The sequence below is a fragment of the Mustela putorius genome, unplaced genomic scaffold, assembly GCF_011764305.1.
Source record: "Mustela putorius furo isolate JIRA1106 unplaced genomic scaffold, ASM1176430v1.1 tig00003858_pilon_pilon_pilon, whole genome shotgun sequence".
NCBI lineage: Eukaryota > Metazoa > Chordata > Mammalia > Carnivora > Mustelidae > Mustela > Mustela putorius.
The window spans coordinates 32290226-32434404 of NW_025422010.1; the positions used below are offsets into that span (position 1 = coordinate 32290226).

The 144179-nt window shown below is 40.8% G+C and overlaps 1 long non-coding RNA gene across 1 annotated transcript; it reads right to left on the reverse strand.

Moving 5' to 3' along the window:
• Positions 1–37326: 37326 nt before the first annotated feature.
• Positions 37327–104333, reverse strand: LOC101681044. Its single transcript, XR_006602183.1, has 5 exons — positions 104192–104333; positions 99760–99894; positions 51772–51875; positions 37986–38121; positions 37327–37571 (listed from the first exon to the last, which is right to left on the reverse strand). It is a non-coding gene; the product is annotated as an uncharacterized LOC101681044 (long non-coding RNA).
• Positions 104334–144179: the final 39846 nt, after the last annotated feature.

A 144179-nucleotide genomic window follows, 5' to 3' on the forward strand; every position in this document is an offset into this window, starting at 1 on the left:
CAAGGTCACACAGTGTCTTAATGACAAAATCTAGACTAGATCCCAGATCTTCCTAATCAAGTCCTCTTTCCACAGTTATTCCATAATTATCACTTAATTATATACTCTTGCCTTATACATATCCACTGCAGGGCTGGAGAACAGCAGACCTCCTCCAACTAACCAGATAGTGATGTACTTAAAGGAAGAAGCTGTGTTTGATCAATGTTGTAACCCCATGATGCCCAACACAACATCTGGTACACAGGAGAAGCCCTTAAAAAGATCACAAACAAAACCCCAAGCCCCCAAATACTTATTGATTGGACCAGAGGCATTCACATTCCAAAAACAATTCCTGCATGGGTAAGAGTTATGTTATCTATTGGGATTGATTTCCAATGTTAGCCACTATTGAATTCCAGTTGGGTGTGATATGTTGGGGTCAGAGACACCTTTCCCATGCCTTTGATATCTCGCAGCATAGACAGCTACCCAACCCCCAGTGTTAGAGTCTGCTGAAATCCAGGTGACTGAAAAGATCTAATTAATATGGTTTTAATTATGGCAGTAATAATACCTACCTCCCAGCATGAGAAGGTAGGATATTAAGTTAGTAATACTAAATTTCCCAAGGGTGCTAAGACCCTTTAAGATGAGTTAATTTGAAAGTTACTGATATGATTAGAGAACAGAAATAGGCATATTTGAAAGATTCCAAAGGAGCAAGCAAATGTCAATATATCAGTCAAACGTGCAATCAATCAGCAATCCAAGACACAACATTAGGCTCTGGCTGTGAAAAAATAGATGCTACCCCTGCTTTTATACCATACATAGTGAGGCAGGACAGGCAAAACATAGATCTCTGACCCCCTCCCCAGGTTAATTCAATGACTTCCTCTTCTTTCTGCTTCCCATTTTTCACCCTGTACTAGTTGTTTCAACCTAGAATATGTTACCTTGCATTGTTCTTACTTAAGAATATGCCTTTCTCCTCAACTAGGTATGTAGCCCCTTGAAGGCAAGAGTTTGTTCTGTATTGCTTTGTGTCCTCAACACATAGCATAGTGTGGAATTTAGTAGGTACTTTGTAAGTATTTCTTACAACTGGAGATTAATTACCATAAGGGTCATTAATGTTAGTCTTACTTCTTTGGGAAACTTTCATGAAGATGGAAAGACCTGACAAAGGATTTTTTTTTTTTTTAAGATGTTATTTATCTATTTGACAGAGAGAATGACACAAGTGAAAGAGGAAACACAAGTGAGAAAGAGAACACAAGCAGGGGAAGTGGGAGAGGGAGAAGGAGGCTTCCTGCTGAGCAGGGAGCCAGATGCAGGGCTTGATCCCAGGACCTTGGAATCATCACCTGAGCTGAAGGCAGACGCTTAACGACTGAACCACATAGGTGTCCCGACAAAGGATGATTCTTGTAGGAGAGAAATAAGAGCTAAGGATAAGTAGTAGAGTTGGCTCTTACAAGGGATTTACCAACAAGTTTAGGAATTTGGAGTTTACTGTTCAGGAAATGAGGAAGCACTGGTATGAGTGTATGGGTGGGAGTTCTGAGGTTTCTAAGAATATTGCTCTGAATGCTGTGTTAAAAATGCATAATAGGGGGCGCCTGGGTGGCTCAGTTGGTTGAGCAACTGCCTTCAACTTGGGTCATGTTCCCAGAGTCCTGGGATGGAGTCCCGCATCGGGCTCCCAGCTCCACAGGGAGTCTGCTTCTTCTTCTGACCCTCTCCCCTCTCATGCTCTCTCTCTCTCTCTCTCTCAAATAAATAAATAAATAATCTTTTTAAAAATGCGTAATAAGTTTCCCCAGAAGACCCTGTGTCAGCCACTAAAGTTGGGTCCATACATTTATCCCACTTCCACTTTAGCTCTGCTCAGTTTTGCATGAAGTTTCAGAGTCAGGTTGGGAGTCCATTCAGAGCCTCACTGAGTTGTCTGTCTAGTGTGTTTTAGAATGAACTCACTCATCTAGACCTAGAATTGTGGCCCAAGTCATGATCTGTGTTGCTAACAGACTATATGTTGTTATTAGTCATATTCTGGAGCCAATAAATCAGTGACAATCCCTTATTCCAATACTGTTCTCAAGTTGCAAACCATTCCTAATTTTGTCTCCTTCTATATCCTTCACTTTTTAGTCCTACACTGAGCATTTCCTTTACTTCCATGTTGTGATGTAAGACCTGAAATGAATATGCAATATTAAATGCTGCCTTCACATCCTTAAGCCTCATAGGGCCCCAAAGACCTACGCATGAGTTCCATTCCCCTCCCCCCACCAATATGTCCTCAATTCAATGAAAAAAGACTTTCCAGCTGGCTAGGTCCCTTATCAGAAGGACCAGTACACCAGATTTTCAACCTGAAGGTCAGCCCATGAAATTATTTGAACAAGCCAGTTACATCCACTTTTAGAAACTGGGAGTCACTTTTTCCTCATCACTACAGAGCTTGCCTCCTATAACCCCTACTTGTTCCCACTATTCCTGAGGGAAGCCCTGTGCAGCCCTGCATGGCATTTGGTTACCCCCACCCCTGCAGTGTATGTGATTAATAAACACAAGTTAATCTCTTCTGTCCTATGCAAGGTGTCATGTCTTTCATGACTCATACTACTCAGGGGGAGGGATCCTTCCCTTCACCAACAGGGTTAATAGGAGGTGATCCGAAAACATTCCTCTTCCTAGCCTGTTACTTTGCACATCAATTACTAACCCTCCTGATTTCCCCTAACTCAGTAGCTGTGGAAAGGGTGGTGGGTTGCTATCTTGGTCTTGGCAGCCCCATCTGGCAGGGCTCTTGTGTGGGATTATTACCGTGAGTATTTGTCTTCTGAGAATTGACTGGTGCCTGAGTTCCCCAAGACTTGGGTTTGGTGCCCAGATCGAGAGAGAGTATAGCTTACTTTTTTATATTTATGTCGTTTATTCAATCACCAGCTTTTATTGAGCATTTATGAAAACTGCATCCTGAACATACAAAGAAGTCTAAGACAGCGTGGCCTCAAGGCAACCACAGTCTGGTGAGGAGATAGACAATAACATCAATAATGTTGACAGAGACAGATATGTGCTATAATAATGAAATGCCTGTAGTATTATTGGAGTTCAGAGGGACAGCAAAGAAAGAAAATTCTGAATTTAACCAAGGATAACAGATTGGAGAATGCTTCCAAGAGATGAGGCTATTTTTGAAGGTCAGGTGAGTCTGCCACCTGGCTGGATGGGGGAGAAAGACATTCCAGACTAAGGAGACATTATGTGCTCAAGTTCAGACGCCTCTTGCTACCTTCACTGTTACAACCCTTGTTTGACCCACTGTCATCTCTTGCTTTTGTCCCTGGGAGAGGCTTCTGGCTCCCTGCTTTTGCCCCTGCCCTCACCTCTGAGCCCAGAGTGGTGCTTTTCGGATGTCAGTTACATCAGTAAGTCCTCAGTGGTCCCCGCATTTCACTCAGAGTAAAGACAAAGCCCTCCAAAGTTCAAGACCTTCCATGACTTGGTCTCCTTAACCTTTCTAATCTTTGCTATTATTTTCTCCTTTCACTGACTGTTCCAATCCTCCTTGGGGATCTTTAGGGTCCTCTTCCCCCATAGGGCTCTTGCACTGTCTGTTCCTTTTACAGGAATGCTCTTCTTTCAGAGCCCACATGGCTCTCTCCCTCAGCTCCTTCAGTCTCCACTCAGATGTTGCCTTCTCATGAGGCTCACCCTCATTATGCTCTTTAATTATAAACCATAAAAGCTCTCGTGATTCCCCTTTACCCTATGTCATTTTCTGTTTTTTTCCCCCTGTTTTACTTATCCTCTTTTTTATACACAGGATAGCTTATTATCATTTATTATTATTATTTTAAATTTTTAATCATTTTTTAATATTTATTATTTGTTGTCTGCTGTCCTGCACTAGATTATAAGCTCAAATATAGAGAGATCTCTGCTGTTCTGCTCACTGGAACAGCCCAAGGTACCCAGAACCAAGCCTGGTACATAGAAGCCTGGCACACAAATAAATAATTATTTGTCATGGGAAAGCCTGGACAAATGACAGATTGTGTGGCCCTGGAATGCTGCAGGCAGACTGGGACATCTGAATGCTTTCAACTGACACAGCTGAAGAAGAGCGGCCAGGTAGATAAGGCCCAGGTCACGGAGGGCTTTGTAGGCCCTGGAGAAAATTTTCCAACTTTATTCTGAGGGAATTAGAGGGCCCCTAAGGGATTTTGAACAAGGAAATGGAACAGCAAGGTCAAATATCTATCTTGTTAACCAAGATAGGAAATCCAAGGGGAACATGTCCACCTAAGTGAGATCTTGATATTTTAACTTTCTAGTATCTAAGATGTACTGTGAAGAAATCAGTATGTGAAATTTGACGGATGTGTCCCAGAGGCAGAGGCACTTGGGCAGCGTCGAAGACTGGGCTTGGAATCGGGCAGGCTGACTGGAATCCTGGCTCTGGACCACTCAGCAGGGCAAGTAGAAAGAGGGCCCAGAGCTATCACGAACTCCAGATTTTTCATCACATTGAAGAGCTGGTGAGGATTCAAGGAGCTAAGTGTGAAGTGTCTGATTTCTATCTTCCTTGGAGTAGACAGTGATGGTTCCTGCTTTCTCACATGTGTGGGATTATGCACATGTGTGACATCTAGGAGATGCCTATACATAGTTGGAAGTCACCGAGGAAGAGGACAGAGCAGGAGCTGGCAGGGCGTGGCTTGGAGACACCAGCATTCTGTGTGGCCTGAGCGACGTGGGCAGAATGAGACCCAGCCAGGCAAGGCAGGCCCAGGAGAATGCTCAGAAACAGGTGGACGCCAGTGTTTTAGGCTGGAGAGAAGTCAAGGAGGAAAAGCTCTGACAAATGAAAATCCTGACAAATGAAAAACTCTGACTGCAGAAAATCCCTAATGCCCAAACCAGGGACAGGTTCTCCAGGAGAGGAATGTGCAGAGGGAGAAGGCAACCGCAGGGAGCATACGCCATGGTAGGAAGAAGTCTGGTCATACAGGGAAGACACAGTGGATATTTGAACTAAGCTGGTCATGAAAAAATATCTTTTTTGTTTTTCTTTTTAATCTTTTGGTCTTTTTTGGCTTTCTTTTGTTGTTGGATGTGGGCTCCTGGAGCAAATTTTCATTTCCACTCAGGTCATGATCCCAGCGTCCTGGGATCGAGTCCCACATCGGGCTCCTTGCTTGGCGGGGAGCCTGCTTCTCCCTCTGCCTCTGCCTGCCACTCTGTCTGCCTGTGCTTGTTCTCGCTTCTCTCTCTATGACAAATAAATAAATAAAATCTTAAAAAAAAAATTTTTTTTCATTTCCATTTGGGAGAAAGAAGCCAGTAGGAAGGAGGTTCGGAAAATGCTTGACATAAGGCTTGGTGTCTAAGTGCTATTAGGGGAGTCTGGGCTGAAATTGTGCTTTTGCTTCTTTGTATCTGTGTAATGTTGAGCAAGTTACTCGAAATTCCTAAGCTTCAAATAAAAATGAGGATAAAATGGTCACACCCTCTACTGCTGTGTTGGGGGCTTAGATAAAAGATTTGGTGAACCCCTTAGCAGAGTACTGGGGAAGGAGCAGAACAGTGTACTGAGGAAGGAGATGGTAGGAAGAGACATCCACTGGCTCTTGCAGGGCAGGACAGAGCCTACCTTTGGGTGAGCGCTAGTGTTTTGATCTGCCAGAGAAGTAGTGCAGGCGAGGGCAGAGGCGGGCTGGACAAGAGCAGAAGGAGTTAGGACGGTGGCTGACCTAACCTGTGAAGTGTGGGTTGGCCTGTCTGCAGCCAGTCTGGTTGGTGAGGCCAGGGGGACCCAGAGAGGGAGGCGCAGGGTAGGGATCCTGAGCTGTGAGGACAGCGGGGAAGAGCTGGGAAGGGGCACCTTCAGGCCCCACCAGCACCCAGTATAGTCACACAGGACCTCCCAGTTGGGTTTTAATGCTTTGTGGCTTCCATCTTGAAATTTTAATAGTTTTATCTTTGAGATGTGTCCTTTAAGTGAGTTCAGTGAGAAAATAGGGCATGTACTGGGGACTTGGAGCCTGGCTCACATGTGTGGTTCTACCTCCCAGGACAGGTTCTCTGCTTCCTGTTCCCTTGTTCTCTCTCATCTGCCTAAGCCCAGGGAGGGGCATGGGGGCGTGGTGGTGAAATGAGGCATACACCCCTGCATGGAGATGTGAGGCAAAGTCCAGGCATCTCCGAGGGTCTGCATTCACCTCCCAGCAAGTAGCTTTGCACTGGAGGGAGCACAACATTAAATAACGAATAAAAACACATGGAAGCAAGACAGCTTTTTCTCTGCTCTTTGAACAAGGAGACCTGCATCTTCCTTTTGTACGGGGCCCCACAAATTACACAGCCGGCCCTGAGGTGGAGAGGGATTTGGAGAAGCGAAAAGGCTGCAGAACAGAGGCACAGAGCAGCAGGACTTGGAGTTCACCAGTCCCTGGTAGGCAGGCAGGACAGAACTCTCCAGCAGCTCCATGAGGCCAGGCACAGGAGCGTAGGAAGTAGCAGGAATTAGTGAGGGGTGGCTATGGCAGGTGAGAACCATGGAGCTCTAAGGTTACAAAGGGACTATTGATGTTAGGGAAAGACAATTCAGACGATCCAGGGGTAGACCGAGTGGAGAAGGAACTCAAACCGATGAGCAGATATACCACGAGGAACAGATTTGGAAGGGCTCAGGTACACAAGGACGTGGGCTCGTGGAAGATTGGGCCAGAATAGTGGATTTGAGAGTTCAGAATTTCCGAAGTAGAATATTTCCAGAACAAGCTCCCTTACATCTCATTAGTAAAGTTTGTAATTTGCGTCCCCCCCCCTTTTTTGCCCTGCATTTGCAAACAAAACATTGCTCTCAGATTCAAGATTTAGACTTCTGAATCATAGTACAACTCATTTTTTTTTGTATAAGTAACATATGTTTGGTGTCTTTAAACACAATTACTTTTGTATAATAAAAGTGTTGATTTGATGATGCGACATTTTCTGCAAGTGTGTTTAAGAGAGTTTATGTTTTCATAAGTTGCAATGAAACTCAATTATGTATGTGTAATAAGGCTTCTGATTGTTACACTTAGACTTTTCTGTATAATGAAGCCAGCAATTAGAATTTGCTTGCTCTATGGCTTAGGAAAACACACTTGTTTTGGAGACAAAAGACTCTTAATGAGCCCCCTTTTTGTTAATTTTTTTTGTTGTTGTTGTTAAAAACCAGTCTATAACTCAAACATATAATTAGATTTCTTAAAGGTTTGGATTTTTTTGTTGTTGGTATTTTTTTCCTTCTAAACACAAAACAAAGGAAAACGCAATAACTTTAAGGCACACATTGTTTCAAAGCTGCAAATCTGGCCGTGATCTGCACTTTACCTTAGAGGCTCCCCCAGTGCCCAGTGTCTCCTGCTCTGCTAAAAAGGCAGAGGCCTGGCAGAGTACAGAAATGTTCTTTCCACTAGCTGCATGGGTATTGGCCTGGACCCTGCCTAGAGGTGAGCATTGGCGTTCCGCTTGAGTGTCAGCCTCAAGGTTAGCCTGGCTCAGGAACAGAGTCCCCCCTCCCCTCCCTGAGGCTACTACTCACCTCAGAGGCCTGCTAGGGCTCCACTGAAGAGCCAGTCTCTGTGCTGACCGTGTGCGGGTTGGCAGAGTCATCTCAGTGGCCCAAGGAACTTCCTTGCTCTCTCCCTTTCCATCTCCACCGGGGAAGCAGCAGCCCATCGTTCCCTTCTCATGTTGGCCCTTCATTTCACTGCTGGCCACTTGTGGGCTACTTCCACCCTGGGTTGTCCCAGCCTCGGGGGGAGGGCCCAGGGGTGCAAACTTCCTCCATTATGTATCAGTTGGAAGAAGCCCTTCTGCCTGTCAAATGTTTTCTGTGAAGCTGACTGTTAGAAAGGGGCTGCTCTTGAAAGTGCTAAACTGTTTTGTCGTTATCGATCATTAAGAGTTTAATGAAAAGTCTCTTTTATAATTTATAATATACTGAGAAGGTTTTCAGTGGTCTTGATCGGTCAGTGTCCAGTGAGCAAAACACAGAAAACTCGAGCTATGTCAAGCAGAAGAGGATTCAATATAGGCAGCTGTTTACACATGTGCTCGAATGGCGAGAAGAGGAACATGGTAGGCTGGTTTTACCCAGCACATAGAAGCATGGGTGCCCTGGTGCCCTACTGTGGCTGGAGCCCCATGGGAGGCACATGTTGCTGCCCTTGGACAATGCCCTCTGTGGCCAGCGGGAGCCAAGGAGCTCATACCCTGCTGGTCACACCACCAGTGAGACTACCAGAGCCTTCAGGTCCCCAGAAGTCGCCTGTTGTGGCCCTGGCCAGAGGAGGTTGGTTTCTCCCTCCATCGGGCCTCCCAGTCCCCAGTGAGCACCTCATAGCAGCGGCCTGTAGCTGACCTAGGATGCTGTGATGCTGGGCCCTACAGCTTCCAGGCTTTCACCCCCTTGATGGAGAGGAAGTCAAAGCAGCGTGGAAATGGGTCTGAGGATAAACCTACCGTCTTTGGCACATTGGGGGCATATGACAAGAGTGCTCTAGAAAATACAAACTTGTAATCGCCAGCGACATAGCCTAGCAAACGCCAACCACAGCTGTGGATTTCATGTTCAATCAACTCTCTGAGCAGTGGAGGAGGGAAAACATAGTGGGGCATTCTGTCGGGAATTATCACTATGAAGGAAAGCCAGGTCTAGTCTGATTGCCAGAATTAACAATCTCCAAAACCAAGAAGTACTCCATTCAGCCACTTCTCAGAGGCAGACTTTTAAATTTTAAACAAAGGATCCAATTAAATTTGATCCAATTTAAATCCATTCAGTTCAGAAACCTTTATTAAATATCTAGGATGGATTGTGCCCTGGGCTAGATGGTAGAGGAGTTACAGATTTGTGGCTGGCAGGCAGGGTCTGTGCTGCCGCCATAGATCTAAGTTAGAGTAGACTCCTGGTCCCCCAAACCCTTGGTTTTGGTTTCTTCGTTATTTAACTGCATAGACTGTATATCTCCTTGGGAGAGGCATTATCACCCCCGTGTTTCATATAAAAGGTCACTTATACTGAGAATTTCTTATGTGCTCGTTCTGTGCTTAAACTCTAGAAAAGCACCATCTTGTGAAATTCTACCAGGATCCTTGAATTCAGCTATAACCTTAAATTTTATTGTGCTTTTTACATAGATGAAGAAACTCAAGCTCCAGGAACTTAAAACGACCTGGCCCAGGGAGCCACCAGGTTGGTGGCAAACTGCTAATCTTTAAGCCCCGTGATCACACTAAGATGTGACGTTTCTCAGATAAGGCTCCGTGTCAGTGATCTAGTCCAAGGAGTTGCGGTATTTTCCCTCTTAGCTGCACAGACCACGAGGTCTGTGGATCCGATTTTTAGCCCACTTTCACATTCCTCAGCCACATTGCTATCTTCGGCTTCCATTTCTCATATGTGGAATGAGAGCTTGAGTAAAAGACTTTCCCCATGGGCGTGGGTCTTAGGTAAGTGCCTCTAGGAGCTTCCATTTTCCCTGTCCTGTTTACAGTCTAATCTGTCCTCCCATCACACCTGGCGCCTCATTGCCCATTTCACACGTCATTCTTGTTTCACGTACTCACCAAGAGATTGTGTTCTTGTGTTCTTGTCCACCCGGAACATGCTCCCTTGTCTTGCCACTTGCCCAGAGTGGATTCACTGTCCAGGCCCCTCCTCCTGCAGAGAGCCTCCAGCTTAACGTCCAGAATGCACAATGATCCTTGCCCTCTCCTAAGTTCATACTTAGCGTATATGGGACGCAGGTTTTTGTCTGAATGGCCCACTTGAAACTTACAAGCGACAGGACATTTTTTTTGGCTTTTCACATGGGCAACTCTGGTCTCCCCGGTGTTTGAACTTCTGAGATGAAGGGCTATACATGGGCCATATTTTCTTGTGTCCTCACAATGCCTAGTACGGACCTCAGCACGTGGCAGATGTTACCAGTTATCAATGAGTGAAGGAGCTGGTGAACCACCCACCTACATGTTAGTGGGTCTGGGGATGGAGAGGTTAGTGGGTCAGGGGATGGACTGTGAGCGTTAGGAAGGAGTCCCCTGAGAATGTGGGCTTGGAGAAGAGTTTTGAAGTTTCGAGAGAATTTGGAAAGGCAGAGACGATTGAGTATGAAGAGTATCAATGGCATAGCACAAGTCAGGAGGATGTGGGCAAAGAACATGGTACGTGGGGAGAGGCTGCTGGGAGAACTATTGGTTGAAACACGTGAACAGACTAGGCTGTGAGAAGACAGGCTCAGGATGTGGAGTACATGGGAAATAGACCAAGGTGGTGGTGAGTCTGGAGGGTTACTCAGCACTTTCTGTGTGCTGGGGAGACCAAGTTGAGAAAGAGATCATCTCTTCTTGATTATGCAGGAGTTTATAATCAAGGGAAGGGGATGGAGACAGGAGAACAGTGAGCTTCCACACCAGAAAGAATACAATCTGTCTGCAGGAGAAGTGCTCCTGGGGCTCAGAGCTGGGCTCCATAAACCGTGGAACATGGTGGTCCTGGGTACGGGCCTTGAAGGCCAAGGGCTGGGCATAACTCTCAGCTCTGGAATTTACCTGCTGCCTTATTGTGGGCAAATCTCTTGATGTTTCTGGGCCTCTGTTTCATGATTTATAAGCCTAGGGCAACAGTGGTGCCTAACCATAGGGTTATGATGAGGATTCTCTAAGATCGTGGCTATGAAATTAGCACAGTGTAGGACCTGTGTGTGCCCTCCATAATCATTACTGACTGCGGAATATGTATTTAAAAGGAAGAGAAGATGACCTGTGATTGAGAGAGACTGTTCTGGTTCTCATGAAGGTGCCCTATGGGGTGGAACTTGAGGAAATGGTGGAACTTAGCAGGTGGAGATTCATAACTGGGCAAGCCAGAGAGAGTAGACAGCCCAGGAGCCGTGAGCAGGGTGAGGGTGTGCCTGGTCCCTGTGGGGAAGAGTAGATTGCCCCGTGTTCTGGAAGCAATGAGTGACAATTTGGAAAGACAGCTAAGGGCTCTGCAGGGCTTTATATCATGCTGGGTTGCTAAGCTTATTCTTAGCAGTGCAAACAATGGAGTGACTGTGGCCTTGGTGCGGACAGAACCAGGGGACACCAGGCATGGCCCTGGGATGGGACCCAGAGTGGTACAAAGGCCAGAGGGGCTCTGTCTCCCAGATCTGTACTGGTTAACCTATTGAGGCAAATTCACTTTTTTTCAAAGTCAGTCTCAGAGAGAGAAAGCCATGTGAATCCAAATATCCGGGCAGCAATCCCCAGCGGCACCAAAGGTAATGAAACATTGGTATCTGCCGCTCTTATCTGTTATTGCTGATATGCAGATAATGATGCCAATACCCAGCTCGGGAGGGAGGAGGGAATGCTGCTGGTGCGGCTTCTTCAGTTCATCTCTTGGACGGTGGAGAGGAAGGGCGAGGAGACAGGGAAGGCACCCTAGAAACAAGCTCTCTTCCCCATTCTGGTATAAAGTCAAGGCAAAATAAGTTACTCCCTACGGCACAGCGCCATCCGAAAATGGTTGTTTCCCCACCCTTCCGGCCTGCTGTAGTGCTTGACTTCATGACTGTCGCACCTCATAGCTAAACAGTGTTTTACCACTGGCACAGTGGTTTTACCTCTAGTACCTCATTTAGCGTGCATCATGAGGGTAGCTAGACTCTGGAGATGATAGGACTCAGGCAGGGAACTTGGCTAATGCCATTTTGCCACCTCTAGCTCAACTTGAAAGAATGGGATCAACGTGGGGAGGGTGGAGAATGGGGATCCTTTCTTGGTGGTCTCTGATAGATCTGAGGTCAGAGCTGGATGGCGAGACATGGAGCGGTAAGACGGCCTCACCTGCCCCTTCCACGCGTATGGTAGACACTGACGATGGGTCATGACAGGCTTTTCTTGGAGCCCAGATGAAGCCTCGGGGTCCTTCCCAAAGCATTTCTGGGCAGCCACGACTAATTGATGGGAGCCGGCACCCAGGATGGAGTCTGTTTGCTCTCCTGCATTAAGGCATTGTCCAGAGCCTCTCCTTGTTAAAATGTCAATAATGGAATGTTAACGTATTAAACCATTATCAGCCCCTGGCCCCTCCATGTGAATTCATTTGTCAGAGCTGCTGTGTGCAAGCCTCCGAGGAACTAATCTGGAATGGAAGAGCTTGTTTACTAAGGAATGCAAGGCCTGACGGGAGCATGGGATGACTAGTGGCGAATGGTCTAGCAGATACGCAGATTGTTTGACAATCGCTTGAGAAGATGTATTGTCTATACACAGAAGTATGGTATGGGACCTTGGGCAAATCACTTAACCCTGTTAGTTTCCATTTCCTTACCTGAAAGATGGCAGTAAGGACATCTGATCTGCCCACTCCAGAATAACTGTGAGGGCAAGAGCTTCTGAATGTGTGTTGTATTTTATAAAGATTTGTACCAATGCAAGGGATGATCATTTAGCTGCATTAGGAAGAGACAAGTTCCCATTCCTCAAGTCAAATGCACATGAAGGGTAAGGAAAAGAGAAAGAGAGAGGAATTAATATTTATTAAGTTCTCAGTTGCCATTCGTCTTAAATATATTAGCCCATTTAATTTCCATAACCACCCAGTGAGGTTGATATGGTTGAGCCCAGAGTCCTGTGGACCACACAGCCAGTATTTTTCAGAGACAAGAACTCAGGTGTATCTGAGTGCTCTTCATACATCATAATCCAGGGCCTTCCTGCACCCATGTGCACTCTTTCCTTTGCTGAATGCTTCCTGCAGAATGAGTTAGGGCCCCAGGTCAGACAGAGAGGGGTGGGGAACAGGCAGGTGCCCTGTGACCAAAGCCCTCCAGACAGGCAAGGCTGGCTGGTGATTTGGAGTTCCATGAGAAATGATTAGAAAGGCACAGTCAGAAGATCAGAAACTGTTCTCCAGGCCTGTGGCAGGGTGAAGGGCAGCCACCTAGGGCAGAAGCATCCAGAAGACCTTAGCACTCAGCCTAGTTAGTGCACAGTCCCCATGGGGGCAAAGATCAGGTCACGGAAGGGCAAGGCTAGGTTTTAGGCAGAAGCAGCATGTAGGGTTGTCAGAGGTGTGAGTGTAAATCCTGACATGGGTCAGATTGTCCAGATTCTCTGAAAACATTTTAGCCATGGAATCTACTCAGGTTATTTGCTATCATTGTATCGAGGTGGATAGGCAAGAGGGGTACCTGTGACCCAGAAGATGTATGTTCATTGAAATGCTTAAGAAGAACAGTGGCACAAAGAAATGCCAATTGTTCGAAGCACTTTGTTTGGCTTTCGTGTGTTTGAGGAGCTGCGTGGAATTTGGACCAGCATGATCAAGCAAACACACCTATTTGCTACAGATTTTGGCTGTGGCTGTATGGGATTCGAGGGTCTGGGGATAAGTGACGCTCGCCCCTGAGGGAGGTGGAGGCATAAAAGATCCTTTCAATGTAACAGCTGATTTTTTTCATGCGCTTGTACTTAATATCTCAAATCAAACTTCTTTAACATACTGGACCAGATAATAGGGAATGCTTTTTTTCTTTTTCATATGCTAGTTAAGCATAGTTGGTACCCAAAGCCAAAGGTAGCATTAGGGGGGAAATGGAGTGCCCATGTTCCCTGCTCCGTGGCTTTGCAGGAGACAGAGAGAAAGCCCAGGGTAGCTACTCACAGAGGAGAGGCATTGGCTCCAATGGGCCCTTGTGTAGCCTGGAAGGAGGAATCTGCACCAACGGTGTCTCTTCCGGCTCCTTTACTGATGTGCAGAGCTGTACAGTCACGCTGCCAGAGAGCTAAGGGGGGGGAAAATGTGCAGGATAGGGATGAAAGGAGGAAAAACAGCAGTGCAAACATAATGGAGATGGAGCAGACCGAATTAGTAGATCATAGCTCACCCTCCGGGTTGAGGAGTGTTCTATTACACATGGATACGGAGTTAAAGGAAAAGCCACAGCTTCTCCAGCACTTCAGAAGAATCCCAAAATGACATTCGCAGCTCTCCTAGAGCCAAGGCCCTGGTGGGGCTGTGCTGGGCTGATCACAGGATCAGAAGACATTCTGGCGCTTTTATGGATGAGATCACTCTTATCAGGAAAAAAGATTCAGCTTGTTTTGTGAGGCCCCAAGGGACAGAAGCAGGTCCCAGCAATGGGCACTGTGGGAAGATGTGTTTTGGCTCATTATATGACAGATTACTCTAACGAAGCAGAGTGGTCCAAAGATGGAATGGTTTGCCTGAGGCTCTCAGATGCCTGTACGCAGAGCAGTGACTCCACGGACTCTGTTTGCTGTGAGGGTAGAAATGACTCATTCCTAAACCTGACTGCATCCTAGGCTTACCTGGGGAATTTCTTGAAAAATACAGAGACCTAGCCTCCTGTTCTAGAGCTCGTGTTCCAGGAGACAAGGGGAGAAGAACTGGGAACTTCAATTTTTAACAGACTCCCAAATGATTCTTGTTTGTGGAAGAGTATCTAGAACAACTTTTGTGAACAATATTGAACCAGAGTTTGGTTCACTGTTCTCACTGTTCTCCAAAACTATTCCTCGAAACACAATTAGAGTTCTAGTCTTAAATCCACCCCAAATCTCTAGCTCTTCCACTCTGAGCAAGTCAAGTTCTATGGCTCCATATTGTGTTCAGTGCTCCTCTCTGAGCTCTGTCCATGGGCTCCAGAGAGCTCTAGTTGCTCCTGAGGTCTCTGTCCAGCATGCCTTCTTCCTGAGGAAGAGCTGGGTCACATGCGACAGTAATTCTCAAGCTAGATTAATTATATGAGAGTATTTATGGTTTTTTTTTTAAGATTTTATTTATTTATTTGACAGAGATCACAAACAGGCAGAGAGGCAGGCAGAGAGAAAGAGGAGGAAGCAGGCTCCCTGCTGAGCAGAGAGCCTGATGTGGGGCTCGATCCCAGGACCCTGAGATCATGACCTGAGCTGAAGGCAGAGGCTTAACCCATTGAGCCACCCAGGTGCCCCAGTATTTATGCTTTTACATTAAAAATGCTAATAGTTTATCTAGGAAGAAGCCACATAGAAATAAATAACCTCATTATTTTGATTAGTATTGATAATAATGATTATTTCTCAATAAATTTATGAAGGTAATATTTTGTTAATTCAAGAAAACGACTATTCACGGTCTAGGTCATTTTTCATCAATTGATCAGTTATCCCCCTCCACCACCTAGATGTCATTTTCATCTTGCATGTATTTGATGGGGAGAAAGTAACTGGAATCTTTTTACCATCTTCTGCATTTGGACACAAAATAAATAGCAGGAAGACGAAATGGTCAACTCCCAAATCAGTCATGCAAGATTTTTTTATCCTTGGAATGACAAAAGTGACTCCTCAGAATGTGACTCTGGCACTTGATGTAGCATTGGACAACGCCTCCTGACCCTGGAGGGTTTCTGTGTGCTCCAAGCAGACAAGGCCTTTCTAAATGTCATGGCTTGTTTGGGGTCACCTGGCCATACCACCTGGGGGTCAGACATGTACAGACATAACTGCGGTTGGTCTGTATTGCGTGACAAAAGCCAATTACAGAGAGGAAGAACGGAGCCCCATGGGTCAGAGTGAGCAGTCTGGTATTGTAAGGCTGTATTTGAACTCATCCTGACCCCGGCTTCCTGGGGGACTGGTGCTCGCTGGGAAGGGGACAGCACTGGGCTGCTATAGTGCACCATAAGGTGATCATGAGAAAAAGAGAGATTGATTCACGGTTAGGCTCAAGCGTAGGACCTCCCCACAGGCAACAGCAGAGTGATGATGGTAAGGCTATGGATGCTGCAGGCAAATGTGAAGCCAGCCATATGCTGTGGGGAGCCCCACGGTGAGAAGGGGCTGGTGACACTGGGACCAAGAGCAATGAGCAAAAGATGAGGTGACCCGGCAGTAGGTAACGTGAGAAATGGTTAATTCCCACACTCCATTCGGGGCATGTGAGGAACAGAGGTCCCCTCTTGGAAGGGAGACAGGTTAATTCTATGACCTTAAGGACAACTTGTATTAGAGGGACCCACATACAGTTCTGTGAGTGAGAGGCCCTGGGGTGGGGGACAGGCACAATCAAGATACACTTAGAATTGACTCAAGTCATTGTGCATGGCACTAAGAAGGTAGGTCAAGGCAACAGTGAGAGAGATATGGTTTGACCTGAGAGATCAAACTAGTCAGATTATAATATCCATCCTTTCTCTTTTCTTCATTGGGAACGCCATAGATTAAAAACCACATCAGATGTCAGTATCAATGCATACACCTTTATGTACAGTTGCAAATCTCAAAAAGCTGGGGATCTAGGTATTATAAATTAATTGCATTAAGTCACACGTTTTCAAGTCCCAGTGTTGATCTACTGATTTCCACACCGTCTCTCTTTTCTGGATCTCCTAATGTTACTCCTGTTACCTCACAGCACGGCATTCCTGTTATTGCAGGTATCACTTTCCGATTGCGTTATAAATGCTATTTATTGAGGGAATGCCACAGACCCACAGTTGATGTTGGTGCCTTGAGGAGAAGAAGGGCATTTGATTCATTTTTTTGTACTTCCTCTCCCTCTCCCCACGCTCTTCACACTGCTGTTCCTATATTGAGCTACATGTGCTTTACGAGAACACTGTGCCAGGCACTAGGAATATAGTGAAGAACAAGAGAGAGTTGCTGCTCTATTATCTGGTTATTAGGAATAAATAGACCCTTCTCTGAAACAGCCAATGCTGTTAGAATTGATAGTTAACAGATCCTATCAACTCCCTTCTGGTGTAACATGCAAATAAGGTACAGGTTAGCTGGGAAAACAAGACTTAAACATATTAGACAGGGATACTTATTTATTTTTATATTTAATTTTTTAAGAGATTCATGTATTTATTTTAGAGAGAGAGAGAGAGAGAGAAACAGCTTGCATGCAGAGGGGCAGGGGGAAAAGGCGAGGGAGAGAGGAGGACTCCCACGGAGCCTGACTCAGAGCTCCATCCCAGGACCCTGAGCGCATGACCTGAGCCGAAATCAAGAGTTGGACACTTAACTGAAAGAGCCACCCAGGCGCCCCAGACAGGGATATTTAAGCAAGATGTCAGGGGAAGTATAGTTTAGAGATCTCATGGGGGAGGCAAAGAATGAGCACGTGGTCAGAAAGGTCCGCTATGTGAACAGATTTCAGTGGGGTCAGTGCTTGGAGGTACTCCATCTTCAGGCTCCGCAGGGATTAAACACAAAATCTCCAACACTCCATTCAATACACAGTCTCAAATACTCCATTGGAATTTTGACTCCATTGCTATTTTAGGGCATTAGTATCTTTTAATCGAGTTATGTGACCTGGAGCAAGTGAGTTAATTTTCTTTTTTTTTTTTTAAGATTTTATTTATTTATTTGAGAGAGAGACAGTGAGAGAGAGCATGAGCGAGGAGAAGGTCAGAGGGAGAAGCAGACTCCCCATGGAGCTGGGAGCCTGATGCGGGACTCGATCCCGGGATTCCGGGATCGTGACCTGAGCCGAAGGCAGTCGTCCAACCAACTGAGCCACCCAGGCGTCCCAGTGAGTTAATCTTCTAATTCTCAGTTTTTTCATCTGTATATGGGGGATAAAATTACCTCATCTTGTGAGGATTCAATTCAGTAATATGTGAAAACACTCATCAAACAGCCAGATACTTTGGAAGCACTCAACACGGACCAGTCGGGCTTACTAGGAGCAGCTCTGTGTTACTCTAGTGCTTTTTCATGCGTGTGGTTGGATATTAGATCTCCCAGAGGTCATTTCTTGTGGACTTCACAGCAACAACACACAGTAGGTCTAGTAATTTCTTGTCAAATTGCCTCTTCTGGTTCTTCTTATACATTCTACTGAGTTGCCTTGCAACCTGCTATGTTGTTTTGATACAACACCTTCATACCCTCCACGTTTTGTTGTAATAAAATGTACCAATGAATGTAGTTGGGGCACTAATTACACACATGGTTCATGCAGCATCTGACGTGAGTGAGTGAAGAAGGGGAATTTGATTATTCTGAGGTATCAGGGCCTTTCAAGCAATAATAATTTACTGTCTCTACTAAGTACTTCTAGATGCTCTCTATAGAGGAGGCATGTTGTTTTATATACAAGGGGCAGAACCCAATCTTATGAGATCATGTGGTCAGAGAGTCAAATGACTGCTGCACTGAGTACAGAGATGTGGTCAGAGAGTCAAATGACTGCTGCACTGAGTACAGAGAGTGCAAGGGCTTCCTTTCCCAAAAAAGGTCGTGTTTTATTTTTCCTCTTCCAGAGCTCTAAGACAGGGCACGGAGGCCACAGTACTCTATGAGTTCATAAGGCAAGAGGATGTATTGGAGCAGAAAACTGTGTGCAGGGCTTGGAGACTAAGGCTAACTTTCTGAGATTCAGCATGTCAAAGAAAGGTTGTCCGTGCATGTGTGTAGGTGGACATGCTTACGAGTGAGGTGTATATGCATACACAAGGCTTATATGTACATGTGTGTGCATGTATAAGCATGTGTATATATGTATACATGTGAATGCCGTGCGCGCACGTGTGTGTGTGTGTGTGTGTGTGTTCTGATTCTCTGTCCTTGGTCCTCTGCCCCTTTCTTTCCTTCTGGGTTTATCTATCTACCTATCTACCTACATGCCTATCTATTATCTATTTAGCTAACAATAATCAATCATCTGTATATTTTTATTGAATGGTCATGCTCTATTGGCAGGCACTCAGTCAAGAGTATCTGCATAACCCTCTGAGGTGCTTTTGTAATAATGGTGACCTTCAGGAACCAAGACTTGGAAGGTCGAGTAATTTGCCCAAGGTCAGCCACCTTGTGAGTAGCCCAGCAGGAGCTCAAATTCAAGCCAACACAGCTATATTTATAAAGTCTACTTTAAAGATTCTGCCTTCTGGCCAATGTGTCTTTGGTGCAACACTCACGTTTTTCAAATTCCTTTTAAAGGCTTACATTCAGAACCCCAGCCACGATCCTCCTGGAGTTGTCTGCCCAGTTAGTGTCCATTCCTCCAGTCAAGCCACCTTTCTTTCCCTAATGTCGTCCAAGGCAGTATTTTAGCTGAGCAGTGGGGTTCTTTTTCCCTGACCTTATACAAAGATTACTGTTTTTCAGACTTGGCCTCCAGAGCCCATGCAGATTTCTGTGACTAGTCTACAAAGTATAAAGATCAGTCACAGGTCAAGTAAGGTGGCCAGAGGGTAGCACTGACCAGCTGTTGAGAGAGCAGGATGAGGTGAACAGGTTTAAATGACACTAGTTCCCCTGAGTGCTTCAGGGTCGTCTTGGAACCAACGGCTGACCCAGCAGTTCTAGGAGGATCCTTTGAGCACAGACCATCTCCTTGCAATCCCTGCAAAACCACACGTGGGAAAGAACCTGTTGCTAGTACTGGAGGGAGTGGGAGACTTCCAGAGTGCAATGGGAACTTCATATAAAGGCTTCCGCCCACTCAGTCTGGTTTGAATGCCAAACAAATTATACCAGCCCACATGGTCTCTCTCAGTAAGCTGCCCTAGAGTGGAAAAATTCCCACTCTAAGATAAAATATTATCTAGGAGGGCTCATAGAACAAATCATAGCTATATTTAGCAGCATCTAGGATGAATTCATTTATTGGACTAGCCTTTGAAGGAAGCCGTGACCCGAGAGGCTGAAACTAAAGACTGTCAAGTCTGTAAGGCTGAGCTGTCCAGTGTGGTAGCTGTTAGCCACATGGGGCTGTTGAGCACTTAAGATGTGGCTAGTCTGTGCTGGATTTTGAAAAAGTGCTATGAAAAAATGAGTGTAGCCTATCTCATTAATAACTGCTTTATATTGAGTGCAAGTTGAAATAGTTTTGGACACATTGGGTTAAATAAAATATATTAAAATTAATTTAGCCTATTTCATATTACTTTTTAAAATGTGACTTAGGGTGCCTGGGTGGCTCAGTGGGTTAAAGCCCCTGCCTTTGGCTCAGGTCATGATCCCAGGGTCCTGGGATTGAACCCCGCATCAGGCTCTCTGCTCAGCAGGGAGCCTGCTTCCCCCTCTCTCTCTGCCTGCCTCTCTGCCTACTTGTGATCTCTGTCTGTCAAACAAATAAATAAAATCTTGAAAAAAAAAAAAAGAGAAAATTGTTTAAAAAAATAAAAAATAAAATGTGACTACTGGGGGCACCTTGGTGGCTCAGTCAGTTAAGCATCTGCCTTTTGCTCAGGTCATGATCCTGGGATCCTGGGATCCTGGGACTGAGTCCCTCATCGGGCTCCTTGCTCAGTGGGGAGTCTGCTTCTCCCTCTCCCTCCAATCCCCCCACCCCCACTCATGCACACACACTCTCTCAAATAAATAAATAAAATCTTTTAAAAAATTAAAGAGTACTGGAAAATTTAAAATCACATATGCCGCTTGAATTTGTAGCTTTTTAATATTTCCATTGGATAGTGCTGCTTTAGAAGTGTGGTCCAGTGAGGACCATACTTTTGTGGGTTGGGGACTTGGGAATGTGGGATTTCTGGGTGTAGCATTGATGGTGGATGCTACCGTATGCCTTACCTATGTTCTAGGTTCTCTTGGGTAGAAGCTGCCTGTACTAGCTTATGAAAAATAAAGTCTCTTTTGGTGAAGAAACTATGTATCATTCATGTGCATGACTTCACACTTTCTTCTCCTAATAATTGAATCAGCCGTTTGGCTTTTACAATAAAATGGATTTTAGGTCATCTTTCCAGAGGATCCATATTCTTTACCTAGTTTTCTTTAACAGGCTGGTCTCTTCCTCCTATGTGCCCATTCCATGTTTATATGCATGTCCTTTTTTCTTTTTCTTTTTTAAACTCCTTATTTCATTTGTTTCTAGACATTAAGACCATTAAGCACCCTTCAAGTCTCATGAAACCTTCCTGGAATGCATGGATCCTCATTAGTCTTTCTCCACTGACGTTCTTGGGTACTTAGTTCCCAAACTAGCTCTGATTACACACTACCTGTCATTCTCCTCTTATGTCACATATGGAAGTCCTGTTTTGTGGGTCATATTTTATCCCCCACTGGGCCAATCAGAGTAGATGTGTCCCTTAATCCTTGATTGCTGGCATCATTGCTTTGCTCTGCCTTGTTATGTCCTCCTATTAAATTGTACCCTTGGTGCAGAAGGTTGGGGATGGCAAGCAGCTTGAGACCAGATCCCAGGATTTCAGCATTTTTAAGCTTGATATTATTTACTCAAAATGTGTCCATTTGTTTAAGAAGGACTTGATGACTTTTGACCTACCAGCACTTGGCTGGGCTAGCTGCCATAGTTGTGTCCCTTGTGGGCCTGACACGGTGCCTGTAATTCCTCCAGCAGAGATATGTTTCCCTTTATAACTTCTTTGAATATGTACAAACCCTACAAGAAGGAGTGTTTATTAATCCCCTCACCCAAGAAAAGAGTGAGACTGTTGGGAGATGCTAAGTGGGATGCTTATGAGAGCGCTGAGAGAGAGAAAACATTAAGCAAGTGTGGGGTGGGGGTAATTAAAAGTATTATTGCCTTCTTCCCAAGATTCCTGAGGGCAAGCCCTTTGCTGAGTCTAGAAAGAGTTCACATCCTAGCTCTTCCTTTCATTCCTGCAGAGCCAGGGCTGGAGGAATAAACCTCACGTCCGTAAATCAACAGAGCTGAGAGATCAGTCAGTCAGTCAATCTTAAGAGCATTCTTGGATTTGTGGATGCCTTGAGAAGGATGCTTAGAGAAACCGAGGATAGGGTAGTTATTAAAAGAGATTAAAGGGTATTAGCTAGTGCCTCAGCAAGTTATAATTAAAAAAAGGGAACAGAAAGGAAACAGGAGACTAATTTTTCCAGTCGCTGAAATTTCAAGGAGGAGTGAGCTGGCCTGTGAACCATTACTGCTTTATATTAATTCTCCTGTATGGTTAAATCTAACCCAAAGACACGTCTTTCTCAGCTGGAAGTGTCCTAGCCAATTTCACTGTATAATACAGAGACGAGGCAACAGGGAGACCAGGCAGCCACATTATACTCAGACCGAATTCTCCTCCGAAGGATCTTAAATCCTGTTCTGAAAATAAGTGTATTATTTCTAGGTCACACTCTTGACACCAGTAAGGGGTATTGTTATGATGTCCACTTGGGGCATTTGAGGCCAGGAAAAGTAAAAGAACAGATTTTCCTAGAGCACCCAACAGCCATGTGTATCACTAAGCAGCCCCATTGTGACATGCATGACAATGATTTAGTCCCTGTGCTGGTTGTTAGGATGGCAGAAGGAACATGGGAGGCTACATTTCTGATGAGGTGTAACAGGATCTCTCTAGTTCTTTGCTGTCAAAACTCTCACCTATTTCAAAAGTCCTAGATTCCGCATTAGAACTTCTGTTTAATAACATCAGACATCCCTGTTAACATGCAAACTGTCTGAGTAGCACGATGCCATTCATCTACCTTTAAATAAGGATTCGAAGCCTGAGAACTGTTTTTGAAGAAAGGGTAGATCGTGAAGTTAGGGGTAACTGATACAACAGAGGAATAGATCCCCAATATTTCCCCTTCACATTTCTGCAGAAGCTGAGCTTTGATGTTATTATGTGCACTTTTATTATTTTAAAAGATAGGGCAGCAATGAATCTAAAGATCTTGGTGTTGCTCTAAAGGAAGTATTTTTAGAAATTAGCCACACATCAAGACTTAAATGAGACAAGTATCTGGTTGTATGAAGACTTCTGGATTTCTGGTGGACTTTTTTCCTCTTTAGTCCCTATATTCAGGGTTACATGAATTTAGTGGAGCCTCACAGAGCTTTCCTAGTCCATAGATGAAAGGGAACACTGGCAAAAATGACAGAATTGAAAGCGGCAGCCAACAGTCTGAAAAAAGGAGAAAAAAAGAAAATTTAAAAAATACTCATAAGATTTTCAAAAGGCACAGCTGTCTGAGATCAACTGCCAGAGGAGTGAACAGAGCCTTCTATGTCAAGACCCCCTCACATATCACTTCGCGCCATTGCAAGAACCACTGACTTTCACTAGGGTGGCCGCATGGCCTAAGAAAATACTGGAATTAGATTCAGTGTCTCTCCGAGGTCTAGCTTAAGACTGATCTTCTCAAAGAGGTCTTCTTTCCCCACATCCCATAGCTTTCTTCTTTGTCTGATTTCCACAGCACTTATGGCCACTCTGATGAGTGGTCAGGGATTCTTGCCTATCCGTCCACGACTTTTATTATGCCTTATTCCATAGAACCTTGTGATAGACTTTGCCTCCCCCACCAAAGGCTTGCTTCTTTAGGTCAGAGACCTTGCCTTTTCTTTCTTCTTTTTGTTTCCTAATTCCACACGAAACACTCCTTTATTCCTGGTAAATTATTGATGTGTAGAATGTGAATCTACACAGTGAATCTAAGCGGTGTCTTCTGGGCCTGTGCTTTTGTGATTAGCTGATGTCCATCTGTATCCTGGTCTCTGAGGCACAAATCTCCCGAAGCGTGGCCCAGGCATGCCTGAGATAGTTGTAAGAAGTCTTTCTCTATTCTCATTGCCTAGGCCCATGGCATGCCAGGTGACCTTGCTGCCCAAACTGTACCCCAGCAGAGAGACATCTTCTTCTAAGGCTTGAAGTCCCTTTGGGCAGTAAATATGTTGAGCATTGCACTGATGAGTTGTTTCAATCCTAAAAATTAGACAGAGGCTAATGCAAATTTCTCTCCTCTATCCTAGTTGTCACTATTTCTCATCTATCCTACCATATCTTTGGCCAGAGTAATTTCTCCACAGTTCCTTCTGTCCACCTGCCTCCCTTCCCCACTCCCTCTTAGGTCATAGTGAGTGCTCCTGCCTGCATCTCCCTCCATCCCTAGGAGTCACTCTTCATTGCTACCAGACCCTTGAATTCTGTGCTGGTAAGGTCACTTCATCAAACAAAGCTCATTAAAGGAAAAAGCAGAGAGACGACGCAGCATCCTGACCCCAGATATTGTAGCTGAAAAAGCCCTTTGCCTTTTATATTTCAACCTGAATAGGTGTATGACTCAGTTGTGGAAGGATTTGTAGCTGACACTCAATAGAAGCTGCTCTCGAATTTTGACAAATCCCATCTTGAGCCAAGAAGAGAAACAGATATTGATCCTAAGTGTACCTAATTCATCTCTGCACTTGTAATCCCAAAAGAAAATGCCTTCTATGACCAGAGGGCAGTCAATATTTTTTCCATCTTGTAAAATAAATAGCCGTTATTTTGGTGTGTCTTCATGTGTCTGGGGCACCAGAAGTAAACAAAGAGTTGATTTTTCCTCTTTCTATAGTTGAGTTATAATAACTACCGGGTCTCTTGTTTGGGCTAATTAAAACTACATCAAATAATTTGTATTGATGAGTGACTAGAGGTAATCGTACCATACTCTGGCCACATTAACGAGGAAGCCTCATTCCCCAGGCTGGGGAGTGGCATATCTGCAGAGATTTAGCTCGAGACATACAATAAATTGCAAGAGAATTCATTTCAGGGGACTCTCTCTGACTCCAGCAGTATTACAGTTTTAGCCACACAGGGGAGGTGTTCGTATCAGCCAGGGGTCCACTTACAAACATGGTTTTATTTATTGTCCTTCCCCTCCTTTACCTGTGAGAGTAGAGTTAGTTATGGGAGAACTTCTAGAAGGTGAGCAGGTCAGGCCAGATAGAGAACTGTTCTGTTTCCACAATCATTCTGTATATTCCCAACCCAGATGGAGGGTCACAAGTTGTTGGAAATTCTGAACAACTGATTTGTGTCTATATTGATCCAAGCCCCACATCATTTCCCAACCACCCCAGGTCAATTCCAACCAAGGAGCACAGAATCTCCTTGAAATGATGCATGTCAAACACCCTGCCTACATGTGGCCAAACCATCTGCTCAGTTTCAGTTTTGTCTACAATTAATAATTGTTTTGATTATTACACCTGACTAGTTTGATGCAGATAAACAAACTGCTAGCTTCTTGAAAACAAATAAAAATATCAGAAGTCAAATTTGGATCATTTAAGGCTTTGAAGAGATACCCATTTCAAATGATAAATCCATTGATTTTGGGCATTCCAAGAGAACCATCTATATTTTCCCCAAATTTTCTCTCAGTGCTTTGTCAGAATTCTTATTTGGATAGAATATGAGCCTTATCCAGAAAGGCAATTCTAATTTTCCAAATCCATTGGGTGGGTGTGCTGGACAAAGAGGTCCTCAAGACATAACAATCAGATGTTTGGGAACTGTGTATTTGTGTTTCACTATCCAGCCAAAATAGCATACTCCTTCTTCCCATAATGGGCTACTGACTCTCCCACTTAGGTTGCTGTTTGCTCCTGGATGGCCTCTGCCATCAGTTCAAATTAAGTTATTGTCCTGGCTGGTTTGCCCACGCATCTGGAGTATAGGCCTATAGCTTCTATACCCCAGCATTGAGATGTATTCTTTGAAGGCACAGAGGCTCAGGTCCCAGGCTCACCCTGTCTACCACTGTAGAGATGAGCAGAAAACAATGCTGGGCAAAGCTAAGCAAGATTGTTTCTGAAATTATTTCTACTTAACATGTGAGTTAATAACTAAATGTCAACAACTTCAGTAGAAATATAAAAGCCATAAAACTCAATAATATGAATGGGTAAGTGACACATTTAAATGAAACAATATAATTGGAGGAGTTAGAAGCCCTGAAAACTACCTTCAGCCTTGGCCCCAAGTACCTCTGTGTTCTTAGTTAAGTCATTTAATATCTCTGGGTTTCAACGTCCTCATTGTCAAATGAGTGGGTTAGGATTAGGTGGCCTCTAAGCCCCCCTGCCACTTTAATATTCTATGATTTTATATCTCAAAGGCATGTAAATAAGCCATTTGGGAAGATTTACATTGTTTTCTTTACAACTGTAATGCAGAAATAGAGATATTGGGCTTATCTCAGCGTGGTTAAAACTCAAGAAATATCAAGCTTAAGTTGTGAATCTCCTTAGTGGATCAAGGCATTTACCAAGGTTCTTTAACACTTTCATCTTCTAGGGTCCCAGGGATGAAAAAAGTGGTGTACACTGAAGAAACTAATACAGTGAAATTGTCTGTGGCATTGCATTTCATAACATAGCTAATGCACTGACATACATGTATACTGTTGAATGTATTCATGATCATGGGTACTTATGTTGAAGACATAAGAAACAAACCATAAAGAACCTGAGAAATGACCTCACGTGGTCCCTCCTTTCACATATGAGACTGTAAAGACCCAGAGAAGAGGAATTGCCTAAAGCCACCTAAGTAATTTTTAAAAAATGTTCCTACTTTAGGATAACTATTGGCAGTGTCCATATAAATTTATATTTATGATGCCTTTTATATATTATATGTTTTCTTTCATTCTGACATTATTGTTATAATAAATAGGCATAATTTACATTTAAAAAAATTGAGATCTGAATGGCTTAGCTGATACTTGTCTAATTCTTTTGTTTCTTTTTTTTCTTTTTTTCTTTTGTTTCCTTCCACAGTTACACATCAGAAGCATGTAAACATTTATATCATTAAGGCAACATGCAAACATGTCTTCAGCAGTTACTTGTGTACCTATAACACACCCCTACCAGTTAGGAATGCGCTCTTACAACCAAGGCAGAATTATGAAAGATCATCCACAGACTTCAAATCTCCTCCCCAATCCCTCTAGGAGTCTGCTATAGCCAATATGTTCCCTGGCTTGTAATTTGTGCACAGTCACAGTAAATCGGGGCTAAATCTAGGCTTTTGCCTTGACTGGATACTTCAGAGTTGAACGTGGAGCATGGGGCTCTTAGTTCTCAGTCTGTGTTCTCTTTCATATCCTATCTCTTCTCTCCTATCAAGCTGGCATTTAGCCAACTTTCATCACTTTTTCAACATCTTACCCCGTATTTGTTTGAGTACTGCCGATAGAGTCCACCACTGCCTGAAATAGCTAATTCCACCATAAGAATATTGCTCCTGATTTGGACCTTAAATTAGATTCCCTGTGACTCCCACTCTTGTGTCCTAGTTTGTCCTTTGGTCCTTTATGTAGTGCCACCCACACCGTGACACCCCTTAAATATTTGAAGGCAACCACAATGTTCCTGTCATGCCACCCTCCAGTCTTCCATTACTGGGCTCAGCTTTCCTATTCTATTCTCCCTTTCATTCTTCACACCATGTTTCCCCTCCTTTGGGTATTTCTCATTGTCCTCTGGAAAAGATTGTGCCCCAAATAGAACACGATTCCCTAGGTGTTCTCTGATCAGTGTAGAGTGTAAGGAGCTGTTATTCACCATGAACAGGATACCACCTTTCCATCAAGCATAGCGACTCATCAGTTTTCACTTATTGCTTTGTTAAGGGGTGATGAATTTGTTCAATCCTTTCCCTGGTTTCCTAGCAGAAGGCAGGCAGAGGAGCAATGGGCTTGATTTCAAGAATCTCTTTCCTGCTAGAACACTGAAGAGCTTGTCAATATCTTTTCTAGGTGCATTTTGTCAAACCGATATTCCAATAGACAGCCATTAGCACCTCACCCTATGCTTCAGAATCACATTTGGGGGAATTTACTTTGACTGATCATAGCTTGAAGGGATCATTTGGTTCTATGAATCCAATCTTACGTTTCAAAAGCCATTTCCTATCAGTGATGATGTGTATACCCCTTGCTTACACGGATTTGCAATGAGCAAGATAGAAATACATCCTTTAATTTTCTTTCTTGTCTAAAGGAAAGAACAATCTCTCTCCCTACGTCTCCCTCACCCCAGTAAGAACCAGTCACTGAAGATAAAGGATATCATACCTCCTAAAAAATCTGATGAAAGCAAATTGACCCTATTGACATATTGAGATGGCAAATCACACAGTGCATTTCCTAGGCCCCAGTAATATGGATGTTTTTCTTCCCAGGAATGTATCTGATTGGGGAAGTTTATTGTCCTATAGAGTGTAATGTGGCGATCACTCAGATAGAACCATCAAAGGCAAGAGTAACTCTGATTCTTATAATAAGCTGTGGATATATTTTTATCAGGGCACCAAAGAAAGATTAAATATCTAAGCAGAGGGGATTCAAGGGTATTATTCTCTTCTATGGGAAGAGTAGCAATATAAAGGGAAAATATGGTTTAATAGGCCAAAGGAAAAAAAATCCAATTGGTGACAAGAACAATAGATTTTACAGGAAAATATGTGATAAGAAAGAAACATTGCATTGTTTGGGACACCTGTAGTTAATTATTGCAGCTAAAGACATTAAAATCAGTTTCTTTGCTCATATATCTTCATAGACTGTTTGGCAATATTAAATGACAAAAGCTTAATAATCAAAAGTACTGAGTTAGCAAATGTTTTCTAATTTTAATAACTTCTTGTTGTAATTACCAAGTCTTAGAGTGAAATGATTTAATTAGAAAGTAATCAAGAAGTGTCTACTGTTAATTGAAGGAATTATAAAAGATCTACATTTTTAATATATTTCTAGGGTAATAAAATTAGAATTTACCATAATTATTTTTAAACCACCCCAATGAGGAATGTTTGATGTGGGAACAAAGTATTCAATACTTCCATGAGTGGTACCCATCACTAAGAACATGGTGGGATTATAAGCTCTCATCCCTCTTCTCTGGGAAATAATAAAAAAATAATAACTGTCAGCTAATATTTATGGAGAACTTACTGTCTGTCAGAAAAAAGAGGTTCAGAGCAGGAACCGTACTGTTTCATTCACCAATGTACCTTCTGGGCGCACAAGGCTTCTGATAAAGAATTCGAAATCACATTAAATGAACTTGGTGCAGAGTCAGAAATAAACAAGTGTGATCTGGTCTGCAAACTCAGTTTTAATAGAGTTGGTCTGGCTACTCACTCTTATCATTAGAACTCCCCTGTTGACACATGCTCTCTTGGGATGAATAGACTGATTTATATTTTCCCTCAATTCCAGAATATAATATGCATTTCTGCACATATCTAGTTCAGTTGGAGCGGGGAAGACCTTGCCACAGACCCTAGAAAACAAATTTTAGCTATTTATCTGCTACTCATGGTTTATTCTCATAATGTATAAGAATTCAAGTACTGGGTATTAATGGGTATTTATGGAATGGAAGTGGCAAAGAAAAGAATGAAGAAAAATAAAGAAAAGTTAGTGTTTATTCCATTAAGTTGGAGTGCTGGTATTGAATATTATTATGAAGGTAGAATCATGCAGCTTCATACCATTGATGTGGAATTGAGAATGCGAGCTATGCCTTTAGATAGCTAACTGTACAGAAGCAGTCATTTTCATGGACACTGGAAAATTCACATCTTCACTAAACCCACCCAACTCTGGCTGCCCGTCTCAGGCCCATCACTGTGATATGCCTGCCTTACCATCCAGTTTTTAGCCACTGTGAATTTCCAGGGACTTAATAGTTATCTGGGGTTTAATGACTTTTCTCTGCATCTTGGACCATCAACTCCTCCTGAACTCTCATTAATCCCAGGGGCAATGGCTTAGACTGTGATCATTATTGCTTTAACAAATACTTCTAAGACATGATGAGAGTGACTTCCCATTTATCTTCCATGGAAATTCGTTCTGCAGGAATGACATTGTCAGCCTCAGAGACACAAGTTATTGTCTCGAAGTTCTTTAAAAAATGGTATTATTGCTTTCTGTATATATTCTATTGAAAGACAAAGGCTAATTAAATGTTATGTTTCCTGGCTCCTTAGAGACAGAGCAATTCTGGCCAACTTTCTTGAAGAAAGTTTTACTAATACCTTGAGGCTATTTAGCCCTTCTACAGGTAAAAGCTAATGAGGGGGTAAAGTGGGAAGAATCAATATCTAGAAGATTCAGTATTTTAAAGAATATAAACTCCAGAATTTAACTGACTAAACCAGAGAACAAATGAATTAAATAACCAATGTCTATCCATTGAAAAATTCCTGTGTTTGTCATTGATTTTTAATTTTAGATTTGTAGAGTCAACCTCCAAAAGCTGTTGATTCAGCCACTAGAAAACTAAAACAAAATGAAAAGCTAAGCTCATGGTTCACGGGCGGCACCAGGTAGCAGAGCTTCCATCAGTCATATACGCGTGAATCGATTCGCCAAAGATCCAGATCTTACAACAAGAAACTTTCTAATCCAGTGCATCCTTATTAAAAAATCAGTTTTAATATATTAAAATTGATTAACACAAATAACACTAAATGGAGAGTATACTCAAACATACCCTTTGAGAGTATGATTTAAAGGAAGAGTAAGTCTAAGGTAGAATTACATCCTACTATCAATTCCTAATATTCACTTCTTAGAAAGAAAATTCCAGCTCCATCATCTAGTTTCAAAATCCCAACCTTTGGTTCCAGTCCACTGTTAACTTTATGTGGAACCAAAATATTTGTACACCCTGTCAGAGCGATTGGTTGTAAAGTTTACTGCCAGTGCACATGCTCTCATTTAGCAGTGTGGCCCAGTCGCTAGGTGTGAGAGAGTGTTCTCTGTCTCCCTGCTTGTGCTTTTCCTATGTGCATATTTTTCTTAATATGTAGCTGCAGGAAGGAGAGCATTTCATGGAACATCTCTGCATCTAGTCTTCTATACTCTGGCCTCACATCATCTAATGTGTAATACAGGACAAACCACGTAACTTCTACAGTTGTCCCAATCTTCAAGGAGAGGGCATTTTGAGGAGGTTATTTTAGAGGATTGCTAAGGTCACTTCTGGTTTAAAAGGATACAATTCAAGAAGAGAAACAATGATTTCACTCTGCCGTTTTTAGAAGACAACCTTTTTTTCCAAATCCATTTTCTACTACATTAGATGGATGCTACCACACTTTCCTCTTGGCGTAGCATATTGCTTTGAGATCAGACACTCATCCATCCAGTTATCCCCCTTTTTTTTTTTTAGATTTTATTTGTTTATTTGAGATAGAATGAGCAGGAATGGGGCAGAGGGCAGAGAGAAAGGGAGAAGTAGGTTCTCCAGTGAGCAAGGAGCCTGACATGGGACTCGATCCCAGGATCCTGGGATCACAACCTGAGCCAAAGGCAGATGCTTAAGCAGGCACCCCCATCCAGTTAGCCTCTGATATTAAATTCTCTGAAAACCTTTCCAGAAAGAGTTTGCACTATCAAAACTGGATTAAGTGTTTTAGGGGAAGAGTATGTTTTTATAAGAAGTTCAGAGAAGCTTGTAAAACCTGGAATATGAGTAGTCTTCACTGTGGTCCTCATCTCTAAGAAATTTCTCTTTACAACTTACCCCATGAATTCCATGTTTGGACAGTATTGTATACATTAATTATTTGTTTTCCCTATTAATTTGCCATAAGCCTACCTGATTGCTATCAGGACTTGGATCAGAATGAATTAATCAAATTTAAACTTAGTGTTTTTATAATCCCAACCCAAAGGAGAAAACATTAGCCCAAAAAATATCATGGTAAGTGTCTATTTGCCATTTAGGTTTTAAGATATTGAAAATAGCTTTTCAATTTCATTTCCACTTTAAATGTCCTGTCGACCTTTGTACCCAGGCTGGGCTGTATCATTTACCAGGTCAGGAAACCAAGGTAGACGACTCACCCAAGGTAACAAAATAAAGTGTGGTAGTGTCACATACTCTTGTGTTCCTTATCTTTGGTCCTAGAAACCTGGGACATTATAAACTCTTTGTCATCCTGACTGCTGCCAAGACCTGTGCGATTTTCTCCTGGGTATGTCATCTCTTGTCCAAAACTTCCAAAACCATGGCCACAACATTAGTTCAGTGTCTTCATTTTTCTTCCTGGACTGTTGGTTTTACTGAAAATCAGTCTTCAATAATTTCCTCCAATAACATGTCTGACCTCCTCTCAAGAATTAAGCAAGCCACCACTGTGCTCCCACGGCACACTCTTCCATAATAGCAATGTTTTCTTTAATATACCTCAAACCTCATTGCATCAGGGAACACAGAATTTTCTATTTTGAACCTATTTGGTACTTGTAATCTACAATGAATAATTGTATGTAGGTTGTGTATTCATAAAGAACTGAGATATGTAAGATTATTTAAACATTTGGGAATTGGAAGAAGCATAGATTTCTTTACCATCTGTCCAAACATGGTAACGAGGGAGTATTCTCTGTGTCTTCGTGGAGGTAAGATAAACAAACAGGAAGTCCCACTTTAACTATTTGGATATGATTGGGGGAGTCATTTATCCAAGAGGAAAAGTTACCTAAATGATAGAGATAGTCTTAGATTACTGAAGAAAAATTAGGGATTTGTGAGGAGGAGTAAATCTTTAGCTTAAAGAAATAATTTCAAGAATTTGTAACTTCCACAAACATCCTTTAAGACAATCTTTGGGATGTAATTTATGATAGGCTCCTAGATTGGAAGGACTTCTGGAACTAACCTATACAGCAGTAGAGATGATATTTCGCACATTTCTCCAAATATCTATATTTTAGCATATCGGATGTGGGACAACCCAAAGAATTTCTCTCAGACACCCTCTGCCCTTTTTTCAGTTAATGCCCCTTTTCATTCCCTCTACACCAAATGTGTTTCTGAATCCTCAGCCCCAGATATAACAGCATATGCTTCCTTGTCTCCTAGAGATTTTTCCGATCTTCCAAGGTCCCACTGCCTGGTATAATTAGGTAAACTCTTTGTCAAACCTCCTTAAGTTTACAAAGGAAAGCTGTTGTGCAAAAATCATAATTTTGAAACTTTTTCTCAATGAAATTGCTGAGATTATCCCCCTTTTGAGTAAATCCAAAGTGATGTGACTGGTGTTTCAAAAGCAAAACATGTTCAGCTATCACCAAAGTGACGCAATGTAATCTTCCTGCTTTCAGAGAAATGTAGACTAGGAGACTCATTTGAGACACACGATGGCCATAATGGAGAACATTTCCCTACATCTGAATTTCCCCAGGAGAAAACATTTTGAACACATTTGGAATAATCCCACAACTGTTTGTGAAGAGGTTGGGCTTAAGCAACAACATTTCAATAATCTGAATGAATCTTAAAATGACCACATGCAAATATATTCATCTGCATATTTTAACTGAAAAAATATGAAGGAACTAGAAAGAATGAACATAGTCATGTTTATCACATTCCAGGCACTATTAAGTACTGAAAGTGGTTGCACCGAGTCAGTTGCAAAGGTGTTGAATTTAGCTCTGCGTCTGTCTGGAACAGATGGGTCAGCTATCTGCAACCACTTCCCTGCCTATTGCCGAGATGGTAACAGTGGCCAAACTGAGGGGGTCATTTGGCATATGAATATGGTGACCAGTGTGATGAGTGTCAGAATGACCAGATTTACCACGGCATAGCCCAACTTACGATAGAAGCTGCCTCAGCACTGGCTGTGCAGAGAACAGACAAAGAGGCAGTAAGGATAAAATTAGAATTATCAAGTGTAGCATGTGTTTTCCATTCTCCTGCCCCACTCTCCTGCTCCTTCTACCCCTCACTGTCAGTGCCCTCATTCAACCCAAATCAGTGTGCATGACCATTTCATGCTGCAAAATTCACAGGTCTGGAGGAACCTGAGTGGAAGTTTATTAAACTGAAGATTCATACTGCTCTCTGTGGTTCTTCATGTATCTCGCTGGCCTCTGTTACAGAGTCTCCCACCTTCCTTCTGCCTTCCTTGCTTGTCGATGTGGCATTGCCCCTGGATTCAGTTCTCAGAGGCTTCCCTTTGTCTGTGTTCATACTTGGTACAAGGCTTTAATTAATATCTAGATGCTGATATGTATCTTTTGTTCCAGCCTCTCCCCCTAGATTCCAGATTCCTATATACAGCTGCCTACCTGATTGTCTTCACATGGAATGTCTTACTAGAAAACAGCCTCTTGGTTTTTAATCCACAAACCTGCATCTGCTGAGGTTTTCTCCATCGCAGTAGATGGCAACTCCATCTCCTCTAACCAACACCAGAGTTCCTCCACCTGCCCCTCCCTCTGCTCTCTGTGTCTCATTTTTCTCCTTCATCTAAGGTCATTCATGAGTCCTCCATCTGGAATCCATTGCTTCAGACACTTTTGTGGAACATTTCTCAATTCCTTTGAGAATTTGGCCAAATGTTGTGGCCTCATAAGAAGCTTCCTTCAGGGGTGCCTGGGTGGCTCCCCTTGGTTAAGCATCTGCCTTCAGCTTGGGGATGATCCTGGGGTCCTGGGATCAAGACCCAGGTTGGGCTCACTGCTCAGCGGGGAGTCTGCTTCTCCTACTCCCTTGCTCTTGCGTTTGCTCTCTCTCTCCCAAATAGGTAAAATCTTTTTTTTTTTTTTAAAGATTTTATTTATTTATTTGACAGAGACAGCAAGAGAGGGAACACAAGTGGGAGAGTGGGAAAGGGAGAAGCAGGCTTCCCACTGAGCAGGGATCCTTATAAGGGTCTTGATCCCAGGACCCTGGCATCATGAGCTGAGCTGAAGGCAGTCAGTTAAGGATTGAGCCACCCAGTTGCCCCTCAATAGGTAAAATCTCTTTGAAAGAAAGAAAGAAAGAAAGAAAGAAAGAAAGAAAGAAAGAAAGAGGAAGGAAGGAAGGAACGAGGGAGGGAGAAAGGCTTCCTGCTTGGAGCACCTGGGTGGCTCAGTTGATTTAAGTGCGGGACTCTCAGTTTTGGCTCAGGTCATGAGTTTAGGGTTGTGAAATTGAGCCCTGCATTGGCTCCATGCTGAGCGTGGAGCCTCCTTAGGGTTCTCTTTCTCCCTCTCCTTCTGCCCACATCCCACTTCCCTGCCACATCCAGCATGCTAGTGTGCAATCGTGCTCTCTCTCTCTCAAAAAAAGAGACTTCCTTCATGCCTCTTTATAAATGACCTCTTCCGCACAACACTCTATATCCCTCATCCTGCCTTTTCTTTTCACAGCTCTTATCACATGCAAGGACAGGCTACCTATTTCTCGTCTGTCTGTCCTCCTAAGAAAAGGGGCTTGAGGAAAAGGGCTTTGTCTCTTCTGTGTCCTGCTGTATTCCAAATCCTGGAACAGGAGTTGAAATATAGTAAATACCAAAAAAATTATTTGCTGAATGAATAAATTATGCTTTGGTTTTATAATCCTTCATAATTCTGTAGTTCTAGGTTTACAGCTATTTTCCCTCGGCTCCCTCTAATATATTATTCCATTATCTTCTGGCACCTACAGTTGCTAAAGGGAATTTTACTTGTTATCATACTAATTGTCATTTCTTTTCATTAAGAGTAATCTGCCCATTTTTCAAAGCTTTTAAAATTGTCATTTAATTCTTGGTTTTCTACAGTTTTACTTCTATGTGACTTGGAATGGATTTTTAGAGTTTAAATATATATATATTATATATATATAATCTATAATATGTAGTATATTTGGAATCTTTAGTATATATTTTAAGTAAATAAATACAAACACACATGAAGTTCTATAGTCTAACTTTCTTTTAAAAGTTTCTTTTAGAGATGCTTGGGTGGCTCAGTAGGTTAAGCATCTGCCTTGGGCTCAGGTCATGATCCCAGGGTCCTGGGATCAAGTCTCACATCGGGATCCTTACTCAGGGGGAACCTGCTTCTCCCTCTGCCCCTTTCCCCCATTTGTGCACTTCTTCTCTATCTCTTGACAAATAAATAAAATTTTTTTTAAAAGTTTCTTAGTTTCTTTTAAACTTGAGAATAATTGTTTTCTTAAATTTTGGCTAGTTCTCAGGTATTATCCTATTAAGTACTGTTTCTCCACCCCTCCATCCATTTTTCCCCAGAAAATTTTCATCCAAATTTTTTAGGTCCTCAATGACTTTTTTTTAAAAGAGTTTATTTATTTATTTAAGAGGGAGATGGACAGAGCACAACCTGGGGGAGGGGCAGAGGGAGAGGGAGAAGCCGACCCCACTGAGCCTGGAGCCCAGAGCAGGTCTCAATCCCAGGACCCTGAGATCATGACCAGGGACAAAGTCAGATGCTTAACCGACTAAGTCACCAAAGACAGCCCTTAATGACTTTTTTTCCATATTAAAAGAATCCTTCTTTCTCTAAATTATCTTTAAATTCACCCAAGTCCAGAGTAGAGTTTTAAGCCCCCTTTAACTTACAAAAATTACATATTTATTTTCAAGATTTCTGATAGTTTTAAAATCTCTGCTCTTGCTTCATTCTTATCTAAGTTTGTTTCATAATTTCAGAGTTCTTTAGTGGGTATCATGCCTTTGTGTGTCTTTTAGGTATCATTAACACTGAGTTAAAAGCCTTTGTAAGATAGTTCTGTAAGACAAACTTTACCTGGCTCTCATTCATGTTACAATTTCTGAAAACTACAAATGGCACATTTTATTAAGACTTTCGGAGGAGTCTGTGCCACTGGTGAGAATCCATGAGCAGAACTTCCAAGGTTTATTAAAGGCTGCAGACAACCTGACCCATGTTAAGGAACTGCCAGAACTTTAAATATTGGTGTCTTATGTTGTTAAATGGGGAGATCTTTTGGTCATAGTTGAGTTTTAAATCTTCGAACTTGTTTTTGTTATCTCATTTTGCATTTTCTCTTTACTACATTTTTCTTAATTTGTGTTTTATCTGCTATTCTGATTTCTAATGAATTTGATATGATTTCTTTGTATCTCTTTTCTTCTCAACTGAAATTGGAAAGTATCCATTATATTTCCACTCTTATTAACTGTATCTAAAATGCACATTTACCTAAAAGTAAAGTTAATCAAAAAGTACAAAGACCTTATACCAGAAAGTACAAAGACCTGAGAATCTTTAAAATTCATGTCTCCTCCACTTTCCATTATCCCAGATTTCCTGCCTTATTTTAAAACCCTAATTTATGTTTTTCATTATTTTCCATCAATACCTTTTTTAATGAACAAACATGCTGACATCCTTCTGTCAAGCTGTGGGAGATGTAGAATGTTCAAAATATTCATTGCCTCTTCTGTCATACAATTATACTTCCCTCCCTCCTGGATGTGAGACGTAGTTTGGCCAATATGTTGTGAGCAGACATTACCTGTGTTGCTGCTCAAGAAGTTTTGAGAGACTTTGCTATGAGGGCAGCTGGATCCCAAAGTGAAGAAAGTATGAGGCAGAGCTCTAGCAACCCACAGCCAACATGGGAGCTGTGCACCCCTGCATATCACCGCAGCATGGCCTGTAATCTCCCCAACCTATCTCAATACACACAAGTCTACCTTCTTAAGAATGCTCACTGAGAGTTTGCTTGTTAAATCTTGCAGTCTTTGTCAAAAAAGCAGAAACAAAAACAATTTTGCTCCCACTTTTTTTCTCTTTAAAGGTTTCAAAATTGCTTTCTCCAAATATAAAATCAGTTACAGTTCAATTCAACACAAGAACTTGTGTGCAAAGTTACAAGGAACTGAGACATTCTATAAAAAGCTAGGTTAAAGATGGTTGTATGGTTTGTTCTGGGTGTGTTTTGTTTTGTTTCAAGGGTGTGGCTCTTCCTCAGCCAAGAAATGGTTATCGTAATGGAATAGCAACAGTTGATCCATGGATGAATTCTGAAAATTAAAAAAAAAAAAAAAAATCACCTGCTGTAGGTTGTAAATTCTTCCAGGAACTGTTTTACTGTCTACTTTTCAGGAATAATAATAATAATAATAATAACAACAACAACCATAATTATCACCATCATCATCAACATCATCTTTTTGAAAAGCCACAAGTTTAAAAATCAAACTGCTGAGGAAAGCAGCAGCAATGGATTTTATTGTATTTATTTGTTTCTTTTGTTGATCATGCTTTTAAAACTTTTAACATCTGTTTTTTTTTTTTATCATTAGTGAGAACAATACTGATACACTACTATTAACTAAAGTCCATAGTCTATTCAGATTTCTAGTTTTTACCTAATGTCTATTGTCTGTTCCAAGAGTCCATTTAGGATAATACATTACATTTAGTTATCAGGTTACCTTAGGTTCTTCTGGACTGTGGCTTTTTCTCAGATGTCTCTTGTTTTTGATGACCTGGGTAGCTTTGAGGAGTACTGATCAAATATTTGGTAGGCTGCCCCACTGCTAGAAATTTTCTGTTTTTCTCATGACAGAACTAGGGATATGGGTTTGAGGGAAGAAAACCATAGAGTTAAAGTGCCATTTTTATTACATCATATTAAAGTTATAGACTAACAATATGATTTGTGACTACTGATGTTGACCTTGATTATCTGGCTGAGGCAGTGTTTATCAAGTTTTTCCACTGTAAAGTTCATCTTGTTTTTCCTCCTTTCAACACTTACTCTTTGGAAGGAAGCCACTACGTGCAGCCCACATGTCAAGAGTAGGGAGTTATATGTTCCACTTCGTTGAAGATAGGGTATCTACTTAAATTACTTGGAATTATTTTGCACCAGAAATTTGTCTCTTCTCTCCCATATATTAATTTTTTCAATAACTTATATCCAAATGGAACCACGAATATTTATTTTATACTTTGTGTTATAATCCCACACTATTTATATTGTTGCTTGCATTTTTCCAGCTTTGGTCATTAGGAGCTCTTTCAGCTGGCCCCTGTGTTCCTTTGACATGTCCCCACCATTGTGGAGGTTTGTGATTTTTCCCCTTTCGGTACTACAAAGTGTTCAGTGGTCATCTTTATATTTCCTGTTCCAATCCTGGAATCAGCTATTTCTCCAAAAGTCTTACTCCTTTTATTAGAGAATGGTATTAAAGACTAAGATTTGGATGGTAGATTTATTTGTTGCCACTAGAGTGTTGTTTCTTTTTGGCTGTCAGCAAAGAATTATATGTAGTGTATTCTAACCTGTGTATATTCACAAGTTGACAAATATTTCTGTATGTAAACATCTCTCTCTGAATTAAATTAAGCTAAACATGAGTTTGTACTGATATTGCCTTTGCTATACGGATCATTCTAGTCTTCCTTGCTGATCTGTATTCCCACTCCAATAGTGAGAATTCTAACATTTTTAAAGATTTTTGATAACTGATTTTTTTAATCACGTCGGAACTAGGTATGCATATAATTTACTCTATTGAAAACTCAGTGTGCTCTTTCAAATGGAAGACATCTTTTGTAAATTATCTATCTGATTCACATTACATCTTTCAGTATTATTACTCCCTATTCTCTAATTTCTCCTCCTGAAACCCTAAGGAGATACAGATGAAATTTTTTATATTCTTTCTGTCTTTCATCTCTTTTACCTTATCTTTCATAATTTCCATCTCCTTATAGCTTTATACTGCATTCAGATGAATTCTCTTTGCATCGTTTAGCAATTTAACCCTCTTTCTTTCTTTACATTTTTTTTATATGTACTGCCATATAAATACCACCCAGAGAAAGATGTAAAACATTTCCAGGATCACAGAATGCTTCTTTATGTCCCTTTGAGTCAGTATTCCCCTAAAGGTTCCTCCATATCATAGATTACTCTTTTTGAATTTCATATGAATTAATTCCCGAGTTTATGCCATTTGTGCCTGGCTTTCTTTTTAACAGTTAATTTTGTTTAATTTGAGATAATTTTAGACTTATAGAATTGTTGCAAAAATAGTATAGAAAGTTCCCATAAACTTTTCACTCAGCTTCCCTTTCTGCCAACAGCTTATATAGCAATATGTTTTAGGTGAACATGAATACTCACTTAAATTAGGTATTTACCCATATGTCGAGTTGCTGGGTCATAAGGTATGCATGTTTTTAGCTTAATAGATTCTGTTAAAATGTTTTCCAAAGTGGGCATAGCAATCTGCAGTTCAACTCATCCATATATATAAGAATTTTAGTTTCTTCACATCCTTGCCAACCCTTGCTACTGACAGCTTTCAGAATTTAAACATTCTGCTGGGTGTGTAATAGCATTTCATAGTGTTTTTAATTTTCATTTTTTCAAATACTCCTTGGCCATTTGATGACCTTTTACCTTTTTGGTAAAGTACCCGTTCCAATCTTTTTCCTACTGTTTTATTTGATTGTCTTTCTCTCATTATTTGTAAGTATTTTGAATATATGCTGGAAAGGACTTTTTTCTCACTTTATGTACTGCAGACATCTTCTACTCTGTGAGTTACCTTTTGACTAATCTGAAAATTAAAACAATATTCCTAGAATAAAACATAGAAAAAATATATTCATGACCTTAGAATAGGCAAAATTTGTTAAGTATGACACAGCAAGAACTAACATTAAGGGAAATATTAGTAAATTTGATTTATAAAGCCATTTTAATGTACTTATCTTAAAAATTTTTAAAGATTTTTAAGCAATCTTTCTTTTTTTGTCGTTTTGTTTTGTTTTTGTTATTGCTATTATGTGGGCTCATTATCTCTCTTGGAGATTTATTTCTTCAAATGGTTTGTAGTTATTCCTCTCCTCCTCTTCCCCATCCCATCCCCCTATGTGTCCCCCTTCCCCTTCTCCTCTCCTGTGGATCTCAATGATCATATCCATACCTCAGGATAATAATTCCAAGGTGTTTCCCTAGGTTTACGGGTAGAATTCTTCAGTCTCCACTTAATGGATAGGAAAATGCTTGACAAGTCATAGATTTTATAGACAGCCCAGTTCCAGTTCTCACACAGAAGAGCTCTGTGACTATACTGATCCAGCATGAGCAGGAAGCAAGGAATTCTGAATTAATTCAATCTCCAGTTTTGACCAAAACATGTTTAACTCTGTATTTCCAAAACACAGAAATTTTAGGGCTACATCTAGTAACATCTCTGAAAAATGTAATTTAATAAATGCTAAAAAAGACTAGAGGTCAGTGTCTTAGTCATCTCTCTTTCCCTAGCATAGTACTATAGTTTACTGATTATGTAAATAAATAAGATTAAATTTCAGCTCTAATGAAGACTGAAGTGTGAGGACGATATAGTTGGAATCCATTTTACTGAAGACTGCCTTTACAATGAGTCTGTTCTTATTTGTGTAAGTTATGACCATTTGACAAGAGTCCATGAGAAAGAGAATATGATAACCCTCTTGTCAATACCAAGGATGTGTCGATAATAGAAAAACTCTGTGCAGCCTGTCCTGGGAACAACAAAGCAGACAATACCCATTATCCATGTGTCATTTCCTGGTTGAGGACATAAAAACAGATCAGGGCAAAACCCAGTGCGTCTTTAAATTAGTGGCACAGATCGATGCCCATATTTCTCAGTGTCATGTTTCATTATGTTGAACTATTTATGTCATCGTAACCCAAGGCATCTTAATGCAACCTGACATCCAGGTTATGTTGCATTAAAAAAAATAAGAAGCTATTGCATTTTGTTAATGGGCTGGAAAACATTCCAAATCTCTCTCTCTCTTTTTTTTTTTTTCTGCTTGGAATAGGGTTGCCACATTGTGTGTATGTGGGGGGTACAGTTCTGTATTAAAGTTTGAAAGGTCAGACACCTTCAACCTAAGTCTGTCAAAAATATTCCTTTTGCTTGGCCTCTCACTCCTATTTTATGCCAGTAATAGAGGTTTCAAGATTAGTTTGGGGATGGTAAAATTGTTGTTCTTGATAGTGTTTAGAGATGACCACTTAAACTGGGGCAACTCTCCTCTAATTTTCCAAATTGAAATGGCACTCATTTTTTAAGATTCTACTTGAATGCTATGTCTTCCAATAAACTTCCCTTCTAACCACTTAGTTTTCTTCTTTCTTTTCTGAACTTTCATAACAAGTCATTCCTACTGATATGGCATATTTTTATATCCTAATAATATTATAGATTTTTGAGTATATATCTTAGATCTTTCAAATATCCTACATTTCTTCAAGATAAGGACTAGTTTTATTACTGTAGTTTAGTGATTCTCTAATCTTCAGTGTCCATAAAAATAATTTAGAGACTGTTTAGAAATTTAGATCCTTGTCATACTACCAGAGACTTTGATATAGTAGGTCTGAAGTGGGAATCAGTAGTCTGCATTTGTACTAAAAAGCTGCAGGAGAGTAAATATCAAGAATACCAAACTTAGGTACTGATATAATTTTCAAATGGCTGAAAACCAAAGACAATGATATGACAAGAACATATCAAAAGCACTAGGAAAAATCAACACATTATCCATAGTGGGACAATAATATGAAAGATGGTTGATTTTCAGTCAGAAACAATGAAGGCCAGAAGGCAATGGAATGGTTGTCTTTAAAGTGCTGAAAGAAGGAAAACGAAAACAAAAACAAAAACTCTAGAATCCCCTAAAAAAGAAAGAAAGAAAGAAAAAAACCCTAGAAGGAAAAAAAAAAAACCCACCAGAATCTATATGCAGTGAAATATCCTTTAAAAATGAGGGTGAAATAGACATTCACAGATAAATGAAAGCTGAGAAAATTTGTTGCTGGCAGACCTGCACTATGAGAGATATTAAAGGAAATTCATCAAGCCAAAGGGAAACGATATCAGATAGAAATCTGGTTCCACAAGAAGAAATGAAAAGCACTAGCAATGGAAAGCATACAAATTAATATAGAAGACTCACTTTCAAATTTTCTTTTCTTAATTTCTTTAGAGGGCAAATAAACTCTTTAAAGCAAAAATGACATCATTATAAGGTAAAGCTAAATAAAACACATGATAATAATACTATAAAAGGTGGTGGTGTAATAAGAATAAACTGATTTTATGTAATATTGTAATGTGCCTGATTATGACCAACTTAAAAGAAATGCCAAAAATTGAATGTTTATTAAAAAAATAATAAACTGATTTGATGTTCTTACATTTGTAAATTGCAAGTGCGGAGTGTGAGCTGGTAAAATATTGGTTCTAAGGATACTTTTATAAATTAAAGATACGTATTATAATTCCTAGCATGCCAAGGAAAAGTAATAATAAGAAGTGTAGCAAAACAGTCAATAGAGGAAATAAAAAGAATTCTAAAATGATTCAATTAACCTCTCAAAATGGCAAAAATAAAAACAAAACAGAGAAGTTAATAAAACATAAATAATATGATAGATTTAAACTCAAGCATATAAATAATTGTATTAAATGCAAATAAACTAAAAGTCAAGAGACAGAGATTGTCAGATTGGTTATAAAAGTAAAATATATACAGTCAACAAGTCATAATCTAAGTGTAAACAGGTTGAATACAATCATAGATGAAGTGTTAATACCTTCTCGTAATAGTTAATAGGATAAATAAGCAGAAATTCGTTTAGGATATACAGAATTGAAACAACATTAAAACCAACATGACTTAATTGACATTAACAGATCACCACACCCAACAACTGCAGAATAATATTATTTTCAAATGCACATGGAGCATTCATCAAGCTAGACCATATATCGATCCATAAAATGCATCTCATAAATTTCGAGAAATTGAAATCTTATAAAATATGTCTTCTGATCATGGTGGAATTAAATTAAAAATGCTTAACAATAAGAGGCATAGACAAACCTCCAAATATTTCAAAATTAAAGAATACATTTCTAAATAACCCACATCAAAGGGAAGAAATTATAAGGAAATTAGGAAATGTTTTGAATTATGATAAAGGCCCTGAAAATCTTTAGATCTTGTGGACACAAAAAAGCACTAACCATAAAAAAACTAGGTTGACCTAGAATGTGTGAAATTAAAAAGTTTGACATTATCAAGTGAAAGTGTGGAACCACTGAAACCTTCACACGGTGATGGTGGGAATATTAAATGGTACAGATAGTCATTTGAGAAATCTGATTATTTTTCTTTTAAAGCTAGACACACACCTACCCCATGACCCAGTACTGTCATGCCTAACTGTGTATCTAAGTGGAATAACAACATTTGTCTATGAATGACATATAAGTATGTCACATGACTTTATTCACAGCAGTCAGAAACTGGAAACCACTCAGACATCTATCAATAAGACTATGGATAAACAAATCATGGTCTATTCATTTAATGGGGTACTTACTACTCAGCAATAAAAATGAACAAACTGCTGAGGCCCAGAGATTGATTTCACAGACTTTATGCTGAGAGGAAAAAGCCAGTATACAAAAGTATACCCTGTGTGACCCCATTTATATGAAGTTCTGGAACAGACAAAATTAATCTATGGGGATTGGAAGTCAAGATCAATGGTTACCTGGACCAGTCTGGGATTGACTGCTAAGGAGCCCAAGAAACCGGGGTGCAAGAAATGTTGTATATCTCCACTGGGATGAAGGCTACATGGATGTATCTGTTTGTCAAAATTCATCAAAATAAGTATCTAAAATTTGCGCATTATATCTCATGAAAACTATACTTCAATAAAGCATCTTAATCACTTGAAAAGCATTTGGGCATACAAATTCCTGGACTCTGATTCAGTGGGTCTGTATGAGAACTAGTTAATCTGAATTTTTAGCAAGGGGTCCTGGTTGATCCTAATACCTGTGGTTCATCCGTTACATGCTTGAAGGTAGTAATCAACATAATATTGGATGTCCAGAAGTGCTGATCACATTTTACAAAGGTGAACGAATTAATCATAACTTACAGTGAATTGGTTGTCGCTGAATTCTCAGTTTCAAAGGAAATACATTAAGCTTTTTTTCTTTTCTTTTTTTACTCCCAAATCTCAAGCTTTATGAGTTTCCTCCAAACCAGATAAAGCAAACTCATCCTTCATTCATGCCATAATACTTCCAGCATTTGCTTTTGCTAATGGGCTTTTTCCCACCAGAAAAGCCCCTCCTGGCCTTTCTGTCGGCCTTGTTTCCTCTCCTTGGAGAGCCCAGTGACATGAAACCCTTTCCAACTAGGCCTGTTGCTAGAATCAAACTAATAATGATCTCCCCTTTTTAAAACTCCTGTCGTTCTTACTGCTTCATCTCTTCAGTCTGGCACTTGCACACATAACAAACTGTACGGTGCTCTCTTTCCCATGTGGGTCTTTTCGATAGTATTGTAAAAAAATATTAGTGAAAACACTTCTACTTCTTGGCTTCTCCCAGCTAGTCTTCCCCTCCCACCATGCGAAGTAAAACGAAAATATTCAATAGTTGTTTTTAAGTGAAGAACACAGGATTTGAGATGCAATGGGAGTTAGAATTCCAATGCTGGCATCCACAAGCTTTGTGATGCTGGGAAACGTACTTGTCTTCATCTATAAAAATGAGAACAGTAATTCTTTCTTCATAATGTTATTGCAAGGATTAAGTGGAGTAAAGTACATAAGCCACTTAGCACACTGTCTCATGTTTTATAACCGTTAAGCAAATGGTTGTTGACAAGATTGTTGTTGTTGTTATGCCATTATTGTGTAGTTGTGATATTATTATTTGTGTTGTTAAAGACCATACAATATTAAGACTGTAGGGGACTTTAGAATTATATAATCCAATCCATTTGTTCTTGTAATTAGAAAACTGAGGTCAGAGAGGAAGAACCTTTTGATTGGTTCTTTTGTCTTAAAAGAATAGTACTCAAATTTCAAAGTTTATGTTCTGATTTACATTATGTTGCAATTTTAATACCTATTTGCTATGTACAGATATTATTTTTCCATTAAAAGAGGAAAATACCTCCATGTAAATGAAAGCAGTTTATACCTAGATAAGAAATAGAATTACCCAGTTGTTTTGTTTTGTTTTGTTTTCTTATCTAGGTATAAACCGCTTTCTTTAATATACAGACCCTGAAAGTTATAGGAGGGAAAGCCTCTGCCTACCATGCTCTGACTGCCTGTATGTCAAACATAGCTTCTCACATATTTACAAAGATTCAGGTCAACCTCAGTCAAAGAATCAATAATTGACTTGGTTACTAACTGTTCACCTTGTAACTGTGATCACAACACTCACAGTACATCTGCCCTATTTGGGTCCTGTGCTCTTTGTTGGTTGCTTAATTCTTGACCAGAAAGATAAATGTCTTGCCTTGAAAATGTCCCACTTCCTGATTCAGAGCCCACCACAACTCACTAGTGAGCCTATTTCCTCGCCATCATTAAGGGTGCACAAATCGCCATATTGAGAGGAAGTCTATATGGACATTTGCAAATGGTGAGAGAAAGAGAGGAGAGAGGCAGGATCTGGTGCATGAAAGATAGAAGTTTTAGATATTGAGTCTCTAAGAACGAATGAATTAGGGTCTGCGAAAGTGGATGCCCTGAGACCAGTGTGCATAAGGTACGAAGGGCCGGTAGCTGTCTTGTCTTCACTATAGCACTCATCCTATTTTCCTCTGGAACGTTGGGCAGATTTTTTAAAAGTCAATGAACTCCCGGGTGGTGCTGCAGTCACCGCCCTGTTTCTTTTCCCTTGCCTTGGGTCTCCCTGGGTGTCTGTGGTTAAGTGCTCTAAGAGCTGCTGATTATTGTGATTTCCTTTAACCAGCTCAACACATTCTTTGCTTTTCAGTTGTTGATGTCAGTCCTAATGTGTTGGGCCAAACACATTGGAACTTGTTAAGATTCTCCAAATAGCTTCTTTGTGCTGGAGAAATCACACCACTGACAGGCCCTCCTCTCCGGGCTCCCTGGAGTTTTTATGCATGTGTTATGCCCCCTACTGTCCCCATCACTCTGTCTCACAGAGGAACTGACATTTAGAGCCAGAGCTCAGATACCAAAAACACATTATTTTTTAAAACTTCATTTCTTTCTATATTTCCCCCTTAGTCCATTCAAATGCTGAACGTAATAAAGTTGCCAAAACTCTCCCTCCATTGGAGTGAAAACCATTCATTTGTCGTCTCAATTTAAGATTCCTGACTCCAAATAGAAGGATATTCTCTGTGGACGTAATGGGACATTTAGCAATTCATTCATTTTCTTCACATGCTACTTATTTAGGCGCTCAGCGGTTGGCGGCTTTGATGTGGAGTGGTGAAATTATAAAGACATTACATATCATAAAAATATAAATGAAAGAAAACACAGACCCTCTTTTATATCAGGCTAAATTGACTGCTGTCATATTAAGGGTATTTTGTTTTATAAATTACACCCGTTTCAAGGTATTCCCTTGAGTGAGTCACTACTTTGTCTTTTATTTCCTTTTCCTTCCTTCCTTTCTTTTTTTTTTTTTTTAACAAAATAGGCTTTTTCTTTCCAGTATATTGATGTAAAGAAATACAAAGGGCTCCAATATAGAAATTAATGTCTCTGATACCAAACTTCATTTGGAATCTGCCATATTGGGCCAGTAAGGCAGTCATGTCATGCATGACTTGTCAATTCTAACTAACATAGTTGTATGTTGAACATAACAAAAGAGCTTTGGAATAAAACCAAATTCATGAATTATATTCTTCAACATTTAGTTTCTTGAAAAAGGTCCCCAAGTATGACTACCTGTCTTAGTCAGTTTGAGCTGCTATGACAAAATACCACCGACTTGGTGGCTTGAGACATTTCCTTCTCACAGTTCCAGAGGATGGAAGTCCAAGATCAGGCTGCCAGCCTTGTTGATTGAGGGCCCTCTTCGGAGTGGCAGACTTCTCCTTGTATCCTCACATGGCAACTCTGTCAGCCCTCTTTTATAAGGTCATGAACCCCATTCAGAAGAACTCCACTCATGGCCTAATCACCTCCCCAAGACCTCACCTCCTAGTATCTTCTCTTTGGAGATTATGTTTCCAACACAGGAATTTTGAAGGGACACAAATATTTATACTATAGCACTAGCTCTTTAATATTTGCTTTATGAAGCTAAGATTGCTTATACTAGTAACTCCTTTAAAAATCTACTCTGTGCCTGTCCTTCATAATTGCACTTAATCCTATTTCCAGGTTTGCTCCCTGCTGGGTGGACATGACCAGCAAGGAGCCCCAAGGTGGAAGGCAGAGCCACCTGAACCAGGGGTGTCACAGGGACCATGTGTGGGGTTGTCCTGTACATAGGATCAGGTAAGGGACCTTTTTTTGTTCTTGCTGGAAAGACATGAAATTGAGTTTGTCAAGCAGATGAAGGAGCTGGGAGAGAGTTGTGGGGTCATGGATATCAAAGTACGGAAGAGAGAATGAAGGTAAAGATTCAGCTGAGAGATGCTAGGTCAGAAGGAATGAGGGGAATAGGAGAAATTCTAAGGCCAGCATAAGGTACAAAAGCAAAGATGGGATTTTTTGTGAACGGTCTGAGATAAAATTAGGTGCAAGATCTTTCTCATTGCTTATTATTTTTAAATGTTAGAAACTCTCTTATTATTGACGTGAGTTGGCTCTCATCACTAGCCAAGAATAATGCCATTTAGGAGTAAGTGTGTCCTGTGATTTTATGATTTGACTTATTATTTTGTTCAGGCTTCAAGACAGACTTATTAGTATTACGGTATTCAGTGAGAAATACAGGTTTCCCCTCTCCGTTCCTTCCCTTCCTTTTGAATGGATCACGTCTTGTGTTGCATCCTCAAATAAAAGTCTACCCAACTCCTCAGTTTATTGAACTGAAATTACCTTGGTGTTCTTCAGCCTGTGCCTTGGGGTTCAGAGGTGGTTCATCACCGGGGAGTTTCTCCTAGTGACAGACTCCCAGTGAATACCCATTTGACTCCCAGCCTGAACTCCTCTCCTTGGGCCATATGGCCCTTGGCTTAGAGGTAAGGGCCATGATGGCTTAGACACCCTCACCCCTCTCCCCTCTGCCTTGTTAGAGCTTATCTGGTAACTTTGGCAATGATTTGCAAATTACAGTGTAATAAGTTCTTAATCCAGTTTTATTTTAACATCTTCATTAATTATATGGAAGAAGGAGACAACCACCCGCTAATTAAATTTTCAGATGTTGCTAAATTGGGAGGAGTTGCAAACCCAGCTGAGAGCCAAAATGCAACATGAACGAACCTGGAGAAGTTAAGGGGAAGTGCAGGTAGAGGATCAGAATGAGGTTAAAATTAGAAACAAAAACATGGAGGTTATCTCGGAAAGAGATGTGGCAGCTCTGTAAACTCAGGGGTGGGGAGCAGCCTCGGGGAGCCAGACAGATCATGGACTGTGATGGAGCAAAGGCAGGAGGCTCAGGGTGCCAGGGTGCCAGATTTCCATTTTCTCCTCCCAGAAAGGAGCCCTGGCTCCAGTCTGGTAGCTGTGTCTGATAGACTTCAGGCCCGATGCTTTTGGTCACCATGGCCTGTGTATACAACGGGAGGGAGCATGCCAGCCACTCAGGAGGTTTGCAAAGATTTGTTTCTCGCATTCCTCACAGTGCCTTGTCCCTGCCTGGGCACAGGGCAGATGCTAAAGATTAAATTAATTAAAGTATGTGAAAATGGTTTAGAAAAAAATAAAAAACACTATGGGAAGAGAAAAGATTGTTTTTCTTTACAGCAATGATAATTATTATCAATCTTTGTTAAGTTAAATTTAATTGAAGTTGATTAGGGGGAAAAGTGGCATATGTGGGCAAAGAGAGCAGAAAAGAAACAACAGCCAGAATGATTAGCATGGGTTTCTCCTAACCGCACTTGCTCCATTTCTAGGGACATTACTTAGGTTGTTAGGAGGCAGAGGCCCTTTGATGACAGTGACAGACCTCTGTCCCAGGAGAGGACACCAGAGGTGCTTTTATTAGCCCCTTGAGGACAGGTTATGTGGAGAATTCAGTTAGGAGGAATGGCTACTGGGGCCAAGGTGGAACATTTGAACACTGTAAAGATCATCGCCCTCACATGAAGGAAACGTTTTTGACTCCCTCACCCTACTCACGGTGGCTTCCCAGCTTTAGTCACATTGACCTTCAGTCAAGTCCCCATCGTGAACACATAGCCTCACTGCAGCAAAACTGTATAATGCAAGCCATGCATATTCATTCCTGGCCTCGGCCACCAAATATTACCACAGATGCTACTGTGACCCCTGATTAGCATCTCTTCAACTACATGCCATTGGTTACAAAGGATGCTGAATGAATGAGTCTGTGAAAGGGATTCCCAGGGCATCCCATCTCCAGAGCTGGATAAAACCCTGAAAGATAGTCCTTGTCTTACTAAAAGGAAGAAGAAATTGCGTCATATGGAAAAATAGCAGAATCTTTAAGATTTTCTCTTCCTACAGTAGAGTTTTATTTTCTTCCCTATAACTAGACTCTGATAGGCCATGGAATATTGCTTCTCTTTTCCTTGTATCTTCGGCAATGACTAACAGAGGGTAGACACAAAAAGGGAACTCAGTAACTGACGGATGGCATTTTAGAAAATTAGTGCTTCTCCCAAGTGCCTACTTACCCCCATTTGTGGGGGGGGGGGAGAAAAGGACAAATACGCTACCTTTTACAACTCTCTATAAGTAACGAAAGGCTGCAGGTAAATAAGACACATCATTTTAGTCCAATAAAAGGAAGGTAGATCTTCCCCAGAAAGCATCAGGTAGATGGCTCTGTTGAGAAAACATTGGCTTTTGTCACCTCCTGGCTCCTACCTGGTAAGTCAGGAAGTGGAAGAAATGAAAATAGCCAACTAATAAGTTTCGGATTATATGGAAAGAGGCTAATTGGTCTTTCACCTTACTTTCCTTGTCATTCCTTCAGGGATTAGGTTAAGCCTCTGTATATGTTTCATCAGGGAGCCATCGGGATTATACCTCGCCTCTCTGTCTATCATGCTGACAGCACCTGTAATGTTGACTCGATTTTGATAAGCCCTACCACTTGTCACGCAACATCTTTTAGTCAAAACAGGTATATAATTTATGGTGCCCAAAGCAGTTGTTAGTGTAAAAGAATTAACTAGGAAGGAGGCATGTGCACTAGGACAGTCACTGAATCCTTAAGTGGCTATTCCAGCCTACTTTGTGGGGATTGGGTTTTTTCCTTTGCAGTTCCTGAGCAAAGGATAGACACAGTTGTCATTCAGCATGGTGTCATTTCCCACTTAGGAAAGAAAAACTTAAAAAAACAAAGACTACCTTAAGTTAAAAAACAAAAAAAAAAAAAAAAAAAATAGAGAGAGCTAAGGTTTGGCAGTTAGCCTGGGGAGTCAGCATCTAGGGAGATGCCTGTTGAGTGAAGGACAGGATGAGGGTGAGTTGCAGGGGTGGTGATAGATTTGGGGTATCAGGTGGAATGAGGCACAGTAGGAGTTGAGGCTGGTTAGGGTTGTCAGGATAACTACTCTCAGGATAGCTAGTAGGACACTTTCTCTGGAAGTTGCAGGCTAAGATGGAATAAGAAGCTTGAGTCAATCTCTGGGAGATATCAGGACAAGCATCTGTAGGGTTTTCTGTTTCCAAGGATGATCAAGCATAGCCAGTGTTTAGGCTCTGAGGTTCTGCAGGGTGGGACAGCATCTCCCAACTGACCCAGGTATTTAAGCTTGAATTATGTTCCCCCACCAAAAGATATATGGAAGTCTTGACTCCTGGCACCTGAGAAGGTGACCTTATTTGGAGATAAGGTCTTTCACAGAAGTAATCAAGTTAAAATGAGGTTCTTAGGGTAAACCCTAAATCAATGCGACTGGTGTCTTTATTATATTATCCCTTATATTAAAAAGGGGAAATCTGGGCACAGAAACTTGCACATAGAAAAATATCATGTAAAGATGAAGGTAGAGGTTAAGGTGATGTGAAAACAAGTCAAGGAACACCAAATATTATCAATGAACCTCTGGAAGGTAAGGGAGAGGCATGAAACAGATTCTCCCTCAAAACACCCAGAAGGAACCAATCTTGTGGCATCTTGATCTCAGACTTCTGGCTTCCAGAATGGTGAGAAAACAAATTTCTATTGTTTAAACCACCAGGTTTGTGGCACTTTGTTACAACAGGCTTAGGAACCTAATACACCAGGAAAGGTCAGCCACCCTCACCTGAATGAACCCATGGCTCTCAGGAAGTCACACTGGCCCAGCAGTTGCAATTCCACAAGGGAGATACGATGTTCTTCACTCAAACAGAAATTTGTAGAGTCTGTCTGCAAGAAGAATCGGTGGTATTCAGACTTGTTCTTTAACTAGCATTTGAGAGAGATTAAGTAATTCAGCCAAAGCCTACAGAGAATACATGGTGGTGGTGGGGCTAAGATCCAGCCCTCTTCTGTGAGGTACTCTATCTGAAAGTAATGCTCAATGATAATGTCAGGATGCACAGTAGGCTGTTAAGGGAGTTCTTCTAGGGATCGGTCTCCCAAACTTTTCAACCCTTACCCTTGAGATGTCTCTCACATCACTCTACATTCATCTCAGCTTTTTCAGGCTCTTTTGATCTCAAGACAAGAGAATTCTTCTAGGCACGAATCGTTTGTCAAACTTCCTCAGGAATGAAGCTTCTCACATAAGCAAATGTTCTAGGTTCCTTATACTCATCCTTAAAGTTGCTGTATTAATCTTCAAAAAATGTAACAAGTGGGATTATTTCTAAAATAGATCATGCAAGCTTAGACAGATATTCTTATTTCCTTAAGCACCATTTAAGTTATCACAATGGTTTAAGATCATTATTACTAATACCGATACACTCTGCTGTAACACAGAGAGGTTTTCTCTGTTTTTATGCCCCGAGCAATATCTAAACCGCTGTACTCTGTGAGGTTTTCAGTGAGAGAGTGTGGGAAAATATTGTAGTTATCCACTGCTGCATAATGAATGACCTCAAACTTAGTAGCTTAAAACCACAATTTATTATTTCTCTCAATTCTGTTCATCAGGAATTCAGGCAGAGCTCAACTGGGCAATTACTTTACATCACATAATGATGAGCAGGATCATTCATGCTGTTGCTTTTAGCTGAGAGCTTGGCTGTGGCTGGGACATCTAAGATGGCACATCATCCTCCGGAGCTCCTCGCCTTTTTGTACTTGTTAACAGCATGGTGGGCGGACTCCAAAAGTAAAGACACAAAGGCTGCCAGTCCTCTTAAGCTCTCTGGGGTCAAGCATTCCAGAATAATACTGCCACATTCTGTTATGCAAAGCAATTCCCAATGCCATCACAAGTTTAATGAGAAAGAGGGTGGTCTCCGATTTTTAGTGTGAGAAGTGACAAGCTTTATAAAAAAAAAAAAATAGAGGACTTCTGGCAATCATATTTCAAGATGGTGTAGATACCTCTAGGAACCCCTTCCTTTGCCAATGTGGAGATTAAAGTTACTGAGTACCATGTTTTAATAGCTATGTTGCCAGGTCTGATAGATATCTTTGGATCCTCAAATTTAGGCTTGTGGCCCAAGTGAGATCTATCTTTCTCTTTTTTTAAAGACTCTAAATCATCACACAAGGAAATTGAGGTGATAAAGACAAAATTCTTATTACCTAACTAGAAGTCTAGAACCCAAAAAAAGAACAAACCCCAAAAGTCTCCCTTGTTCCCAAGACCTGGAAGGGGATAGCAGCTGTAGGGAGACAAAACATTTCCCTTCCAACTACTTTTATTTCTGCTTCACATCTCCTTTGGAGGGAGTCATCACCTGTCACTTTTTTGTACAATGGTCATGTATGTTTTTAGTCAAATCTTACACATGTTTTTCATTTATGGTTTTGAATTTTCTGTGAGAAACTGGGAAATGACCTTATATAAAAACATTTTGAAATTTATTTTGGCTATTGGGATTATTTTGGTTTCTTCCTAGATTCTCATATATGTTCCACACTACTGTTCCTTTACATTGTGCTCATCTTTAGGATCAGTGGGACAGTTTTTGAAAAACACATATTTCTGGGTGCACATCAGTATCTTATTAGATTTCAGGGTTTGGGGAGATTGGGCCTAGCACTGAAGGGAAAGAGAAAAAAGCAAAGAAGGCAGAGGAAAGAGAGTGATTTTATTCTGAAGATATAGGAAGAGATCCATATTTTTTTTTCTGTATTTCAGAAGTTGGAGAGTGAAATACAGTAGTTGGTCAAAGTTTTGATGGAACAGGTCCCCAACCATGTATCAGATGTAAGTTCACAGAGGTGGGAAAAGCCCATGAAGAGGAAGTACTGATGTGCTGTAAGGCAGGTATAGCTGGAACCATGATAGGATTGACTTGGGAGTGGTCAAGGGTATGTACCGGAAAGGGAAAGAAGAAAATGTTTGGCTTAAAGAATAGGGTAATTATAGAGAACTGTTGCTTATTAAACAAACAAACAAACAAACAAAACAAAAACCAAGGTATGTGAACTGTGTTGGGGAGGCAGGCAACTTCCTCCAAGGTAATCTGTTTCGGACCACAGGAACAAGACTGAAGTTGGCACCAATGGTGCCAATTCCTCCTTGGTAATATCAAAATCAGGCTTAATCTCCCTCTAATGGCCTCTACTGCTGAAGCTGTTTATGTGGCAATTCTCAGGAGTGGTTTTATTCTCCCCTTTTCAGCATTTCCTGATCAACTGAGCTTCAGAACACCAGTTGGATCATGCTGAGGACATAAAAGATCTCCAGACCTAAATTCTGATGCCTCTCAAAGTAGCAAGAATCATTTCTTTGGTTAATAATATTTAACAGTCAGAGTAGAGTAGCTGGCCATTTTTGGTGAGGCAGAGATTGAAAAGAAGGGGATGAGCACAGATATGGAAGACTTGACATTGTAACCTGTTGATGTTGGTAACGGCCCATGAATTTAGAATGATAAAGACGAAGGCATCTCAGAAATTACTGATGAAGAAACTGAAGGCAAGAGAGTAGTTACTTCTTGATTCTTCAGAGAATTCACAATGGAATTAGAACAAGACCTCAGTACTCCTAGCTATGAGCCCAAGGCTTTTTCCTCTGCAATAGTCTCTTTGAACCTCAGCCACCATCATGTGTTTATAAAAAGCAGTTGAAATATTATGTTAGGGCAAGGGAGATGGAGGGAGTGTTTAGATTCCCATTTCACTAACTCAGTTTAACAGGGAGTCATCTTTGGCTTTATTTTAAGTTATAAAGTTGACCTAATTGCCTCTGTAGTTGTTTTCATAGATTTTAATCACCAGTGGTGGTAGCATGTTAATGTGAGGAACACCCATCTTTCAATTGTCTGAAGATATTCAGTAAGTGTGGAAAATGAACTTCTCTGAAATTCTCTTCTTTCTTGGTTGAAGAAGAGCTCGAGATTATGGATAGGTATATTTGGCATGTAGAATGTTACAAGCAAAGAGTTATACATGAGGCTGTGTATATTGAGAGGTGGTTTAGATATAGTTCATCTTATGCATTGAGTTTCTAAACCTAATTTCTAAATTCTAAATTTCCAAGCTATCACTAAAGTTTGTGTGCTGATTATAAGCTACATGCACCATCTGTGTTGGCTTGAGATATTTGGGAGGGCCTCACCAAGGAGGCAAGACTCAAATATCAAAGGTATAATAAAAAGAGTGAGGAATGTCCAGGGAGTTTTTGAAATAATGAGAGTATTTTGTCTTTTTTGCTAGATGGAGGATATATAGATGTTTGTTTTATTATGCTTTATAATCTATAGATACTTTATTCTTTTGTATCTACTCAATATTTTATCGCCCTCTCAAAATAAAACAAAACAGAAGGAATTTTCAGTGGGAAGAATAAGGGAAGTAGTTTATATGGGTCTATGAGCCAGCTATTTGAATAAAAGGTGAGGACCCTGAAGTGGGGAAAAAAGGGATTGAAGAGCAAAGTGAGAGACAAGACAGAGCAGGAACTAATAGGTGAGGAGGCATACTAGGTGTCAAGTACAAAGCATCTGAAAATGCCTTGTATATTTTGAGCTCTGAGCTGAGATGGTGAAATTTAATTGCAAGATAATGTTAAGTCAAGAGCAGCAGATTTTTAGCAACGAGTCAATAGTAAATATTCTAGCCTTTGCAGACCATACTGTCTGTGCTGTAACTGAACTCTACCTTTGTAAAGTGTAAGCAGCCACACAAAATATATAAACAAAAGGGTACATCTGTGCTCCAAAAAACTGTATTGATAAACACTAAAATTTGAATAATTTTTTACACCATAAATATTATTTTTAATTTTTTTCCAAATAGTTAAAATCACTTAGCTCATAGGAAGTACAAAAACAGGGTCAGATTTGGCCCACGAGTTGTAGTTTTTCTACCCCTAAGTTAAGTGACTATGATGCAATAAAGTAGTGAAACTGAGTGTATAGTTTGAAATATTAATTTTATCTACATTAACTTCTTCTCTCCATCTTTCTAATTACTAGACTCTCCTTTAAGATTCAGCTTAATTTAGGTGCCTGGGTGGCTCAGTCAGTTGGGTGTCTGCCTTCAGCTTGTGTCATGATCGCGGGGTCCTAGCATCCAATCCGGTGCTGGGCTTCTTGCTCTCCCTCTGCCCCTCCCCCCGCTCATGTGAGAGTGCAGCGTGGATACGCTCTCTCTCAAATAAATAAATTAAAAATATATTTTTTTTAAAAGATTCAGCTTAATTTTTTAAAAAGATTTTATATATTTATTTGACAGAGAAGAGATCACAAGTAGGCAGAGAGGCAGGCAGAGAGAGAGGGAAGCAGGCTCTCTTCCAAGCAGAGAGCCCGATGCCGGACTCAATCGCAGGACCCCGAGATTATGACCGGAGCCGAAAGCAGCGGCTTAACCCACTGAGCCACCCAGGGGCCTTCAGCTTAATTTTTTGACTTGATTCTTTTAGAGAAATTTCAGATTTTCGACAAAATTGAGAAGGAGGTACAAAGATTTCCCTTATAACCTCTGCCCCTACATATGCATAGCCTTTCCCATTGTTAACCTCACTCACCGGGGTGGTATTCTTTTTGTAATCACGGATGAAGCTACACTGACATATCATAATCACCCAAAGTCCATAGTTTACCATCAGAGTCACTCCTGTTATATACTCTGTGGATCTGGATAAATGTATAATGATATAAATCCATCACTGTAATATCATACAGAGTAGTTTTACTGCCCTAAAAATCCTCTATGCTCTATTCCTCTCTTTTACCTGCCACCCTTTGCAATCACTGATCTTTTTATTATTTCCAAAGTTTTGCTTTTTAAAGAATGTCATATAGTTGAAATCATACAGTATGTAGCCTTTTCTGATAGGCTGCTTTCTCTTAATAATATGTATTTAAGGTTCCTCCATGTTTTCTCATGGCTTGATAGCTTATCCTGTTTTAATGCTGGATAATATTCCATTGTCTGGATGTCCCACAGTTTATTTATCCATTGACCTACTAAAGGGCATCTTGGTTGCTCCCAAATTTGGGCAGTTGTGAATAAAGCTGCTACAACCATCTATGTGCAGGTTTTTATGTGGATGTTAAATTTTCAACTCCTTTGGGTAAATAAAAAGCATCACCATTGCTGGATCATATGGGAAGAGTTTGGTTTTGTAAGAAACCACCAAGCCAAACTGTCTTCCAGAATGGATATAACATTTTACATTCCCACCAGCAATGAATGAGAGTCCCCTCAACATCCTCCCCAGAATTTGGTGTTCAGATTTTGGTCCTTCTAATAGCTGTGAAGTGGTGTCCTATTGTTGTTTTACTTTACATTTCCCTGATGGCATAGGATTTAGAGAAACTTTTCATATGCTATTTGTCATCTATATGTCTTTTTGGGTGAGGAGTCTGCTAAAGTCTTGCTCATTTTTTGATTGGGTTGTTTGTTTTCTTATTGTTAGCTTTTAAGAGTTCTTTGCACATTTTGGAGAACAGTCCTTTATCTGATGTGTTTTACAAATATTTTCTCCAATTTGCAAATATTTTTGTCCAATGATATTGAGATTGCCTTTCAGAGAGCAGAAGTTTTTAATTTTAATGAGGACCCTCTTATCAATTATTTATTTTATGGATCATGTCTTTTGGTGTTTTATCTAGAAAGGCATCACTGTACACACCCAAGGTCATCTAGGTTTTCTCCTGTGTTAACTTCTAGTTTTATAGTTTTGCATTTCATATAAACCTAAGGCTTATGGTCCACTTTGAGTTAATTTTTGTGAAGGAGTAGGGTCTGTGTCTAGATTACTTTTTTTTTTTTTTGCATGTGCATGTCCAGTTTTTCAACAAGCACCACTTGCTGAAAAACTATTTTTGCTCTGTTGTATTGGCTTTGCTTCTTTGTCAAGATCAGTTGACTGTATTTATGGGGGTCTATTTCTAGGATCTTCATTCTGTTCCACTGATCTATTTGCCTATTCATTTACCAATATCACACTGTCTTGATTACTGTAGCTTTATAGGAAGCCTTGAAGTTAGGTAGTGTCGTCCCTCCAACTTTCTTCTTCAAGATTGTGCAGACTATTCTGAGTCTTTTACATCTCATATAAACTTTCCAAATCAATTTGTTAATATATGTTGAATAACTTACTTGGATTTTAAGACCGCATTGAAACTATAGATCAAATTGGGAAGAAATGACATCTTGACAACCTTGAGTCTATTCATCAACACAAAATATCTCTCAATCTCTTTAATTCTTTGATTTCATTCATCAGAATTTTATAGTTTTCCTCATATAGGTCTTGCATATATTTTGTTAGATTTGTATCTAAATATTTCATTTTTGAGGATAATAGAAATATAAATTAATATAAATATAAGTATTTTTAATTTCAAATTCCACTTGCTCTTTATTGGCATATAGGAAAGTAATTGACTTTTGTATATTAACCTTGTATCCTGCAAGGATAATTACTATTTGTTATAATTGCTTATTAGTTCCAGGAGAGGTTTTTTTGGTTGATTCTTTCAGATTTCTACATAGACCATCATGTTATCTGTGAATAAGGACAGTTTTATATCTTCCCTCTTCCATCCCAATCTGTATGGCATTTATTTTATTTTCTTGACTTACCACATTAGCAAGGACTTTCAGGACAATGTTGAAAAGGGGTGATGAGAGAGAACATCCTTGCCTTGTACCTGATCTTAGTTGGAAAGCTTCAAGTTTCTCACCATTAAGTGTGATGGTAACTGTAGGTTTTTTGTAGATAGTCTTTAACAAGTTGAGAAAGTTTCCATCTATTCCTAATTTGCTGAGAGTTTTTTATCATGAATGAGTTTGGATCAGTTCAATGTTTACTTTTCTCCAACACACCATGATCTTTCCTTAGGAACAAATAAATCCCAACTAATTGTGTGTGTATGTGTCTGTCTGTTTTCATTCAATGCTTATAGCCTTGTGACATATCTTAGTATTGAGACCTAGACAAAGTGTTATCCTTTCTTATTTCCCTCAAAGTGCCTAGCACAGTGCTTAATACGTAGCCTGTGGTCTATAACTGTTTGATTTAATGCATGAAAGAATAAATAAAATTGGAATTCATCCTGAAGTTATCAAATTAATTCTTCCTTAATGGTTGAGTACAAAGTGTACCAGAATTATACTAAACTTATAAGTTAATCAATATAAATTATAGGAGTTCACACTTAATACAAATTAACAGCATTTAGAATGTAGGTGAGTTCATTTTATAGTGATACTTGCAAATAAAACAGATCTACGTTCGAATTACAGTCCAATTAATCACATCCTATGTATCATTCAGTGTCCTGTCAGAAAAAATAACCAAGCCATTCTATGTATTCCAAACAGAGAAAAACAGTGTAGAAATATAGTTTGCAGGCTTTCTGCTATGACAGTAGGGAAGAGAGTATATGAAAGCAAATGGGAACTGAGGGATAAGAGATACTCATGGCAGAGTTCACCCTGTGACTCCTCAGCATCCAGATACACCCCCTTCTGCTGTAGTCAAATATTTGTATAATGGTAATAAAATCGTCTTGCTTCCACCTTCCACCTAAGAGACTAACCCTCATACTAATAAAGGTATGCATACCCTCTCCTAAAAAGCAGAGACACCAAATCCTATCTATGTCTACGTTTCGGTAACGTTAAACTAGCCAGAATTCCATCTGTATATTCTATAACCTGAAGATTAAATTCCCACAATTAACCATCACCAACTCTCCTTATATCAAGCTACAGAGGAAAGAGAGAGTAGAAAACTGACTGACACATACAAATATGTGCATAAAAAAGGAAATAGGTGTGCTCTTATTGATCTCAATTCTGAAAATGAACATGGGTCTGTAGTTGATATTTATAACTTCTTATCTTACAGTCCATTCATCCCTTTGCCTTTGCCCCCAGCCAGCATCTCAGTTTGTTACATTTCTTCCTCTGGTGGAAAACCCATATTTCATTTCCATAAGTCTTTATCTTTAGTAGTCCTGATTTTATTGGGCTGCTGTCGTTTTCATTTATTATTGAACTTAGATGTAGTAAGAGATGCCTAATGCATAGGAATACATTGTCAGTACTAGAATCCCTGGAATCACAACCCCCCACCCCATCTCCACTTGGCACAGGGTAATCAACTCTGTGTTCCAGGGTCCCTCTCCCCCTGTTTTCCCCTGCTATCCCAACATGTGATAGGTTACTTTTCTTCCCTAATTAAACATTTTGAGCTGCGAGTCATTTGTAATGATTTATGGCAGCTGTGCTTTTGCCAATCTTACACAGTATTTTTCTTATTATTTAATTGTTTTAGCAGTGCTTCAGCCATTAGTTTCTGAGTTCTGAAAACAGGAAACAGAAGTCTTCTATTATAGACGCCTGCCTAATTAGCTCAGAGGCTGTCTAATGGGGGCTATTACAAATGCAAATGAGGTGTGATCAAACAGTGAAAAGTTTGGTCCTGACAGAATATACTAATGCATTTCCACCCCCTTCAAAATATACCACAATCCTGAATGTAGATTTCTCCCTTCCTTACCATGTGAAATAGCTTTTAAAAAAAAAATTTGTTTATTTTTTTCAGCATAACAGTATTCATTGTTTTTGCACCACACCCAGTGCTCCATGCAATCCGTGCCCTCTCTAATACCCACCACCTGGTTCCCCCAACCTCCCACCCCCCACCCCTTCAAAACCCTCAGACTGAGGTGAACCATGAGAGACTATGGACTCTGAAATAGCTTTTTTTGTGGTGATTGGATTCTTTCTTCCTCACTGGGCAGGGCTAGAGTTTAAGAAAAGTACTTAGGGAAATCATTTTTATTTCCCACCCCTCAGTCTAAGGCAGTAGTTCTCAAACTTTAGTATGCCTCAGAATAACCTGGAGGGCTTATTAAAACAGATTCCTGAGACCACTCCCTGATTTTCAATTTGGTAGGTCTGGTAAGGGATCTAGGAACTTGCATTTCTAACCGGTTGCTAGAGAATGCCAGAGTCATGTAGTATTTGTCCTTTTGTGACTTTGTGATGTCCTCAGCTTCATCCACATTGCCACATACTATAGGATTTCCTTCTTTCTTAAGGCTGCATCCTCCCATGATATTCCACTGGATATGTTATACCACATTTTCTTTATGTATTCTTCTGTTGATAGACATTTGAGGTTGTTTCCACTTCTCTGCTATTGTGAATAATGCTTCAAGCAATGAATGTGGAAGTGCTAAGATCTCTTCAAGATCCTGATTTCAATTCTTTTGGATACTCAGAAGCATGATTCCTGGGGTCATGTGGTAGTTCAGTTGTTACTTTAGGGGGGAGCCTCCGTACTGTTTTCCATAGTGACTGTACAATTTTGCATTCCCAAGTGTTCCAATTTCTGCATCTCCTTACCAACACTTATTGTCTTTTGTCTTTTTGATAATAGCCATTCTAATAGGTGGGAGGTGATATCTCATATATTAAGATGTCCATACTACCCGAAGTGCTCTGTAGATTCAATGCTTGTGTTATCAAAATCCCAAAAGTATTTCCTAAAGACATGGAAAAAGTTAATTGTGTAGGAGTGCTTGGGTGGCTCAGTTGGTGAAGTGTCTGCCTTCAGCTCAGGTCATGATCCCAGGGTCCTGGGCTCAAGCCCCACGTGAGGCTCCCTGCTCAGGGGGAGCCTACTTCTCCCTTTCCTCCCTATTTGTGCTCTCTCTTGTATCATTACCTCTCTCTCTCTCTCTCTCTCTCTCTCTCAAATAAATAAATAAAAATAAAATCTTTAAAAAAATAACTATAAAATTCATATGGAACCACAAAAGTCTGAGTAGCCAAAACAATCTTGAAAAAGAAGAATAAACCTGGATTCAGGAATAAAGAATATTTTGAAATCAAGAATAAACTTCTTGATTTCAAAATATACCACAAAGCTATAGTAATTAAAGCAGAATGGTACTGACATGAAGATAGACATATATATCAATAGAAGAGAATAGAGAGTCGAGAAATGCATATATATATGGTCAACTGATGTTCAACAATGGTGCCAAGAATACACAATGGGGAAAAGATAGTCTCTTCAACAAACAATGGTGGGAAAACAGGTTATCCACTTGTAAAAGAATGAGATTAGACCTGTTAATCAATAAAATGAAAAGACAATCTGAAGAATGGGAGAAAATATGTAAGAAGCTCCTATGACTCAACAGCAAAAAAAGCTAATAACCTGATTTAGAAATGGGCTAAAGACTTTAGTGGACATTTCTCTAAAGGAGACATAAAGTGGCTAAAAGGTTATGAAAAGATGGCCAACATTGCTAATCACCAAAGAAATGTAACCCAAAGCCGCAATAAGATGTCACATCACATCTATTGGGATGACTTTTTCTTAATTAGCAATGAGAACGGCTTAGTTAAACCAAGTGTTGACTCATCTGAACAGCTTTTCTGACCCTCTGTCAACCCAAATCAGGGTTACGTGCACATTCTCTAAGATTATATTATTGTCCTGTGACCTGGCACATCATGGTGGATCTAGGTTTTGTGGAGTCTGAAGCTTATATAATTTGAGGAATCTTTGTTATAAGAAATAATTTTAAGAATTAGTATAAAATTGAGTGAAGATCCCTGAATTTTCTCGGTTAATTTGCCCTTACACCACCTTATCAGTTCTGGATATGTTCCTCACTAGATAGTGAGTTCTTTGTGGACTAGGATTGAATCTTATTTGTCTCTGTGGTCCCATAACCTATGGTCCCCTGCCCTCATCTTGCTCCTCGCAGTGACCAAGGAGTTCCACTGCTTCTCTTTCTTCTTTCCTCTGTCTACTCATAGCTCAGGGCCTGATTATATTTGTACTCTTGAAAGAAAAGGATCTGAACAGGGCACTCTGCCCTGGTAGTCCTTCTACTACTCTCTATGGAAGCAGGTAGAAAGAGGAGGAAGAGGCCACGCTGGTGGCATTGTGCATGAGGGACATACAGCCTGTGGGACTTAGCCCAAGACCCTGAAGGAGGACATCAGCAATTAGTGTTCCACATGTTGGCCTCACAAAACAGTGTTCTCCAGATTTGACAAGCTATAGTCAAGTGCTTTGTTTTCATCTCTTCATTGGTGTGTTAATGAAAAAGAAGCATCCTATTGATTGTAATTCTTAATGCTGCTGTTCACGCCTCACCCAGTGGACTTGAATATTCTGAGAAGGGCTCCAGCTTGAAGGTGCCCTGGCTGCCAGCCACCCCTCTCCAGGTCTCCTCGCCTCTGGCTGCTCCTTTGTGGCTAGAATGCAAAATGAGGGAGAGGCAGTGTGGGCCACAGTCTGCAGGTAGTTGGGGTGCTCTCACAGAAACCCTGAACACCTCAATGGCTCCCAAGAAGTAATCTGCTTTCCTTACTTCTCCCCTCAGTCTCCACCTCCAGAGTCTGGGCTCCTTCACTCTGACTCATGCTGAAGATCCTGCTTCTCTCGTCAAACTGGTAGCTGGCCAGGGAGAGATTTCTCTTCTCTCCTGCCAATCATATCTCACAGAGAACCGGAGTTATGCTTTTAAGCAAAGGATTCCAAATCTCTCTGTCCTCACTGCTTCTTAACTATTCTGGATGGTTCATGGGCTGCCAAGCCTATCGCAAAGGAAAAAGGAGCATGACAGACATTGAGGGCATTTCCGTCACCACCACAACCATGGTGCTTGTTCCAGAATAAAGGACCGCAGGTGCCCTTGCTCCTGGATCACTTTTCTTGCCTGCCATGTGGTCTCTTGTCACTGGTTGCTCATCTTGCCACTTTTTCAATTCAGATGACCCTGATAGAACGTTATCCTTTAATTAGACAATTAGCACATCTTCACCGAACAGGATTTGTCCTTGTTGGGCTGGGGAAAGAAACTGCACATCATGGGGAAAAGAGGAAACACCAAGGCAATGTGTGGAAGTGCAAAGAGAACTGGTTTGGCCTTTGTCAAGGGGCAGTGGTGGCACAGTCGGCAGCTCTCAGAGCTACCCTTCCCGGGCAGTGGCCGAGATCCGGTTCTTAACAGTTTGCAAACATACAGTGGTACTTGGGTTATTGAGGGATGACAGGCTGGACTGCTCCTTGGTGAGCTTATACTTCTGCCTCTCCTTTCCTTCGCCTCTTCAGGCTTTATAACACTGGCCATCATTCACGCTAGATTTCTTCTGTACTCATCCCAACACTAAATCCTCTCCCTGCTGGACTGGTCCTGTATTGCTCAACTTCCCTAGTTCTTCTCGCTGGGCAGACACTGTCCTTAGCCGACAACCCCAGAGGTGTCAGAATACAGCTCCAAGGCGAGGCATAATCATAGCATAGAGACCCCCCACCTGCGTGGCCCCATGGGCTTCAGGGATGCTGACAATTACAGACCCTCAAAGACCAGGGGACTATTCTTTCTGAAATGCTTCCAGGGTGAAAAAGACTAGTTTGGCACCTCTGTCTGGGGCTTTAAGAGTTATTTTTGTCCTTGAAGTCTAATAGCGGGTTATTGGTAATTATAGGAAAAAAAAAATGGAGTGAAAATAAGGGGTTTTTGAGGTTTTTTTTTTTTTCTGGTTCCAGTATTACTTTTTGAATTTCCTATTCAGTTAGATACAACTCCTGAGATCATGACCTCTATGATTATAGCAGAAAAAGGCCTCCATCATCCATGAGCCTATGATTTCTACTTTGTTTCTATCGCTCTAACTGGCATAATTTCTCTGGACACTGCAGAGAAAGGATGTTACCTAAATGCTTGTTTTGCAGGGTGCCATTTCCATGCATCAAGCTCACTTGCAGTTAAGGGCGCACGGGGACCCAGAAGATCTCTCTTCATTGGTGTTTTATTCAGAGCACTCGGAATGCTTGTTCTGTCCGATGCTTTCAGTGGCTCCCTACTGCCAACAGATTGAAAGCTCCCTCCTTAGCTGGGCCTTCCATTGCTTCCGCAGGTGACTTGCACACCCTCTCTCAGTCACTCTGTCTCATTCATTCATTCATTCATTCTCCATTCATCCTAAACACAGATTCACTACCTCTTCTCATGTTGCAGAAGCTGTCCTTGGCTCTGGGGCTATGAAGAAAAATAAACAACACCTTCTTCTGCTCTCAAAGGTCTAATAATGCCGAAGAAGACAAGAATGTAAGTTAAAACCACAAGAAGCACTGTCTGTGACAGTGAGGTAGATGTCTGTTTAGAGCTGAGCAGGAGCACAGAGAGGGATGAGGAGCCCTGTCTCCCTCGGGAATAAGACTGGAGGAGAACCCAAGAGGTTTCACAGAGAAAGTGGCTCCACCCTGTTATCACACACGTTTTGGGAAGCCATTTCAACTGGAAGCAGTATCCTGAGGAAAGCCAGAGGAATACCGACCAGAGAGTACTCAGGGAACTCTAAGCCAAAAATAGGTGACCAGAAAAAGGCTGGAAGGGAGGTGATGTCCTGAGTATATAGAGCAACATGCAGACTGTAGGAGACATTAATGGATGCTGTGTTGTGTATGCGTGTGTGTGTGTGTGTGTGTGTGTGTGTGTGTGTTAAAGCCTATACTTGGGTAACAGTGTCTTGGGTGCCTAAAGGAGTAGCACAGTGATAAAGAATCCTTTAAACATGAAAAATATGAATAGCTTAGAAGATAGACAGCTAATTGACTTAATCATGAACTGTGCAGTCCAAAACTTTCTGGCTCAATAGTCTCTTCCATGTATACAGTACAACATCAGACGTTCCTGCAAAGGTCACTAGTTATTTCTGAGAGTCCCTGGGGAGTGATTCACGCACTAGCAGGACTGTCTCTCACCTCAGGGTCACCACCACATGACTCCTACCCGTCTTCACTTTTCCTGCTCTGATGTCCTTGGATGTGTCCACGCCCACTGTCCTGTGGAGACACCAGCTTCAAGGGGTCTGGAGCTTCAGGCTTTGGTGAGGCCAATGGAAAAGGGCCTGACTTGCAGGAAGGAAAGACCTGCCTCCAGGTCTGGGCTACACAAATCCCAAAGTATCCGAGCTGGAAACAGAGGCTCACAGAGCTCGTCACAGCTGAGAAGGTGCACCACCCTCTGCCCCTCCCTGGAGCCCAGTAACCAGCGCTGGGTTCACATCAGGGGCAGAAGCTCTTTCTCTCCTCCCTCTCTCTCTCTCTGCTTCCTCCCCACCCAATGCCTTGTGTTTTTTGTAGTTAAATACAAGTGCTTCCAATTTGCTGCTTATTCTGACTGCAGTAAACACATATTGTTATAGACACGAAAGGCCCATCTGTGCACTGGGAGCAAGGGATTTGAGCTCAGGAACTAACTGAAATCAGAAAATACTAGAAGAAGGCACAGAAATTCAAGTTGTAAAACCAGGATATAATTCTTGAAAAAAGAAGGAGAGATAATGTGGGAATGGTAGGAATCAGCTCAAAATGTATTAATTAATATCAACTTTGGTAATTAAAGAGACATGCAAATGCATATCTGGCAAGATATTAGAAATAAAACCCATAATTTTTAATTATAAATAACTATAGAATGTATAAGCAAACAGATTGTACCTGCAGAGTCGAATGTATGAGCAAATAGATTGTACCTGCAGAGTCGAAGGCAGAAAACCAGGATAGCAGCGAGAATGCCCAGACAAAAGGAAACTCACAAGAAGATGGAATGAGTAGGGCAAGGTGCATGTTATGCCAATAATTACCAGTGCCTTAACATCCAATATTAAAATTGATGACTTTCATATTGGGATAATGATATACCTCAGAGAAAGAATCACCTAAATAAGATGGCAAAGGAAAAAAAGTTAGAAATAAAGGGATAGGTAAAGAGAAGACAGGAAAACACAAAAAAGAAAATTAGTCCCAGAAATATTAATAGAAGTTTATGTAAACTTATAGTAAAAAGCATTAAATAAAGGTCAAAAAGGGTCTATTGGTTATGAAAATAGTACTTTAAAAGGCATTAACATAGTGTGACAACTGTTGTACTAGAATCTTCTCTTGAATTCAGCTTGTCTCTGAAGGGGAGGAGAGAAATGGTACAGTAAATATTGGAGATATTTGTCAAGGGAAGTTTAAAATATATAGTTTATTGAATTCTTTTCTTGAAAAACAGTTTTCATATAGAACACTCAGAAAATAAAGAAAAGTAGTACAGAAGAAATCAATGTTTCCTATAATCTCAGAAGCCAAGGGCAGCTGCTCCTTTAAGAGACATTTTCCCTCTTCGAGAGCTGTGGTCTTGGGGAAAACTTGCCCCCTATAAGGTCTAGGGCTTGTGGGGGCAGTAAGAAAGGAGAGTGTAAATATCCAAAGGGAGAGGAGACGAGTGGGGAGCTGGGTCACTGTTCTTCTCCTTTTCCCTTACCTAGACCCTCATATCTAGAAACTCAAGGATTTTGCTGCCCACTTCTTTCTTTTCCCCTGGAGCGCCTAATCTGACTGGGAAGGGCACATGAATTCTGTGAGGAGAGGAGAATGGGAAAAAGTAAGCACTGTGGTGCACAGCAGTCTTATTTTATTTTTTAAATAACAATAAGTTCTGATTTTAAAAAAAGCAGGGAACATATAAAGCTATCTGAGAAAAGAAGTCTGGGAAAGTAGCGATGCCAAGGGGGAAGGAGAACAGGAAAAGGGAAAAACCTGAGGCCGCTCTAGTAACTTTCTGTCCCAGGCCTTAGAGAAAAAGGAGAAGGAAGAGAAGAGGGCGGAGAAGGGAAGAAGGAATGTAGCTAAAGATGGGCTTCTTGGGGCGAAGAGGACGGAAGACCTAAACGGAGGAAAGAACTGTGGACACGGAGCTTGGCTGTCAAAGAAGCAAGACCAGTTCCTGGGAGGAAGAAACAGTTGGCTAAGTAGTTCATGTTGGCCAGGTGGCGTGCTGCCCCAAAGGTAGCTTAAAAATCGTCTTGCTTGATTTTAGTGACTTCCACATTTGGTTAGCACGGGTCAATTCCCAGACCAAGAGTACTTTACTCAGAGGTCTTGGTGGCCCCCAGAGACCAGAGAAAGGGAGACTATGCTGAGTGGAGGGGAGGCATTGCATTCCATAAAAAATAAGGCAAATGTGAGTTTTTACGCCGATGCAAGCTCTTTCCAGCTAGAGATCAACAAATATGGAGGAAAGGGGGCTTTCGAATTTATAGATTTTGTGCCAGCAATCGTCTTAGAATAACAAATCAGTACTGTTCCTTTATGAATCTGGGATTGAGAAGAGCAAGTACAGAGGTAGGAAATGTGGTAGGTGGGAAATATGGCTTAAATGTGCTTTCGGCTGTGTCTTCCAGATAATTATAAGGGAGCCTGCTTCTCCCCCACCCATGCCTGTCATCCTCAGTATTAAATTATGATGATGATGATGATTACTGGTAATTATGCCTTTCATGTATTTGGCATTTTCTACTTTCTAAAGTACTTGCACATGGATCCCTTCACCGTGAGCCTAGGAGACAGGAAGGGCAAGCATCTCTCTACCTGTCTGAGATGAAGAGTGAGGCTGCTGTTTTCTTGCCCTAGGTTGCACATCTTGTTAGGGACCCCGGGCATTTAATGGTCTCTAGCTCTCTCTCAACCAAATATTTGGTTCACTAGAAGGCTAGTTATTTCTTTCCACTTTTGAGGACATATATATGGGTACATATATTCCATACATCAAAAATTGAGTTGTTATACTTTAAGTATATAGCTCTTAAGTTTAGAGTGTATCTCTCTATAAGATATCTCTTATACCTGTATCTATCTTATATCTAGAGTGTATCTCTCTACAACTATATCTATCTCTGTGTCTGTCTGTCTCCTGCACACACACACACACACACACATGCACACACACACACAGACTGAGATCCATATTCCGTTGTTCACTTATGGATTTCAAAGCATTTTCCAAATAACAAGACATTATCTCCTTTGTCAGTTATGATGGCTGGAAGTGTTGGCAGGCTTGTCTCAGCTCTCTGCTTCTTCTATGGATTACGGAGAGAAATCCAGGGATAGAACTGGTATCTGCATTACATTTAGGAAACCGGATATAGAAGTGTGTGCATGCAAGGTACCACCTGCCTCGCACCTTGGCCAACTGCTGCTCACTCTCCATGATCTGGAGCTAATCCCGAGGATTAAGTGAGCATCTGCTCCCTTTGCTGACAGCTGGGTGGGGCTGAGCCATAAACAGAGGGGGCGGATCAGGCTAAGGCAAACCAGCCAGTGTGGAGAGGGCTGGGCTTCCCTGAGAGCCTTGGAGACTTGACCCTGACTGCTCTTGACCCTGCCCTCCTGCACCAGGTTCCATTCTGCCCACCTCTCAGCCTGGAAATTGTGCAGGGTGGTGAAGAGCCAGAGTCAGACTGTCGGAGTTGGTACCTGCTCTGTGGCTCTGTGTGTACAATGTGACCTTGGGCGGACAGCCGGCTGTGGATAAGAGCCTCAGTTCCCTTATCCATGGGAGGGGACCATGGCAGTAATCCACTCCTGAGTCACAGTGCAGATGAGGTGAGACGTTCCCCTTACAAAGCCTTAGCTGTAGTCACTGCTGGGATGCACAGCATCCTGCTGCTCCTTTCTCCCTCTCCTTTTTTTCCTTGCTCATCCTTTCAGCTCAAGTGCCACCTCCCAGTATTCTAGTACACACGGATGCTCCTTATCCTCTGCGACATCTTACCTGGACTAGTTCTTTGGCATTCACCTTGTTAGGGTCATGCATTTATTTTTCTCTATTTCATGGATCTGAGTCTGTGAGTTCCTCCTGGGGAGAGTCTGTTTCAGATCTTAGTTTTCTGTAGAAACACACACACGCACGCATGCACGCACACACACACACCCTGTGTGGCAAGGAAGGGAGGGGAAGGACAAAAGAGAAATGAATGAAGACACAGTCTTTGTTTTAATCATCTCCAATGTTAGTTTTCTGCCCACACTTCCCCCTCCTTAGACAAAGCAGTCTTGGGGAGCTACACCTAACAGCACAAACTCAGCAGAAAGTCACTCGAGAGTAGAAAAAGCCCAGTTTTGTGATGAGACCAAGTAATGGAGGCAAAGCCAAAACCCCTCAGTCCTTTGGAGGCAGGGGGATTCTCATCTCCCCTTCCAGGCATGGAAAATGTAAGACTGCATCTTGACCACTTTCCTGTGATGGAGTCTCTTCTCCCTATAGATTCTACCTCTTCTTGAGATTCCTCCTAGAGATGGGAGACAGGCAGAGGACACATTGAAAGGTTGGGTTTGTTAAAGGGATGACAGTGTCTGAAGTTAGGGGAGGAGTTGAGAAGCACCACCAACTGGGTCCTAGGTACCAGCAAGAGCACTGGCCTGGCTCCTAGGCATTGGCTCTGGCTCAGGAGGCTACAGATCCCCATGGACCTAGGCAAGTGGCTTCCCCTCCTTGGTTTCAGCGCTTCATCTGGAAAAGGTAATCACGTAGGGTCCCCTCTAGCTCTGACATTAGGTAGCTTGCCACAGCCCCTACAGCCATCACTGCCTCCTCACAGCAGTTGGTATTTAAAATAATGGTGGTGAGTCATCTCAAAGCGATGACAAAAGAAGGTTGTTCTGATTTATTCCTCACAGTGCCTCCACATTCTGGAATCCTGAGAGCTAAGAGAGTCTGCAGAGCTGAACCTTCCAGATACCTGAACTTTATTGACTTTTCAACATTCAAATTGAACTTTGTTCTTAAGTTAAAAAAAAAAAATTAAACATATTTTCTTGGGCTTTTTTCATCCTATTTAATATTTTGTTCTACTTATATTTTATCTTCAGGAAAGAGGAGGGGGAGAACACCTTGCACTTCTCTGGATGACCTTGCTCCTCATTCTGAGCATGAATGCTGCTAGTGAAGGCAAACCCTCGGGAGCCCCTGAGCTCTGCCATGGGATTGAAATTTTCTCCCCACTGACCTTCTCCAGAGTCTTTCCTCACTCCCTTCAGTCTCTGATGGGGTCACTGGGCAGAAAAGAGAAGGGACATAGTTTTCATATGTGGAGTGTCAGGCCAGAGCCGGACAGGAATTTCCTCAAGGTTAAGAAGCTGGTCAGTGGTGCTGCTGGAGGAGAGCAAGCTCCTTTGCTTGTGAGCCAGTCTTGGAGGGCTCCAGATGCCAGCATGCCTAATTTGCAATCCTGTATTTCCTTTTCAGAGGGTCTTAAGCCATCCAATTTAAGTTTCAAGGCTGACTCCTTATTGACTTGATTAATAGTGTTGCCAGTGAAGACTACCCCATCCTAGAACACACTGTATATCATATTTTCAAACTTCTCAGTCTAGAGAGATTCTTTGGTGGGGTAAATAAATTAAAAACAGAAACAAAAACAAAATAAAATGAAAACGCAATCACCTACTATAGCGACCTACGATCCTGTTCCCGCTTGTGTAACTGGAAGATACCTGGCCAGAATCATATATAAGCAGTTTCATTTTTCCTTTTTCCTCCACTCGCCTTCCCTCCATCCCTTCTCTTTATCGTTCTTCCTTTTTTCACTTCTTACCTCCCTTCTTCTCTTCTTCCTCCTTTCTCTCTCCTTCCCACTCTTTTTTTTCTTTTCTTCCTTGTTGCAGAGACTGTAATAGCATGACGTTAATACCTGGTATATATTCATCTGTGATGCTGCTCTTACACTACTCTCTGCAGTCCAGAGACTACTTACTTCCTCATAGTCCTTTGTTGGCAGTATCAGTACTCACCATCCATGGTAGAGAGTGAGAACTTGGTTGCCACCATGTGGTCCAAGAGCCAGGCTTAGCCCAAAGTGCAAGAGAGAGGTGGCCTCTTAAGATTGTAAAAGAGGCAAAACTTATATCCTGAAATGATGGTATCTTCCTCAGGAAAATAGGATCTTCTATGTACCATGTATCCCTTTTTATCCAACTCATGTGAAAAGAAAAGTATATACTTGGAATATGTGATCATAGGTTGTGGTAGATTTATAGTGTTTCAATTTAGCTAGGTTGAATTCCATTTCCTGCATGTTACTGGTTAGGGTGTGCCATAAGGAGATTCTTATGGGAGATGTGTTGGGCCAAAGGGAAAGAGAAATCATTTAGTATCTCATATACTTGGTCATTCTCTGTTGACTCTCCTGTGGTTCTGAACAATTGCTGGATCTGCAAATGATCCACCTTCCCTGGAGTCCTGGGCCAGCTATATACGTTCATTTTCGAGACAAAGTGTCCTGGCCTCTGTAGGATACTCTCAAGGTCAGAGCCAATAAGAACTTACAAATTTCAGAACATCCTCCTGGGTTCCAGCACATACTAGTGCATTCCAGCTTATTCCCGCTGTCGATCACTACACCATCATATAGCCAGCAGGGACCTTGATTGTCTTTCCTTTTCACAAGACACCATACCGGCCCATCACATGGTAGTATTATGCTGATTGGATGGATCTAGCAGTCAAGAAGTAGCAAGTTGTCTATAGATCCTGGTAAGACACCTATATGCTAGGGGATGGGAAATAAATCCTACAAAAATTCACGGGCCTCTTGCCATGATGAAATTTCTGTGTCCAGTGGTCTAGATATGTTAAAAGAGTTTTTCCACAGCGGAAGGGCTGGTTGCTGTATCTGATCCCTTGTACCACTGAGAAAGAGGTACAGTGCCTAGGAGAACTCTTTGGATTTTTGAGACAATATATACCTCATTTGGGTGTGCTTCTCCAACTCATTTTCCGAATGACATGAAAATGCTAATTTTGAGTGGGGCTCAGATAAGAGACAGCTCTCCAACAGGTCCAGACTATCATACAAGCTGTTCTGATACTTGGAAGTGTCAATGGCAGATACAGATACAGTCTCTGGCAAGCCCTTGCAGCTGAGTCACAGAATAGATTTAGATTCTGGAGTAAAACTACTTTATCTCTTCATACAATTATTATTCTGTTGAGAGACAGCTTTGGCTGCTACTGGACCTTGGTAGAGAAACACTGGACCATAGGTCAAGTTACTGTGTGACCTAAGCAGCCCATCACAAATTAGTGTTGTATGATCCACCAGTCCATGAAGTTGAGCATGGAGAGGTGCTCTCCATTATCAGATGGAAGTGATACATATGAGATTGGGCTTAAGCAGGTCCTGAAGGCACAAGTGTGTTTCATGAGGTGGTGGCCCAGATGCCCATGGCCCCTACTGTTGCTACACTGTTTTCTTTCTCTCAATCTATAGCCTTGTAGAGAGCTCCCTATGATCAGTTAGCTGAAGAAAATATGGGACTTACATTTTACAGACGGTTCTGTATAACGTGCGCTCACCATTAAAAAGTGCATGGCTGGGACGCCTGGGTGGCTCAGTTGGTTAAGCAGCTGCCTTCGGCTCAGGTCCTGATCCCAGCATCCTGGGATCGAGTCCCACATTGGGCTCCATGCTCAGCAGGGAGCCTGCTTCTTCCTCTGCCTCTGCCTGCCTGTGCTCGCTTTCTCACGCGCGCTCTCTCTCTGACAAATAAATAAATAAAATCTTAAAAAAAAAAAGTGCATGGCTGCCACACTATTGCCTCATTCCGCATGGCCCTAAAGACAATAGTGATGGGAAAATCTTCCCAGGGGAAAGACATTGGACAGTGCCCAGTAAAGATGGCAAAGATTGCATATCTATACCAGCACATAGACCATGAATGGTTTTGCTGACCGGTCAAGGACTTGGAAAGAATCAGAATGGAGAATTGGTGATAAGAGGGTTTGGGGAAGAGGCAGGTAGATAGATTAATCAAGAGGAACATATAGGGTAAACATATCACCAAAGGATGATTTCAATAGAAGAGGATTATTAAAAAATCATGTAGATAGCATAGCCCCTTTAGTGGATCCCTGTCAGCCTCCTTCTACAGACACTCCTGTCATTTCCTAATATGTTTATCAGCAAAGTGGCCATGATGGCTGGGATGGAAGGTATATGTGGCCTCAGTAACATGTACTGCCACTCACCAAGGATGAACTGGCTACAGCCACTGCTGAGTGCCCAATCTGCCAGCAGCAAAAACCAAGGCTGACATGGCACCATTCCCTAGGGTGACCAGCCAGCTACCTGGAGGCAGGTTGATTACATTGGCTTGCTTCCATCATGAAAGGCATAGAACGTTTTTCTTAGTGAAAAAGACACTTGCCTTCTATGTGGTTTTGCCCCCAAATAGTATACAGTCTAAAAATTAGGAATTCTAAACACCAACAATAAAACTCCTATATTTGATGTATTTGATGCATTTTGGACTATAGATGAGAGTGGGGGTCTTACACTGGAGATTAAATTGACTGGCCCAGTCCACATGCCCCAACCTCAAAGGAACAGAAACTTCTATGCCACCAGACCCAACACTTTTTGGTGATCAGAACTAATGAGTACTCTAGAGATGAGGAAAGCTATGACTTGTAGGGTCCCCACAATACTGAAGAGTGCCAGATATTTGTGAGGGAAGAGACAAAGGGAAGACTAGAAGTGAAGATGCAAGATTGGGGCTACTTAGTTTAGAGGCAGATGGTTAGCTTACACAGGCCTGGGTTATGTGCTGCTCTCCAGTATAGTATAACAGATGATGCTTATTTCAGCTCCCACTCATCAAGGAAAAGTAAAATTGTTTTCTGGGCATTCTGTTAAGAGGGATTGAACATTGATAGTATATTTTAGAATTATTTCTAAATAATTCAAAATCCCTCATATATTGATATTTATATGTAGAGGGACACTATGTCTATCTTACTCTGCAAAGACACCTAACAGGAGCAACACAATGGAATTGTCACTGGTTTTGTTATCGTCATAGTCATTATACCAATACTGGGCTCTATTTCTAAGTGAATTAAGTCACAGGAAGCAAGGGGGAGGCCATAGCCTCATGAGAGCACATCCACTCATTTCAGTCTGTCAGTTGGCTGTTTTTAGCTGTAGCAGTTGAGAACGTGTTGGGATGACACATAGCCCTGGATAAGATTGTTTTGAACAATATGAGAAATCAGTGGCATTCAGGCCAAATTAAATCTAATTTACTCTACAAATTGCCAAACTATCAGTCCTATTAAATCTGTTTATTAAAAGGCAGGAGAGTCGGTCTGGGTCGCAAGCGGTGGCTGGGATAATAAGACAAAGATGAAGCCCACTAATGTAGATAAATCATGTTTGATTTCCAGGCCAGAGGTAGCCAATGGGAGCGCTTTCACCTCGCCTTCCTTGTCATCCAGAGGTGTCTGTGAGCCAGTCGGAATGTCCCCAGAGTCAGGCCATACTGATTGATTTTCATGGCACTGGGAGGCCCATGTCATTGCCCCCAATCTGGGGTCATTAATAAAACCAACTCCATTTCTTTCTAGTTACCCATTCTACAAAACATAATTTAAGCTGGTTTTTATGAGTTAGAGGTGAGTGGGATAAGGAAGGTAGAGTCGCAGATAATGGTGGGGTTAGTAGTGGCAGGGATAGGAGGTTGGGTTGTTATCTTCTGAAATCCTAAAGTATAGATAGGGCTAGTAATAGTAGACCTTTATTCTCAAATTACTTGGGGTGATCCACAAAACTTTATACGGTTTTGGGTTGGATTTTACATCTTAAAAATGACAGGTGTACACATAAAATGAGGGGGAAAGGGCAATGCTAATTAAGGCCTTATTCTTTAAGAAAGATCAGTCTTTGTTTATGGTGCTCACTTGTTTGTAATGCTCTATGTCAGGGTATCCAGTTACTAAATTCTACTCATCCTTGGAGGTCTTTCTTAAGCCCCCTCTCATCTTAAGAAGTCCTCTTTTAATATCCCAGTCCTCGACTTTCCTTCTTTTGAACTCTTGTCCCAATGGATACTTTTTCCAATGAATATTAATAACATTTGATTTGACAATTATCATATCCCTCACCATACTGCACTTTGATAAATCTTTTTTATGAATTATTTCCTTGAAACTACAAAAGAAATATGTAGAGAGATCTAGTAACTAGATCTAGAGAGATCTAGTAACTTGTCCAAGATCACACAGTTTATTGCTTAAACTGTCCTTAAGTACGCCCTCAATGTTTGATCGCTTGGGGTAGTCTGATCTTGGGAGGGAAGCAAACTCATCAAGTAGGGCTTGGGACCTTGGGACCTACTTAGGAGTGGTCTAGGGACTGGCAAGGGAATCTAACGTGAACTGAATTCTTTCAGGGGTTAGAAAAAGCAAGGCCCTCCAGTAGGTGTCAAATAATGGCCCTTCAGCCAATGTTTGCAGATGGGCTGGGCTGGAAGCTGAACGACTGGGTTCACTAATTCAGAACATTATTCCCTTTCATTGAAATTTGGCCCTCAAGCACCCTCCACAGATCCATAGCTGTGCCTTCCGCTTTGTTCCAGGCAGTCTTCAGCTCACATAGCCTTTTATAGTGGGTACTTTCTGAAAGTTGGGAGTAAGGAGTATAACTAAGAATAGAGATAAAGCCTTGAGCATACAACCTCAAACCCCAGATCATAATTCCATGGAGTAAACTTGTGGGTTTCAGTTACCACTCATTCAGTACAATCCAGTGATAGGTTCAGGAAACTTCTGGAGGAAAGTTGAGGTGGGAGAAGGGAGGGATGAAAATTGCTCACAGTAATCCAAGGGCTTTATTAGTCTGTAATTAGGAGTGATGGGAGGAAGCCAAGTGAGGGAAAATTTAAGCTGAATTGCAGGAAAAAACGAGTCTCTAACAATGAAGAGTATTCAACTGTGGAGGAGGATGACAGAGACAGAGCAGCGGCAGTCACTCATAATTTCTTTATTGGTAATTTGGTCTCTATATTTTGGATGAAATACATATCTGGGAACCATGCCAAGTCATGCAAAGGATGCCCTTTAACCGGCATTCAGGGTGATAGCATTAATGGCTCTGGGAGAGGAAAATGAGATAATCTTGAGAACCAGCTGAGAATGAGAAGTCCAGAGAACAAGGTGTTCTCTTAGGGTTGGGTCCTGGCACAGCACATCATCTGAGCCACTCAGAGTCAGGGCCCTGCACCACCAGAGCAGAAACCATTGATCTCTCACCTTCCAGTATCTCTAGAGGGCATCTCTGACTGCCTCCAGTCTTAGAGAAGTCTGAATTCTCAGAATATCTGTATTCTAGGAAATGACCATTAAAATGCAACTCTGTTCCATGTAATATATTTAAGTTAGAAGGGAAAGAAGAGCGAAGATGGGGGTTTTAAAAAGGAATTTTAAAACATACATAAAGAACTTTGTGTCACCTTTCAGACAAGACTTACTTATGCAAACAAATCTTTGGTTGTGTCCTATCTAGATCACTCTACAAGTGTTTTAACCAGCAGCTCTTTCCTCCTTGAGTCTCTCATGCCAGTGGGTTTTTATGTGCTGCTAAATTAATATCAGTTTTCTGTTCATGATCTTTCCAAGGACTTCTACAATGTGTCCTCAAATTACCCCGTGGCCAATATCTGCATTACTCAAATCCTTCAGTTTTCCAACGTGTTTAACATTTGGCCAACACACACACATACACACATGTGCATACACATGCCCAAACCTAAACACATGCTTACAGATGTGTGTGCACACACACATACAAACAATAAAAATACCCCCCCTTTATTTTTTCATTTAACATTTTGAGAGTCTAATGTTTCTGGGAATACAATTTGAGGAAATGCCTCTTTTGTTTTTAAACCCAATCTACTCATTTTTCAAATCAGTTTCCCATGTCTATAAAAAGACACAGGTGAATGTAGTCACCACTCTTCAGCCACCTGGAATGCTATCATTACCCAACTCTTGTATAACAAGTCTACCTGCCCTCTATGGCTCAAACCTAGCACTATTGTTATAGAATAGCAGGAGGGTGGGCACCTGGGTGGCTCAGTGGGTTAAGCCTCTGCCTTCAGCTCAGGTCATGATCTCAGAGTCCTGGGATCGAGCCCTACATCGTGCTCTCTGCTCAGCGGGGAGCTGCTTTCCCCCCTCTCTCTGCTTACTTGTGATGGATCTCTCTCTCTCTCTCTCTGTCAAATAAATAAATTTAAAAATCTTAAAAAAAAATGGCAGGAGGGGACCCCACTTCTCTCTGAAATTCGGCAGCCTCGTTAATGATCCAATGATGTTCAACACACCGGCCTTCTACCGTGGGTCTTTGCTTTCATGCTTTAACCCCCTTACTAGGATGTCCATTCTTAAAGTTGAGGACCATGTTTCACACAGCTTCATACTTTACATACTACCTAGCAAGGTCCTTTTACCTAGTAGGTACTCAGAAAGCACCTTTTTAAGAGAATGAATAAGTTAATAATCAGAAGACAAAGTTTTCATATCACTCCTCTATTTAGGACATGTTCTTTTTGATCATCCCTCCAAAGTCTTAGGAGGCTTGTGTTCCTCTAAAACCACATATATAAGGTAGGTCCATTAGATCACTGTCGACCATAAATTCTCTTTCCCCTTCCTCCTGAGTTCCTTTGCACTGCAGGACCACTGAAGGTCAATTCTCCACCTAGAATGGTGGCCTCTCTCAGTTGGCACTTTGGGGCCAGCCAAGCCCTGATTTCTCTAGGAAACGTCTGGCCATTCCATTTTCCACAAACACCCAGGCTCCTTGAATTTTTATGTAATTATAATTAAACTGCATACCATAGCACTTAACTATTTTCTGTTCTAAGAATGCTGTTATTTCACTAACTAGATCATAAATTAGTTTAGGAACATATAGAAAAGTGGTAAAAGGCTTGAACTCCAGAGTCAGCATCTTGGTTGGAATCTGACTCTGACACTTATTAGCTGTGGGATCTTGAGCAAGTACTTAACCCCTCCATACCTTCTTTTCCATCATCTCAGGAGTATCCTTGATCCAGAGAACTGTGAGCTAAACAGACTAAAATTTGCATGTGCCTTCAGAATGCAGGCAATAGAGGCAGAAGCATATGCATAAAGAATAACAAATTCTAGATAGTGGGCCAAACAGTAAGGACCCAAGGAAAAGAGCAAAGGGAGAAACCTGGATGTCCTGGTCTGAGAGGTCCTGAGTTGATTTTTTGAGGAATTTTATCAAGGAAGAGAGCATGGTGTGGAGTGATTCTGAGCCCATGCATGATGTGTGGACAGAAGTGACAAGCAGAGGGGCCTGTTATGACTCGGGATGCGTAGATCTAGATATGGGTTTATGTTAGTGGTAAAATGAAATTTATTTCTTTGAGCACATTGCAGGCAGTTTCCCTTAAGTGCATTGGCCATATTTTCTCAGCCTATATATGTTATACCTGGTTTTATGAAGGCACAGGTTACAGGACACAGAGAGAGACCACCCTGGAAAACATGGTGTGTGACTGCCATGCCCATAGATTTGCTGGAGGCAAGACAAAAGCTGACTAGATCATTTTTCAAAGCTAAGAAGAGAGTGGGGATGAGTTCTATATGTGCAAAAATTATCTTCATTACAAGGCAGAAAAAGAGACCTCTGAGGATGCTGTTAACCTCCAGAGGAGGCTGCATCCCTTCAGTGGGTAATCAAAGGTGCCAGAGAATCATTCAAAATGAGGAAGGTTGCATATGCATTGGGGTGGTCCATTAACCTCATTCCTTCCAATTCCATGATGTTAAATAGCAATTAGAGCATCATGCATTTATTTATTTTTCTGCCCCGCCCCTTGGGCCCCTTGAAATCACTCCATATTTTAGTCTTAATGGGACATGATAATAGAGCCAAGAATTGCAAACCCACCAGATTGGGAAGCTTTTGGGGGAAAGTCGCATGAAGGGCACATGCTTACTGCAGTAACTAATGATTACCTTCAGAGGTTTCAAAAACTGCCTCATAAATGTAATATTCCAATCACATTCTTATCGCTTAATGCGGAGATAAGAAAATTCAGGTGACAGCACTGTCACTTCCATGAAGGTATTTTCATCTGGAATAGGCACTGAAGACACCGTTAGGAAACAAAGCCAACGTGAACACACTCACTGGACTCCTGAGTCTGATCCTGACTCAGTGGACCTCTCATCAGCCTCGCTCATGCCTGGATCATGCCACAGCTGCTACTCTGCCTGCTGGGACCTCTGTCCCTGTGTTGGGAAGTCCTACTCACACCTCCAAGTCCAGAGAAGTTTGCCTTCCTCCAGGAACACACTCTTTGCTTCTCTAGTCTGCTCTCATCTCTTCCTATTCTAATGTCTGTGGCATTTAGAGCTTAAGCTTCATAATTAAATTCTAAATTATAGACCATTCTATTGATATTAATAATATGATTTTAACATAATGTGTTATGTACTCTTACTTCAAGTACACAAAGCTCATATCCCAACTAGAAGCACATGATGAAAAGGGCCTGTTAAGAATAACTGGGGGGGTGGACATTTCTGACATTGTATTGGGTCTTTAGGGGAGATACTTGGGCAAAGGTTCCCTTCAATAATGTTTAAGCAAGTCACGTGTCTGCACTGGTTTGTGAATGTGTCTATGAGCATTTATTTGAGTTAACTGTCGCATTACTCTAGAAAAGCACTTTGGATTACATTTAATTCTAAAATATAAATTGAATGCATACTAAGGGTAAGATGTATGTGCCAAGTTTGTGGATGGAGGAGAGGTATGCAGGGAATGGAAGAAAAAAGAACCCTAAAAATGTATGAAGTCTCATTTGAGATTCTGACTTATCTGTGCCTACTTGTGAATTGTTGGCAGATAACCATACCCTAGTGGGTCCAGGGGCTGTGCATGTAGAGACCCATCTCTAATATGGGCCTAAGCACAAATTGACTAAAGCTCTTGGGTCAAGGCACAAACTCCTTTGCTTTTAGATGACATGCACTCAAAAACAGGTACTGAACAATTATTTCCTGAGTGACATCCACAATAAGAGGTTGAATAAGATGATCCACTAAGGTGTAGGAAGAGAGTATCGGAACTTGTATTATTAGTAAAAGGATTAGATTTCTAACATTTAATTTTTAATTTGCTTGGAAACCCTCTTCAGTCCTTAAGCCAGAGTCACATGTGGCCTTGAGGTGTCCAGACAGGAGGGTAAGCATTCTGTAGCACAGGGAGTTTGATGGTGTGCCATCACTGCTTAATTCTTTTAGTTTACATATGCCCAGGTAAGGGGATTTGTGGATTTATTATCTTATTTTGACGAAACTGCCCTCCACAGAATAGAGAAGTGACTTATAATAATCCTGTGAGAAAACTGTGGACTGAAGATAATGCTAACTGCCTCTGAGAATCACCCAGTTAGGATGGGGTACGCTCACACTTCTCTTCCTCACTCTGCTGTAGCCCCGCTGCCAGATAAAAATAAGGGTGATCCCATCAGATGTAAGGAAAGGTCACTCAATGAGTGGGAAAGTAAACACCCTCTGACAACGGGTGTTTAGAAACGGTTCCATCTCTGTGTGATATTCTTGCCAAAAATGATGATTAAAGTTCTCATATGTGAGAGCACATTGAAAATGTCAGGAAAATTTTTCTAACCTGCTTGACTTTAGATAAGCTAGAAATTGACTAGCAAAATTCCAACAAATAGTTTTGCTCTTTGGGTACCTAGGATTGAAAAGTGGATTCATGACTACTCAGCAGAACCAATTGTGCCTTCAACCATGGGCATTGTGTGTCTTCCTGAGGTACCCTTAACAGTTAGAGCAGCCATGAAAACCAAGAATCAAAATAAACTGAAATCAGTGCCGGACCTTACAATTGTTCTATCACAATGTATTAAACCAAGGTTTTCTGAAATATGAAGCATATTCAGGCTCAAGACTTTCTCTGAAAATATTACTATGACTAATGTTTTCCAATTTCAGTAAAAGATTAACATTAAATTGTGATTACATAAAATGAAAATGCAAATGTTGATTTTACTTCTCATTTTTAACTTATATTTTAATGTAAGTTTTATAACGAATGCAACACATTAATGTATAGTATATATAAGCACATATATGTATGTTTATCTATTTTATTTATGGGGGCAGTAAGCTCAATTTTCTTTCCTGATAGGTGTATATGGCCAGAAACTGTTGGAGACCACTGCAGTTAAGCTATATAAGCTGCTTTTGAAAATATTTTATATGACCATAATATTAGTGGTAGAGAATGCTATTCATGAAGCAAAGTACAGGCTACTGGTCCCCATGACTGATGACCAGTGAGGGCAATTAATGGCAAACAGGTGCCAACAAGAGATTTGATTAAAATGGGGATGGTTGGATTTTTCTAAAAGAATACATTTCAGATTCTTCTCTCTCTTAAGAGCCCACAGCACACCCCAACTCCCTTCTTCTGCCTTACTACTCAGTGTCTGTGTCAGCCTTCCTCTCCAACCTGATTGGATGGCTCTTTGCCTCCCAGACCGAACTGGTGCTCCCTCCCTGCAGATGTTTCTTTCCTAGTCCAAGTCTGAAGTGTCCCGTCCTGTCCTACTGACCTTCTTGTTGTATCTAAATCTTGCTCACCCCTCCTGACCAAGGTCAACTCTCTTCTCTCCTTCAATCTTCTCAGACCACTTTAGCCCACAATTTTCTCTTTCTTTTCTAAACTAATAGCAGTTTCTATCTCTGCCACTCATTTGACAATCAACTATATAATGCATTGTGACAGCTCTGATATTACATTGTGCCATAGCATTATTTCCCTCTTCTGTTTTTAGGGTTTTTTTTTTTTTTTATCTATTTCCTCTCACATTTTTCTTTATAACTGTAACTTCACTCAAACCTCCTTGTTGGTAGGATAGGGGTGGTATATCCCCCTTCCGATATAGTCTTTTATTAATCTTTGCTCAGTGAAGGTGTTCAATCAATACTAGTTGTTAAAATTAAGGATAGGCAGTTCTAAATGATGTTGCATTTCTCCACTTGAAATCAGAATAACAAAATATACTCATGGGGCTGACAGAAGGATTAAATGAACAATGTATGTAAAGTGCAAAGCAGTGGCACCTGGGTTGCTCAGTAGGCCTGCAGCTCAGGTCATGATCCCAGTCTTCTGGGATGGAGTGGAGCCCCACATCAGGCTCTCTGCTCAGCGGGGAGCCTGCTTCTCCTCTGCCTGCCACTCCCCCTGCTTGTGCCCTCTCTTTCTCTGTCAAATAAGTAAATAATAATAATAATTAAAAAAAAAAAGGTACAAGGCAGAGTGCCTTCTGCTTAGTAAACCCTGGTAAATTTTATATTCCCCAGAATTAACTCCTTAATGAAAACTTTTATGTCGCAAAACTACTTGGACAGCAGTTGGACAGGAATGAATGGTTGGAGGCCTGCTTCATTCATTTATGCACTTACATCAGTCACTAAAGAGGAAGTCTTATTTTTTATTTTTTTTTATGAAGAGGTTTTAAATTTGTATTTCAGTATGCCTTTTCTTCTTATAATATCAGTTATTATTCTCTGAAGTTAGCTTTCCTAACTAAGATTATAGGAGAGATTATAATTTTCTTGACTCATTGATAATTGCTTTTAATAGTGTGATGGTCTCTCTGACAATTCAATACACTGACCACCATGAAAAAAGAAAGAAAGAAAGAAAGAAACAAACACACGCACACAGACAAACACACCTGCAGTGCCCTTAATCAGACCTGAAGGTTCCCACTGACAGATATTTAACTCATTAATTCTGTTTGGCTGTTGATCTGACACCATCACTATAATACAATATGAACTGCTAATTATTATAAAAATCCAATGATACAATTTACCAGGTAGGAGAAAAAACCTTTTTTTTTTCTTTCTTTATTGGAAGCTGCCTGCTCCTTCTCTTAAATTTGATCAGCATTTACTGTGATAGAAGAGGAAACCACAGTATCACATTTGCCTTGAGCCCTAACTAATGCAAAGGACAGTTCACTCTCAATCTATGTTATTTTTCAGATAATTCAGTACATCACTGGGTGCTTAAGAGTTTCTGTTGGTAATCTAAGAAGACAAAACAAATCTGAGATCCCGCATTTCCTCGCCTGGCTCTAGCGATGATAAGCAGTGGAGGCCAGTCCCTTCTTCCTGGGCTCTGAATCCATTTATGTGTATGGGCACTGAAGAGCTGGCCATCCATTTCATCCTATTTCCCAAATTAAATGGGCTGGTCAGTTTCAATATTCCTCTCAGGTCCAGATTTCTTAAAAATAAAGCCACCCTTACCAGTCTTCCTTAGAAGAGTATGTGTGGCTCCTGAAGTCTGGAAACTAGTCTGGTCCGGGCTGATGTTCCTAAGCACACACCTGGAGAGTGCTTGAGAGAATCCACCGCCTCGCCCTGCCAATGGCCTCACTGCCTAGGGTTCTACTAGTCACGGAGTCCTCCTATTGACCCAAGTTAGGTCTGGTGACCCCAGAAAGGCATCTTCTTTTGCTAGAGTCAGTTAACAATGGAGAAGCCATTTTTGTACCTGGAGGCATCACTAACCTCACTTATTCATTTACCAGGTCAACTAAACCCTGGATTGTCTTTTTGTTTCTTTCTCCACTTGCCCCTGACCTGGATGTGACCTAAATCCCTGAGCCCATGGGTGGTGACTGGGGCGTCAGGAAGGGTGGAGCTGGTGTGGCAGAGGGGGCTGCTGCCCTGGAAAAGAGGGTGGGAGCATGCGCAGAGTTGCTGCACGAGGCTTCTCTAGTGAGCCCTCTGCCTGTCAGGCCATCAGTTTCCCTTCTTTCAATATAACTCCCTTCACTTAATTCCTTGGTCCCCGGAGCTCAAAGAATGCAGCAAGGGGGGAAGAAAGGCAAGGGAATTTTCCAGGGCACAAACCTCCTTAAAAAGTTCACTTTAACTATGTGCAATGAATGAAATATTGATCAGCCAGGATATTATTTTAAAAAGGGATATTAAACAACAGTGCGGGACTGTCTGGTTATATTACAATGTCTATCTTCTCATGTGTCAGCAACAAGTAACGCGGAAGGAGGCCTCATTAACATATTCACAGTGGTACAGGTAGTAAAACAGTTATGCTTTGCATTGCTCAGGATGTTCAGAGCTGAAATAGATAAACTATGTGGGAGACTAGTAATAGGTAATTATTCTCTACTTACATATTCAGCCTCATAATTCTAAATTAAGGTAAGTGGAAAAAGCTTATAAAATATTCAAAGCTCCTTTATCTTTCCTCCTCCCTCTTATTAGAAACTGTGCATGAATTTGCATAGAATAAACTGAGCTCATAAATCAAAGGAGAAACTGCAAGAATGCTCTTTGTAAGTTATAATTTAAGGTTAACTGTAGCACATTTTGCTTACTGTATTATTAATGACTTTCGTTCACTCATGACAAGATTACATATTAAAAATTGTTGGTAGACAAAACTCAGTTCATAATCAATTTGCTTCTTAATGTGAGCAATCTGCGTGCATCCCTACGGCGGAGGCAGGTTTAGCGGGGATAATGGAAGGAGCGCCTTGGGAAGGACGGTTCTCCCACAGCGCGGCTCCCACAGGAGCGTGATTGACAGGCAGCTCCAGAGGGAGCCCGAGTGACTGCCAAGGGCAGACCTGGACGCCCGCAGTCAGCGCCCGGGAGGCTCCCCAGGCCCGCGAGTTGGGATCCGCCCTGAACCGTGCCGGGTACTTTCCAACCCTGGCCGGTGCTCCGTGTGTTTTCATCCTCCCATTCTCGTTTACGGAAATTTGTCACATCTCTCTACTAGAAAATGTATTTCTTTCCCAGTATTCAGCAAACTCGATTTCCATGTGCTTTCTCAGCCGGTCGCCCTTCTCGTGCCCCCTTGTTCTCCTTCCTCTGTTTCACCGCCCGTTTGGATCTGCAGCCGGGTCCTCTCCTCGCTCTTCACGGCTGGGGCTCAGCTTTTCCGCTCTTCCTTGGAAACGCTCCTTCTCCTGCGCCAAGAACAAAGGATCGCCCACCTTGTCCCTGCAGCCGCGGCTTTGCGCCTCCTCCGCCCACCCAAGGGTCAAGACTTCCATTGGAGTCGGTTGAGATCCCCGTGGCCTTCGATGCACTTGGCCTCACTCCCGGCTGGAGAACCAGAGAGGACAGGACGGTTCCCGGTTATGCTGCTGGCAGTCAGCATGGGCGGGCTGGATATTATACTTGACTTTGTGCTTCAGCTCCAGCTCAGCCTCTGTAGATTTTTGGAGGGAGACAAGCTTGTGTGTCTTCTGAATGTGTAGGGAAACATTCGGAAATCCTACACTGAAATGTTCTATTGTTCTATTTCATTAGCATCTTTAATCCTAGCATTATAGGTTCAGTTGAATTGGCATCCATTTATCTACAGAATGTGTTCAAATGATGTCAAAAGCCTTAATCACACTGGAAAGACTTGAGGTTTCAGCCCCTTGGGATGAGGAACCTTTGATGTAGACAGAGTACCACCTCTAACGTCCAGAAAGCCTTGGCTACAGATTCTAAAACATCACTAGGGATTAGGGTAGAAAACTGTATCTTATTTGACACCAATTTCTAAATAACAGGACTGACTTCCTGTCGGGTCCTCTCTAGACCCAGAGGTCCTCAACGCCAGCATCTTGACATAAAAAAAATTCCAGAGAAACAGGAAATATTGAGGGGCTTCATACCAAGCCAGGGGCGGCACAAAGAGAAAGAATGTGTGGTGTTGTAAGAAAAGAAAAGAATTGAGACTGAGAAACTAGTCAGTCACAAAGTAGCACGGGCACTTGAAAGGGGAGGTGACTCAGATATAAAGAAATCCAGGACATTAATTACATTTAAATTAAATAGGGGAGATGAAATGAAAAGTCAAAAGGTACTTTTTTTTTTTTTTTGCCTGATTTTAAAAATTGAGTGTTCTTAGGAGTTACGCTGTCACTCTTCTCTTATTTGACTCACCTGTTGGATGACCTCACTACTGTTTGGGCTTCAGCTCTTTCTCTTAACCCATGACACCCCCATCCCTAAACTTGGCACAGCCTACTCGACGGAGCTGCAGGCTTATGGTTTCAATGTCCTGCCTTACGTCTCCTTGCAGTTCCCACATAGCACCTCAAAATTACCATTTTCCCCCCTTCTTTCCCATCTAAACAACCCCTTGGACATTCTGTCCCCACACATGACCATGATCCATCTAGTCCCCAAGTCCCCACCTTATGAGTCTTCCTACCTGCATGGCCGTCTCCAGTCTCCAACTCTCACAAGTCCACCTGACATCTTCCAAATTGCCCCTCATGGGCAACCCCTGGGCCTTAGCACAGGCTCTCATCTGGGAGTCACTATAATCATCTCTTGGATCATTCTTTTGCTGAGGTTATTAAACACTGATCTAGTATCTGTGCTTCTATGGAATGGTTTTCTAAAACAAACTTGATCATGTCATTTCCTTATTTTAATCTGTCACTGGTTCTTTGAATGATAAATTCAGACATCTCGGTTCTGGATGCATAACCCTTATGATCTTCCTCATACTTACCTTTCTATTATCCTCTACTTTTCATCTATGGGCTTCCCCAGTTCATATCGAACATTTCTCTCCTCTCCTATCTCTGGGTCTCTGTCTCTCTTCTCTCTCTCCTGTTACACCTAAATTTTAGGCATTAACTCTTTTTATTTCACATTTAGCCAGAGGCACAGCTTTTATTTCTGTAATGTTGCCAAAATGTTAATTTAATTCATTAAAAATGTATTGTACATCTATTATGAAATTCTAGGAGTCAGGGGAGGTTGGGGAGTGAAGACAGTTAAGTAAAAGCAGAGAGAACAGGAAAACAGAGAAGACCCAGTGGACTTGGAGAATGGTTATCAGCCCCTCTTCCTTTCTAAGAGCACACCAGTCCAAGCCCTAGGGAACGGTCCTGCTGAGCAGGGGCCACTCTGTCCTGGGACCAGCTGCCATTCTAGATGGTCTGACCTTTCCCTGGGTGGAGACTGAGTGATGGATTCAAAGTGATTGGCGCCCAAGAGCTATTTTCCCAGTTTTTTAAATTCAGAGGCCCAATACCTAAAATTAACACTTGAAATGGGACTCTTGTTACTATGGCGTTTCTTTTTCACGCACTTCTCTAATTCTAGCTGAGCTGCTAGGTTAATTTGCCAAGTTCAGTTTGTCACAGGGTGGTGTTTGGTTCCTCTCTAGCCATGCGGTCCATCAGAGGGGAAGGCTTTCATCATGTTCATTAAAGTGCCACGTTGCCTTGTACCCTGGGGGGGAAGTGTTCCAGCAAACCCAGAGAGAGAAAGCTCCCTGCTCCCCACCTACATGAGTGATTTGCATTCTCATTTTGAGTGGAGCATTCCCAGAGTGTGGGGGAATGGGACTTAAGAAAAAAAGGAACAAAGGTGGGGGGGGCAGGCGGTGGGGGAATAATAGAATGAATGTCTCTATTTATGTTACTTGCTACAGATGGACAGAAAACCGTAAACATTACAATATTGAATTGCTTGGTAGCTCATTTGAAAGTTACCCCTCCAAAGTCACAAAATCATTCATAATTAATTGTCAATTGATTGATGCCGATGTATGCCCCTGGAGTTCTGAGGGGGAGAGATCAGTGTTGGACTGACGCAGTCCGGAGGACCCCGAAAGAGGACCAGGACTGAAGTATGGAGTGGGAGGAGCTGTATGGTGAGGGAGGGAAAGCAATGGTGCCCCCTGGGTGACGCGAACTCACACTTCCATGAAGCTGCACAGATGGTGGGCTGAAGCGGAAGATAGACAGTATTTGGGCAAACTGTCCTTGACACAGTGCAAGTGGAGAAAAGCTTTCTTGAGAGTTGGGCTGGACTCTTGAGAGTCCCTGGGTCTAGTCCTCCAGCTTATATTCAGCTCTGGGTTCTGTATGGAAGCCTATAGAGAGCTTCCTCATTTCCCTCCTATCTAATTCCGTTCCTCTGGAGGGTGCTCATTGCTATCAACACTTTGTCGTGGATTTTTCCAGCTCTCTTTTTATGCATTTACATATGTAGAGACAGATACATATTCATGTATATATGCACATCCACAGAAATTCTAAACCTAAATGGGATCACTTCTATATATATACTTCTAATGAGTTGCTTAATTTATTGCTTACACATGTACCTTGATGATCCCTCCTTGTCAGTTGCATTCATTCCTTTTAGTTCCACGGTGTTCTATAATATGGACGACTCAGTATTTACCTAAGCACAATGTTACTGATGGGCACGAAGGTCATTTTTAATTTTTCCTTAAGGCAAAAGCCATCTTGGTATCTACAATTTTGGACCCAATACATGTTTCTCTGTAGGACAGGTTCATAAAAGTAGAATTGCTAATTTTGGTAAAAAGCCATTGGATTCCCACCAAAGTATATAATATGTGCCCATTTCCCCACATCAGTGTTATTTTTTTTCCACTTTTAAAATTGGTGTGAAAAATGGTCTTTCATTATTGTTTCAAAACACATTTTCTTGGTTACTAGTTAGGTTTAGTATCTCTTCTCTGTGATTGGATATTCTTCTTTTTCAGGTCTATTTTTATTGCTCCAAAGAAGCCATTTGTCTCATTTCTATTCCTCATTAATTAGAGTTAAATTGGTTTGACTTCCACTGAATTTTTCCTAACCATCAAATGCCTAAGCCAAGTAATGTGAAAGTGTTAAGTGAGTTAAATAATCAATTGATCAATATGTATTCACTAGGCAATTAATGCCTTTAGTCTGTGCTGGATATTGTTGGGGATATGGCTCTGGCTTTTAAGAAGCTTATATGATCTTTTAGGGTGATAAGACTCAAACTGTAATCAATGACGGTGCCGCTGTTTACTAGACCCGGAGGACTGTAGACAACCAGGGGAGAGAGAGGCTCTGCAGCTTGGAGTAGCTGGGAGAGGCCTGCTGAAGGAGAGGTAGTTGTTCTTAACCTTGGAAGCCGGATGTGGGAGGAAGATTCCTGCATTTTGGATGGGAGAAGAGTGTGAGCCAGCGTACTAAGTGGGTAAATTGTGGCTTTGAGAGGATAGCAGGGAGTGCAACCATCTTAAAGCACAGATTACGGTCACCCATGGGACTCCATGAATTCTTAAGCTTCCGTGAATACTAGCCTAGCCCTGTCATACACACAGAGACACTGCTTCAATCAGTCCAGCTAGGTGGATTTGCCTCTGCTCATTCTTGTGGTAATTTGCCTTTGTGAGGCTGTGTTCAGGGAGTTCAGCTTTTAGGCTCCTAGTTCAGGGGAGCAGATAAGGACAGGGCGAGGCTCCACCCTTCAGAACTTCACTGGATCCCCCAGGAAGCTGCTGGATCCAGGACCTGCCTGATTGCTGCCCCTAAAGCCTCATCATTTTGTCCAGAGGTGCCATTGCTGCAATTACAATCCAAACCCCGAGTCAATTACTCACTGTGTGAATCACCCCCAAAAGATTGCTTTTTCCTTTTCCATTAGTATCACACATAATTGCACTCTGTATGGTTCCTAAACTCTTATTCCTGACTTCAATGTCCATGAGGATCCAGGGTGATTATAAAGTCCCTTCATCTCCTATCAGTGACCTCACTGACACTTCCCATAAAGTTCTTTTACTATTTTCTTCATTAGCAACACACCCACCTCCTACCATTAATTTTTCAGCTCCTTGTGAGGCAAGAATCACTGTGTTTTCCCTGCTGTTTTTTCCATATGTTCATCCTTTCTTCTTTTTCTTTGTCTCCTTATTAATGGGGAATGTTAACACTCATGTACCCTAAAGTTAGTTGTCAAGATGGTTGATTTTAATGGATCCAGCTTTCTCTTTTATAGCCACTATCAACTGCAGACCCTGTGCTTCCCCATCTCCTGGCCCTCAAGATCACCACAAGGTGCCCCAGGGCACGATCTCTCTCAGGCTTTCTCTCTGACTCATTCCCAAGTCACAGCTCTCCCCCCTGCTTTCCCTCTCCTCCTGCCCTTCAGGGTGGCTGTCCTGGGTATCACCTGCCTGGAGGCTTATGAAATGAGATCAACCAATTCATCATAAATAATTTAACATCTGTTAACTACCATGACATGGATTACCAAAGGTGAGTCATGGCAAGTCTTCCATAGCATGAGAGATGGAGAATGAGAAGAAGCAAGAAGGATGGTTGGGTAAGGTATCAACCTAGCTAGATGGCGGAAGGGGACAGACAGTCCTCCAGCTGCTCTCGAAAGGGCTGCAGATACTCCATACCATATTTGGGCCAGAACTCACATTCAAAAGGCCCAGTCTGGTTTAAAAAAAAAAAAAAAATCAATCATTAGTAGGGAATTTGGGTCAGTGGTGATATTTCAAGAAAATCAAAATAGTCGTGGCTCTTCGAGACGTATCATGTGGAACCCACCTACCAGAAGAAGAGTAAAAGCGGGCTGGGGCATTCAAAGGGCAGTCAGAGCAGAAGCATGACACAACACAGAGTGTGAATAATCCAGACAATTAGGTGAACTTTTAGGTCAGGGCCCAGGGCAATGAAGTTCTGGCAGCCCGAGCCAAGGGCCACTCCCTGAGAAGGAGCAAGCAGAGCAGGGCATTGGAGTGGCCATAGAGGGAGTGTAAAGGCGTTCAGAGAGCAGAGCCAAGCCCAGAATCACTTAGCAGTTTCATTAGTTTTTTCCTCCACACCTGAAGTCTAGTCTAGTCAGGAGGGTTTGTTGTGTTCTGTTTTTTTGCAAATTGCCATCATCAAATCTTTTTACTTTAGTTTCTACGAAGGAAAAAAGAAATAATTGTATTTCTTTTTGTGTTCATATTTTATCAGTTTATATATTATTTCATTAAAACGTATCATTTTATTTTATTTTTTTATTTTTTAAAAGATATTATTTATTTATTTGACAGACAGAGATCACAAGTAGGCAGAGAAGCAGGCAGAGAGAGAGGAGGAAGCAGGAGGAAGAGGAGGAAGCAGGCTCCCTGCTGAGCAGAGGGCTGGATGCGGATCCCAGGACCCTGGGATCACGACCTGAGCCGAAGGCAGAGGCTTTAACCCACTGAGCCACCCAGGCGCCCCAAAATGTATCATTTTATTTTAAAACCCCAAATGCCAAGAATATGTTTGGTCATCAGCACAACTTGGGAATATGGAATTCACAGGTGGGAACAGAAGGATGTGGGCAAACCAGAGCCTCGCCTCCCCATCACACACAGTTAGTCTGCTCCGGGTGTAAGAGCAAACACCAGTTTTAATCCTAAGCGTGAGATAAGTGTCATCTACTATCCCCCACTCTACTGACTCTCAGCCAGAATAAGAAGTAAGGAGCATAAGGTCCTGAAGGATGAGGGATCAAGAGTTCAAGGAGGGAATGTGGCTGAAGGATTAAGCATGGTATTAATGGTTTATAATCTAATATAAACCTATGAGTGTGTATACAGATGTGTGTGCACATGTGCACATATGTATGGTCGGTGTATTGCAAAGAAATAACTTCTGATGTTTGTGAACTCATCTGCAAGTGAAGTGGTGAAGTTAGAGATCAGATTATAAAGATCTAAGGCGTATTTAAATGGCATGGAAGTAAGAGCTAGGAAGTGCAGATCACACTTCTAAGGCATTAGGTGCCCAGGTAAAGGAGAATGAGAGGGAATTCAGTGGAGGAGCAAAGGGAGATCAAGACAGATTTTTCTGTTGTAAAGAAGTCAAGGTCATATTTATAGCTGAAAGTAGCATGCCAACTGAGAGGGATATTGGAAGATGAGGAGGAAACAGAATAAAGTGGGGTAGCAGAGAAGATGTGCTACAAAAGCAAAGGCAAAGAATTCAAATATCAGCACACTAGATGAGCAGGAGAAGCACAAAGACAAAAGCAGGGCGGGATGTATTAAAAACCCCAGCAGAGAATTCTGCAACCTCTCCAAGAAGAGAATGCAGATAGACAGATGATGGATCGATGGATGGATGGATGGATGGATGGACGGATGGATAAATGGGCAGATGGGAACATTTCTCATGCAGTGAGGTTAGTGGGGATAATATGTGTACAGGGATAATAAAAAAGAGGGAATAACAACTGTTTAGGTGGCTCAAGAAAGGCTTACCAGATAAGGAAAATATTGAAATGCAGACTAAAATATGAAAAGGGGTTAACCAGGCAAACTAATGGGAAGGAAATTCTGGCCAAGGAAATAACAAGTTCAGGCTCACAGAGGTGGGAAATGCAGAGTTTTGACTAGAGGTTTGGCTTCTGAGCAGTGTACTTGGGGAGGGGGACAAAGCTGAAGCTGGACAGGCCGAGGCTGGACGAATTGGCAGGGACAAGAGCTTATTTTAAAATTTTTATTCTTGGGACGCCTGGGTGGCTCAGTTGGTTAAGCAGCTGCCTTCAGCTCAGGTCATGATCCCAGCATCCTGGGATCGAGTCCCACATCGGGCTCCTTGCTCCGCAGGGAGCCTGCTTCTCCCCCTGACTCTGCCTTCCACTCTGTCTGCCTGCGCTCGCTCTCGCTCGCTCTCTCTCTGACAAATAAATAAATAAAATCTTTAAAAAAAAAAATAAAAAAAAATTTTTATTCTTATGTTAAGGAGACTGGATTTTACCCTATAGTTGGGGACCTCTGTCTGGCATTGATTTTGGAAACTCTGATTCACGTCTCTCGTGGAGTTACAGACATGATGCAACGGGTAGACACTTGGTAACCATAACGTCCTTCTCATGGCATTAATTCCTGTCCCCTGTTTTGAGGAGGTCTTTCTGCAGCCTCTTAAAGAGACATTCAAGATTTGAAGCATAAAATGGAAAGTCCTTGTTCCATAATTTAGGCCTAATGAGAATCCTCAAAAGATGTAATTTTTTTTTTCTGATCTAGACAATAAGGTCCAAGTGACGTACAGGGTTAAAATGTACAGGCCATCTCTATGTACAATAAAGCATTTTTAATTTTCAGAAAGAAGAAAGAACGGGGAAAATAACAAGGAGGCTTCTGTCTGAGATCCCAAGGCAGATGTAAAAGGCTGGAAGAGAAGATAAGTATGAGCTATCGGCAGAGAAGGACAATTGCTCTCCTTAACCCAGGCAGGGGAGAATGCATCCTAAGGAAAGAAGGGTTTAGTAAGACTTTCTGAGGCTTCTGAGGCTCCTGTGAGTTTTCTTTCCTTTTTTTTTTTTTTTTTTTTTTTAAAACATCGACCAGAAAGCTTTGTTGTCTAGGAAAGGGTAAAAGGATGTCTGGCTGAATTGGAATTGACAAAACTAGGCAACTCGGAGAGGGCAGTCTCAGGAGCAGCCTTTAACCACAGAAGAGAGATTGAAGGCGATGCAATCGATGGAGCCGGAGCGGGCACAGGAGGAAGATGATGAAACCCATCAAATTCGATCACTGGGCAGGAGTGGTCAGCGTCAGCTTCCTCAGCAAGGGTCACTCGATGTCAGCCTCCATTCAGGGGCTTTCACCTCCCCTGCTGATTACTTTCTTAGGATCATAAAGTTTGAGTGTCGAGAGGGAATAGCGCATGCTGCCTGCTCCGAAATTCTTTCTGGGACTGGAACATCTTTCACTCATTGTGGCTTATGTGAGTGGGTTTGCTGGTCTCACTGGTTACAGAGCTGCTGGTTCAGCTGCCCTGAGTGCTTGACTGGTATGACCTTTCTCCCTGAAGACACATTCATTTATTCGTTCATTCCTTCGTTCTTTTGTTCAGTCAAAATGTATTCCTATATTCATGGTGGGTTTCAGGAAATCTGGCTACAGATCCTTTGCAGTTTCTTTCGTCAAGAGGTGGGGTCTCTTTCCCCTGACTGAGCACTGGATTTGGCTTAACCTGAACAGGGACGGGGAGAGACATATGGAGAGACATCCCAGCTCCCCACTGTCCCTGTTGCCTCCACCATGTCTGAGGCAAAGACAGCTGACTCCATGTGGAGAGAACTGGACTCAGCTGAGCCCAATCCCAAACGCTAATCCATAGGGTCTTTAGCAAACAAAGGGGCTCAAAATAAGCATTTAAACCAATGCCTTTTGAGGTGGTTTATTATGCAACCCCGGCTAACTGATATGCATGGAAGGATCCACTTGGGAAGACTCCAAGTGGAAGGGATAGAGAAATGCCTCTGCCCAGTCTCTCAGGGAAGCCAGAGGCTCACCAGAAAAGTTTAAGGAGAAGATAGTTATCTTAAAACTGTCCTTAAAAAATGATCTATGAATATCAAGAATTCAATCACAGCATTCAGGCAGAACTTCAGATAAATGTTGATTGCACTTAGAAAACATCCATCCAAATGATTGCACTGTAGCAAAGAAACAATGGTATGCATGGCACCTATCAGAAGCTAGGGCAATGTAGTGTTCTGTGTCCCTAGAAGAAAGAGATGTGGGATGTGTTTTGGCATCTCTGGAGTGATAGGTACGTGTCTATAGCAGAGCGGGATACCTCTGGCTATGAACCTGATTATATCTTGAGGTCACCTCCTTTCTCTCCTGCTCTTTTACTTTCATCAAACAATTCTAGGATTATGATTTGGCTTCCAGTATATACTTGTCCACAGGAGAGAATATGCTTTTCCACAAACACTGACATCCCATCTACTTAATAGTTATATTTCTCATTGTAAATTAATGAATTGGGCTTCCGTGTTTATAGACTGTCTCAGTAAGCTTGATTAACGCATTCGTTGTGCTACACATCTGATTTCAAGCCTGTAAGCCTAGGGTGCAGAGAATGGTAAATTCACAAAACACATGCTCACTTTTCTTGAATACTTGTCAAGCCCCTCTACCAGCAATACTTGACCTCATTTGCACCTTTTCTTCAATCTGTAGCAAGGTCCAGGTCTCCTAATACTCAGACCAATGCTCGTTTCACCTCTCCGTTTGGGTAGTTATAATGTTAGATACTGTTTCTTGAGGGCTCATTAAGTACTAAGAATTGCTCTTTGGGCTTTTCATAGATTACTTCATCCAAACCTCACAATGATTACAGGAGTAATGTATTCTAATTTTATAGATGAGGAAACTGAGAGCCACAGAGCTTAGTGACTTTCACATTGGTAGAAGGAACAGAGCTGAGACTCAGACCTAGGAAGTATGGTTCAGAATACTTACCCATGACCACCAAGCTACATCGCTTCTCCAACTAGGGATGCTAGGGATGAAGCTGTCTTTTTTTCATACCTCTTCTTTTTAAGAAGAAACCCAGAACATATTCGTTCATCAGATTAAGTCCAAAGTGCTCTATATGGCTTTAAAGGCATTCTCTAATCTGGTCTAAATCTATTGATAGAACTTCAACTCCTATGTTTCATTTAACCTTAACAATTACTTGAAGTACTTTAAATGCCAGACATCAAGCTCCATGTTGATAGAGGAAAAAAAGATGAATAAAATAATTTATAACTGAAATACCATGAACACTTACAGCAAAAGAAACTCACTTCTGCATTGGGGATGCTGATGACTTAGAGAAGAGATAGGGTATCAGGTCACCTCAATGAAGATTGTACTAGACTGAGAGGAAGAAGAAAACAATTCATTCCAGATAAGAAGAACAGTATAAGCAAAGACAAGATCTTAAAAGAGCCGTGGTCATTATGGGAACAAAAAATGTGCAAGTGTGATAAGAACAAGGGCTATGATTGCAATTGATGGTGAAAAAAAATAGATCACAGCTGGGTTGTGGACAGGTTAAGAGATTTAGACCTAAAGCGAAGATCTGATCTGAGAAGAGAAATTACATATTGTGATTTTTAGCACATTCACAATGAATTGATTGTTGAAACCTTGAAAACTGGCAAATCTTCACTGTAGACTTCCAAAGGGGATTGGTGATTGAGAGGACTATCCTTTGGCTCCCTGTTCCTACCTGATAATCTGGCAACTCTGAGGGAGAATAGTGAGATGCCATGCAAACTAAACTGGTTTCCTATGCCGCATTCTGGGTCTTAATATTCACTTGAAATGCTCCTTAGTTGATTTCCAGGGTCACATACATTTGTGACAGACCTAGTATATATCCCTCTTAAATGTTTGTAAAGCTTAAGAAGATATTAAGGGCTTTGAAAATTTCTGCTTCACAAAAATGTGTTTAGCTCTACTTAGGATATTTTTTGTTATTGTTAATGGAATTTCTCTTGATTCTTGTAACCACTATCACCATGACATGGGTTAGGGTTCCCTTCTGTTGAAGATTGGGAAAACTTCCATTTAATTGATGTCCTTCATGAAATGAATTATACAATATATCTTATTGCTTTTGGGGACAGAAGACAGAGCACACTACTAGCCATGTGGCAGCTGAGTCCTGTACCCTGTGGCTTATAGTGTGACTTTGTATAAATAATGGAATTGGATCAACATTCCCTGACAGATGAAGGGGCTGATGACTTCTGATTCTTCTCCAATAAGCACCGCAGGATTTATCTAACATACTGATAATTTTGTATGTACAAGAATAGTTACTTGCTTTATAACTAAAGTTTTAGTCTGAGTACTGAACCAAGTCAAGACTGTATTACTGTTATGAATAGATAATATATCTATACCATCTTCTCTGGACTCAAGTGACCAGAAAAAGCATGGATTCTGCCTTAGCCTCTACTCTTGAGTGACCTAAGAAATGAAGAATGAACCTTAAAAATATAAAGACATATTCCTACCACCAGATGCCCTAAAAAAGACTGGTGCAAAGGTCCTGGATTTGGCATCTGGGAAACACCAAGGGCTCAGGGATTAACTCTGTATTGATTGAGGCCAGGTCCCTTCCATTTGTTGCAGTTATATCACATTTGGAAAGAGGATTTTAGACTAGATCAGGGTCACCACTCCTCTCTTGATCTAACTCTGTATGACCACAGTGCACAAAAGCATCACTGTACTCTCATGGCCATGAGGGAACTTTTGGGAATGATGGAGAGTTTGGAATCCTACTTCTTTCTGAAGAGACTTTGTTCCTTATCTTACCTCTTTCCTCATGTGTGTAAACTTTCACTACAGCAAAGAGTCTACATTTAGCTTATGGGTATGAGACCAGAAACTTGGAGGTTTTTATGATTAATATCCTAGTAAGTCTCCAAAGCCCATCTCCAGTGATTTGAGCCCTGTTTGCCTTCTCTGGACCATTTATGCACTCCACTTTTGATACCAGTGTACCACTGTTGAATTCACCTCCTAACTACAGAGGGTCTGCCATATTTGTTCGCAAGATCCAGAATTCAGAGACCACCAAGCCTAGGCTGTTCTAAATCCCCAAAGAGACAACCCCTACCCCAGAGCTCCAAAAAAAGAAATGTAAAAACCGGTTTGGACAGCTCAAATATAGTGACCTCAACTTGTCTTTCAGTTTTTGTTTTTTGTTTTTTTGTTTTTTTCCTTTAAGTAAATTACCAACAGACTAATGGTTGGGAAGGTTTGAAGAGAGTTAGAAAGGTGGGAATGTAACATGCAAAGGGAATGGCCCCGTGGATAACAGTCTTTAGGGGAGGGTCTGGTTAAAAAAATGTGCCAAGTTTAGGCAGTATAGCAAATTTTTTATTCTTTATTGTTGCTTCACTAGGACTGAGAAATCTTCTCATGGAGTTGGCAGTGAGATAGTCAACCAACTCCAGGAATGCCAATATGTCAAAAGGAAACCTTTTCCCTTCAGCAAATAAAATATTAAGAGGGCTCAACGAAAGCCAGTGGGAAGTGGCCTAGAGAAGGAGATGAAAAATTAATTTTAATGCATGGGAGACTAAGTAATTCACTTATTTCACAACCTCAATCAATTTTAATATTTTAGTATTTAATGTGAATGTGGTGTCTCTCCAATAATATTTTAAAAGTTGTTTCTCCCTTTTTGGCTTTTGTTTGGCTTTCTATTTTCTCAGCCATTTTTCTTTGTGTCTTGATAGGGAGGTTCCAGTGGATTTCACCTTACTCAAGGCAGGTATCTACCCTCACCTATTCTTACTAGTTTTAAAAGTTATAAAATTACCAAATAGGGAGCCAAGGCAGTGGGGAAGACCCCAAATCAGCTTTTAGGCAGACTGATTTTTGGAGAGGCCACTGAACCCCAAGAGCCTCTTAAGTCTTCCGGGACAGGCCATTGTGTGGAGAGCAAAATGGAGTCATTTAGTCATTAGTTGCTCAGATATCAGCCCAAGAGGGGAAGCTGTCTGCCTTTCTCCACAATTTAGACACTTATCTTACAAATTCACCAAGCTCCGTGATTTCTGAACAATGCCAGCTGTTAGGGAGCCATTTCCCTGGCATTTTCCCCATAATTTGATTTGAAAGGAAAAGATTAAACTCAGTCCGACCCAGAACTGTCAGCCCAATGCCCTCAAAGAGTTTGACAGGAAAAGAAAAGAGAAGAAAAAAAAAAAACACAACCAACCTTGCAGACTTTTAGATGAAGAAATCACCTGTACCTGTGCATTAAGGAGGACAGTAAAGCACAGTCCATAGGCCAGACAATGAACGTGGATAGGACCAACCATAGAGATTTCTCCTCCCAGAAAGATGGATTAAAGTGAAGGCTGGGGGGGGGGGCTTGTGTGGCTCAGTCATTCAGCATCTACCTTAGGCTCAGGTCATGATCCCAGGGTCCTGGGATCTAGCCCCACAAGGGGCTCTCCGCTAGGCGGGAAGCCTGCTTCTCCCTCTCCCACTTCCCCTGCTTGTGTTCCCTCTGTGTCTCTCTCCATCAAATAAATAAAATCTTAAAAAAAAAATAAAGTGAAGACTAAATTCACTGTCCTTGATGTCTACCTTTTGTGTAATGTTAATTTTAGGAAGAAAATTTAGATTGCATTTAAATGGTGATCTGCTGGTACTAGTATGCTAGCTTTTTAAAGGTAGTTATAACAACCAAGTTTTCCAGGTTGTGGTGATGCCTCTTCCAATTCAGTAACGAGCATTCTATTTATTTTTCCAGATCTGGTAAGTACAAGTGTCAGAATGTTTATACTTTGTTGAATACTTGTTTTACTTAATTTTCCTCTCACAAGAATGATTTAGATGATAATCTTACCTGTGCTTCTCTGGTAAGATCATTGATTCCTAAAGAGGTTAACTTGTTCGAAGTGCAGTAGCTAATAAATGCTATAGCTCGGTTTGGGTGTAACTTCAAATCCTGGAGACTTTGTCAACATATTATGCATTGTCACTGTAAAAGACAGTGAAGAACTGTTATAAAAATTCTAATCCAACAGTATGGTTTTTCACTTATACTGTTGTTCATATTTTTTCAAAATATGCATGCTTTAAAATATCCTTTTTTTTTAAAAAAAAGATTTTATTTATTTGACATAGAGATAGATCACAAGTAGGCAGAGGCAGGCAGAGAGAGAGGAGGAAGCAGGCTCCTTGCTGAGCAGAGAGTCCAATGTGGGGCTGGATCCCAGGACCCTGGGATCATGACCTGAGCTGAAGGCAGAGACTCAACCACTGAGCCCCCCCAGGCGCCTCCTCCTTTCTACTCTTAACCTGTGAAATAAGGTTCTGACAACCCCAATGCCTTTTGCTCCTGTGGGCTATATTTGTCAGTATTACCAGTATTAGATCCCAGGATGCTGAGATCATGATCTGAGCCAAAGGCAGAGGTTTAGCCCACTGAGCCAGGTATCCCTAAAATATCCTTTTTTTTTTTTTTAAAGATTTTATTTATTTATTTGACAGACAGAGGTCACAAGCAGGCAGAGAGGCAGGCAGAGAGAGAGGAGGAAGTAGGCCTCTTGTAGGGCTCAATCCCAGAACCCTGGGATCACGACCTGAGCCATAGGCAGAGGCTTTAACCCACTGAGCCATCCAGGCACCCCCTAAAATATCCTTCTTGAACTTGACTCTATTGCCCTTTTTCCCAGGGCTATCTCTCAATTTATTAAAGGACACTTGGAGGATACCACCATTGCCTCTGTTAATACCACCTCTCAATGTAGGAGCAACTCAAATATTTCTAATTTCTTTTGATAAATAACTCAGTGTTTAATATCAGAAATGTAGTATATATTCCATAACCTAACACAACATAAAATATCTTCCAGTTTAAAAATAATCCAATTTGCCTTATTTCACAGGTGAAGACCTAGAACTAGACATGAACCTCCCAGCCACAAAGTTTATTGGTGGCTAAACTGGGGCTGGATCCAGGACTCATGTACCCCAGTCCCTTGATTGTCCTAGTGTTACATTACAAAAGCATTATATTCATTTTACATCACTTCCTAGGGTAATGAGACCCATAGATGTAAATATATATGTTTATACATATGTATTTGTGCATATACATTTTACCATGTACATTAGCACTTTTATTTTTCCTCCCAGTGTCACCCTTTTTTACGCCACATTTCATATATCTTCCATGTTTTCAACAATTAAGACTTAAAGTTTCCCTGTTCCTTCATTCGCATCTGTGCATAGGACAGTTCTGACAAAACATTAAGTCTTCATTAATTATTTAATGATTGATTAATCCTCTTTGAGGTGAATTTGCAGGTATTTATAATTTTAAATTCCTCAGTATGTCATTTTTATTATTTCCTATCTATTTATTTTTATTGGTAGACTTCCATCAAACTCTGAGGTCATCTTGTGCTGAGACACTGAAAGCCATATTCCAAAAGCAACTAGGGCACCATAGAATTTGGTTCTGTTAATAACTCATTTGACATTGCTGAAAGTTACTCAATCTAAATTTCCATTCCCATATGCCAACACGTCTCCCAATGATCAAAAGAAATGAAACTGCAGTAAATAACAGAAACACTTGACTTAAAACCCAAGGGGGTGCCTCTGTCTTCATTTTGAGTCCTCCAAATTGGTGTGAGGGAGTGGGGACTTGGTGTGAAAGGAGACACCCACAGGAAGTGGTCAACTAAGAAAGTATTAAGGGGAGATGATATGAAAAAGGAGGATAGTAGAGAGACTCCGGATTTTAATAGGGGTTTCCATTTGCTTAGGTTCCTAAGTAATTTATTTATTAAGCAATGTGGAAAGATAGAATTTTGTCTTTCAGAATTCCCAGAGATTGAAGGGCAGGTCAACCAACCTATAACTACAAAACACAAATCATTCCACCTAAGGGTGTGTGTGTGTGTTTGTGTGTGTGTGTGTGTGTGTGTGTGTGTGTGAGAGAGAGAGAGAGAGAGAGAGAGTCACATAAATAACATTCTTGATTCCTTTAACTGCTTTGTACCTGAAAGGACATGGTATGTCTTACAGAGATTCACAGACTGTAACAGCATAAGATATTATGAATGGATAAGAACAAGAATAGAAAACAGAAGAAATTTAAAATGAAGCTAAGAATGAAGCATATATCAAATGTGTATCATACAAAAAAGTACACATTTGATGTAGGCAGGGCATTAGAACTCTAGGGTCAAAGTGTTCTGACATATACCACCGCTGTGACTCTAGACAAATTTGTTTTCTCTTGTTTAGACAAGTTGGACGTGATTTTGTATGTGCTGTGTTTTCAAACACTTACAAGATGTTGTCCCTGTCCTGGCTGTCTAGATGGGAAAACAAGATTTGCTCAATGGAAACAATTAAAATTTACTTTTCTAAATATATCCTCACGCATGTTTCATCTCACTCAGACCTCCATCTTTTCCTCTTTGCTTCTGGTTTAGCCAACCTGATGTCTCTACTCCTTTCGGTACCATCTCGCGGAAGGTTACAGTAATAATAAGGCTGTTGTGATTTGTCACTCTTTACTTCAGATGAATAACAGGTTCTGAGTATTCCCACCATCACTGATAGGAGGGCATCTTCATCACCTTGGGCAGTAACCATCTGTTGCTGTGTTTTATGCTTCTGTTATTTTTCTTTTGACCAAAGCCTTACCCTGTCACAGTTTTTTTTTCCCCCCTCCCAGATCCTCCCTATATCTAAATCATCCAGTGCCCTAGGCATTGTGTCCCCATATTACAGCTTTTGTCATTTCTATCTCTCTAAATGGCTGCATTTGCTCTCACCCCTTGGGGTTTTACTCTCATTTAACTTTGACACATATCTTCATTATCTCCCTGAGAGGAACTCCAGGGGCCTAGAATGAACTGCTGAAAGTGCCTCATACAGTTTCCCAGAGGTGGTAGCAATTGGGTGATGCACATTTTAGAGGAGAGAATTGTTAGATGTTGAAGGAGCACAGCTGTGAGGCACTCTTGGTACTCACTATTGAGAAGGAAGCCAGTGCTGGGATGACCGGGGTTGGGAGAAATTAAGTCTACCCTAGGGTTCCGAGTGGGAACAGAATGCTTCTTAAGGCCCACTGCTTGAAATTGAGTAATAATTCTACCTGACAAAATATGAAGTTTGAGTCCATGGTACTCTATCCAAGAGGACAAGGCTATAGAGATTTCCTGGAAGGAGTTGGGTTTCAGTTATTACACAAGTTATCAATGGCTCAATGATGACTATGACACACATCAGGTCTCATGGGGCACTCAGAGGGTCATGGTAAGTCCCTACTTAAATAGCTATCTGCAAGAATCTTGTGGTTTTTTTGTTTTGTTTTGTAATAGATTGGAATGAATCCACATAGGCACAGCTATGTTCTATTGCCAGGGAAGTTCCTATTTAAATATTTTAGATCATAAGTCCATAAATTTTTATACATCTGTTTTACCTTTTTAAGAGGAGTTACTGAAAATTCAAAAATTGAATTGTCAACATCATTATAACAAAATACTTAGTGTTACACTTTTAACCATGGTATTATTGGGAATTTTTAAGTTAAGTAGGGCTATCTAAATTACTGTCAATGACTCCAAGATACAGTGATTCTTAGCTTGGCTTCTTAGAAACTATTTTCATTGTTTTACTGTCATATCTATATCATAATAATAAACAAACAGGGTTTCGGAGGGGGGTGGGAGGTTGGGTGAGCCTGGTGGTGGGTATTATGGAGGACACGTATTGCATGGAGCACTGGGTGTGGTGCATAAACAATGAGTTCTGGAACACTGAAAAGAAATAAAAAAAAGGTTCATGTTTGTATGCGTATATATAATATATAGCGACATATATACACTTTAAATACTTTTTTCAGTTTGTAAAAATAGATGTGACATCAATTTTGAGATTTAAAATCTCCAAGGGTCAGTGTTTTTAATGTTATATAAATTCTTATATAATTCTTATATAAATTCTAAGTTTATGTAGTTGAAATAAGATTTTTTTTTTAAAAAGTCTTATTTATTTGTTAGAGAGAAAGAGAGAGAGCACTCACAAACATGGGGAGCAGCAGGTTCCCTGGCGAGCACGGAGCCCTATGTGGGAATCAATCCCAGGACCCTGGGAACATGACCTGAGCCAATGGCAGATGCTTAACCAACTTAACCAGCCAGGTGCCCCAAGATTTTTTTTTTTTTTTTTTTAATGGCCCAGAGAAGTTTAGGCCATTCAGTAACCTGAGGGGTGGGTGGAGTGTGTACAGAGAAGCTGTTATCACCCACCTTTTCACTGTCAATGGCAAGTCCAAATGTAGATTCTTTCCTAGTCTTGGGAAAATAGATACAGTTGGGGAAGAACACCACTTTCCTGAATCTGAAAACAGTGCTGATTGTGAATTTCACAGCACACCAGGTGATCTGACACCATGGCTACGGTGCTTTTCCTGAGGCTCTGGAATTTTGCGCCTTTGTGCCATTCCACTTAGTAATTCCAAGAGCACTGACTGCCAGTGAGGCATGGCAGAAAAACGTTTCTGGGTGTCTCAATCTCATGTTTGTCTCGGGATCAAACATTAAGAATTAGACACGTCCTAAGGGATAAGTCATTGGAATAAAAAGAATGTTGACTGTTTTTTGCTTATACTCAGCCTGAGATGGGAATTAGAAGACCAGCACCACAAAGACGTCTGGAGTCAGCAGTGGAGCAGACAGATAAACATCATACACAATAGAAGTGGCAAGACTAGAACCGAAGAGTGATGCCAAGGATAAATACTGGCTTTCTGATAAGGGGATGCCAAGAACTCAGTGGAAAAGTGCTGCAATCAGCATTAGGAACTAGGAGGTGAAATCAGAAAGCTGGAGGGTATATGAGACTCAAGAAGTTAAGAGGAATCTGTTACATAGGATTTCCTTAGAGCCTGACTGGTGGGCAAATGGTCTTAAACCTGTCCCTTCTCCATTCATGCCACAGGCCCTCCTTGAAGTAGGTTCAAAAAGAGTTCCACGTGGAATTTTTCAAACATCAGTAGATAGCAGCCTCTCCTGGAAGCCTTGTTAAACACATAAATGCCTCTTTCCAAAACCTGATCTGGAAGTTAGGAAAGGTAAATCTCCAGGTTTAAAACCTTTTTGTATAAAGGGCCAATAGTAAGTATTTCAGCCATATGGTCTTTGTCATAATTTCTCATCTTCTGCTGTTCTAGCATGAGAACAGCCATATACAAAATGTAAATAAATGAATGTGGCAGTGTCCCAATACCTTTTTTAATTTTTTTAACAAAACAGGTGGCATGACAGATTTGGCCTGTGGAACATGGTTTCCTGACCCCTGGTGTAGAGCAATGTCATTCTTTCCCCCAACATAGTAGTCTAATGCATCTTGAAAAGAAAATTAGCAAAACACAGGCCTTCAAAATAGAAAGCCAGATGTTTCTCTTAATCACCTACAGTTTTGCAGATGTTATTGTTGGTGTTCAATATCTCTCTGTATCAAGGTTGCTGAGATATGGATGTATAAAACGGTGGCGGCAAATATAGTTTCTTTTGGAAGCTACAGGAAAGGGATCTCATTTCCCCCAAGTAACTCACTCATTTGCCTGCTCTCATGTCAGAAATTCTACTTTTAGTAGATCAATTTAATTCATAGCACTGATATGTTTCCTGATGCTATATGCAAATGAAAGAAGAGAATAATAGTTCATACCCTCAAGGGGTAGGAAAAGCAAATCTCCTTTTGACAACTTAAATACTCCTGAGAAGGTATAAGCAATACTTATCCACAGGAAAAATGGGTTGAAGACAGAGACACGGAGATTATTTTAAGTTAACATCAAGCATTAATAGCTAAGTGTAATTCTTTATAAAATTCTTTCTGTGTGCACGTGAGAGAGAGAGAGAGAGAGTGTGTGTGTGTGTGTGTGTTATGTAAGATGTGGTTAGGAAGGCAGTTGTGGAATGTATTAAAGAAATGGGCAGCACTGAAATGACACATTTCCAAGGGCATCTTAGTCAAAACCCAGCTCCTCCATTAGCTCATCTTTCTCCTCCCAGTGGGGTGTAATCAGTTTCTTGATTAGCGTTTGCAGTCACAAGGATTGCAAGTTGCTTCTACATGAGTCTCAGGGACTCACCAGATCATCTCAGAAAGAGCCAGCTCTCTACAGCCACCTGCCCGTCTCTGTGGGCCCTAGTCTCCTGTGTATGTGCCCCAGTCAAATGTAGGAAAGTGACAAAGCCGATGTTTGCTTTAGAGGACTCTTTTCTATAACTTCTCCTCGATGCCCCTTTTAAACTTTCTACATTCTGTACCCCCCTGCACCTTGGCCCTAGATCTGCCCAGAATTCCCAGCCCTTTTCTGAGTCCCTCACTTTCCATGAACACTTAAACGAAGTTTGCCTTTCATATGAGGATATTGTGTCTTAAGATAGGACCTGACTTCTGGAAATAGCTAATTTGATAACCCGATTGAAGATAACACCTTTTCAAGTTATTTGCATTTTTGTCAGTTAAGATATTTGCATTTTATTGGGGGGGGTTTATACTCTTCTCTCATAAGGATTTACTAATTGGAAATTTCATTAGGAGACGGTCTCAAACACCTCTGCTGGAAAGGTTCTGAATTAGAATGTTGTAGTTAACTGAATGCTGGGAGACCTGCACTTTTGTCATGTCTCGAATTACTAAATTAGTTATAAAACTATGCTCCCATTATGCATCTCAGTTTTCTCATTCTCTAAAATTATAGTTTGGAATTACATGATTACTGCCTAAAACTCCAGGATAAGCTAATTTACACTAAAGTATTAGTGACTGACAGTAGTTTACTTAGTTATTCAGGTATAGCAGATATTTTGAAAGCACTTAGACCCCAAATATTCTGTCACACTGTCATTTTAGACGTCAAAAACAACGTAGAGAGCTTTCTAGTTACCTTCAAATCATACCAGTAGACTGCACCTGCAGTTGAGGCAGACAGAAAAATGGCCAGAAGTTGTGTTTTTTTAAGGTTAGATGCTTGCTATGATTTTGGGGAAGATTTGGAGTAGGAAAGGACCTTGAGCCAACATGGAATAGTCAGGCATGTCTCTTTTTAAATTTTGCATATAGTATCAGAAGCACTGTAAATCTCCCATATTTAATAGGACTCTTTACTTAAATAGCTATTTATTTCCTCTGAGATGAAAGGTATAATTCTTAATGTGTTACTCAGATTCATTACACTTCGTGTCCTTGTGAAAATTAATAAAGGAAAGCTCATTTAAAATGGAGATGGGAGGCCAGCAGAGGGAGCTCTCAAAGCCCTACCACTCTATCAATTATAGACCCCAACAGGAAGAGAGAGATACCTTGCACTAAAGTCTGCTTTACTACTCTAGTAGGAGGAACAAAGATTTTGTCTTTGCCAGCAATGGCCCAGCGAATGAGACTGTCCCAACTCAGCCAATGAAAAGCCACTATACTTCCAGCTCCCAGTTTACACCAAGAGACTTTTTGTTTATGACAACTGCTCCCAACTCTCCCCTTTCCTCTCTAAAAGAGCATTCCTCTTGTTTGTTCTCCTGACTTGCCTATGGTTTTATTGTAGCTTGTGTGTCCTGAATTGCATTTCTCTGCTCTTCCCCCAAATAAACCCATTTTGCTGGCGAACGAACTGACAGTTTTATTTTGAAGGTTAACATCTTCATTTAACAGCTAGTAATGACCACACTGTTGCAAGCACTCTTCAAATACCTGGGCTAGTGAACAAAGTACAGAGTCCCGACCTCATGGCTTCTGCATTCTGAGTAGGACAGTCAGAAAATTTATAACTAGAAACTTACATATGTCACTCATGGAAGTGCATTCCAGAGAAGAATGAAGAATGAAGCAGAAGAAAGGTCTAGAGAGCAATGGAAGATAAATGCTGTTCTAATGGGGAGGTCAGAAAAAGCCACACTGAGCAGGGGACATTTAATTAGATGTAAAGGAAATGACAGGGGCATTACATGGGATCTAGGCTAGAGGGTTCCTGGCAGATATGATCTGTTCTCATATACTGTTCCTGACTTTTAATGATCTTCCCTATGCTGATTCGGCTCTTCCTCCCTGGACTGTCTCCTCTCATCACTCATTTTAAGCCATTCCTTCCTCTGTCCAAGGTTCCCTCTTGGTATTTATAGTTGATCCTCATTATTTGCAGGATCCTTTTTTTGCCAGTTCACCTACTTGCTAAAATTATTTATAATTCCCAAATCAATACTCATGGCATTTTTGTGCTCATTTGTGGACATATGCATGCACAAAGCAGCAAAAAAACTTGAGTTGCCCTGTGTATACATTCGCTGCTGAGGTTGATCAAGGAGAAGCTCTGCTTTCTTGTTTTAGCTCTCCTTCTGTAAATGAGTGCCCTTATCATGTTCTATTTAGTGGGACATTTTAAATATTTCTGTGCTTTTGTTGTTGATTTATTTATTTAAAATGGCCCCTAAGAAGAGTACTGAGTTTCTCTCTACTGTACCTGAATGAAAAGACTGGGATGTGCCTCTTAGAGAAAATCCATAGGTAAGCTTTATAGTGGTGTTAGACATGAGTTCAATGTTAATGAATTATCAATATATACATTAAAGAAGGTATTTTTATTTTTTAGTTTTTTAGAGGGGGTAGAGGCAGAGGGAGAGGGAAAACTTTTTGGAGCTTTACCCATGGCTCAATCTCACAATCCTGAGATCATGACTTGAGCCAAAATCACGAGTTGGATGCCCAACCAGCTGATCCATGAAGGCACCCCTAAATAAGGTGTTTTTAAGTAGAAACATATATAACACAAGGTTATCCATTCATTAGGTGTTGAAAAATGCTAAATCAGAGGCTCATAGGAACCTAACCTTGTTTTTACCCTAGGAGCAATGGCTCAGTACTTGTGAATTCAGGGTTCCTGGTGACTTTATAGAACATTAACTATCACAGATATTAAGACTCAACTATAACTTCTAGATCTTGCCTCAAAGATACTTTTTAAAGGTACCTTATTTACTTTAGTGCCCAATTATATTCTAATTAGTGTTGCACTATATTTGCTTTTAAGCTCTTTTCCAATTGTTTTCTGCATTTTTTTTTTTCTGATCTATCACTTCAGCTAGCTCCCAATCATTGAGCATCTATTATGTGCCCAAAATGGTTGTGGGATTTTTATCATAATGGCCCTGAAAAGTAAGCCTTAGGTGGTTCATTTGGCAAATTAAAACCCTGAGACTTGAGAGGTTCTGAGATTTGCCCAAAGTCACCATGTAAATAAGGCTGAGGAGTCTGGATCTGTTCCAAGGTTTGCCTGGCTCTGAAGCTTTTATGTCTTGCAATAGTTCTGGGTCCTTGATAGAAACTCAGTGAGCTAAACAGAGTGTTACACAAAAAAGACAAAAGAGGGAGGGGAAGTCAAGGACAATTCATGCTTTGTGTTGGTTGGTAACAAAGCTATTTTTCTCCCTGGAAGAAAGAGATGAAAGTTCTGATATTCAAATGCTCACTCACCAGGCACCCTTCAGAATTCCCATCCATCAGCTGGCAAATGGACACATTTTAACAAGCACAATCGCAACCAAGCAAGTTCTGGCAACAAAATATGCCTCCACTAATGATATTCAATTGTTCTAAGAAGACAAAATGGTCTGAAGTGTAATGAGATGCCAAACACACAACCGCACAAAACAGGCTGCTCATATTTAAGTCCTTATGTTTCTTGAAGTGAAAACTCATTTTAAGAAGATTATGGTGCATATATTATAAAGTGGGATGATATTCCACATTCATGCCCCACTGGGGCCCTGACTGTATTAAAAAAATGAAAACAAAACCAACAACAACATTTTGTTCCCACACAAGTACTTCGCTAATAGGACATGTGACGTGGTAAGTCATTTGTTTGGGTTATTTTTATTGCAGGCTTTATGGATGAATTCACACTTTTGAAACACAATGCATTCAGGAAACTTTTCAATCAGGCTCTGGTGAGTAGGAATATCCTGCAAACAAGGGGCATCAGGTCAGGGCCATGGGAATAGAATGCTAATCAATGAGGTGGGGTGAGGGAGAGGGAAGGGAATAAACTTTCCAGCAATGTGTCCATCCCCCCCCCCTTTCTAGCGAGAACAAAGTAACGTCTACCAAGGCAACAGCCAGATTTTTATCCTTGACCAAATTCTATTCAACATGTTTATCAGTGGCAAAGATCCATGGTTTCAAACATTTTATTATAAGTGAAAGCCTTTGTTTTGATGAAATCCCTCTGAGGAATGTAAATAAGTAAAACATATGAAACAGAAGTAATATGCTGAAGTGAGGGGGTTGTTTTCCAAACACTTTCTGTCCCCCTGTTTTTTTAGTAGCAGCTCTGAGGGGGCTCCTGGAAATCCCCCAGACTCCAAGAAACTGTGAAAAGCACTGATTCAGATGAATTGAGGTATTTCAATGTCTAGGAGAGATGAATGGAATCGTTAAAGGAAGGATATGTCAGGCAGGGCAAAAGAAAACACTCTGTATGTTTCAGAGAGTGAATGGGGATGGCGAGCGAATAGTAATTATAGAGATTCTTGAAATGAATGATTGTAGGAAGCACTCACCATTCCAGGGTTGATGGAGGGAAAAGGAGGAAGTGGTGGTTGCTCAAGGGTACTAAGTAAAGGCCACATGATCAAGTACTGGTATAAAGAGGGCCTCAGGGGTGGAACCAGGATGGCAGCCACTTCCTGAGATGCACCTAGAGGGAGCAAGAAAGAAATGTTGCTTCTTCCCTACGTCTGCGTCGGACCCCACGGATACCTCCTACTCATTAAACCCACCAGAAAGCCTGCTGGAAAAACAGACTCCCTGGGCCTGGCATTCCTGAACAGAGCTGAAAGGGCAGGCATGAGATCAAGAGGTAGGTTGACAACTGGCTCAGTCCATTTATCGGGTTATTCGCCGCCCACCCATACCCTTCTACTTGTATTTGATTTCTGCACCACAGCAATGACAATGTCATGCTTCTGCCTCATAAAATCGAATCCTCCTAGGTATGCAGGAAGACCCACACAGTCTCTTCCAAAGGGATGACGCCAAAATTCACTGATCATTCCCTGTCTCTGTCCCTGAGTGATATTAGTTCCCATTCGTTTCAAATGCAAAGCCCATCTGGATATTATGTAACACACGGCAAAATTTAAAGTTCAACTACCATCTATGTTCTATATAAAATAATATGTTTCATTAGGTGTAACAGTGAAAGGAGCAGTCCCATTTCAAACTCTTCATTTCCAAACTTGGGCATTTGGGCTATGGAAGAAATAGTACCACATACTGGTTGTGAGTTCAGAGCACATATCACATTTTGAAAGTGAGTTTGCCATTTCATTTCATCATTTTATGTTGGCTAAGTGCCTCCTGGGGGAAGGAATATACAGCATAAAACCAGTGAATGCCACAGAGTTGGCCAACTGCTGCACTTTCATGTCAAAATGAGTTGTTTGGTTGGAACTGCTGTTGTATGGTATATACTGTGATGGTGAATAAGACATCTCATTAATTCATGGGTGGTGGTACTGGCAGAAAAATTTTGAGCAAAGAAGAAAATTTCTTATCAAATTAACTTTGGTTTACCACAAAGAGCATACCACAGTTCCCAGTGTTTTAGAAAAGGATAAAATATAATCAGACTGCCATCAGGTGGCTGAGATGATCACCTTGACAAATGATAACCCAATAGGGCCTGTTAGAAGGTTTGGATACTCAGCAGTGATAGAAGCAGGATTTTTTTCTGGTGAGGTGAGTGCTCATGCTGTTGACCCATATATAACTTTCTATTCCTGCTCCCATGGCCATTTGAGTGTGAGTCCATTGGCTAAGCACAAGGGTGGCTGGGCAAAGGTTGGCTAACACCCACAAGAGGGGTCACTTTCTCTTTGTATATCGGAGGATTTCCTCTGCTTGGGGTACTCTTCAGTAAACAATAACATGGAACAAATGTATACTCTCCTGCTATGCCTAACCTGGGAAAGTCATCCCATGCTGCTTCTCCTGAACTTCTTCCCAAAATTCCATCCTTGAATCTTTTTTTCTTTCCAGTTATCTGATCCTTAAGCCAAACTGCTATCTGTTCCTTATGAATCATTGTGGATTCACAGGTCTGGCCATATATCCATCCAGGCACAGTATAATATACTTCTCAAAGTTTGGCCAATGAGGAGACTTGCTTCCACTGCTGTCTTTCAGGGACATTCCTGATTAAGACTGAAGATCAGTAACCATCACTTAGGACTGATGTCAGCATGTCATGTAGAAATATCTATGGAACTAAGCCTGAGTTAGTTCTTCCTCTGTAAACTGGTCATTTAGATTTTCTCATAAGGCCATAGAAGTTGGTTAAAGGAATGATGACAGAAGGCACATTTTGTGAAAGTGCCAGAAGATTCTGAGCCACTTGTGCAATTTACTTGTGTCTTTTAGTGTCTCTAAGACCTCTTTCTATATGTAACACCTCCATCTGATAGTGGTGTGTTGCCTTTCATCTCTAAATTTGTGGTTTAATGGATGAGAAACACTCAACTCATGACATAACTTACTGGGTCAGTTTTTGTCCCATGATGAGTTATTAAATCTCCATAGAGCCCAATACCAACCTAAGAACTTTTTTCCCCCCATAAAGTTAACAGTATTTTCAGAAGGGAGCATTATTTTGCTCCCTAATCTTAGTGCAACAGCACTATGATTTGTCTGTTGCTGAATCCCAGTGACTCTATTCAGCCTTTCTGTTTGCCACAGTTGTTCTGGGTTTCATAGGAAAGTCTGGTCACTAAGGCAGCAGAGCAACATCCACCACAACCTGGATCAGCTTCAGAACCCACACACAGCTCAGCCTATTAGCTTATCATTAAATGGGTTGGAATGACCCCAGATTTTCTCAGTCTTCTTTAGGATATCTCCAAAATCCAAACTAGCCCAACATGCATTGCTCCAATTTCTTAGTGACAGGCCATATAAGAGGAAACTCCCCACTGGACTCCTAGAAATGTCACCATGGGGCCAGGTCTCCATATTTCTGTGGGGTTTATCTCCTAATCTATGGCTCTTTTGAATGTTATTAAGTCATCTACAGTAGTTACTACTAACTATTCATCAAGGTCAGTCTGCATGATGTCATCAAGATAGAGAATCAGAATGATGTTCTGTAGGGTATGCTCAAATCCCTGCAAGTCTTCCCAGGGAAGATTCTCACAGCTGTGGAGCAAGTCAGTTGAAGAAAATTGCTAACCTGTCAGGTAAAAGCTTCATGTTTTGGGTTGGATTTAGAAATTGGCATATATAAGAAGAAAAAAAAAAAACCCAAACATTTGCTATATAAATTGCTGCATGCTCAGTTCTAGGGACTTGTTTTATTTAAGGAAAGATAATATATCCAGAGTATCAGTTACAATCTGAGCTACCACCTAATTTATTTTGTGGTAATCCATAGTCATTTTTCAAGATCTAGATATCTTCTGCATAGCCAAAAAGTTAGTGATTAAATAGTTAAAAGGGTGATATGATAGAACTCACCACTTTCACAAATGTTAAGTCTCTTGCTACTAAATATTATATCAATCAAGATCCAATCAAGATCCTTGAGGAGACATTTACTTTTCCAAAGATGCTGCCAGAAGCCAAGAGAGGAGAAGAATTTCTTTTTCCCTCTTCCCAACTTCTGGTCTCTCACTAATGCCTCTTTTTAGGGAAACTAACAAGATACTGGTTGGCAAAGGAAACTGGAATATTTAATTTAGAAACACAGAGCCTCAGCATTACAGAGCAGAGAAGTTTCAATGTAGGGCTGTGAGATACCAGATAAATAATGGGTATAATTACTTTTCACATAATAAATGAGTATTTTGGCACAGACCTTATGATTTTATATGACTTACAGGTATCTCTGCTTTTCCTTAGAAAAAGAGGACAGTAAACTTAAGGAAATGTGCCTCAGAAGTCTACAGTATAATGGAAAATCTACAATATAAGTCCTGGCAACTTTGTATTTTTCAATCAAACCCAGGAGGTTAGGACCATGTCAATCTGAAACAAATTGGTGTTGATCTCATTGTAGTGACATGAGGTGATTAAGATGAGAAACATACAGTATAAATGTGGGGACTCAGGGAGGGGCAGCGTGAGGAGTTATGCATTGGCATCACTTCATTAAAAGATGTCGTGTTTGAGGTGATTGCTTACCACTAGGAACCATCAGGATGCTGTGGCTTAAAATAGAGCTCATTCAAACAAAGATTGTATTTGTGAAGTGAAATTTGTGTATTGTATAAGATATTTGGTTAGGAAAAGATGGGTTCACCTACATTTATCCCCATATTTACTCTTTCTGTTGCATTTCATTCCTGTTTTTTTTTAATTCCTCGTTAATAATTTTTTACCTCCAGACCTCTTTTAAAAAATTTTTATTTATTTATTTGAGAGAGAGAGAGAGTATGAGAGTGGAGAGGTCAGACTCCCTGCCAAGCAGGGAGCCTGAAATGGGACTTGATCCCTGGACTCCAGGATCATGACCTGAGGCGAAGGCAGTTGCTTAAACCAACTGAGCCACCCAGGCACCCTTCAAGAACTCTTTTTAATGCTTCCTTTAGTGCTGGTTTTCATTAATAATTCTCTCAGTTTTTCTTTTAAATATTTTATTTGTTTGTTTGTTTGTTTGTTTGAAAGAGAGAGAGAGAGCCCTCATGGGGCAGGGGGAGGAGCCTAGGGGGAGGGAGACAGAAGGGGAAAGAATCTCTAGCAGACTCAGAGTCATGAAGGGCTTGACTCAGGGCTCAATCTCATGACCCTGAAATCGTGACCTGAGCCAAAACCAACAGGCAGATTCTTAACTGACTGAGACATCCAGGAACCCCAGATTTTCTCAGTTTAGTTTCATCAGATAGCTCATTTATTTTGCTTTCACTTTTGGAGGACATTTTTATTTGGTTTAGAATTTTATGTTGACAGGTGTTTTCTTTTGGAACTTCAAGGATATTATGTTATTATCTGGCTTCTGTATCCTCTGATGAGAAGTCGGGGTTCACTCACTGTTTCTCATTTGAAGGTAGTGTCTTTTCTTCTCTGGCTGCTTTTTAGATTTTACTTTTTGGTGTTTGGTTTTCATAGGTTTCACTATAACATATGTATTAACACATATGACAAATACATATGACATATAAATACATATAACATAAATACACAGATATATTTTCTTTGTAATTTTCTTGCTTAAAGTTTTGTAGAGGTTTTAATCCGTGGCTTCAAATTTTCATAATTTTTGGAAAATCCTTGGGTATGACTTCTTTGTACTTCTTTTACCTCATTTTCTTTCATTTCTCTTTAGGGGTTGCAATTACACATATATTACAACTTCTCACTACGACCCATTTCTTTCTAATACTTTTTCTCTCTCTAATACTTTCTCCATTCAGTTCTCTCTCTGCTATAATTATTTTGCACTATTCTATCTTTCACTTCATTAATCCTCTCATCAGCTGTAATACAGTGGCTGTTAATGTCATCTATTGCGCTCTTAATTTCAGATATTGTCATGTTTAATTCTAGAATGCCATTTGATTCTTTTTTATAGTTTCCAGTTCTATGTCAAAATGTTACATCTTGTCATCCATTTTTCTGAACATACTAATCACAATTATTTTAATATCTATGTTTGATTATAATACCTAGAATAACTGTGGGTCTGTTACTATTGTCTGTTTTTACTCTTGGTGTAATTTCTTGAAATACATGCTAAGTTTCGATTGAATGATGAACTCTTTTTTATTTTAAAAAAAAAAATAGAGAGGTTCTGGGTAATGTTATCTTCTTCCAGAGAGGGTGACTTTTTTCCTTTGGTAGGCAGTAATAGTGAGGGCACATTAGCTCAATTCAATCAAGATCTGAGCTGACTCAAAGCAAGAGTTCAGATTTTGTAATATACTGCTTATTCCATAGTTATTTTAAAGTGGAAACTGTCAATATCAAAATACTGTTATATAACATATATCACATTACATATACTATATCATATAAAATATGTATCTATTATATATATGTCATTAGTTTTCACTGTTATTTAAATTCTTTATTCCAAACAATTTTCCATATAGCCTTTGTGAGTAACAAAACTTCCTATGCCCATTAATATTTTTACAGCTTTAAATTTGAATGGTAGTTTGGGTGAATAGACCTTCTAGGTTTAAAATTATTTTATATTTGGAACTTTTGGCTTTTATGGCAGGAAGGGGTTAGCATACACAAATGTTAATGTGGAACAGATTATGAACTAAAACGTAAATGATGAAACTTCTTAAAGAAGACATGGAGATTATTGTTAATTTAGGGTAAACAAAGATTTATTAAGACACAAAAGGCATAAAACTGGAAAAGTTTAATAAAAATGGATTTCATCTATGTATCTGTCTATCATTTATCTATCTATCTAAATTATGCTTTTGTAAAGACAACTTTAAGTATATGAAGCGGCAAGCTGTTGACTAGGAGATTTATATTTCTTATATTAGAATGGTACTAGTACTCTGAATATATATAGAATTCAAATAATCCAAGATGATAAATAACCCAGTTAAATGTGTGCAGAGGATCTGAAAAGACACTTCAAAAAAGAAGATATAAATGGCCAATAAGTATATAAAATGATGCTCAATATCCTTAGTCATCTGGGAAATGAAAGTTTACACCATGAGACAGCACTACTAACACATCAGAATGGCTAATACTGAAAAAAAATCTTCAAATTTTATTGAAGATGAGGAGCAAATGGGACTCTTACACACTGCTGGTGAGAAATGTGAAATGATGTAACTATTCTTGAAAATAATTAAGCAGTTTCTTACAAAGGTATACATTTACTATGTGACTCCACAGTTTTAGTCTTTGGTATTCTCCACACACACCCCCACCCCTGAAAATGAAAACACATTCTTATCCAAAGACTTGTATATGAGTAATCTCATCAGCTTTACTAAAAAAAGCTCATTAAGAGGCAAATGGATAAATAAATTGTGGTGGATCTATTCAATGCACATCTATTCTGTAGTAAAAGGAACAGACTCAGAGTAAATAAAACAACATGGATAAATCTCAAAAATACTATTCCAAATAAAAGAAGCCAGACACAAAACAGTATTATTGTACTGTACTGTATATAAATAAAAACTTCGGTGATAGAAACAGATTGGTGATTGCTTGGGGCCAGGAGTAGGGGATGAGAATGAACTGGCAAGGCGTTCAAGACAACTTTTAGAGTTATAAAAGTGTTCTGTATCTTAATTGTCATGGTGGTTTTATGTTGCACACTTTTGTCAAAACCGCACATATTTACAAATACTGCATTTTATATTATATAATTTTACCTAAATAAAGTTAATTTAAGTAAAAATATTTTTGATATATCAATCTTATTTTCATATTTTTTCCCAAAGAAAATAATTAGATAAGAATATAAAGATAAATATAAAATTTTCTGGGGCTCCTGGGTGGCTCAGAGGGTTAAGCCTCTGCCTTCAGGTCAGATCAGGATCTCAGGGTCCTGGTGTCAAGCCCCACATTGGGCTCTCTGCTCAGCAAGGAGCCTGCTTCCCTCTCTCTCTCTGCCTACTTGTGATCTCTGTCTGTCAAATAAATAAATAAAATCTTAAAAAAAACCCAACTATCTCATTATTGCTGTGAGAGATAAACCTAGAAACCACGTACATGATTAACAATAATGAATTGTTTCAGTAAGTTTGGTATATCCATATAATGCAGTCATTAAAAATGATGATGTAGATTAGATGCATGCTCATTAATATGCAAACATACTCAGAACATTTTTACATTCATTATTTAATTTCAGCCTGGCAATGGTAGTATGAATTTCCAAATAAGTTATATGGGTTATAATTGAATGGAGGGAGTTCTTCGGATGGTTATTTATTTATTTATTTATTTTCCTTCTTTGCCATGCTGTCTTTCCAGTTACAGTCTTGTCATCATCTAATGTGATCTATTTCCTTAAAGTGACAGCGAACAGTGCTGAAGACATCTTATTCTTGGTGGTTGCATGTGCTAGATTCTATTTAACACTGTAGAGTCATACTCTGCAATGGGAACTATACAGGAAATAAGAATATCCACAGCTAACACTATGTATGAACGGTGCCATAATGGACATACATTGTCATAATTATGATTGAGTCAAAGTGTGCCTTCTTTCTCCAATCTGATGTCATTGTTCTTTAGGGAATTTAGAAGCCAATGACACTTTTTTTTTTTTTAAGAAAGACTAAGTTATGTCTGGTCTATGACAATATTTCATCAGAAGGCCAGCCTTTACTCTATATCATCTCACTCCACACATTGCTGCTTTTGGTGTGTTTATTATTTTCGTATTCCCTTTACCATTCCTTATCAAATCTCACTAATCCAGGGCTATTGTACTCCTTAGGGTTTTTCAGTCAAAGTGTGTATGTGTGTGCTCATGTTCACTTCAAGTTGGTCAGGGACTCAGTGCACATGTTACTCATCAGGGTTGGCCAGGGAAGCTCTACTACAGCCTTTGAGTCTAACCGAATTTCTATACTGTGATACAGATTCACAATCTTTTCTCTGAAAATCTCAGGGTCAGATATGTGTCTGAATTTTTGGATTTTAAGAAGATAATAGAGAATATATATATATATACATATATATATAGTGAGGTCTGGATCACAGCTCTATAAAAACATATATACTTCATGACCATGCAGAGCCGGGGACATGGCAGGCTGTTGGAATGACAGGAGATAGGGATGCTACTATTCTAAAATTATAGCAGTTTTTGTCCTCTTTCACTACTTATGTGTGAAGTCTGTCACTTTATTTTCTTGCTTGGAACTATTTAACTTCTCTACATCTAATTTTTCTAAAAGGCTAAATAATAATAATTAAAAAATAACAATAAATACCCATCTCATAAGAGTGTTGTGAAGAGTAAATGCACGTGTAATATTCTTAGCATAGCAATGCTGGAGCCTAGTAATGTCTGAATAAAGTGTAGCCACTGTTACCTAGTATTATTTTTCAGTGTTGGGAGTATTTTAGTAAGCTTATTGATTATATGTAGATAACAAAAATCAGACAATCTTTTTCTCATCATGATGTAAATCTGTGTCACTATGGATAAAGCTTTGTTTTTACAGATTATTGTATAGACCAAGGTGTGTTTATGAGATTGAGGTTGGAAAGAACCCCCCCACCCCCACCCTCCATATTCTGTACTCTGAAGTGCTGGGAAAGTCAGTACTTCAGCAAGTGGGACAATGTCAAAAGCATTCTTCTTTTGGGGATGACTATACGGGAGATAGAACCTATCCAGTCTAGAAATTTTCCCATTTTGAAACCATTGTCAAAGGGTTTTTGTCTATTATAGATCTCTTCTATTATCCTGATAGAAGATTTTTAAAAATTTAAACTCTTATAGCTGGTCTTATCCATTTTGTACAGTGGGTTCCACTCATGTTTCAAGTGATGTAGTCAAGGCAGTGGTCACCTGTGAGATTCAGTTATAGTTTGGTGAAAAGTGATGAGAGAAAGCAGTGCTGTTCTCTGTAATAGCTGCTTTTCTGAGGGGACAGATGGTGAAACAGTAATAAGCATTCTTTGGGAATTCTCAGAATTCCTTGGAGATTAATATCCAATGAAATACTGGATTTCACAGTGAACTCAAGTATGATGGGGACTCAGATAATTATTAAATGGGAATTAGTCGAATTTGCAGATATGGAAGCCATTAGAAGTTGGGGACAGGAGAAACTGTCATACTTCAAATAATTGCATTCAGATGTAGTACTTACACTTCCCTCACTGGTTTCCTTGGACAAAACTTCTCTCACACCCCAGCCATTCATGACTCAGGACAGAGACAACAGAAGTGGCTACATATTGTCTAGTCCATGATGAAACAGTATTCTTTGGTTCTGCAGAGGACCCACCTCACAAGGAAACATGGGTGGTCACGGTGGTCATTTGTTATCAGTTGATTAAAATATAGTGGTGAAATGACCTGCTGTATCAACCATAAAACCACTTAGACTAGGTTTTTTGGGATTTCCACAGTCCTACCTACTACACTAAAGATATCACCTAAAAAATTCACATTCAAATCTAGCAGGCCACTTCCTTCTGTCTGCTCTTATGTAATTAAGGCACCCAAATATAAGGGCTGGACATTTCTGTGACTCATTGTATCATGTCAGATGAACATGGAGATAGAAGACCACAGTCGGAGTTCCCCACAGATAGCTGGCATTTCTTCTCAATATTTTCCATCTGTTGGCTGGAGACCCATATCTTCCACTTACCAAGTTCTGCCAAAGGCATTGTTTAGACGCCATCCAGACTTCCACTCTACTTGCCTATCTTTGTCTTAGAACTCCAAACTGTATTTTTTTTTGAGAGAGTTTTTACAGATCAGGACTTCAGGAACTTCTCCGGCACTGTGAGTGAAACTACTCAGATGCCATGGTGGTCAGCACAGCACCAAGTGTTCTTTACTGTCAGGCAGGGTATTGGAGCACTATGCCTGGGATATAAAGGCTCCCTTTATTTCTGCTCCCCAAGTTTTGTCTTCCCTCATACTGGATCATTCCCCATCATCCACCAGGCTTTCTTGTGTGGTTCCAGGGTGCTTTGTGCCTCATCTGGCCTGAGTAATGACATTTTAGGTACTTAGAATACTCAGTCTGGCTCTCCTTTGCATCTTACCTCCTTCTATATGGAGATATTCAGGAAAATTATACTCTTCAGGTGTCTGGTGCTGAGATTGTTAAGAGTTCCCACAGAGCTCTCTGAGGGGAGCCTGCCCATTACCTGACAAAATAGAAGGAATGGTAACAGAGGAAGATGGGATAATGCTGCAGAGACTGAAGAGAGTGCTCATGCTTACATGAAGAAGGAAGCTACCTTATGCTCTGCCATCAGGAGTCCTGGAAATATGCCCTTAGCTAATTCCTGAGATGGTACTGTCACAGCTTCATATCTTGTCATTTGATTTCTAACCCTGCTCTTTTTCATATATGTGTTACTTCAATCATCAGAGATTTATGAAGTACTTTTTAACATAATTGTCCATAGTAAATGCAAAAAAAAATTTTTTTTTAGACACACATTTTGAGCTGGAGAACCTCATAGTTCAATGAGAAATGGGTCTTTTTATATTTATAAATAAGAAATTACAATATAACACAGTATATGTTTTTCTCATCATTTGCTTAAAAAGGCAAAAGAAGAAAATTAAAGTTTTTAATTTAAAGTATTAAAGTTTTATGCAAGTTTCCTCTGCTTGAGGAAAACAAGAGAAGACTCAAAGGAATGAGCCCTTGAGTTAAGATTTAAAGAATGGGTAGGAGATTTCTAGGTGAACATGAATGGTGGCAGGATGTGGAGGGAAGCCCTTCAGGGCAGAAGGAACAAACAGCATGTAGCAGGATGACAAGGCAAAAGACATCCGGCTGACTTAGAATGGCACATTGTCCATGGTGTTTTTGGTAACTAGTGCAATAGCTCTGAAAGAGGACTGTGATGGTTAATTGTATGTGTTAACTTAATTGGGCTGTATGGCGCCAGATATTTAGTTAACATTATTCTGGATATTTCTGCGAGGGCATTTGTGGATGAGATGAACATTTGAGTCAGTAGACTTAATGAAGATTACCCTCCCCAGCACGGGCAGCCTCATCCAATCCACTGAATAGAATGAAAAGGCTGAGTAAAGGAGAATTCTCTCTCTTTCCTGACTGTCTTCAAGCTGGGCAATCAGTCTTTTCCTGCTTTCAGAATTGGACATTAATTTGCACTCCTGGTCTTCAGCTTGCTGACTATAGATCTTGGGACTTTTCAGTCTCTACAATCTCATGAGCTAGGTCTTTTTAATAAATCTCTTTATACAGATCTTTATCAACTTACGGTGGGGTTATATCCCAATAAACCCATTATAAATTGAAAATATCATAAGTCAGAAATGCAGTTAATACACCTAACATGTACCAACATGTACCTAACATCATAGCTGAATCTAGCCTACCTTAACACTTACATTAGCCTACAGTTGGTCAATATCATCTAAGGCAAAGCCTATTTCATAATAAAGTGTTCAATATCTCATGTAGTTTATTGAATACTGCACTGAATGTGAAAAACAGAATGTACCTTGTAAGTGGTTGTAAGTGTATTAGTTGTTTACCCTTGTGATCACATGGCAGACTAAGAGCCATAGCTCACTGTTGTTGCCCAGCATTTAAATTAAAAATTTGAAGTTTGATTTCTACTGAATGCATATCAATTATGTACCATTGTAAAGTCAAAAAATTGTCCGAACCATCATAAGTCAGGGATCATCTGTATATACAGATATCCCAATGGTTCTGTTTCTCTGGAGAAACCTGAGTAATACAAGGACACAAGTTGTCATGTATGCTTGGACTGCTATAACAAAATACCACAGATTAGATGGTTTTAACAACAGAAATAAACTTTCTCACAGTTCTGGAGGCTAGAAAGGCCAAGATCAAGATGCTGACAAATTCAGTTTCTGGTGAGGATTCACTTCTCTGGCTTGTAGATGGCTGCCTTCTCACTTTGTTCTCACAGAGGGTAGACAGAGAGAGAAAGAGAGAGAGAAAGAGGGAGGAGAGAAAGTGAGGGGGGGGAAAAAGAGAGTGTGTGAGAATGAGCAAGCCAGAGAGAGCAAACTCTCTGGTGTCTCTTCTTCTAAGGACATTAATCCCATTGGGTTGAGCCTCAGGACCTCACTTAGTCTTTTTTTTTTTTAAGATTTTATTTATTTATTTGATAGACAAAGATCACAAGCAGGCAGAGAGACAGGCAGGGAGAGGAAGGGAAGCAAGCTCCCTGCTGAGCAGAGAGCCCAGGACCCTGGGATCCTGACCTGAGCCGAAGGCAGAGGCTTTAACCCACTGAGCCACCCAGGTGCCCCAAGACCTCATTTAGTCTTAATTCCTTCGAGGTTCCATCTCCATACACAGACATACCAGGGCTTAGGGCATTAGCATGTGACATTTCAGGAGGACACAACTCACTCTACAACACTGAATGATGGTGGTAGGAGAGAAGTCTGGACAGGTGAGCCCAGAACAGAATGTGAAACCCTTGAGTCCATGCTAAGGGATTTTCATATTTATCCTGCCAGTTATTGTGATTTATTGAAGGGTTTTAACTGTTGAAAAGAAATGTTAAAACTTATATTAGAAAACTTATTCTGACTTTTGGTTAAAAGAGCATTGCCTAGCCATCATGGAAACCAATTTTAAAAACAAAGAAGAAACAAACACCCTACTGGATGGTGTGGATAGATATATTTGTTTATAATTTCTGAAAACAAATGAACCCCTTTTCAACATCCTTGTCAAAATGGAGATCACTTAAATTTAGGATAGTGATTCTCAGAGTGTGATTCCTGGATGAACAGTATCTGTACCATTCAAGAACTTGTTAGGGACATACCTTCTCAAGCCTAACTTCAACCTGTTTGAATCAGAAACTCAAGGATTGGGGCCAAGCAGTTGGGGTTTTAGCCACCCCTATAGATGGTGCTGATTCAGGTCAAATTTGTGAATGACTGGGTTGGGAGAATACCTGTATCCTTACCATGAAGAGAGTTCCTGACCACTTAGGTATCCCTTATCTTCTGCTGCTCCAAAGACACAAAGTCTAGAAAAGTTTGTAGAGTGGTGGGGAATCATGTGCACCTCAAATTCCTTACCCTCAAATGAGATAAAGGGGCATAGATACACAGATAACTGATTTTCCCAAGGAAGAGCATCCAAGAAATGTCAAGTGAAATATATGAATGTAAATAAAGTAGAAGAAAAACATCTTAAGATGCAGGGTGTCCTGTGTGTGTGGACTGCAAAGACTTTTCTGCAGAACAGGCAAAGCTAGCAAGAAGACTTAATTCTGGGAGAAAATAAGGTACCTTCTAAAGAACAAACATAAACATCAAGAAAAAAAGAAGAGAGAGAGAGAGGCTCTAAGATTAGAAATCTTTGCAGATGGGTCAGATCTGGAGTTGAAATGAAAAATTAGATTTACATAGAAAGATGGACACCTCTTCCCCCAAGGTTGTTAGTAAGGGTGCAATGTTACATGAAAATTTGGAAACTTTAATGAGATTAAACATTTATAAATCACATAATGGATTTCCTGGCACATGGTTTGTGCTTACTGAATACTAGCCTTTATGCACTGTCACAGCACCAAGCCCATGAACAGTGAATGCCTTACTCACCCCTGGAAGGTGTTACCCTTTAGGGACTAGAGTTTAGGCCATTAACAAATGTTTATCCTGGAGAAAGAAGGCATGATCTGAGAACAGGTCCCAATAGTAAATGAAGAGGAAAGTTAAGGTCACAAAGGCCCTGGGGCATTTTGTGTGGATGAATATGTGTTTGGAAAACGGGGGCTGTGGAACAGGAAAGAAGGTAAAACAAAAGGACAAGGTTACTCAAGATGATTTTCTAATACTTCACATGTATTCCAGGTTCAGGTCCTGTGTAGAAAAAGATATCAAGTACATATCAAGTGTGACGATGGGTATACATTCCAGCCCTCCACCTGCTTTCTTGGTGAGAGGAAAGCAAGGAGGTGGACCTGGATTCTCAGGTCCACCCGGCTGAGACTGAACAGATGAGAGGTCACACTGCCTTGCCCATGTCGCTGCTGTAATTTGATGAGGACCTGCCTTTCCCCCCCACAAGGTGGTCAGTCTGTGAAGAACAGAAACTTCTTTTAGGAAAGTGTCCCCTCCCCTTAAGGGTTAGGAAATTTAGGCAGGGAGACATGCGCACGGAAACATGTCTGAGAAGTTAATAATCGTTCAAAATCGAAGAACAAAAGACTGATGATTTCACAAGTGTGCTGTGTGAGATGTGAGGAGCTACAGGTTGAGCTAACATTGTGAAATGGAGACATCAGGAAGGCCTCTCAGAGAAGGGATACAGACTAGAATTACAGGAACTAGGTAGGAAGAAGGTAGAGTACGCACTGAAGAAAGGCAGAATAATATTAGGCTCGGAAACAAGGAACCACAAAATGGAATGAGTAAAAGCTTTTGAGAGAATGGGCACTAAGTTTAGGTTGGAGTACACAAGTGAAATAGTCATATTTGGGGGTTTGAAACTTACCCTATGGGTAATAGAAAGTTAAAGATGTCCTTTTCTATATGAATTCCCCAATTTGGAACAGCAATTTAACTCGTTCTTTATCAAATGGTAAATTCTCTTCGAGCGTCCTATATTTGAATATCATACACTCAGCAAGACGTGATTATATTCTTGCTGTTTCTGAAAGTTATGCAATTACCTTGATATTTTTGTAGCATTAAATGTGAAAAAATATCCTTGTTTTCTCTCCTCTTCTCTTTTTTTGGGCTGCTTTTAGCAGTCTGAAAATCAGCTTTCATTTTGACTGCCGCTTAACAGAATTTGATTAAAAAAAGTCAACTAATTACAACGGAAATGCAGCCCTGCGAAGCTTTAAGAAAAACACATTATTTTGTTTTAGGGTTCAGTTACTATACATTCATTTATCATCTTTATAACCGATGTGCAGGCGATGATGAATAGGCCTTGGCTTTGAGTCAGGAAATGTAAATTATCCTCTTTCTTTCTTTCCTTTTTCTTTTTTTTTTAAACAAATAATGAATACTAGTAAATTTGAAACTAACTGATGTGCCAAGAACTCAACGATGATGCAATGCCATGAGAGCAATGCAAAGGCTGCCCATCTGAGAGTCTGAAGCAAAGGGAACTAACTCCTGGTCCAGGGGATGTATAACCTGGCCTGGAAGGCGTTGTGCCTGTGTTGACCTAGCTGGCTTGGAGGACCGTTGGTAAGTTGCGAGATATTCTGCTATTGCTGTTCACTTAAGTCTTCCTCATGCCAAGTAGCCCTTGCCCTTGACATAATACCAAGTGTATTTCTTAAACCTTCTCTCATCTGGGCCTTATCTTTTAGCCATAGGGCTTGGTTTGCTCTTCCTCCCTCTCCAAACAAGAGCTGTCTTTAAAGGGCTGCTCAGGTGTCCGCTTCACTGGAAAGGCTTTCCTGATGGCTTAAGATTATAACCAAATCTATTTAGAATACTGCCAATTTTTAACATGTTGTGAGAAATGGGTGCGTTTATTAGTAGGAAGCTCAATTTCTCAGGAGGGACATAATACATTTTAATGTGAGGGTAGAATTTGGGTAGGGAGAGCAAATGGGAAGTCACATTCCCAGTAAGAGAAAAAATGCTCAACTGTAGACCATGGGTGAAGAGAGACTACTTCTGACTGGATGGCTGTTATTACATATATGCAGTGGGGAGGATTTTAAGGAAGATAAAACTCAGGATGCTCACCTCAGGATGTATCTCAAGTTTACCTTACACTTACCATTTGATGTAGAAACACAAACCTCAGTTGAAAGGAAATAGCGGTATGAATGTTGGCTTTACTGGCGCAGAAAGTTATGCATACTCATTTCTGTTTTCAGGGGTTTTGCAATATTTACATTAACTTGCATATAGAATGTTTTAAGTTATTTGTATGCGTTCTGCAAATTAATTTAAAATTGGCAATTTACTTACATTTGGGTGACATTTATGGATAAAGACATTAGCCATAGACACTACTCACAGATGAAGTTATGTGTACATCATTGATTCTCACAGTCTTTATAAATGATGCCAATCTGATTTTTATACTGCAATTTTACACATGTACTGTTTTCCTTTTAAGAAATAAAATCGAAGTATTTCTATTCACCATTGCACACGGAACATATTTGCATCCTTCCTTTTTAATTTCATTAATTTTCGTTTCTTCTTACAGTCTTTCCTTTGCTTTTATTATACCTTCTCTCAGACTGCTGAGGCAACGATTAGGCACATTGGCCTTGGAAAAATAAATAAAGAGAAGGAAAATATGATGCTCTGTCACTTTAAAATGTAGTCCATTTCCACCAACATATTAAAAGTCTAAATATTTTATTGCTTAGGCACAATCTCATTTTTATTGCCCCAATCACAGCTCATTGGCTAGGATATGCTGGGCAGAGGAGTGAGCTGGTCAGCTAATGGCCTCCCTGCTGCTAAAATTAACTAATTGTTAAAGTAATAACCGTGGACCCTCATGGCCTATTTTAATAGTCAGTGGCAATCTGGGAAATTATTTTGCTGCTTTCATTTCAGTGAGTCCTCCTGTTGGCCATTTGCACCCCTTTCTATCCTCTTAAATGCCCTCTTGATGAGAAATATTTCAATGAGAATCCACAGGGAGCTCTGGCCAGTCCTCCAACTTGCAGTTGGGGCCCATTGTTTCTTCTGTGAATGTGGGAAGAGCATTCTGTAAGTCCATATTGGGATGCATGAGGGCAGCATCATGGAAAAGATCAAACATCTTTCCAACCTCATCTGTAGCATGTGACTCTCACATCAGTTTGTTTCACAATTCGCCGTGTCCTACCCAAAGGCTAGCCATGATCTTGCCTCTCTTTTGGTGGAAAAGTCTTCATCCATTCTCTTGATGATCACTCTTGTCCACATGGGAAGTCCAGGCAGAAGTTCAGTCACTCAGGATCTTAGGGCGATACTAATTTCAACACTGACCTCTCCTTGATACTCTGGTATATATCTGGCTATAATACATTTCATCATGCTTTTGAACTTCATATTCTCCCTTATCAGCTTATTTGTTACTTCAGGTATACAAATCCTTTATTCTCAGCTAAGCTTACATTTACCCAGAGAAGTTTCTGTACTTCCTCTTGCATCTCTCAGTAACTAGAGCTGTGTTAAGCAGATGTTCAGTAAACACGTGTTAAGTTTAATTAGATGTGGGGATTTCAAAGTTGTACCTGCTATACAAATGTCCTGTGGGGATGTTTTAAATCCCTTATGTCCAGAGGATGAGCTAAGCTCAACAGAATCCTGCACTGAGACTAAATCTTCAAGAGTTTTGTCATAAACATGTCCTTAATATGGACCTCATAGAATGGAAATTCCTTATGATATAATTTTAGAAGTCCTCAGATGAAGACACAGAAAATTTATACTGAAGGAATTAATCCTCAAAGAAGGTGTGTTTAAGACTGAGCAAACATGTTTGAAAATAGAGATGGAGGGCTGTCTAGCCAATTCCAGATGTTCACCTACACATGTATGCTACTTATTCACTGGAACAAACATGCAGGGCCTGCTGGAAACAGCTGTGGTTTTGCACACCTGCGAAGTATTTTTTAATAGGGCTTCATGTCTGTTTAACAGAGTCACTGATCTGGACTTTGAAAAACTTCACAGAGCTGTTCTTATCTGTATTATTGTAAGAAAATTTTATTTTATACCTGTCAAGACAGGATTATTGAGATGTTTATGAATATTTACAAGAGTACTATGTTGACACTAACTACATAAGGAAATTTAAAACCAGTCTCTTGACTTAGAATTCCATGCCAGTTGTGGCATGACCTGTGAAGGCATGAAAGGCTTCTTGGAGATTATACATTTTAGACTTTGGGTTAGTTATAATTAATCCATGGTCTAGCCATATTCTAGATTCATGACCAATTACAGCCTAGGTTGGTACAACTGTGCTTAATTGTAGCCTAGGTTGGTTCAACAGGATCCTTCAAAACACTATGTTCTCACATTCCATGAAGACGTAGAACTCAACCATTCAGTGAAAGTTTGAATTAGAGGAGTGTTTTTGCAATTCTAAAAAGCGATAACTTATGATCCCTTTTTTACAAGGACCCCTTTACAGTGATGAAGATTAACTGAACATTTGAATTTTATTTTAGAGAATGTTTTCCAAAAGCCCTCTCAAAAATCATGGTTAGGACGCAGACAGATTGATATCCTGCCCCTCCATTTATTATTAGCCTTATTTCCTTGGGAATAGAACTATAGTATCCACCAACTTCATTTTCCTTACAGATTAAAGGGGGAGTGATTGCTCTTTGTCCTTTGGTAAGTGAAGGAACAGAAGAAGATAATTATTTGGAAAAGAAGAATCACCAGTCACAGGTAAAGACCTGAATGATTCTCCTACGAGTCAGAGTATGCCTCAGTACATGGACGTTTTGATATCTATTTTGTTTGTTCACATATCTTTTTTCTTAGTCCCAAGCTTTCACTTGGTTTTAAAGTAGTTTTGGTGGAAGAATAACAATTCTGTATACCTTCCATATTATCATCTCCTTTGTGTTCATACAGGAAGGCAGACACTAAGAGCAGAACATTTTGAGGCAGTCAGAGTCGCTTGCAAGCCTTGCCACAGTCACCTACTATCTATATAATCTTGACATTCTTAGCAATGTCTCTAAGCCTGAGGTTATTCACATTAAACGTGGGGACAATAAATATACCTACTTCATAGGGCTGTTATGGGGACTACATGAAGTAATGCTGTAATGCACTTAGCATAGACCATCTATTACACAAACTAACAAGAGGTGCTTAATTAATATTAGCTATTATTTCCATATTATTACTAAGGACTGCTTAAGCAAATGACACTTTGGCATCTAGCAAAAGAATCTGTACAAGAGGCATTGCCACTCTGAAAGGACCTGATGAGCGATCCCTACTGGATAGGGTGTCAGAAGAAGAAAAACCACCAGGAAAGGATGCCACCTGCCAGGGGCTGTGACAATGAGCAGTCTCTGGGAACAATGACAACTTCCCTCCCTTTGGGAGACTTAGGGTTCTGTGAGAGCTTTATGAGAGTAGGTGAAGGAACTTTGGGGGGGGGGTCAGCTCAGGAGTTTAGGACCTCACCAGAGAAACAAAGCCTCACTGAGGGAAACAAGTTCTTTGTGTCTAGGAACGAGGTCCTGTTCCAAAGAAACCACAAATACAGAGTCAGGTCTGAGGTGTCTTCATTGTGAACTAAGTAAACTCCAAATGAAATTCTTCTCCAGCTTCTAGAACCTTGAGGGGTATCAAGCAGAAGTAAAAGAACACAGGTCAGCAATTCTAGGACAAATGAATCTTTTAGATTTGAACAAAAGATCACGTACGTGGGTGGTCTGTGTGTGTAGGTGGGTAGCTTCATTACTCAAGGTTTGCTTGAGTAAACTCAAGTAGATTATTAAGATTATCAGTAGATGATTCTTATGCTTGATCCACCAGTCTCGGCACCTGGATCCTCTACCGGCAACCTGACCTATCTCGAGTAGAACTCTTATTTTCAAATCCATATTCTTTTCTCACGTAAATGGTAAGTCCCCTGAGGACGTAGCCTGGTATCTTTTCTTCCTGTGTTTCCTCACTGTGGCCAGCCTCGATGCACCCAACGTACCCAGCAAGGCAAAAGGCCCTTAGGATATGCCCAGTTCAGAATACAGAAAGAGCGCCTAGAACAAGAAAACAAACCTAAGAAGGAAATCTTGCGAAATATGTGCTAAACCGTTGATGGTGTTTTCTTCTTGAAGGTAAAGCTAACTTTGGGAGTTGCGGGGGAAGGTGGCCCATCTGGTTCTATGACATTTTTCTGGAAATACCATCAAAACGAAAGTGAGAAATGTGCTACGAACTGAACAGTCATGATCCCCCCACCCTCCCCCCCCACCACATCCGAAAGGAAGATTGTGAGAGGAATGAGCATAAATGAAGGCTGGGCTTGTCCTGCCTGCATTGAGACGAAACAGGTTTTCCTTTAAAAAAACATCTGCCATACGGAGATTTAAATCGGGTACTCCTGTTTTTAGAAGATCTCTATTTCCTTACAGGATGTCGGCTTTGATCACTAATCCCTGGAAAATGTCTTTAAGAGCTACTCCAATTGGCAGAAGTACCGGAGAGTAGGCGTGGGCAGGTGTGGGGAAAGAAGTGGGGGGAAAAAACCCTCTTTCCCACGCTGCTGTGTTATTTTAAAATAAAAAGAAAACTCCCAGAGGCTCTTGGCTCTAATGATCCCCTCTGTGGTTTTTCCAACAGCACGGTCCGTGGACACCTTCAGAAAATGTGCCTTCTGTAGGTCAGCACTTTCCCGTCCGCCCCTCTCCCTAGCCAATGGCATTAATGTGCGTTTGTCAGTACCGAATTTCATTTGCCGCATAGCAGCTTAGAGAGGGCAGCACATCGTGTTGCATTTTCCTTGCCTCTCAAACTGGAGTTCCTGCTTCTCCCCAGCTTTGTGTTGTCAGCAAAACGTCGCGTTTACAATCGGTCTCTTGATCTGAGGTAATTACCTGCAGGAGAAATAGCGAGGGTAGGGACCTAACAAGAGAAGTCTTGTGTTGTCGCACGGTGGGCTGCTGTCCTGAAAGTGTATCAGACTTGTCAAATTGGTTCAAATTAAATTGACACGGTGCTCTTCCAGGCATCACCACTTATTATACATTGCGGAGCCCTTTTGGGCAGTAAATGCCTTCTGAGTTAAAAACGAATGTGCAAAGGAAACTCAGAGGAGCCAGCAACAAGGACAGTGAGGATCTCCAGGAGGACCCGTTAAAACTGGCTGTGAGAATGCGAAGGTTATGTTATGACTGAGCTCAGTTTTGCTCTTCTCTCAGCAATTTCCAATTCTGTGCCATTGTGACAGAGGTGTCCCCAGGCCTTAGTCATGAGGCCTTGGAACCTTCTTATTTTTTTTTTCCCTGCCTCCGGCTCCATTTATTTATTTATTGTAACATTTATGAGCTCTGTCCAGGGAAACTGCTGGGTCCAGCAGCATCAGCCCTGGCCTGAAGGGAGACAGGGGAATACTAATCCTAGCCTTTCCCTGATGGGCCTGGTGACCTTGGCCGAGTCATTTAACCTCAACATGTTGGGGCCGCTGTTTTCAACAGAACAGGGGAATGAATGAGCCCTTGATCACCTCGAAAGGGTGTCAGGAGGGATAACTAATTAATGATTATAAAGCACTTAGCAAACAGAAAGTACTGTACAAAATGCTTAATATTAATAATAAAATGCATTCACTGCAAGCCTCTAGGCGTATGCTCAGAAATAACAGCAGCAATTAAAGTAACACGCTAACAAAACTCATTAACCCCCAAACCTCCTTCCCACCGCACGTGGCTGCTAGCGCTTGGGGGCTTTCTTAAGACTGCGCAATCGGTTAGCGCGCGGTACTTATAAGACTGCCAGGTGGTGCAAAGAGGAAGGCTGCAGGGCAGGCCATGGCATCAGGCTCTCCCTCACTTTCTAGGCAAGTTAGCACGTCGCCTGTTTAGACAGCCAACAGTCCTGAAGCCCCATCTCCATTCAGCCTGTCCTGGCAGGTCACTTCCCATGCAGATCACTCCTTCTAGCCAGGATCTGCCACCGACTGCCTATGCCATCGTGCGCCCTAGAGGGCGCTTCTCGCCTTTGTATGCTTCATTTCCTTCCCCGTGTAGGCAACTTACTGCCTAGACTTGTAAGCTGCTTGAAGGCAGGGTTTCTCTTGTAGTATAACCTCCTAATTCCTAAAAGAAGACAGTGCAAAGGACATGCCCATAGATGGTCCATGTCCTCCCCAGGTGACTGAACGGACAGAGGGGTAGGGCGTTATTTGAGCCAGACTGCACGTACTGGTTATCATGCTTCCGGCAAGCTGGCCACTACTGCTAAGAAGCTCCTGAGGTCTGGCAGGAAGGAACACTGAGGACCTTGCCGGGATGGTAAAAGAGAGAAGACAGGACTTTTGACTGAGGTGTTCAGAATATGTATAGCTTCGAACTGGGTAATTAAGAAATTTACTTTGGGAACAGAGAGAAGGAATTAAAACAATACACCTTGAGTAAGCAGAAGGCAAAGCTAGGCCCGAGGTGGGTCACAGTCAATAAGGGATAGAGGCTGGGAATCACATGCATGCTCAGAGACCCCAGAGTGTTGAGGGAGGACATTGAGGGCTGTGTGCGGACAGGATGGGGACCTTGTGAAAAAGAATTTATGTTTCTATTTTCTCTTTGTGAGAATGAAAGGCTAATTGGCAAAAATTGTCTCTCTCTTTACCTCCTTTCTCTTGCTCTTTAATAAGTTGCCATTTTGTTTTAAATTTCTTCTTAACTTTAAAATTTCATACCTGACCATGTCAGGAGTGTTAGCTTATGTAAGGATTTTTGTGTTGTAGCAGCATCTGGTATACAATACAAAAGTAGTACATAAACCATATTCCCGAGGCTTTGTGAGTCAACATTTAATCTGATTCCATCTTGAGTACGGTATTGTAATATGGGATTGTGATTTAGACCATTAGATCAAAAGTCCAAATAGTTTTTATAAAAATTTACCACATAAACTAAGAAATGCCTCTAAATTATAGATAAAAATAATATAGTATGTACCCATGGAACGTAAAGCAACTAAACAAACAAACAAACAAAACCAATCAGTTTGATTATTCAAAATAGATTCCCTGGAGAGGAGCTTCCCGGTCAGTAATGAAGGGCCTTGTGTCTTAGGAGAAATAGCCAAGGAGCTCCTGGGCAGGGAGAGGAGTCAGAGACTGAAGGCTGGGCTCTGGGGAGGAAGAATTTTTTGTGAAAAGCCTGGAGCCGGAGAGAGAGTATGGTGCCTTTTAGCACAAATGTCTGCTTCCAGGGGAAAGAGAGGGAGGGAGATGTTAACAGGAACGGGGAGGAGGAAGCTGAGCACACACAAATGCGAGGCTGAATGACACTGGAGTGTGGAGAGAAAGATGTCAGAGAAATCCGAAGGAGAAGGCAAAGAGCGGCGAGAGTGGGGTCTGGAGATCTGTCCTGGCGGAGGCCTGTTGTGAAGAATATTCTTGATTTTTGGCAGCCACTCCACAGATGATTCCCTCCTGTGGAGAGCTAGAGTGATTGTGGACAAGCAGTTCAGGAGATTACAGGTCTGGAGATGACTTGGGGGAAAAAAAATCCTAAAAATTACAAGAAAAAAAAAAAAGCCAGGAAATGATATTGAGGGAGCATGAGCCTCTATTTCACGGCCAAATCAAAAACTCCCTGAGTAGGAAATTGATATTCTGCCTCAAAGTCTCTTTCCTGAAGGCTGGGCATGGCTTACAGGGGAGCTGGCAGAAGAGGGGGCATCAGCGTGCATTTTAGGATTCAGCTGTGCCACCAACTTGTGGTGTGTCCTTGAACAAGCTGTCAGCCTGGTTTTCATCCGTAAAAAAAGACATTTGAGTTAGACAATCTGTAAAGCCCTTTCCACTTCTGATAGCCAAAGAGCTCCATAACGTGGAGTCTCTAATGCGTGCCTTACACACTTACCCGGTGGGTAAGAAGCTGATTTAGGTGTTGTTTCCATTTCCACAAAGCTTCTACGGGTTTACTAGAGTGTGCAACTTGAGGGTTTCATTCTCATGGTGTACAGTGGTCATCAGCCAAAATCCACTCAACAACTTCTCTGTGTCCAGTCCTTTGATAACTACTAAAGGATGACCTTGTCTCTGCTCTTAAGGTGCTTACAGTCCAGCTGGGGACTCACATAAATACAAGAAAAATGACAAAAGATAAGAGATGTCACTAGGCCCTTGTGTTTCATTGACAAATTAGAGCTACAGACTGAGAGAGCATGGAGTTCAGCAGAGCATGAGCTTTCTGCTGGACTGAATGGCAAGGAGGAGGTGTGAGCTGGGTCTTGGAGAGCAGATTCAAAGAGTCGCTTCCTGCATCCTGAGTCCTGCTGGGTGATCAGGAAACAACTGCACACACACACTGAGGAGATCCAAAGCTCTGACAAAGCAGGGCACTTAATGAGCCTCTGTTGATTATGTTGAGACAATGGAGAAGAGAGAAGTGAGAGATTCAAATCCAGAAGCCAGCATTCTAGTGGGTTATAGTCTGGAAAAGCTCTCCTGAGACTGAGCACTCAGAAGGTGCAACCAGTAAACCTGAGGTCAGGTTTTGGGTCCAAATCCTTTTTCTGTTGTTTACTAGAACTTGGAATTTGAAGAAGTCTCTTATGCTAGTTGAGTTTGGTGTTAGACCTGAGAATTTCCCACTATATTATAGTAGGTTGTGTGACAAATAGCAAAATTAGAGGGGGAGTAGATAAGTCAGGGACTAACATGAAGATCCTGGGTGCACAGGGGATAATGGGCACAGGCCAAGGATAGATTTGGGGTGTTCAGCGTAGATTATTGGTTTACTACACAGTTTGGGCTAATGTTTGCCTTTCAGAAATGTTTGTTCACCTTTGTGCACTTCATTTTTTAAAGTAAAGATTTTATTTATTTATATATTTATTTTATGTGAGAGAGAGAGTGAGAGTGTGAGTGGGGAGAGAGGGCAGAGGGGCAGATCTCAAGCAGACTCCGAGCTGAGCAGAGCCCAACTCAGGGCTCCGTCTCTCAATCTTGAGATCGTGACCTGAACTGAAATCAAGAGTTAGACATTCATTCGACTGAGCCACCCAGGCGCCCCTGTGTACACCATTTTTTTTTTAGCAAATACATTTCGTCAGCAGATGTCATTACGCTGCACGTAAGTGCTAGGCATAACAATGACCATATAATTTATGGCCCTCGCCAGAAAAATGCTGAAAGTAAAAAAAGTGCTACTAATAATTATATAGATTAGCAGGTGAAAATCAAGCTTCTGTTGGGGAAGTTGGAGGTATGATAAACTTATACATAAGAAACTACTCTTTCCCCCCAACAAAATATCAATTCTTCTTCTTTCCAAATTAGGAAGCTTCATCCAGGGACCCTCACTGGACAATGAGGATTTTGTTTAAATACACAAACGAGCAAGTAAACAAATAAAGCTATCCTTTTAAGGAACATAAAGTCCACAGGAAACAAAAAATGCTAAAGAAGCTTAAAAAGTTATTTTGAAGAAAGGTGATACAGGATGAATGTGTGTACATATATGCAAAAAGGAGAATTTGTGTGCACACACATTCTTTTTCAATCTAAAATCTAAAATCACAGGGCACTAAATTATGTACACGTGCACACACATGCATGTAGAAGTGTGAATCCCTATCAATCCCCCAAGAAATGATTCTTGGATGACCCAGAGAAAGGGGCAGAAGAAAGCTCTAGAGAGGTGGGGTGAGGAGGAGAGTTGGGGATGCATGCGTAATTTAAATTATAACCCAACAAATGCAAAACAGGAAGGGAACAGCATTTTAAAGAGGCTGACAGATAACATCAGCTCATTAGTGGTTCCATTACAGTGTACATTGGTTTGCTTTCTCTCCTAGCTCCAAAAAAAAAAAGAAAGAAAGAAAGAAAGAGAAAAAATGATGTATGTGCATGTGGGTATGGAGGAAGTAAATTAAATAAACATAGCTTAAGTTATTTTAGGGTAGTCTGAGCATTAACTTGAAGCTGGTGGTGAGAATTATGATATGTTTCAGTCTTTGAAACTAGCCACTGCACTTTGAATGTAATTGGATCCCCAAGACATCCCTTCTTGGGATGGGTGAGGGTTGGGGAAGGGTCAGAAGTAAAGGTAGTAGAGTTATTTTCACCATTTGGACGGGACGACAGGGGAACCGATGATGCTGGCACAGCACGGCTGTCAAAGATCAGAGAACTTTGTTTCCATTTGGAAATGATTAAGGTCTTATTGCTCCTGTCTTGGATATGAAAGATTTGAAATACATCAGTTCGATGTAACTAACGTTGAATGACAACTCTATGCATGTAGTTAGCAAAGTTCATTGAGAAGGAGAGAAGAACACTGAATTTCAGAAAAGTTGAACCATAAGAATTGAGTACCTTGATTGAATTTGATAGCTCTTAATGGGAAACTGTACTGAACTGGCAAAAAAAAAAAAAAAATGCAGTGAGATCTGGTGAAAAGGATCAAACTCAAATTTAGTTTTTTAAAAATCTCAGAATTAATCTTGTTCCATTTTATTCAGTTAATAGTAGAAATTATTTTACATGAGAAAAGACGATGTCAGAAATAGCTGAGTGGAATTTTAGAGGTGGAATTAGAAGAGGGCAAAGGGGGAGCTAATTTGCTTTTCTGCTCCAAAATATTCCTAGCAATCATGTCTGGAGGTTTATTTGATTCTTTTTATTAAAGGTGGATAGGATTCCTTAGGGAGGATTTTGGGACGGAGCTTGGGTTGTAACCACTGAGCTGAGCAATCAGAAGGCCAAATGAGCCATGGATCTGTAAGTCAATGTGGATAGGCTGGCAGACAGAAAGAAGGGCCCTGGACCCTGCCCACAGAGACTGGCTAGGGCCACGGACCCTCGAAAGACTGGTAAGTCAGCCAAGGAGAAAAGAGTCATTGTATTAGGAGCCTAGGACTACATATGAATGTTGGTAACCTTGACTTACCCTTGATGAGGGCACTGGGCATGGGGAATGGATCCCTCTTAGTGATGTCAGCCTGAGTCCTACATCTCTACTGTGGGCACATATATATGGCACAGCATGATGACATCCAAAGCATAGCTCTCTGGCCCTTTGGTCTAGGTCTATTTGCCCCCTCCAAGCAGATGTAATTTTCTCTTTACGCTTAATATATTTAAGTAGGGCATCCATCCCTCAGTTTGTAGCAGCTACCATCACCCCCTATTGTCTGATATTGGACATGCTTCCCAGATGAACTATCTGATTTTTGATTTCTGCTTGGCCACGTGTGGTCCGTGGCTCTTTGGAATACTCTGGAGAACTCCTCTCCCTATTTCATCCATTATGATTTTCTGAAAAGCAAGAAGGGCATAGGCTCAGAGTGATTCATTGAAGGTGCATATGGTATTCATTCTGCAGAGAACAAATATGGAACAGGAGAAAAAGTGACAGTCGCACCATTTGCATTTGATATGTAAATTCAAGATACATATTGATTTACATGTATAATTTAGTAACAAAAAAAAAAAAAAGGAAAGAAAGAAAGAAAAGAAAAAAAACCAGATAGTTAAGTAAACATGATACCCACCCCAAGCTAAAGGCTGGGCTCATGGCAGTGTTTGTAAATGGTGCTGTGCAGTAGCACATCTCGGCATGCAAATGTCTATAAACTTCAAACTGTTGCTAGGTTAAACAACACCTTTCCCAGGAAGCACACGGATTTAGCAGCTTGTACTTTATGCATTGGTCTCCAGAGCAGAAGGCCCTTCTCCTCACCTCACAGTAAGGGCAGGACACATGATCCATCCTTGTATTTTCCTTGCTGAAGTCTGCCTTCAAGCGATATAGCCCAGTGTTTTTAAAATACATTTTTCTTCTTGTTGTTTCATGCATGAAGAATCTGGACATATATTTCCCCTATAACCTTCAAGGACGGTTCTAAATGCTTTAACTGGCTCCATCTTTATCCAAATTTATTTCCTATTCTCACCAAGCTTCTTCTTACCCTCAGCTCCTGGAATAACCCTCCAGAGACAATTCTTTATTGTGCTGTGCACACATGAATATTCTCACCACCATGCTTTCACTAATCCAGTGGCATCCAAAAGAATGCCCTATCCGGCATCCATCAAAACCGAGTGATATCTCCAGCTCCACTTGGACTACACGGAGCCTTCACAAAATTTGAAATGAAGCTAATTTTTCCTTTCCAGGACTAGTCACAGTGCATGTGGTGTCAAGCTGTTTTCTCAATCTCAGTCACACACAGTTGTACGAGGCACTCTAATAATTTGCTAAGTGTTGCTCTTGGTTTCTCAGCCAGAGAGAATGTTTCCGAGGGAGCGGATTTCATCCTCTTTCGTACAACACATGCTCTTTGGCATAAAGACGGACATATTGACAATGTTAGCACATAGTGATGGACTAAATCGGAAAAAAAAAAATACTTCCCAAATTTCTACTCCTTGTTTATCATTACTCACAGCCTGCAATAGGAAACTGTCATCAGTGACCATCATTTTAAAATGGGTGAGCAGAGGGATGTGAGAGACACGAGACGTGCACGAGGGGATGCATTCGGGACTTTCCTTTTGCTCGCACTCTGCTGCCATGTTTGTCATGATATGTTTGTCATGGACAGTAACATGTGCGTATGTTATAAAGTCCAGGTTCCTGAGCTTCAATACTAAGATGACTTTGGGCAGCATAATTCTTTGTGATGTGGGAGTCTTTACTATGTATATAGAATGTTTAGAAGCATCCCTCGTCTGTGCCCACTAGATGACAGTAGCTCCCTCAGACCCCATGCCTTCGCACCACAGTTACGACAACCAAAAGTGTCTTCAGATATTGCCAATGTCCCCGATGGACAAAAAAATCCCTCTATCTACTCCTGTAGAGATACACTGCTATAATCAATGATCTACAATTTTTAAGATGGTTTTCTCTCTTCAGTGGGTTAAATAACCCCTATGGTACCTCAAAACCTTACTTTCCTTAGGAAAAGTTCTGCATTTTCCACATTACTTGTTTATTATTTATTATTAGCAAATATTTATATAGCATTTTGTCCTTAGTTCTCAGGTTTTAAGTACTTTACAAAAATTAACCAATTCAATTCTTAAACATATCCATAGGATAGGTGCTATAATTATTTCTGTTTTAGAACTGAGAGGCCCAGAGAAGTTAAGAAATTTATTCAAGGCCACACAGCTAATAAGTGGTAGAGTTGGGGATGCAAATCTAGATGCTCTGGCTCTGAAGTCTGTTTTTAATCACTCTGCTTTTCACAAAGGCACACACTTTAGTTTCCTCTGGAGTGACTATCGCAAATTCTGAACAGGGGCATTTTGGTAAATTTTCACCAGTTCAAGGGATGTCTAATTTGGGGATAAAGCATAAACCCCATTAATTATTTAAAAAATCCAGAACTTCCGTTCTTGTTAGTGACTTGCTCCTAAGTGAACTCTTGCTATGGCTGGGGCCTAGACATATACCTGTACTGGACACAGGGTTGTGGAAGAGTGTGCATCAGAGATCTTGGGTACACTTCAGAGGCCATGGAAAATATTCAGTCTGTCATACCTGAATTAATCCCTCAGTTCTCTGTACCCATGAGGAGAAGTCCCAGACTGATCGCCGTTTTGTACTTTCAGCTGTTTTATATAGTCAGGCTATTCTCCAGCTCAAAATCTCTAGTGAGTCTTTACTCCCAGCCACACTGAGTCTAAACTTCTTTGACAAGATGTCCAGACCTTTCATTATCTTACTATTTTTTACACAACCCATCTGCTTGGTAGGGATTAGCATCCTCACTTCCCCTTGTAACTTCTACCTGTCCTCTTAAGGCAGAGCACAAGTTCAGCTCCTTCCATGAAACTTCCCCTACCACTGACACCTTTAGCTTACTCCTCCTGAACCCTTCAGCCTTTGTTTTGTGTGCCATCCAAATCCTCATGAAGATGAAAATCTAGGTTCTGTGCTATTTTTTATGTTTATGTTTAGCTTCTCAACTAAATTGTATAGCTCTTGAAGGAAGGACTCTGTCTTTTTCTCTAAACCTGACCCTCCACATGAGTCAGAGGACAGGTACTCAACCAAGATGTTGATTCATTGTTCATTCATCATCAACCTTCATGCTTCCTTTGTCATGAAAGGGACCGTGCATTTTTGCCCTCACTATCAGTGGATACTAAACCATAGCCATGTCTTGTAGCTCTATGGGTGGTCAGCTACAAGATATCAGTTGATAATCTTCCAAGAAAATACAGTTTCTGCCAAGAAGGTGAAGTAAGGTGTCATGGCCAGTCAGTGGGATGCAACTGCTTAACCTCGAAGGAGGATGAAATCTATAAATATCCATGCCGCTTTACAGAAAAGCACCACCAGTGAGAACCAATAAATGGCATGGCTTTGCTGGGTGCTGTATTGGCTAATTGTATCAGAGACATGAGGGCACATGTCCTTAGGGTAAAGTGGATTTAGGGATCTGCCAGGCTTCCACCATGAGAAATAACATGTGTGAAGAGTGACATGTCTCTTTTAAAACCTAGGTGTTTATTTTCTAAGGCAATGATCATGGTAATATTTTCAGTGTTCATAGTATTTTGACAGTTTTCAGGGCAGTGTCACTTTTGCGACACATAGGATATGCAGAGAACAGGAGTATGACTCCAGATCTTTAAAACTACTGGAGTCTCAAGATGTTAAAGATAACCTAAATGAATATCAAGACCTTCTTGAATTATTTTAAGACTTCCTAGTGCCCTTTAAATCTTTTTGGTTTTAGAATTTATACATAAGAGAAAACCCTGAATGCCAAAATTTACTCAAGTTTATAATATAGTAATGAATTATTCATGGAAGATTTGAATATGAAACTGGACTTTCCTTCATCCTGATATCAATTAATCAATTAAAAAGTAGTAAAAAATTATTTAATGTCTTAGTTGTTAGGCATGGTGAGGGGCATAGTTTCTTATAAGGATTTTAGTAACATCAATTTTATTTAAAAAAATCAACAAATTTTTGTTTGAGGGATAATTATAAAGGAAAATACTGAACCCATGGAATGGGAGAAGATATTCACAAATGACACTACAGACAAAGCTCCCCAAACTCAACACTCAAAAAACAGATAATTATGTCAAAAAATGGGCACAAGACATGAACAGACACTTCTCCAAAGAAGACACACAAATGGTAACAGACACATGAAAAAATGTTCATCATCATTAGCCATCAGGGAGATTCAAATAAAAACCACATTGAGATTCAAATCAAAACCACATTGAGATACCAGCCATCAGAGAGATTCAAATCAAAACCACATTGAGATTCAAATCAAAACCACATTCTAACAGCAGTTAGAATGGCCAAAATTAGTAAGAGAGTAGACAACAAGTGTTGGAGAGGATGTGGAGAAAGGGGAGCCCTCTTACACTGTTGGTGGGAATGAAAGTTGGTGCTGCCATTTCGGAAAACAGTGTGGAGATTCCTTAAGAAATTAAAAATAGAGCAACCCTATGACCCTGCAATTGCACTACTGGTTATTTACCCAAACATACAGATGTAGTGAAAAGAAAGGCCATCTGTACCCTAATGTTCATGGCAGCAATGGTCACAGTCACCAAACTGTGGAAAGAGCCAAGAAGCCCTTCAACAGATGGATGGATAAAGAAGATATGGTCCATATACACAATAGAATATTATGCCTCCATCAGAAAGGATGAATATCCAACTTTTATATCAACATGGACGGGACTGGAGGAGATTATGTTGAGTGAAATAAGTCAAGCAGAGAGAGTCAATTATCATATGGTTTCACTTACTTGTGGAGCATAAGGAATAACACAGAGGACATTGGGAGATGGAGAGGAGAAGTGAGTTGGGGGAAATTGGAGGGGAAGACAAACCGTGAGAGACTGTGGACTCTGAGAAACAAACTGAGGGTTTTGGAAGGGAGAGGTTTGGGGAGTTGGGTCAGCCTGGTGGTGGGTATTAAGGAGGGCACATAAGGCATGGAGCACTGGGTGTGATGCATAAACAATGAATCTTGAAACACTGAAAAAATAAAATAAAGTTTAAAAAAAAAGAAAAGAAAGATACTACAAAGCCAAATGAATATTGTTTCTGCACTCTTGTTTTTGGAACTTTCTTATATATTATGAGTGGATAGCCCCATACTGCTTTCTTATTTTATATTGATCTCATGAGTGGTGGAGACCATGTATCTTCTGAATAGCCTGGTCCACTGGCTTTTCTAACTCCATATTGACATCTTTCTGGAAGATTCCAGCTTTCCTAGCCTGGGCAGAAATTCTGACCTTATTTACTTACAACTCACCTGTTACTCCCCACATTCCACAGTGACATTTTTTATTAATACATAGTCCTTCTTAATGGGATTTGACCTATTTTTAGCATCAATGGATGCACAACTCACTAGTCATTCATGTTATTTTTTGTTAATCTCAACTTCCTGAGATTTTCTGAACTCCTAAGTATTTTGCTTTTGGATAACTCCAGATAAATGAGTTAGACTTGTCTTTTTTTTCTCTAGGGGGCCACCATTTGGTCCCATCCATCTTCCTGGGAAATTGATGTTCCTGTAAATCTATGGTGAAGTGTTTATACTAACAATAGAAGATGGGAGGATATCACTTACTTTTCATTCCAAAAGAAGTTCATGTTATGAGCTGAGACCTATAATCGCCAAGGTAATCTTCCATCCATTGTTTAGGTGCATTTGAACAATTTCCTCTAAAAGAGATTCTCTGCAAGAAAAATCTACTTAAAACATAAAGCAAAGGAAGCATCTTTTGTGTATTTTCCCTGCTAGGAAGACATTTCCTTTCACAAAGGGCTCAGAATCCATTGGCCATCACTATAAATCTGGCACCACAGCTCTGGAGCAGTGAGTATAACATGTTGGCTCACATTTGCAAACACTCTTGCCTGATTCCAAGTTGCCCACTAGGTTCCTACCCCAGCATCAAGATCCCAGTAATTAAACTGGAGGAAATAAGCACATTGAAATATTCACTCATTAATCCAGAAATTTGTAAGAAATAATGTGAAAACACGATCTATGTGAAATAGAATGTTGATAATGTTAAGTTTAAATTCCCAAGGAGTTTTCAAACTAACAGACTAAGTCAAATACTAGGAATCATGATTTTCTACAAAGAAAATTCTGAGGGTTCAGATTCAGGATTCTGGGGCTAAGTCTGAATCAGGGTTCACTGTTAAACCAGAAAATCTTAGAGTTTGGAGAGGACCACAGATGACCATACTAATTATCCCATAATAATTAGTAACATTTATAACAAAATATGAAGGAAGAGGCCAACATCTGTTACCATGGGACCACAGCACACAATGGTTTATTTTATTTTTTATTTTTTGTTTTTTAAAAGATTTTGTTTATTTATTTATTTGACAGAGAAAGAGAGTGAGAGAGGGAACATAAGTGGCGGGGGGGGGGGCAGAGAGGGAGAAGCAGGCTTCCTTCTGAACAGAGAGCCTAATATGGGTCTCGATCCCAGGACCCTGGGATCATGACCTGAGCTGAAGGAAGAAGCTTAACGACGAGCCACCCAGGTACCCCTGTTTTTTCTTTCTTTCTTTCTTTTTTTTTTTTTTTTTGGTATGTAGTCTTTGTCTTTTCTGAGTTCTTTTTTTTTGAATAATGTTTTTTGAAATTGGGGGAAAATATGATCTAAAAAAATCTTCCTTGAAAAAAAAAAAAAGGCTTCCTTGAAGAAATGGCAATTTGTATCTGGGGCTACATGCGATGAGAAAGATACAGCTGATGCACTTCAGAATATTAAAAGTCTGAGGGACCGCAGAGAGTACCTGGGCCACATACATCCTTTCAAAAATAGTTTCTTATTGTTCAGGTAAGCCCAACTCTATGTGCTCAGCTCTGTACCAAGAACCATGGGGGCTCCTCTTTCATGGAAAGCCTCTAAAGAGGAGATAGAC